General features: G+C 51.6%; 6 protein-coding genes across 7 annotated transcripts; 5 read left to right on the forward strand and 1 right to left on the reverse strand.

Annotated features, from left to right (window-relative positions):
* The first annotated feature begins 63,327 nt into the window (after positions 1-63,327).
* Positions 63,328-63,953, forward strand: Ier3 (immediate early response 3). The gene is made up of 2 exons (XM_051153602.1): positions 63,328-63,547; positions 63,656-63,953. The coding sequence occupies exons 1-2, from the start codon at positions 63,338-63,340 to the stop codon at positions 63,926-63,928; spliced, it is 483 nt and encodes a 160-aa protein (XP_051009559.1). The 5' UTR covers positions 63,328-63,337; the 3' UTR covers positions 63,929-63,953.
* A 992-nt stretch (positions 63,954-64,945) lies between these two features.
* Flot1 (flotillin 1) lies at positions 64,946-74,141 on the forward strand. The gene is made up of 12 exons (XM_051152536.1): positions 64,946-65,112; positions 65,418-65,474; positions 65,754-65,829; positions 65,917-66,007; positions 66,207-66,350; positions 66,480-66,599; positions 67,025-67,120; positions 67,324-67,476; positions 72,852-73,033; positions 73,125-73,170; positions 73,546-73,683; positions 73,845-74,141. The coding sequence occupies exons 2-12, from the start codon at positions 65,432-65,434 to the stop codon at positions 74,139-74,141; spliced, it is 1,386 nt and encodes a 461-aa protein (XP_051008493.1). The 5' UTR covers positions 64,946-65,112; positions 65,418-65,431.
* Positions 74,142-76,950: 2,809 nt separating this feature from the next.
* On the reverse strand, positions 76,951-80,469 carry Tubb (tubulin beta class I). Its single transcript, XM_051153603.1, has 4 exons — positions 80,295-80,469; positions 78,899-79,007; positions 78,426-78,536; positions 76,951-78,292 (listed from the first exon to the last, which is right to left on the reverse strand). The coding sequence occupies exons 1-4, from the start codon at positions 80,349-80,351 to the stop codon at positions 77,235-77,237; spliced, it is 1,335 nt and encodes a 444-aa protein (XP_051009560.1). The 5' UTR covers positions 80,352-80,469; the 3' UTR covers positions 76,951-77,234.
* Positions 80,470-86,528: 6,059 nt separating this feature from the next.
* On the forward strand, positions 86,529-99,845 carry Mdc1 (mediator of DNA damage checkpoint 1). Its single transcript, XM_051153604.1, has 14 exons — positions 86,529-86,933; positions 87,690-88,067; positions 88,150-88,222; positions 88,939-90,149; positions 90,297-90,362; positions 90,511-90,603; positions 92,106-92,321; positions 92,919-92,962; positions 93,698-95,221; positions 95,298-95,420; positions 95,498-95,680; positions 95,913-96,038; positions 96,119-96,229; positions 99,475-99,845. Exons 1-14 carry the CDS (start codon positions 86,798-86,800, stop codon positions 99,640-99,642), a joined length of 4,452 nt encoding a protein of 1,483 aa, XP_051009561.1. The 5' UTR covers positions 86,529-86,797; the 3' UTR covers positions 99,643-99,845.
* A 3,272-nt stretch (positions 99,846-103,117) lies between these two features.
* Positions 103,118-106,175, forward strand: Nrm (nurim). The gene is made up of 4 exons (XM_051152640.1): positions 103,118-103,265; positions 104,615-104,811; positions 105,226-105,402; positions 105,855-106,175. The coding sequence occupies exons 1-4, from the start codon at positions 103,133-103,135 to the stop codon at positions 106,134-106,136; spliced, it is 789 nt and encodes a 262-aa protein (XP_051008597.1). The 5' UTR covers positions 103,118-103,132; the 3' UTR covers positions 106,137-106,175.
* A 645-nt stretch (positions 106,176-106,820) lies between these two features.
* On the forward strand, positions 106,821-117,076 carry Ppp1r18 (protein phosphatase 1 regulatory subunit 18). 2 transcript variants are annotated; one of them, XM_051153605.1, is made up of 4 exons: positions 106,821-106,986; positions 108,555-110,149; positions 115,837-116,050; positions 116,563-117,076. In XM_051153605.1, the coding sequence occupies exons 2-4, from the start codon at positions 108,560-108,562 to the stop codon at positions 116,580-116,582; spliced, it is 1,824 nt and encodes a 607-aa protein (XP_051009562.1). In that variant the 5' UTR covers positions 106,821-106,986; positions 108,555-108,559; the 3' UTR covers positions 116,583-117,076. The 2 variants fall into 2 exon arrangements, with proteins under 2 accessions (XP_051009562.1, XP_051009563.1); XM_051153606.1 differs by lacking the exon at positions 106,821-106,986 and adding an exon at positions 107,442-107,543.
* Positions 117,077-118,162: the final 1,086 nt, after the last annotated feature.

The following is a 118,162-nucleotide window of genomic DNA, read 5'->3' on the forward strand; positions in this document are numbered from 1 at the left end:
TGCCTCCCAAGTGCTGGGATTAAAGGCGTGCGCCGCCACGCCCGGCTTGTACTTGATTCTTTTTAAGATTTATTTTTTGTTTGTTGTTTATTCTATTTTAAGCGTCTAAGCATTGCTACCTGCATGTGTGTTAGGCACCACACACACAGCACACCTGTGAAGGGCAGAGGAGGGCGTCAGATTCTCTGGAACTAGAGCTACAGGCTCTGAGCCACCATGTGGGGGTTAGGAATGGAACCCGGCCCAGTCCCTCACATTTGCCTCCTTTTGAGTAACAAAAATTCAGTGCAAAGCCAGCAGTGATAATCACACCTGTAATCCCAGCACTCAGAGGGGTGGATAAGGGGATCAGGAGTCTAAGGCCAGCTTTGGGTACGCAGTGAGTTCAAAGATGTTAGGGTCATGAAAACTGGAGTAGGAAAACTGGGGCTGGGGGAGCTCCCGGGGAATTCACCAAAGGCCCAGTGCTCTGTTTGATACCTTCACGGGTGCACGGCCACTCCACTCTCGGGAGCCCCCTGCCAGGATGACCTGTACCTCAGGACCAGCTCAGGTAGCAGGGGCCTGAGGAAGTGAGTGTTTCTAGGAGAGAGGGCGCCACATGCGGGAGGCAGAATTGACCGCTCTGCCAGAGCACGTCCAAAGGAGCTGCCAAGTGAGAAACTGGAGGAGGCAGCGAAACCCAGTGGAAGAGCCACCACGGGCACTGGCTTGTTCTGTTCCCGTGGGTGTCAGCTGATGAGTGATAGGGAAAGAGTGGGTTGTTTCACTGCCTCGGGCCATGAGACCACAGAGCAGGGACTCAACCCGTTTCATAACACGGGGCCCGGGTTCTTTCTGCCGCCCGCACGCGTGCAAACCACACTCAACACGATGGCCCTTGAGTGAGTTCCGGGGCTCTGACGACCGTCCCTGAGGGAATGCAGCAATGGGGGCCGAGTTAGTCGTGCTGTGCCACGAGCTCCACCGTGAGACATATTAGGTGACACGTGGATAGGGTACAGGGTGGAATGCTTTCACCTGGAATCAGGGTGTGGGAAGAAAGTGGAGGTTGGGGGAAGGTTGCGTGAAGAAGCCACGTAGAGATCTACTACTTTATAAGCTGACTAAAAAGTCTAAGTAAATAAACAAAGGCGGCTGAACAGAGACACCCAACATAAGTGCCTGATGATCTCACAGCTATAAGTGTTTAAGTAAAAAAAAAAAATCCCATGTCCAGGTATAGTATACTTTTTTGTTTGTTTTTTTTTTTTTTTGGAGACAGGGTCTCTCTGCATAGCCTTGGCTGCCCTGAACTTGCTTTGTAGACCAGGCTGGCCTCAAACTCACAGTGATCCACCTGCCTCTGCCTCCCAAGTGCTGGGATTAAAGGTGTGCGCCACTACACCCGGCTGTATAGTTTAATTTTTAAAAGATAATAAGATGATAAGATGCCATGCAACAGATATTATATAGAGGTTTATTTAGTGAGCATGGGGAGAGAAGGAAAGAGGAGGGGGAACACCCCAGAGAAAGAGAGACAGATAGGGAGAGAGAGGAAAAAAGCAAGAAGGTAAGATGAGAGAGAAAGGGGGTAACAGGTAAGAGAGATAAGAGAGAGAGCCACAAGGAGGATTTGGCCTTTTTTGGTTTGTTTGTTTTTTTGAGACAGGGTTTCTCTGTGTAGCCTTGGCTGTCCTGAACTCGCTTTGTAGACCAGGCTGGCCTCGAACTCACAGAGATCCGCCTGCCTCTGCCTCCTGAGTAGGATTTGGCCTTTTATATATTGGGCAGGGGCCACGCCCCCACGGCAGGTAGGCCATGACATCACAGGTAGGCAGATTGGAGCAGAATCCTAACAGATACTTTTCTATGGGTTGTTGGCCTGGGAGCTCTCAGAGGCCCCCGAAAAAACTCAGGCCGTTGTCACTGCTCTTGGTTGCCCATCAGAACCAGAGATTAAGACACCTCACACTCTGAATATGAGACACGCCAGAATCAAGATGGAAGCTTTTCCTCTGGCTGGCAAGCACTCACAGCCCCAGCAGGGGTTCTGCATGCTGCTAGGGAAGAAAAGTCACCAACACTCTTACCTAGCTGTGGACTCGACATGCCACAGGACAGACCCACCTACCTGGGCAAGAGATTACTAGGACGTAACCACTGAGATGTAACAAGAATAAATTAATAAAAAATTAAAACAAAAAAGAGATTACTAGGACAATACTGGCGTGCCTGTTCTAGAAGTAACCATGCACTCTCTAATTGGATTCTACAAGGGGAAACAAACACCTGCTATTGTAAACCAGGTTTAAAACCTTACGGTTGGGGAGACTGTAGGCTCCAGGAGAGAATCTAATACAGATCATTTTGCTAACTTACTATGTAGTAAAACCGCCTAGTAAATATTTGTGTTGATTCTAACAGGCTAGCTCAGCTCTCAGCCTTAGTCAGCGAAGTCCTTTTCAGCAGCGGCCAACAGTTGAAGCAACGACTCGTAACTAGGCCAAATGTTGAGACTAAGGGGTTGCTGGCTCGCTCGCTCTCCCTACTGCCTGCTGATCCAGATGTAAGGCTCCTGGCTCCTCTCCAGCACCACATCTGTCTGTGGAGGGTCGGGCATTCAAGACCAGTCCGAGCTGCTCCAGTAGACCGAAGTCAGCCTGAACTATGTGAGACTGTATCTCCAAAAAATAAAAATAAAAACCCACAACCAAACCCGATGATGATGATAGCTGGACGTGGTGGCGCAGGCTGATAGTCCCAGCACTCGGGAGGCAGAGGCAGGGGCATCACTATGAGTTTGAGACCAGCCTGGTCTACAAAGTGAGTCCAGGAGAGTCAGGGCTACAGAGAGAAACCCTGTCTCAAAATATAAAAACAAAAAGATTGTGGCGGTGGTGGTGATGACGATGATGATGCAACTGACTTGTGGGAATCCTCCTGTCTCTACTTCGGAGTGTGAGGACTACGGAAAGGGACCACCACACTCCACTGGGCTGTAGGGCATAGCTAAGTGGTTGATGAGCACTTGCCTATCATGTGTGAGGCTCTAGAGAAACAAGGCACAGGCAGCTGGCAGACACACACAAACCTGGCAACAAAGAGCCCCTTTCATGTTTTTATGTGAGTCAGAAAGAGGGGCTTCTTCCTTCCTGTGGGCAGGCAGCCCGCGGTCTGACCGAGGAGCTGAGTCCAGGCTGGCAGTCAGCCCTGTTCCCCAGGCTCTGTTGGAGTTCACAGGCGGGGTGGTAGCGATCCAACCCTCCAGGTGGCCCCGATATCTGTTGGGCCGCATTTGAAACACAAAAGCCTTTTCAGTTAGGGACTTGGGCTTTGGAAAAGAGGAGGAACGGGTGTGGAAGGCCGTCCTCTCTGTGCCCTTTCTGTGATGTGCCGGCTCGCACACAGCAGGGAGCCCGGCCATCTGAAGCCTCCAAATGTTTCAGTAACAATCATGCTTCCTAAAAATAGGCCAGCTGGCAAGCACAGGGGACTCTTACCACTCGGAGTTCCTGAATTATATGCAAATTACATCTTGGAAAGCCAACAAATAAACAGGAAACGTGGAGTTAAGAAACCAGAGTTTGACGGAGCTCAAGGAAGTTTATGTGACCACCCCTCAAGAGTAAATAGGCAGAGAAGCCGAGGACTGGGGAGAATCAGCTCCCTGTGTGATCCTGGTGCAGAGAGTGGTGTCTTGGGGGTGTGGGGGTGTGAGGGTGCTGGAGAGGACAGCAGATCTGGCATCTGGTCCCCCCTTCTTTTGTGTGTGTATGTGTGTGTGGCCTGTGTGGGTGTACGTGTACCTGACAGTGGGCACACGTGTGTTCGCAGGTGTGTGTGTGTGTGTGTGTGTGTGTAGGTCAGAAGTCACTTCTCCATCTTATATTCTGTCTCAGGGTCTCTCACTGTGCCCGGAGCTACCAGGCATCCAGGGCTGCATCTCTGCATCACACAGGGCCACTGCCACCCACCCTCTGTTTCCCCACCTTTGGGTAAAGACATGGGAGATGGGTAGACAATGAAACTTGTCTTCTAGAGAGGCGGGAAAAAAAAAAAAACCCAAAGAGCCGGGCTTGGCGGTCTATGCCTTTAATCCCAGCACCTGGGAGGCAGAGGCAGGAGGCCAACCTGGTCTACAAAGTGAGTCCCAGGACAGCCAAGGCTACTCAGAGAAACCTTGTCTCGAAAAACCAAACCAAACAAAACAAAAACATTCAAGCTAAGAGATCTTTCAGACTTTCCTTTTATAGTAGGGAGGTAGAGATGGGCCCTGAGCTGAGGGGCCATCTCAGCCCAGCTTCTCTCATCACCAGCAGTGGGCTCCCTGAGGACCAGCAACCAGAATTCTGAATTTGTTTGTTTAACTTAAAATTTTTCCTGGGCGTGGTGGTGCACCCCTTTAATCCCAGCACTTGAGAGGCAGAGGCAGGCGGATCTCTGTGAGTGAGTTCAAGGCCAGCCTGGTCTACAAAAGTGAGTCCAGGACAGCTAGGGCCGTTACACAGAGAAACCCAGTCTTGAAAACAAAACAATTATGTGAATGAGTGCTTCCTCCGCATGTGTGCTTATGCACCTCTTGCTTGTAGTGCCTGTGATGGCCAGACGGAGGAGGTGTTGGATCCTCCCCTTGGAACTGGAGTTAAGGACAGTCATGTGCACCATACATGCGCTGGGAATTGAACCTGGGTTCTCTGAAAGAGTGGCCAGTGCGTGTGGCCTCTGAGCCATCTCTCCAGCTCTGCTGCTGAAAGGGCTGGAGAGATTGTTCAGGGGTTAAGGGTGTAGACTCCTCTTGCAGAGGACCCAAGTTCAATTCCCAGTACCTGACTGACTGCAGCTTCGGCTGCAGGGGATCCGACACTCTCTTCTGGCCTCCTCAAGCACCCGCATGCACGTGCACACACATACACATCCCTTAAAAAAAATCACACTAAAAATATTCTGTTGCCTAGGTAAGAAAAGCAATACCCCAAAGAAAAGCTGAGCGTGGTGGCGTGTGTCTGTTATCCCAGCAGTCAGGAGGGTCTTGGGGCTCCAGGATTGCTTTTCAGTTTAAGGCCAGCCTCAACTACATAGTGGGATCCTGGAGAAAGGTTGGGGAGGGGAGGGACAAAGGTGTTGGTATGAAAAAAGAAAAAAATATGGAAAGAAAGACGTTGGGGCTGGAGAGATGGCTCAGAGGTTAAGGGCTCTGACTGCTCTTCCAGGGGTCCTGAGTTCAATTCCCAGCAACCACATGGTGGCTCCCAACCATCTATAATGAGATCTGGTGCCCTCTTCTGGCCTGCAGGTGTACACGCAGGCAGAACATTGTATACATCATAATAATAAATGAAAAAAAAAAAAAAAAAAAAAAAGACAGACGTTGATGGCCATGCATGATGGCCCATGCCTTTAATCCCAGCAATCGGGAGGCAGAGACAGCAGATCTATGAGAGTTTGAGGCTGGCCTGGTCTACAGAGTGAGTTTAAGGCAGCCCAGGTTACACTACAAAGCAAGTCTATGACAGCCAGGGCTGTTACACAGAGAAGCCCTATCTCGAAAAACCTAAAAAAGAAAAACATCGATGTCTGTGACTGAAAATACTTGGAGGGAGTGAGGAGAAGCAGATGGTAAAGTGAAAAAGGAAGAATTCTGGGGCTGGAGGTGGAGTTGCTGTAGGTAAGCAATGCGGGGGCGGGGGAGGGGCTCCCGAGTACTGAGATTAAAGGTGTGTGTCACCACGCCCCGCTCCTTATTCTTCTTGGGAACGAAACAATGAATTTGGAAGCTTTGGTGACTGTTGATAATTCCTGAGGTAAGCTCACACAACTTGTGTCACTCCCAAACCCCACAGCAATTGGACGTCCTAGTGCTTTTTCCTGCAAAGTGGCGGCTGTACAATCTCTTGGTACCAGAGTATGTGTTTCTCCCCCTGCACAGCCACACTACAGCTCTAGGTCTCTGTGCAGTGCTCAAGTTCTCCCAAGAATAAGTGTCTTCTGTTTTCCTTCCTGCGCTGTGGATGCCCCTAGAAGCTCTTCCCCATCAGCGAACCTCTCTCAATGCCTAGTGTGTAAGTTTCCTCTGAGGTTGAAACATTCTATCCCATAGGGAAGCTCTTTAACCCTGAAGATAAACAACTCAACACAGTTTCAGGAAGCCCCTGAAACTGACCAGATTCACGAGGCCCCTCCCCACCACAGTAAGCAATGAAAGCTGAGCGTACCCCTCAGACAAGCCGAGCTGCAAAGATGACGCCAAGATCTGACCAGCTTCCCAGAAGAAACAGAAACCAGCTGAGCTACCTAAAAAAAGCAGGGCCAACTGAGTCACTTAGAACCCTCTCCAACCGGTTGGCCTGGCAGTGTGCCTCCCAGCTTTTGTGAGCTGTCACCTCAAAGGTCTGGCATTCAGTGTAAGATAGCCCAAGACCAAGTTCTCAGCACAAAGGAGATTTATTTGCCTCAGAGGAACAAAGACAGGACACAGAAGACAAGGGAGAAAGGAAAGGAAACAAATGAGAGGGGGCCTTTGTCCCTGATTGGGGGTGGGGTGGAGGAGGGGAAGGACTGCCTCCGGATAGAGGAGACAGACGTGCCCCATAGGTCAATGACAGTTATAACCATACAAGGGGAAACCCCGTGTCACAGTGAGGTGTTTAATTAGGTGAGCCAAAGGGGGCTTTTGATTGCTGGGCCGCAATACTTCGACAGCTGGACCTTGGTAGTCAGAGCCTCAGGAGGAGGAGGTGGCCAAACAGGGAGCAGAGCTTGGCGGCTAGCTGTAGAAATGTAATTTTAAGGGTTTTGAGGGAGGCTGAGGGAATGAGGGGGCCAGGGAGAAGGGCAAGGCCTGACAGCCATGTTTGTCTCGTTCAGGCTGGCTAGGGTCCCTTCATCGCCCACGCCAGGGTGGGCCTTGGTGAAGCTGCCGTCTTTGAGTTATTTCCGCTCCCATAAGTAACCCCCAAACCATATTCCTTTAAGTAACCCAAATAAAACCCATTGGTCCAGGAAGTTGGCCTTTGGTGGTGTCTGGACTTTGGCCTGCCATGTGCTCCCTATCTGGGGTGAATAGATAGATGGAGGCTTTGAGTCTCCCCAGGAAAAGTTTTGTCACCCAACAATGCCTCCCTCACAATTAGTGTGTTTATAGACGGCAGGCATTGAAAGATCTTTCCAGAACAGAACAGGAAGGCTCAAGGAGGACTTACAGAAGGCCTCAGAGTGTGAACACGAGTCACCTTCTTCCTGAAGGAGTCTAGAACAGTATTGCCCTGGGTCTCAAGATGCATAGTACAGTGGTCTAGGTTTTGTGGAGATTTTATTGTAACATTCTTTTTTGTTGTTGTTGTTTGTTTCAAGACAGGGTTTCTCTGTGTAGCTTTGGCTGTCCTGGACTCGCTTTGTAGACCAGGGTGGCCTTGAACTCACAGCGATCTGCCTGCCTCTGCCTCCCGAGTGCTGGGATTACAGGTGTGCGCCACCACGCTTGGCTATTGTAACATTTTTTATCTCCCAATGGTCCCACAGTCCCACACAGCATGCGCTCTCAGCTCTATGGAAGGTTCACCCAGGCTGGAATTTTTACTGCCTTGTAATAAGGCAACAATGTCTGTCTGTACAGTGTGACCTCTTACCTTGCCTGCTTCCTCAGGACACCAGTTGGGTAACATCTGGATCTGTGTTTCCTGACCTACAAGTTATAAAACACACAAATGGGGGCTGGACCGATGGCTCAGCACTTGCCACTCTCCTAACAGACCTGTTAGGTTCCCAGCACCCACGTCAGGTGGTTCTGTAACTAATTTCCAGAGCATTCTCTCTCTCTCTCTCTCTCTCTCTCTCTCTCTCTCTCTCTCTCTCTCTCTCTCTCTCTCTCTCTCTCTCTCCCCCTCCCTCCCCGTGTGTGTGTGTGTGTGTGTGTGTGTGTGTGTGTGTGTGCACGCACACGCAAGCTGGAGAGATGGCTCAGCAGTTAAGAGCACTGGCTGCTCTTCCAGAGGACTGGAATCAATTGCTAGTACCGCATGGTGACACATGTGTGTGTGTGTGTGTGTGTGTGTGTGTGTGCACGCACACGCAAGCTGGAGAGATGGCTCAGCAGTTAAGAGCACTGGCTGCTCTTCCAGAGGACTGGAATCGATTGCTAGTACCGCATGGTGACGCATCCATCTATAACTCCAATTCCAGGGTATCTGCTTCGATGGGCAGCCTGTCACAACCTGGAATCGCCTGGGAGAAGAGTCTCAGTAAGGAACTGTCCACCTTGGGTTGGCCTCTGGGGGAGTAAAGTGATGAGGGAAGGACCAGCCCACTGTGGGTGACACCATCCCCTAAGCGGAGGTTTCTGAACTGTATAGAGGGAAGAAAAAGAGCAGAACACAAGCAAGTGCCTGCGCCTGCACGCACGCGCCTGCACGCACGCGCCTGCACGCACGCGCCTGCACGCACGCGCCTGCACGCACGCGCTCATATTTCTCTACTATTGGCTGGAGATGCCATGTGACCAGCTGTTTGAAACCTCTGCCTCGATTTCCCCACAATGCCGGATTTTAGCTAAAACAAACCCTTGCTCCCCTAAGTTTAGCGACAACACTAGATGAGTGCCCAGCTTCCTGAGCAGCTAAAAGTGAACACAGTCTGGGCAGTTTGCCAAGGTTGAAACGCTAAATCGATGAACCATTTCTCAGACGTAATCCTGCCTCCCAGCCACCTGCCGAGCACCGTCAGGGCTAATTTAACCACATAAGGCAGTTTTCACCTAAACCTCTGCACTACCACCTTTACCTCTAACCTTCAATCCTCCCCCTCTGTGTGTGTGGTTTTTTTTTTTTTTTTCCATCACCCAATAGATACGTGCTGAATGCCACTGTGTTCCAGGCCCTGGGCGGGCAGCAGAGCCACTCCCTGCTTGTCGGTCCCTACTGCCCAGGGTGGTCACCGCTGAGTCAGAACCAACCTTAGTGCCCACATCTGAGCTGAGCCCGTCGACACAGTCATCGGAGGAAGGTTAGTCAGGAGGCAGCAGACTGGATAGGAACACAGGCTGCTGTGGGAATTTCAACATGGCCTGGAATTTCATGTCAACAGACCCAAACCCTACTTACCAATTGTATGGCTTTATCTTTGCACTTCTGCTCCTTTCTAGAGATAGCCCTAGCCAGCCAACAGACGGGATAGATGATTTGCTACTTAGCTTTTTGAGACAAGGTCTGCAGGCTAGCTTCAAACTTGACCACAAAGTTGAGAATAACCTTGGGCTGCTGGTCCTCCCGCCTCTACCTCCCTAAAGCTGGGAGTAGAGGTGCGCATCACCGTGCCTGGGTTTGATGCACTCTTTTTGGCACATGGACTGAGTACATGGCTCATTTGGCAGAGTGCTCACCTAGCATACACGAGACACCAGGTTCAATCCCTGGCACCCCACAGGATGGGTGCGATAGTTCATGACTCTCATCCCAGCACCCAAGGAGTGGTGGAGGCAGGAGAATTGGAAGATAAAGGTCACCCCAGCTACATACCAAGTATGAGAGCTATGAGAGAGAGACAGAGAGACAAAGACAGACAGAGACAGACTAAGTCTTCTCCCAGAAATCCCGCAACTCACCCCATCTACAAACAGAAACCCTTGGGCTTTGGGAGTCTCCCCGCATGGGTCTCCAGTGAACTCCTGCTCACACCTGGAAGGTCGGGACATGTTTGAAGTGCTGGAAAAACACTAAGCAGGAAACACAAAGAGTCCAGGAAAGAAAAACAGACAGCAACACGGAGCCAAGTGCAGGGAACTGGACTTCTGTTGATCTTGACCCAAGTCCAGTTTCAGCCCAAGCAGGACGAGAAGATCATGTCCAGGAAACCTGAAGCCGAGGGGAGGAGGGGTAGAGCCACAAGTCAAGTTCAGGACTCCTGTAGAAAAAGACAAAGGTTAAACCGGGCGATGGTGGTGCAGGCCTTTAATTCCAGGACTTTTAGGAGGCAGAGGCAGACAGAGCTCTATAAATTCGAGGCTAGCCTGGTCTACAGAGAGGGTTTCAGGACAGCCAGGGTTACACAGAGAGACTGTGTCTCAAAAACACCCCCTAAAAGATAGTCTAATTAGATTATTGTACAAAAGGGTGGTTTCCACGTGGCTGGTTGTTTACTCTGTGCACGGTAAGGAGTGGATGCCTGTGTAACTTGGAGCGGAGATTTCACAGCCACAGTTGACAGTTGGGTCTGAGGGGGAGCCCTGAGGCACTGGCTTTGTGTGCTTGCTGGTTTTGTTGTACTGGGGGTTGAACCGAGAGCCTCACATGTGGTAGGCAAGTGATCTACCACTAAGCTACAGTGTAGCCCTGATACATACAATTGATGTGCCTTATTATTTATCTGTTGGGGAGGAAAATGCATGATGGGTATGGAGGTGCAAGCATAGCCTGCGGGAAGCAGTCTCCTTCCACGATGTGAGACCCAGATGTGGAACCCAGGTCTTCAAGGCTGGTGGCAGATGCTCTTCCCTGCTGAGCCATCTCACTGGCCTGTAGATATAAAATCTTTAACAGGCAGCGGTTGTGCAGAGCTTCAATTCCAGCATTCTGGAGGCAGAGCCAGGCAAGATCTCTGTGAGTTTGAGGCCAGCCTGGTCTACGAAGTGAGTTCCAGGACAGTCAGACCCTGTCTCAAAAAAATCACCAAAAAATTGTTTTTCTGTGTGTGTGTGTGTGTGTGTGTGTGTGTGTGTGTGTGTGTGTGTAGGTGCTGAGAAGGCTAGGGGTATAGATTCCCTGGAGTTGGGGATACAGGTCACTGTGAGCCACTTGACATAGGTAGGAATCAAACATGGTCCCCTGAAAGAGCAATACGCATCCTACATCCATGACCGCCCCCCCCAGCCTCCTTAGCTGTTACATTTTAGAAGCAAAGTCTTGTAAAGTTCAGGGTAAAGCTCTTGCCTCACACAAGCAAGCATAAAAGAGCCCTGGTTGTATTATCGTATCAAGGCTAGCACCCCCACATATAAAAGCAAAACCCTGGAAGCAGTCCACAAACCAAGATGAAAAACAGTGGCCACCTCAAACAAATGGCCAATGTCCCTGACATATGTACAGCTTTGAAAAGTAAAGAGACACAAGCATCCGCTCCCATAAAAAGAAATGGTAAAAAGATGTTGAATTTTGCTTCTAATAAGAAACACAGCCAGGCGTGGTGGCGCACGCCTTTAATCCCAGCACTTGGGAGGCAGAGGCAGGCGGATCGCTGTGAGTTCGAGGCCAGCCTGGTCCACAAAGTGAGTCCAGGATGGCCAAGGCTACACAGAGAAACCCTGTCTTGAAAAAAAAACCAAAAAAGAAACACAAATGCTACGGTACTGTGTCCTGCCTATCCGACTGGGAAGAAGACGAAGACTGCCACCGTTAGTGGCTGGCAAAGCTGTGGGGGTCAGGACTCAAGGATATTGTTGGTGGGGACGCAAAAAAGGTAACTCATTTGTTGGGGGGGGGTAGGGGTGGCAATAATCAGCAGACGTGCACACACACACACACACACACACACACACCTTTTAACGACCCATGAGAGGCACTTGTAGCAGTTTTTGAAAACCGGTAAGTTCCACATGAAGTAATTTCACTTACAGAAGTGATTCAACCTGCAAGTGAAAGAGAAGTGACAGAATGTCTGTCTTGCACGAGGCAGCTTGTGAACCAGCATGTGTGCACATCTCCTCTGAGGAGGCTCAGGGAGGCAAGAACGAGCCTCTCTCCGCTCCTGCCTGTAGATGGAGCTTGCAACTGACCATGAGATCAGTGGGCAGGGGACTGTGTAGCACGGTGCCTTAGAGACAGAGCTGCCATAACTCAGACTAGGAAGCTCCAAGGGACAAAAAAGGAGCGGAGCTGATACGGCAGCCTCCGCCTATAACCCCAGCATTTCTGGAGGCTGAGGCAGGGGAACCACCACGAGTTCAAGGCCATCATGGACTACAACACAAAGAGGGCTGCGGGTATTGCTTCCTTGTAGAGTATTTCCTCAGCCAGAGACCTGGCTTTGGTTTCCCCATACAGAATAAACTGGGCCTACTGCCAAACATTACTAACCCCAACACTCCGAACATACAGGCAGGAGAATCAGGGGTTCAAGATCACCCTCAACCACATGGTGAGTTCAAGGAGACTACTGAAAAACAAACAAAAAAACCTACCCCAAACCAAATAAAAAGTGCTAACTACTATCAACTATTACCACCCATTCTGTCTCCTCTGGAGTAATTGTAAAATATGGCACATTTGCCTCTCCTGTCTCTTCTCACCTCTCTCTCTTTTTTTTCGGGCGGGGGGTGGTCAGGGTTTCACCATCTGCCTGTTGGGATTAAAGGTACGTAGCACCACTGGCCTCAACTAATCCTCCTGCCTCAGCTTCCTGGGTAGCCAAGGTTGCAGCCTGTCCTGGCTGGGGACTGCATTTTAAACAGACAAACCATGTCCAGGACACAAACGCTCCTCACTCAGAAAACCTAGAGGTTAGTTCTTTTTTAGATTTATTTATTTATTTTTTTTTATTATGTTTATAGTGCTCTGCCTGCATGTACATCTTCAGGCCAGAAGAGGGCACCAGATCTCATTATAGATGGTTGTGAGCCACCACGTAGTTGCTGGGAATTGAACTCAGGACCTCTGGAAGAGCATTCAGTGCGCTTAATCTGAGCCATCTCTCCAGCCCCAAGATTAGTCCTTACCTCCACTTACCACCTACGTCGATGCCTAAGTGGTGTTTCCTCTCCTAGTCTCATCTGCTGCCTCTGTGAAAAGTAATAATTATGCTTTATCTGCCCAAGACCGCGGATATTTCCCGCTGGCTACCTGCTCTGGGCGGTTCCCCCTCATCAGTCACTGTACGAAGAGGAAGCTGGTCAGAGCTGATCTTGTTGGAGGATGCTCTTATGTCCTGTGTATTCAGATGCTGATTTCTGTACCCAGAGACCTGGCTGCAGTCTGGGCATTGTCACTGTCATCTCTAGGAAGCATCTCCTGTCTCAGTGTTGCGTGAAATTCATTCTCCATCACCTATTATTGGTTAATAAAGAGCTGAGCAGCCAACAGCTGGGAGGAGAGTTAAGGCAGGGCTTGCAATCCCAGGGCTAGAGTCTAAGATTGACAGGTAACAGGCTGCATATAGTTGGGTTAAAGTAGCTGAGAATCTATCTGCCCAGCGCTAGTGCCATAAGCTTATAATAAATCTAAAAGTTCTCTGTGTCATTCATTATTTGAGAGCAGGCAGTCTCAAAGAAAAATCTCATTTTAGAGCTAATGAGAAGAAGCTGGCCAAGGTGACCTGTACTAAGAGCAAGTCCCTTAGTTCAGGAATCATAAAAGAGTAAGGTAAACGGAATGGCAAATAATATGATATCAGAGGGCTGGAGAGATGGCTCAGCGGTTCAGAGCACTGGCCACTCTAGCAGGGAACCCAAGTTCAGTTCCCAGCACTCACAACTGTCTGTAACTCTAGCCTCCAGGGGATCTGACACCTTCTTCTGGCCTCTGGGGATACCAAAGTGTGCACCTACACACAAGCGGGCAAAACTCACACACACACACACACACACACACACACACACACACACACACACACACATTAAAGTAAATCTTTTTAAAGTAAGGTTTCTCTGTGTAGCCTTGGCTGTCCTGGACTCATTTTGTAGACCAGGCTGGCCTCGAACTCACAGTGATCCACCTGCCTCTGCCTCCTGAGTGCTGGGATTAAAGGCGTGCGCCACCACGCCCGGCTAAAATAAATCTTTTTAAAAAGGAAGTTCAAAATGTCACATAGAGGTCAGCTTTGGGTACAGGATACACTTTCTCTCTCTCTCTCTCTCTCTCTCTCTCTCTCTCTCTCTCTGTCTCATTTCAAGTTCTTACTACATGGCAAGTGCTGGGCCTTTCACAGCATCCAATTTGAAACCTTCAAGAACAAGGAATTGGCCAGCTCAGGTGGCTCAGAGGGTAAAGGCACTGGGTTCCATGCCAGCACACACACACACACACACACACACACACACACACACACACAAAACCTGCTTCTACAGCGAGCAACAGCCCTTACCTCAGTACCCACAAGCAATCACATCTAGAATTACTTCCGGGCGTCAGTGAAGCGATACCGTGGCCTGGGGCCAAGTACCAGGCTGAGCGGTGTGATCTGGGCACTGAGGAGGCCAGAACACTTGCTCTGAGGAACTGACTGGCCTAATCTCTCAAGCATGCCCAGCCAGGAAGTTCTGTTCCTACCTGAATTCTGATAGCTCCACGGACATCTTCACAGACACTGAAGCAAACAGAAACGTTACAGTGACTGTACTACATATCTGTAGCAAGGAAACACACACAAGAAAGTACTTGTGTGCCGTGTGTGTGTGTGTGTGTGTGTCCATGTGTGTCCTTTTGAGACAGAGTCTCACTAGTGAGCCCCAGATGGCCTTGAGATCACTCACCCAGATTTCTGTGAGTTTGAGGCCAGCCTGGTCTACAAAGTGAGTCCAGGACAGCCAGGGCTACACAGAGAAACTCTGTCTTGAGAAAACAAAAACAAACAAACAACAACAACAACAACAAAAAACCCAGCAATAACAAAAAACAAAACTTTGCTTCTTTGTGGGACCTAAAAGTTGTGACGGAAAGTTCTCTGACACTGTGACTGAAGACCCTGCGTGCTGTCTGACTGGACCAGAACACAGACTCTAGGACATTGGAATGTTGTAGACTCAGGGCCAAAACTATCTTGGTTTGTCCATAGTGTCCTTAAAAGCCATTAGCTACCAACCTCTATCTGGCCTAACACCTTGAGGCCAGCAGGTAAATCTTCCAGAATGTACTGTTAAACCTAGCAGACCACTGGCCAAGCCTAAAGCTAGGTACGCCATCAGATCACCTCTGATAACTGAGGTCACCCGGAGCAGAGACACCCCGAACCCGGCTGCGACCCACCTACCAGGCGTCCCCACCAATGTGAACAGCGTGCTCCCTAAATGCCTCTCTTTGGGGCTGTGACTGTTGAAGCTCAATGCTCTGTTCTTTCTGCATGGAGACTATGTCACCTCTTGTCACCTGAACCAGGGTCCTGGGCCATGGTTGCTTGTACTTGGCCTAGAGTGAACTGCCTCCAAGAACAAGCAGTGTTCTGCGTTAACACAGCTGCTGCTAACGCTGTAATCAGAGCGTGAGGAGACCGGAGACAGGATGGGTCTTGGGAATCTAACGCTGGGCATAGTGATCTTGCCAGAAGCCCACCCCATCATCCCAGGGTCAATACGGATATTTGTGAGGAGGTTTGAGAAGCCGCTTCAGGAACTGTCTCCACTCAGCTCAAACATGCAGGGCTCAAGTGAAAGGAGGAATCGTGGGTAAGATGTGGTCAGAAAACACAAACAGGAAGCAGGAGAAACACAATTAGGAAAGAACCAGAAAGCCTGGAGAGTTACAGCGCTCACTCCCATGGGCTTTGTGAAGGTCAAGCCTGGGTCAGCTTTTCTTCCAGGAGCACGGCCTGTGGAATCCGTGCCAACCTCTCTTGCATGTCAGGACCTAGCAGCCGAAGGCAGAAATGGGCTTCAGGGTTGGAAGAGTCTCTGAACCAAGGTGTCTTGTGGGTAAGACTGGGGCAAGAAAGTGGGCGTGATGGAACATTCCTGTCACCCCAGAACTCAGGAGGTGCAGGCTGCAGGACCAGGAGGCCAAGACCAGCCTTGCCTACATAGCAGGTTTAAGGCCAGCACACACACGCACACACATACACACGCACACACACACACACGCACACATACAGGTATGCACACACACATATATGCATGCACACATGCTCATGCACACACGAGCACACACACGCATGCACACACACAGAGTGGGCTTGAGGGGCTGAGGGCTGTTAACCTTCTGAGCACAGAGCCCATCTCAGTAGCTGACGCCAGATTTACTCCGCAGAGCACATGTCTTACGAGCTATCCACACAGCCTCCATCCCCTTCCTTCTTGACTTACTAGTGTATTCTGTTCAGTGACACCCAGATTTGTCACATGTATGTCCTTCCTTGTATCCACCAAAGTAATTCGGGAAACAAATTTGACAGAGATAAATAACAGTGGCTATAATTACTGACTCTAATATTCTGAACACCGTTTGCACCTTGCTTTTTCTTTTTCTTTCCTTTCCGAATCATCCCCAGGGCCTTGCTCACAAGAGGCAGCCCTCAGCTCCCGAACATATCCTCGGTCCTATACATTGTCTCTTCCAGGTAACAGGAAACAGCATTTAGGGAGAGCAGAGGCTTGAGAGAGGGCGGTACTGACCAGTAAGTGGCCGCTCCTGGCCGAATCCCATGAGGAGGCTGTGCCAGAGCCAGTCAGAGCCAGTCAGAGCCAGACAGAGCCAGACAGAGCCAGACAGAGCCAGCAGGTTGCCCTAGTGAAGCATGGCTCGTCACACAGCGGCCACAAAGGACACGAAGGTGCGCTTGAGCTGGAGGGGGTGTTTAACTACTCGCAGACATAAATAAATCTAAAATAAATGTAACTACGGCACATTGTACACTCATACACACACTCACGTGCAACATTCATACCAAGACAGTCACATCTGCTCATACACAGACACACTCATATAAATACACAGTTCCCCTCTGTCTGTCTGTCTCCGTCTCTCACACACACACACACACACACACACACCTCTTTACTGAGTTAGGTTCTTCATCCGTTCAGCTGAGCATAGCAGGGCCTGCCCCATGCCAGCTGCTGGCACTGCTAAGACAGCCATGGTCCCTGTCTTTCGGTGCTGTGTCCTCTAGTTGCCTGGGTGATGCCATCTTTAACCGTCTTTGCTTGCCACCCAGATGAAACTCTTTACAGACCCTGCACTCCCCCTTGTAGCACATTTTGTATCACGTTCAGCACCTCAGAGTCTTTCTTCCGGTGACCTCCGACAGGCCATATTGGGTGTGTTGCTCACTGTCGTCTTCAGCGCCTCATGTAGCACCCTAGGAAACTTAGTCAGCCTTGTTTGGGTTTCAGATAGGAGCAGTGGGTGGGTGGCACAGGGTGGAGTGCAAATACTGGGTGCCTTATCCTCTTTTTTTCCAGAAGATTAGATTAGAAGGGCACAGCGCATTTCCTCCCTGAGAGGACTGTCCCTGCCCACCTCTGCCCAGGGACTGTACCGATAGAACCACCCTGCAGACAGGACCAGCCAATTCTAAATGTCATGGTGGCCTCACAGCCCTGGGACCCTCATCCAATCTGGGGACCACTTGAACACCGTCTCAAGAGAGTCAGCAGCCATGCAGTGTGTGCTGTACCCGTATTGTGTGTGGATGACCTGGAGACAGTGGTGGCTCTTTCTCTTGCCCTGCATCCTGAGGTCACACATCTGGGAACAAGAGTGGAAGCATCTGGGAGGGAGGGCACGGATACTACAGGGCTGGGAGCTCCTCATGTCACTGTCTGGTCCATATTGGGGGTGCAGAGGCTGGGGGAGTCTGCCAGGAGCAACGGTCGGCAGTTCCTGCCACGCCTGTGCGCTGAAGATAAAAGGGGGTGACCTGTGAGCCATATCACCTGCTTACCTACTATTTAATCCTTCTCCAGAGGCCCGAGGAACACGTTAGCTGGGTGTTTGGATGCCTGAAGAGTTGGTGTACATAGAGAGACAGGGAGAGACTGGCAGGCCTGGTGGCATGCACCCAGGATCTCAGCACTCGGGAAGCAGAGGCCAGAGAATCACCCAAAAGTTCTAGGCCAGCCTGGGCTACATAGTGAGACACTGTCTCAGAACAGAAGTAAGGGCCACTCGTGGAGTGGGAGTAGCTGCTGCCAAGTCAGACAACTGCACCCAGTCCCTGCATCCCACATGGTAAAGGGGGAGCCAATTCCTAGAAGTTGTCCTCTGACCCTGTGTGTGTGCTGTGGTGCCCACCCCCACTCACACGCAAACTGAAAGTAAATGTTTAAAAAGGGAACATTTATATGTTAAATAGTATATACTCATCAGAAGGCTGGATTTATTTTTTATTTAATTAAAACAAACAAAGTTCAGGAGAACCTCTGGGCCCCTGTCACAGCCCCAGCCTGTGTTGCCTTTCACACAGAGACACTCCCTCCCTGGCTCCCCACAAAGGGAGGCCACTACTTCTGCACAGCACCTAAAGTGACCCAGGAGCCCTCTGCCTGCACTTCCCAAATGCTAATAACCACGGTTCAGAGCTCTGGGGGTCTCTGCCCTCCACAGACCCTGCAGCCTGGTGATCTGGGGGTCTCTGCCCTCTATAGAGCCTATAGACTCTGTGATGTGGGGGGGGGTCCTGTCACAGTAGGGTACTACCTTCCTGGCAGTGTAGACCTGGGCAGAGACTCTGGGCCACAGTCATTCCTCAGAAGAGGAAGTCACCCCTCCCTGTGTTGTGCAGCCCAATTCACCCCAATACAGGTGGCTATTCTAGTTGCTTCTGGAATCACTCCTCCCCACCATTTTTGTTGTTCTTGTTGTTTTTAAATTTTTTACTTATTATGTACACAGTGTTCTTCCTGCATGTATACCTGCACAACAGAAGAGGGCACCAGATCTCATTACAGATGGCTGTGAGCCACCATGTGGTTGCTGGGAATTGAACTCAGGACCTTCGGAAGAGCAGCCAGTGCTCTTAACCTCTGAGCCATCTCTCCAGCCCATTCCCCACCGTTTTTGAACGACAGACCTTAATGGAAAGGTTCAATGCCTCCCCTGGAAGTTCCCATGACTAAAAACCCTGGCACTTTGTTCCTGTGTGTTTTACAACCTCCTTCTGTGCACACACTTCCTGCCTTCCTAACAGATGTGTCTGTCCTAACATAGTCTGTAACTAGCAGTGTGTGACCACAGGTGTGGGCCCTGTCCTCCTCAGTGTTCATCTGGGCGAAAGGGTCAGATGGAGTTTCTACAGTCCCAGAGAAAACCTTGTGATATGCTGGGAAACTGGCTTGTAGGGGAGACAGAGCCCTGGGTCACAGGGGCCACCAATTCCACTGACCAGATGGTCTGAGCTGGCTCCCTCTTGACAAAATATGCAACAAATCTTCTGGAAGGAGCTGGAGGAAGGGGTCTTTGTGTCTGTTCCTCACATGCCGAGCCTTAGAAAGAGTGTGAACTTCAGGCTGAGGAGCTGGTACACTCAGCAAAGTGTTTGCCACACAAACACAAGGGCCACAGTTCAGACCCCAGCGCCCACACAAACATTGCTGAGGAACAACTCCTGAGCTGATTTCTGACCTTCACTAGTACACACACACACACACACACACACACACACACACACACACACACACACACACACACACACCAGGGGTATGGGGGGAGAGAGAGAGAGACAGACAGACAGACATCCTGGAGCTATCCTCCTGCCTCAGGCCCCCAAGTGCCGAAATTAGAGCCACGTACCACCAGGCTTGGCTGCTCAGACATTTACAGCTGCGGTTGATGTGGCCTGGCATTTCAGAGATGATACACAGAGTGAGAAACTATGTCCAAAAAAGGGACACCATACCACAAGCAGCAGCAGGGTGTCAGCTTACCCAAGGCTCATGCTGTCTGCATGCCTTGAATGCCATGGCAGCTAGCGAGCCAGAGCCCTGCTCAACAACAACACACTCGGGGAGTTATGGCACACCGAGCAGCACACTGAGCTCTGGTCAGACACCCCGAAGAACCTTCCAGCAACAGGACACCATACAAGGAAGCCAAAGCGTTGTCTGGCAGGCTGGGGTAGGGGAGGAGGAGGAGGAGGAAGGATAGGAGTTCTGTTGCTCACCAAGAAGGAATCTCTGCCCTGATACATGAAGAGACAGAGGACGGGGTTTGTGGGAGATGTGGAGCCTTGTGGCAAAGAGTTTTTGGCAACCTATGAAAAAGCATCAGAAACCTCGCTGTACAAAAGCTTTTGATCAAAATGAACGAGGGCCGAGGCTGGGGCACAGTGGATGGAGTGTTCGGTAAGAATGCTGGGAGCCCTGGGTTCAAGTCTCAGTGCCGCCGAGAGTGGGCACGGTGGTGCATCCCTGGGTTCAAGTCTCAGTGCCGCTGAGAGTGGGCATGGTGGTGCATGTCTGCAGTGCCAGTGCCCAGGAGGTAGAGGCAGGAGAACGGTGAGTTCAGACTCATCTTCAGATTCATAAGGAGTGTGAGGCCAGCCTGGGCTCCGAGGCCTTATCTCCATAGAGAGAACGGGTCAGGTTTGAGCACGTGTGACCCTTTCCAGCTGCCCAACCCACACGGCTGTTTTACTTCTCGGAGTCTCCAACACTCCTGTGTTTACATAGCATGGCTCATGTGTTTAACACTGAGCTACTGGGGAGGACAATGTAAAAAAAAAAAAACAGGGATGGAGCCTTTGCTTTGCTAGAGATCAGCTCACAGATGATCCTTAAAGGGTCGCTCTCTTCTGAAAGCCCAGCATTCGGGAGACAGAGGCAGGAGGATCACTGCAAGTTTGAGGCCAGTGTGGGCTACCCAATGAGTTCTAGGCCACACAGAGCTACAGAGAGCAACAATTCTGTCTCAGAAGAAAATGCTAGAAACGTAAAGCAAGCATATTAATGCTGAGACAATTGGAAAGACATAGCCTCCCACCCACCCCCCATCACAACGCAGACAAAGCCCTAACTCGGGGCTGGAGACATGCTCGGTGGGCAAAGCCCTTGCTGCTTTAGCAGAAGGCCTAGGTCTGGTTCCCAGCACCTACATAGCAGCTCACAACCAATATACTCTAGCTGTCTTCGGGGCTCTGTGAGCACTGTGTGTATGAGATGCTAATACCTACTCATAGACTCATGGACATTAAATAATAAAAAAAGCAAAAAAAAAAAAAAAAAAAAAAAATCCTTGCAGGGATTCATGTAGCCATGACTGGCCTTGAACTTACTATGTCTGTCTGTCCTTGGACTATCTATCCTCCTGCCTCCACCTCTCAAGTGCTGGGGTTACAGGTGTGTGTCACCACACCTGGTTCAAATATATCGATTTACAAATGGAGAAGCTGAGCGTTATGGTTGGCACCTGTCACCCAGCTACTGGGGACACTGAGGTGGGGAGGGTTACAAGTTACAGGCCGGCATGGGCTACACTCTGAGGCCAAGGACGCGCTGGAGAGGTTGAATCATCTCACGTTGCTGGCGGGAACATTAAGTGGTGAACTCTGAAAACTGGAATTTCCTCAAAAAAGCTGAACCTGCTGGAGCCACCGTGTGACCTAATACGACCTGTTAACGTCAGTCCTCCTCCCAAGAGGGACAAAGGCGTTTCACTCGGAGTCTGTGAGAGTGCCCAGGACAGTGTTCCTCACGGTGGCTAAAACGTGGACATCATAGTCCACCGTGGCAGGGAAGATGGGATGGCAAGAGCGTGAGTACCCCGTCGTGTCATATCTGTGTGTAGTCAGGAATCAGAGGGGAATCCCGACACTCTGCTTGATTCTCTTCTTTCAGTCTGGGACAACTCATAGTGTGGTACTGTTCACTTTCGGGGTGTTTCTCTTCCTCCCTGAAACACCTAGCGGTGTGTTCTCCTGAGCATTTTAGCCCAGTCAAGTTGACCATGAAGATGAGACGTCACCCAAAGAAAACAGCCAGAAGAGATGTGTGGATGAGGACGTGGTAGAGCCACTCAGAGAGCATGTTGAGCAGGACAGAGAACGTGCACACTCCAACATGGATGAACCCTAAAACATCCTGAATACACAGATATGTAGAGACATCGGGGGTTGCCCAGGGCTTGAGAGGAAAAGACTTGTGAAAGAGTTCCTGTGACTATGTATAGGCAGTTTTGTTTATGTAGCTCAGGCTGGCCTCCAGCTCAGAAGAATTCTCCTGCCTCAGCCCCTGCCGAGTATGGGGATTGCAGGCATGGGTCGTCACACTCAGCTCGGTACACCGTCTTTTGAGGATAATAAAGATATTCTGAAGATGATTGTGGCAACGGCTACAGCCTACAGCGGCTACTCTGGGTATTTTTCAAACTCCATTTACCCTCTAAAAGGGCAAAATGGGGCCCAACAAGATGCCTCAATAGCTAACAGCTATGGCTGCTCCTCCAGGGGACCTGAGTTCAGTTCCTAGCGCCAACACCGGGCAGCTCACAACTACTTGCAGCTCCAGGAGATCTGACGCCCCCTTCTATCCCCTTCTGGCCCCTGCACACATGTGGGTGTGTACACAGAGACACAAGCATACACATAAATAAAACTAAATCCTTTTTATGAGACACAAGTAAACGAAAGAGCAAGTTGTCTGCCACAGTGACATATGGCAATCACCCCAGCACCTGGGAAGCTGAGGGACCGGGCTTGCCAATTTAATGAACTCCTCCCTGAAATTAGTTAAAAAGGTGGTGCTGGGGCAATGGCTTAGTAGTTGAGAGCACTCGCTGCTCTTCTAGAGGACCAGAGAGTTTGATTCCCAGTACCCACACGGCAGCTCATAACAGTCTGTAACACCAGGAGATCTGACACGCTCTCTGAGCTCCCGGGGCACCAGGCACGTGTATGGTGCACATACATATATACAGGCAAGACATTCACTCACAAACATTAAATAAAAATAAATAACTTTTTAAGTTTTTTTTTTTTTAAAAAGAGGGCTGGAGAGATGGCTCACAGGTTAAGAGCACTGGCTGCTCTTCCGAAGGTCCTGAGTTCAATTCCCAGCAACCACATGGTGGCTCAAAGCCATCTATAATGAGATCTGGTGCCCTTTTCTGGTGTGCAGGTAGAACTCCATATACAAAATAAATAAATTAATTAATTAAAAAGAGCCTAGATTGGGTGTGGTAGTGCACACCTTTAATCCCAGCACTCGGGAAGCAGAGGCAGGAGGATCTCTGTGAGTTCGGGGCCAGCCTGGTCTACAAAGTGAGTCCAGGGCAGCTAAGGCTACACAGAGAAACCCTGTCTTGAAAAAGAAAACAACAACAACAACCAAAGAGCCTAGACGTGACTCAGTGGTCGAGCTCTGGCCTAGCTTGTTTGGGTCCTGAGTGAGGAGCCATGATAGCTGAAAAGGGGGTTGGCTGAGGGTTGCGCACGGTGAGGCCAGAAGCACAGGCTGGAGGGATGCCGGACACCTGTCCTACCACTTGGGAAGCAGGGACAGGAGGAATGGTGGTAAGCTTAAGGCCAGCTTGGACTACAAAGTAACTCTTTGACTCAAGAAAGAAAGAAAGGAAACAAAAATACAAAAAACTAAATTAAGCCATCTATTTCTTCACTTCTACCATCACTGTGATGACCAAAGGGGATGAAATTAGAAGGAAGAGTCAGAGTGAGTAAGCTGGTGCAGGAACCAGGCCTGGGCACTGTGGCGTGAAGAGGGGAGGTGGACACAGCTTAGCTTCTCCCTGATTAACGGAGCTATTGTTTAAGTGTCTTTCTAAGAGGAGCACGGTTCAAATCCCAAAAGCAAAGTTCTTCACCAGCCCAGCTCCGCCCTGTTGAGGATTTAGTGTGGCTGCAAAGCTTTCCAGGGTCCGGACCCATGGTTCTATTCTTGGCCTGTGTTTACCTTCAGTGTGTGTGTCTTTTTCCAGACGTCCCCTGCTTTGCTTACCTTTCCTCCGTCTACTCCCAATATACATGAGTCTGTTAGTCACAAAAACCGTCTGCGATGAAGAAATGGCCCAGCCCTATGATGGGGGCCACCTGAGCTGCCCTTGGCCTTTGAACCTGATTTCCTGCCGTGAAACCTTCCCTGGAGTGATTCCTGCCTTGGCAAGCTGAGAGGCTCCTCCTCCAGGTCCGCTGGCCGCCGGAAGTCTGTTTCCTGGGCGCTGAGCCGCAGAACCCTGGCTGAAACCCAGGGAGCTGACGTCACCCGTCCAGATGGCGGAAACCATTGCTCAACAAAAGGAAATTGATGCCAATCCCTCACTTCTTTGTGACCCTCCCCCTCCCCACCCCACTTCTCTCTCTGAGCCCTGAAAAGTGTTTTCCTAGACAGGAGGCAGCTGAGGAGCAGTCGGGTAAACAGCCCAGCCGGTCACCCCATGCCCCAGGCACGGTGTGTGAAGTTCACGGCTGGCCGCGTCAGCTGTCTAATGGTGTCGTAAGGCTGAGCACTTTTTGCGGAGTCAGAAGATGTAAGTCCAGGTTCTGACCTTTGACACATCACTGCACTTCCTTTGATAATGTTGGTTTTGTTTTTTCCCCAACTATTAGTAATCGCGCCCTTCTCACTGGAGCTATAGTTGCAAGGTGGGAGTGACGTCATCTGTGTGAGAGCTTTCATATCCTGAATTAGATGGCAGTGCAGAGTTCTGCCTCTGGATGCCTTCCTCAGAGAGACCCGACCTGAGGAGGCAGGAGAGACGATGGCTGCTGCTTCTGTTAGTGTACAGGCGGTCCCGCTAGCCTGCCTCCAGGGTCCTAGCAACCTCTTACATCATTACGCCACTGGATGCCGCCACCGCCAGGTGCGGACCGCCCCCCCAGCTCACGCGCTCTGTCTCTGACCCTGTCTTGTCTGCCTGCCTGCCTACACGTCCTCCACACGTGCCTCCGCCTTCACCTTTCCTCCTGGAGGATCTAACTCCTCTCCCCTCCCTTCCCCCCAAATAAACTCCCTTATATTAGGTATGTTGCGCAGCGTAATCATCATTATAAGAGCCCCTGAGCCGGGTAGCCGGCCCTGCATGGAGAGGGAGCCTGCCCGTGATCGGCTCTGCACGTGTTTGATTTTTCTGTACCCAGTTACCATTCTGTCAGAACGAGCCCGGTACACAGCAACGGGCAGGCGCTCCAGAAGAGGAAGCAAGAAAGTCATGAGTTCAAAGCCAGCTTGGGCAGGAGCGATGGCCACACCAGCACAAGGACCTGAGTTCAGATCCTCAGCATCCACATCAGAAGCCAGATGACAGGGTACTGAGACAGGGGGATGAAATCTCTGACGTTCATTGGCCATCAGTGCGCTCCAGATTCAGTCAGACACCTTCCTTCGCCGGGCGGGGTGGCGGTCGCCTTTAATCCCAGCGCTGGAGAGGCAGAGGCAGGCGGATGGCTATGAGTTCGAGGTGCACACCACGCCTGGCCCTTTTTTTTTAAAAATGAGGTTTATTAAATCAGCATGAAGGAGAAGGAAAGGGGGGAGGGTACCCCAGAGAGACAGAGACAGAGATGGAGGAAGAGAGAAAGTAAAAGTGTGTGTGAGAGAGAGAGAGAGAGAGAGAGAGAGAGAGAGACACCAGGTAAGTCTGGCCTTTTATATACTGGGCAGGGTTACGTGCCCATGGCAGGTAGGTGATGACATCACAGGTAGGCAGACTGAAGCAGAATCCTAATTCCAGTCTTAGGGAGGCTGAGGCAGGAGAATTGCTACTTCAAGACCAGCCTGGGCTAAACAGTGAGGTCCTGTCTAAAAAACAAAACAAACAAACAAAAAAAAACCCTGACAAACCCACAAATATTGCCTGATTCGGGGTATCCGCCGTCCTTTCCACATGAAAGGTGGAGGCAGGAAGATCAGGAGTGCAAGTTCATCCTCAAGCTGTGTGGAGAGTTCAAGCCCAGCCTGGGATACGTGAGACCCTGGTGAGACAAAGCGAGGTTGGAGAAGAAGGGAAGAGATCTGAAGAGGAAGAACCGGGGAGACAGAGCAGCCCACGTGAACCAATGCCCAGCCTGCAGCCAATCCAGAAAACTCAGGCGAGGACATCCTCCACAGGCCACCTTACCCATTCCCAATGTGGAGACCCTCCCCCACCCCCTCCGCACTCTCCACACAGCAGACAGGGTAGTTTAGCTAACATCTGGGTGTGTTTTCTTGATCATGGTATCCAAGATTTCTCCTGGCCCATCCATAGGAAGACCAACATCTAAACGTGCCCTCGCCTAATCCAGGGACCCTGGTGCTCTGCCCCTTCTCCCTCCCTCCCCCACCCCAACCCCCCATCCCTCACTCTGAACCCTGCTCTGGCTGACCCCCGTTTATGCAGAAATCTCTCTAGGTCGGCCTGATTTATTTCTTCCCTTATTCTCGAAGACTCCTTCCCTTCACATCCCAAGGCTGGTGAGTGAGAGACTGGCAAGGAAGATGACCGAGCGCTGATAGCCAAGCTTGGTTTTTGCTGCCCCAGCATGACAAATGACATGCCTGTGGTTCGGGTAACCAGCTAAACAGCATCATTTCCATCTGCCTGGGCTGTTGGCCGCTTTCTTCTTATTTGCTCCCTACTTCTCCTCTCCCTCATAAACTATGTTAATCCTTCTTTTTTTTTTTTTTTTTTTTTTTTTTTGAGACAGGGTTTCTCTGTGTAGCCTTGGCCATCCTGGACTCGCTTTGTAGACCAGGCTGGCCTCGAACTCACAGCCATCCACCTGCCTCTGCCTCCTGAGTGCTGGGATTAAAGGCGTGTATCACCATGGCCCAGCCTGTTAATCCTTCTTTTCCTCTCTTTATGCTTTGTTTGTTTGTTTGAGGCAGGGTTTCACTGTGTCACTCTGGCTGTCCTAAAACTTGTTGTATAGACCAGGCTGGCCTTACTAAGTAGCCAAGACTAGCATTGAACGCATGAGCCTCAGGGACAGTGTGTGCAAGTACGCTCGGCCTATGTGGAGCTGGTTGTTCTCAGTTTACAGATTTGGTGGCCAAGGTCCACAGCTGTGTGGTTTGCTTGATGTCCAGCAAGTATCAGATTCAAAGGCTGCACCCTGTCTTTTGGTTCTTAAGAACTGCCCTGCCTGAGCCGGGCGTGGTGGCACACGCCTTTAATCCCAGCACTCGGGAGGCAGAGGCAGGCGGATCGCTGTGAGTTCGAGGCTAGCCTGGTCTACAAAGTGAGTCCAGGATGGCCAAGGCTACACAGAGAAACCCTGTCTCGAAAAACAAAAAAAAAAAAAAAAAAAAAAAAGAACTGCCCTGCCCATTTCACTGGAGTTTGAAGCTCTTAGGCCAAAGACTGCCCCACCCCCACCCTGTCTTTGGAGCCCCTGTGAGGTGGGCTCACCGGCACCCAGGGACCCACGCTTTTCTCACCAGCCTCTGAATGATGTCGGCGAGCAGCGTCAGTGCTTCCTCTGACATGGGAAAGTTGGCAAGACAGACACATTTATTAGAGACACTTCCAGCCTGGGAGGCTGAGGCAGGAGGATTTTGAGTTCAAGGACAGCCTGAGCCACATGGGAAAGCTTGTCCCAACCCTCCCTCCCAGCTCCCCAAAAAAGAAAGATTAATCACAAAACTTAGAAAGCAGAGACAGGCAGACCTCTGTGAGTTTAAGGCCAATTGGGTCTACACAATGAAACCCTATGTCAAAAGAAAAAGAAAGAAAGGAAGGAAGGAAGGAAGTGTCCAGGCAAAACCAGCTGCAGTGAGAGAAACAGAACCTGTGGCTGATTGGTGGGGAAGGAAAGAGGGTGCTGTGTATTGATTGGAAGGCAGAAGGAGGAAGTCTCCAGATGATGCTACCACCCCAGGAAAAGCCTCACCAGCTGCACATTCGAGATTCACAGGCTTTGCCTCAGTTATATGTCGATAAAAATATTAAACAACAAAAGGCAGATGTCTACCATACAAAAGATCCTGTTCAGATAGTAAAAAAGAGTGAGTGGGGGCTGGAGAGATGGTTCAGTGGTTAAGAGCACTGCCTGCTCTTCTGAAAGACCTGGGTTCAATTCCCAGCACCCACATGGCAGCTCACAACTGTCTGTAACCCCAAGATCTGACACCCCTACACCAATGCACATAAATTAAAAAAAAAAAAAAAAAGAGTGGAAGAAAACACACAAAGAACGCTCAAAACTCAGCAAGAAGAAAACAAGCAACCTGCTGTAAAGACAGGAAAGAGCACACACCTGGAGTCCCAGTGCTCACAGCTGTAGTCCCAGTACTCACACCTGTAGTCCCAGTGCATACACCTGGAGTCCCAGTGTACACACTTTTAGTCCCAGTACTCACACCTGTAGTCCCAGTACACAGACCTGTAGTCCCACTACACACACCTGGAGTCCCAGTGCACACACCTGGAATCCCAGTGCACACACTTTTAGTCCCAGTACTCTCATCTGTAGTCCCACTGCACACACCTGGAGTCCCAGTACTCACACCTGTAGCCCCAGTACTCATACCTGGAGTCCCACTGCACATACCTGGAGTCCCAGCAATTTGAAAGTTTGAAGATGCACCTGCAACGGCTATTCATGGCTGCCAACTTGATTACATATGGAGTTAACTAACCCAATGTTGGCTGGGCACACCTTCGAGGAATTTTTTTTTTCTTAATTAAATCATGCGAAGTAGGAAGACCCATTTCAAAACTGGATCTTTGTGGGATGATCCACCCTTAGTCTAGACCACATGCCTGCTGGCGTCTTACATAAAGGACACGGGACGGTGGAGGCTTGCTCTTGTTGCCTGCTTGCTCTTGCCTCACTGGCAAGTCCATTCCTGCACTGACATACACTGACATGCAGCGTACACTGAAGACCAGCTGAAACATCCCAGAGTGAACAACTACTGGATTCTTTTTTGTTTTTTTCACATCTGGACCACAGTTTCTCCTCCCTCCCCCTCCTCCCCATCCACTCCTCCTCCATTTCTCTTCAGGAAAGGACAGGCATCTGTGGATATCAACCAGCCGTGGCATGTCAAGGTGCACTAAGACCAGGCACCCAGGAGGAGGAAAGGGTCCCTAATGCAGGCAGCAGAGTCGGAGACAGCCCCTGCTCCCGCTGTAAGACGTCCCACAGGAAGACCAAGCCGCACAACTGTAACATGTGCAGAGCGTCAGTCCCATGCCGGCTCCCTGGTGGTGGCTCTGTCTCTGTGAGCCCTTCTGAGCTCAGGTGCAGCTACTGGACTCTTGCACCTTTCTTTGGTAGACAGTGATTGTCAGATTAGCTGGGCCACAGTCTGCAAGCCGTTCCAATAAACTTCTCTTCTGTACATAGAGTCATTCTGTAAGCTGTGTTCCTCTGGAGAACCCTAATAGAGCATCCAAGTCCCCCAAGTTCAAGGCCAGCCTGAGTAACATAGCAAGGCATTAATTCAGATAAATAACTATAGAGGCAAATATACCGAGTGTGGAGCACATGCCTGTAACTCCAACACTTGGGAAGCAGAGACAGGAAGATTGCCACAAGTTCAATTATTTTCTCTAGACACAGAGTTCAGGGTCAAGCTGAACTATACAGGAAGACTCTATCTCAGGAAAAAAAAAAAAAAATAGGAGCCGGGCGTGGTGGCGCATGCCTTTAATCTCAGCACTCGGGAGGCAGAGGCAGGCGGATCGCTGTGAGTTCGAGGCCAGCCTGGTCTACAAAGTGAGTCCAGGATGGCCAAGGCTACACAGAGAAACCCTGTCTCGAAAAAAAAAAAAAAAAAAAAAAAAAATAGGGTTGGGTCTCTGGCTCAGCGGTCGAGCACCTGCCAGCCTGTGAGAGGCCCTAGTTTCAATTCCCAACACTGTCAGAAAAAACAAATTTAGGACTGGATAGGTTGCTCAGCAGATAAGAGTTTCCTGTTCCCAGCACCTACATCAAGTGGCACCACCAATATCCAGCTCCAGGCGGGGTGGGGTGGGCGTAAAGCCCTCTTCCAGCCTCTATAGGCACACTCACATGGCATTCAAAAATGTAGGCACATACAGATATGAATAAATATTTTAATTAATTAAGCAAGCAAAAGAGTAACTGGGAGTGGTGGCGCACACCTTTAATCTCAACACTCAGGGAGGCAGAAGCAGGCAGATCTCTGTGAGTTCGAGGCCAGCCTGGTCTACAAAGCAAGACCAGGACAGCGTGGACTACAAGAGAAACTCTGACTTGAAAGAAGAAGAAGAAGAAGAAGAAGAAGAAGAAGAAGAAGAAGAAGAAGAAGAAGAAGAAGAAGAAGAAGAAGAGGAAAAGTAAAGAAATCCTGTCTCTAAATGAATAGATAGATAGATAAATAAATAGATAATAGACAGACAGACAGACACTGGCCAAAGCCCAGTGTTTGCTGCATAGCCACTGAACAGGTGCTCTTGACAGAGCAAAGGAGCTTTCTAGCAATCTAGCAATGGGCCTGGTCCTCTCCAGTTACCAGTTACACAGGGACAGGCAGCTGGGAGGCACCCCTGCCCCTCCCTGACCCTGTCTTGCTCAGCTCAGGGCTGGGACACAGGCTCTCCCTGTTATCTCCAGCTGTCCTGGGATAGGAAGAGTTGAGCAACCCGATGAATTTTCTGCTGCTGATATTTTAACTTGTTTTTCTTGTCTTTTTTTTTTTTTTTTTTAGATAAGATCCCTCTGGGAAGCCCAGGATGGCCTTTAGCTTATAAGGGTTCTCCTGCCTTGGCCTCCCAAATGCTTGGATTATAAGCCCACACCACCATGCCCAGTTTTCCTTTCAAGTTTTCTTGTTTGTTTTGTTCAAGATAGGGTCTCACTTGGAAGGCAGAGGCAGCCGTATCTCTGTGAGTTGGAGGCCAGCCCAGTCTACAGAGTGAGTCCAGGACAGCCAGAGCTGTTACCCAGAAAAACCTTGTCTCACATCCCTGCCCCCACCCCCTGACACCAATAAAAAAGAAAAGAAAGAGACCTATCTCACTATGGAGCTCTGGCTGGCCTGGAACTTGGCTTTTAGACCAGGCTGGCCTTCAAGTCCTAGAAATCCACCTGCCTCCGCCTCTCAAGTGTTGGGACTAAAGCCATGCCACCATGCCCATCGTCATCTTAAATTTTGAAACTTTTTTTTTAAATCATAAAATCTACTTGATGGTTAAAGACAAAGCCATGATGCAGTTGGTGCATAGCTACAGTCCCAGTGCATGCAATGTTGAGGCAGGGGATGCCTCAAGTTGGGGCATCATGCAGCCTTTAGGACATGGGACCTGGGTGAGTGGAGCCACAGGGACTTTTAGAGGGTTAGTTGACCCTGCCTCCAGCCTTGCTGTCTGATCTTCACCTCATGGTCAGTTTTCACCAGCATGAACTCTGTCATGCCCTTCCCAACCAAGATGGATTCCTGTGCCTTCTAAGACCGTGAGCCAGGATGAACTCTTCCACAAGTTGTCTGTCAGGGATTTTGTCACCATGATGCAGAAGTAACACTTGCCCGGCGTGGTGGCGCACGCCTTTAATCCCAGCACTTGGGAGGCAGAGGCAGGCAGATTGCTGTGAGTTCGAGGCCAGCCTGGCCTACAGAGTAAGTTCCAGAAAAGCCAAGGCTACACAGAGAAACCTCATCTCTAAAACAAAACAATAACAACGACAAAAACTAAAATCCAGAATCTTTAAAATTCAAAGTCTTTCAAGTGTGGACTACTGTAAAAATAAAAAATAAGTTCAATCTTTTCTTAGTTCAAGAGGAAAGAACCAGGACACAGTCACAATCTGAACAAAACCAGAACTTCAAAAGTGTAACTAGCTCAGTGTGCGGTTATCTGGGGTTCACTCACAGTCTTGTGGACTCCTCTAAGGACTTGGGTCACTCTCCGGCTCTGCCCTCTGCAGCTCACAGTTTCTATTCTAGGCTCCGGCTCGCAGCACCCACTGCTGCAGGTCTTGGTGGTCATCCTGTGCTACAGGCATTTTCCTTTGTTATTTTGTTTTGTTTGAGATAGGGTTTCTCTGTGTAGCCTTGGCTGTCCTAGACTCACTTTGTAGACCAGGCTGGCCTCTGTGCAGGCATTTTCGAACCTGCTGGGGTCGCTTTCTACAACTGGGCAGCACTTTCACCAACTCCTAGGGGAATCTGCAGACTCCAGTGCAGCCACAGGGGTGCCAAGCCCCAGCTGCTCTCCATGACCCCTCCGTGCCTTCCGAACCAGCGCCACCTGGGTGACTCTTACCCTCCCAAGTTCAGCCGTCAGCACAAGTTGCAATCTTGATCACCTGGAACACAGCTTCTGTGGCTGAGGAAACACTTCCCAGAAGACCCCACCTCAGCGATGCTGGCTTTTTCGTAATCACAGCTGATTCTGCAGCCCCAGCTGGCCGGCATCCATTGTCCCGGCGAAGCAAAGGTTTCACTTTAGTGATTTTTGTCTCTTGTCAGTCACAACTAATTCTTCAGCCCAGCTGACCAGACACCACAGACTCTTCACAGAAACGGCCCAGTAACGCACGCCTTTAATTCCAGCACTCGAGAGGCAGAGGCAGGCAGATCACTGTGAATTTGAGGCCAGCCTGGTCCTCAAAGTGAGTCCAGGACAGCCAAGGCTAAACAGAGAAACTCTGTCTCGATAAACAAACAAACAAAACAAAACAAAAAACAAAGAAAGAAAGAAAGAAAGAAAGAAAGAAAGAAAGAAAGAAACGGCCCAGTAGAGTCTTTGCTTCCTTCGGAAATTTCACAAGCCGGCACTCCATCATGCGCCTCTCTCTCTCTCAAAACTCCTTTCTTCCAAGCTCCCACGGAACAACAGCTCACCAAGCTTTGAACACTCAATGTGTTTTCTAGCGCAAAGTTCCAAAGTCCTCCCCCAGTCCTCCCCGAAAACAACATGGTCAGGTCTGTCACAGCAGTATCGCACAATCCTGGTGCCAACTGCTGTCCTACTTAGGGTCACTATTGCTGTGATAGACCACTGTGACCAAGGCAACGCGGGCAGGAAAGGGTTTATTTTAGCTTACACTTCCAGGTAGCAGTCCGTCACTGAGGGACTCAGGGCAGGGACCTGGAGGCAGGAGCTGAGGCAGGAGCTGAGGCAGAGGCCGTGGAGGGTGCAGCTTATTGGTTTGCCCTTCATGGCTTTCTCAGCCTGCTTTCTTAATTTGGTTTTTTTTTTTTTTTTCAAGTCAGGGTTTCTCTGTGTAGCCTTGGCTGTCCTGGATTCGATTTGTAGACCAGGCTGGCCTCGAACTCACGGAGACCTGTCTGCCTCTGCCTCACGAGCGCTAGGATGAAAGGCGTGCGCCACCATGCCCGGCTCTCAGCCTGCTTTCTTACAGAACCCAGGACCCAGCTCAGGGGTGGTGCCACTCCCAGTGGGCTGGACCCTCCCCATCAATCACTAGTGGAGAAGATGCCCCACAGGTGGATCTTAGGGAGGCATCTTCTCACTTGAGGTTTCCTCCTCTCAGATAATTCTAGCATATGTCTAGTCAACATAAAACTACCCAGCTAGGGGGCTGGAGAGATGGCTCAGAGGTTAAGAGCACTGGCTGCTCTCTTCCAAAGGTCCTGAGTTCAATTCCCAGCAACCACATGGTGGCTCATAACCATCTGCAATGAGATCTGGTGCCCTCTTCTGGTGTACATGCAGGCTTTGATATATGTGTATATATGAAAAATAAATAAATCTTAAAAAAAAAAAAAAAAAAAAAACTACCCAGCTATTTTAACTGTAAGTTGGCATCCCTATAGTTCCTTCTGCATTGCCAATTATCTTGTGAGCATAGCCCACAGCACTCTGCTGGTTTATCATAAAGAGATTTTAAAGGGTGCCTTGGTAGAGATGCACAGGGCAGGGTGTGGGAGGACAAGTGTTGGGGCTCCATCCTGGCTATACACGCAACCCTCTGGTGGCCCCTGATCCAGTCTCCCAAGTGTGTCGCTTTGGGTCTTTTCAGTTAGGGTCTCATTGTGTAGCCCTGGCTGGCCTAGAACTCGCTATGTATACCAAGCTGGCTTGAAACTCAAAGTGAGATCCTCCAGCCTCTGCCAGCCCGGTGTGGGACCACAGGTGTGGGTGCTACCACGTCTGCTTGCATAGGCACGAGTGGGGCTTGCGCGCCACGAGAAAACAGCACTGCACAAGAAGGATACAGCCTGCTCCTGAGACTGGGGCCCGCCATCATCTGCAGCTCCTGAGACTGGGGCCCGCCATCATCTGCAGCTCCTGAGACTGGGGCCCGCCATCATCTGCAGCTCCAGGGTCAAGGGTTCCAAAGTCCTCTTCTGGTACCAATGGGAATCAGGCATATACGTGATGCACAGCCTTATATGCAGGGAAATACTCATATACATAAATAATAATGATAAATCAACTAATCAAAATTATTTTTAAATAGAAAAGAAAAGGCAAACAGGCTGGGGCTGTAGCTCAGTTGGTAGAGCTTTAGATAGCAGCCAGCATGTAAAGCTAAGTACGGTGATGCAGGTCTGAAGGGAGGTAGAGGCAAGAGGGTCAGGAGTTCAATCAAGGTCATCCTCAAACACAGTTAGTGTGAGGTGAGCCTGGCTTACAAGAGGCCCTATCTCAGAAAGGAAAGAGAGAGGGAGGAACTAAAGAGAGAGTTTTGAGCAGCTATGTGGGTGCTGGGAACCAAAGCCAGGTTGTCTGCAATTGCAGCCACTGAGCCGTCCCTGCAGTCCCATTGAAGCTTGTAGGAGTTTTAAGCCAGGGAAGGCTGTCTGGGATGGCTCAATCTGGCTTCAAAGAGGTGAAGGGATCTATGGAGAGCAAGGTCAGAGAGAAAGCAGAGGTGGGAGGTGAAGGTGGGTACTGGGGGTGGAGGGAGTGGAGCATGTGGACATGAGAAAAACATGGAAGCTGGGCGATGGTGGCGCATGCCTTTAATTCCCAGCACTCAGGAGGCAGAGGCAGGCAGAACTCTGTAAGTTCAAGGCCAGCCTGGTCTACAAAGTGAGTCCAGGACAGCCAAGGCTACACAGAGAAACCCTGTCTCGAAAAACCAAAAAACAAAACAACAAAACAAAAACAACAACAACAACAAAATGGGAGCCAGGGAGATCGTTTAAGGGAAAACCAAAAGATGTGAGGATTTCCAGGCAGAGTGGTACTTGGGAGGCGGAGGCAGGTGGATCTCTGTGAGTTCCAGGTCAGCTAGGGCTACCTACTGAGAACCTGTCTTTAAAAAATAAAAAGATGTGAAGATTCCCAGAATAGGAGGAGGAGGGGAAGGAGTACACTAAGGGTTCCTGAGGCAGACTGGATGGAAAGAGCCCTGGGCGCTAGGCTAGGAATGTGAAGATCCAGGCTTGTTTTGCTGTGGCTGTGGTCACTTAAGACAGCATCTCCAATAGCCTAGGTTGGCCTCACACTTGCTGCATAGCCCAGGATGACCTTGAACCGCTGATCCACTTGCCTCTACTTCCCAAGTTTTGGGGTAATGGCACGCACCTGGTTTATGGGGTGCTAGGCATGCTAGACAGACACACTACCGAGAAAACTCCACCCCCAGCCCCTATGCGAACAATTTTGGTGAGTTCTTCAAAGGGTTGCTAAGGAATCTGAGTCTTGTGTGTGGAATTTGCGGGGATTGCAGTTGATAAGGTCACAGGCATGCAGGAAATTAGGGTATCTAAACAGAAGTTATTAACCTTAAAAAAAAAAAAAAAGCCCAAAAACAAAGAAACAAACAAAAGCTACTAATCTCGTTTGTGAAATTCCAGGAGAGGAGGAAAAAAATACCCAAGGTCATATATGCTGAGTCCTCAAGCCTGATTCATTGCTATTTCAACTTTTTTTTTTCTTTTTTCTTTCTTTCTTTTTTTTTTTTTCCCTTGGTTTTTCAAGACAGGGTTTCTCTGTGTAGCCTTGGCTGTCCTGGACTCGCTTCGTAGACCAGGCTGGCCTTGAACTCACAGCGATCCACCTGCCTCTGCCTCCCGAGTGCTGGGATTAAAGGCATGCACCACCACGCTCGGCTTATTTCAACATTCTTACTTGAAACATCTCTATGTAAAAGAAATATTGTCTCTATGTTGGCAACTTCCATAGCAAATGTTAATTGTTATGGAATTCTTTTTTCTGGTGTGTGTGTGTGTGTGTGTGTGTGTGTGTGTGTGTGTGTGTGTGTTTTAATTGTTGTTCTTTGTTTTGGTTTGGTTTTTTTGAGACAAGGTCTCTCTGTGTAGCCTTGGCTATCCTGGACTCACTTCATAGACCAGGCTGGCCTCAAACTCACAGCCATCCACCTGCCTCTGCCTCCCGAGTGCTGGGATGAAAGGCGTGCACCACCACCGCCCAGCTATTAATTTTTTATTACATGTATTTACTTTCTGTGTTTGGAGAGGGGGCGGTTTCCCATGTGAGGTGAGGCCAGAGGTCTCTTTCCACCCCGTGGGTTCCAGGGATCCACTGAAGTTCGAGGGCTACAAACGCCTTCACCCACTGAGCCACCCTGCTGCCCCTTGTCGGCACTCTTGGCAAGAGGCTTCAGCAGGATTCCAGGACATGAGAGGCCCCTCCACATCCCCGCAATACTCTGCCTTTCTCTGCCGGATCGGTTCCCTACCTGTCACTGCGTTACTGCCCTCATCTCAGAGACCTGTCACTTCACAGCCCTAACCCAATCCCATAATCCCAGATGCTGTGGGGCTAATTTGTTAACAAGGGCAAGAATTTTAAGAGCGATGTTAAGGCTGCTTAGATGGCCTAGCAAGAGGTCCTACAGAACGCCTGGGCTTGGTTCCCAGCATCTGTCACAGGCGGCCCACCCGTAACTCCATTTCCAGGGGATCCGACACCCTCTCTGGTCTCTGAGGACACCATACGCATGGGATACACATGAGCTCACATAGGAACACATACACAATAAAGTAAATTATCTTAAAAGGGGTCGTGTCACTTTCCCAGGATTCTGCCAACTGCCTAATGTTGGCTATACGTGGAAGATATACATGGAACTCTATTTACTGATCTTTCTTTCTCAAAAGGCTGAGGGCCTCCTTGGGAGCAGGAACCTCTAGCTCAGTGTCCTGTCTCAGGTGCACTGTAATTGATTGGCTGTGTTTGTCAAGTTAATTCTTTTAAATTATGTGTTTGTGTGAGTCTGTGTGTGTTTGTGTGTGTGCACACGGACATGTGCACACGGGTGGAAGAAGCTACTGATCCCCTGGAGCTGCCTCGATATGCCATTCATAAGGGAGAAATCAAACTTGGGTCCCCTGAAAAATAAGCGTATGCATTTTTGGTTTGTTTGGTATTTTTTTTTTTCTTGATGGGGGGTGGATTGAGACAAGGTTTTTCTGTGTAACCTTGGCTGTCCTAGACTAGCTTTATAGACAAGGCTGGCCTTAAACTCACAGAGATCCACCTGCCTCTGCCTCCCCAAGTGCTGGGATTAAAGAGGCATGCACCACCACTCCTGGCTCCAGTATGTGTTCTTAACTGCTAAGCCTTATTTAACTTATTTATTTTTTAACATTATTTTTATTTACATAAATGTTTTGTCTTCACATTTGTATAATGTGTACCCAATGTGTGCCTAGTGCCCACAAAGGTCAGAAGAGGGTATAAGATCCCCCGGAACTAGACCCAGGTAGTGGAGAGCCACCACATAGATGCTGGGAACCACACGGGGGTCCTCTGCAAGAGAAAAAGTGCTCTTGATCACTGATCCAACTCTCCAGTGTTGTGTCCCCCACACACTGGCTTTTAAGGACAAGATCCCAAGTGGCCCAAGCTGGCTTGGATCTCACCTTATGGCTGCGGACAGCCTTGAACTTCTGACCCTTGTCATCTACCTCCCGAGTGCTGGGATTACAGACACGTGCTACCACACCCAGTTTATAGGGTGCGGGGGTGGGGTGGGGGGCTGGACCCAGGGCTCACTGCATCTTAGACAAGTGCTCTACCCACTGAGAAACATGCTCAAACTTCAAACTGACCTTATAAAGAGGAAGTGAGGGTGGACACGCGGCTTTTCCTGGACAGTGCCCTGGCACAATGTGTTAATATGTTTTCTGTATACTGGACGTTGTGCTGGTCAGTGAGACCCTTAGGATAAATAAGAGGATGCCAGGCATGGTGGCACACATCTGCAGTCTTAGCATGTATGAGGCTGAGGCAGGAGAATCACAAGTCTGAGGCTAGCCTTGGCTCAGTGAGACCTAGCGCGCGCGCGCACACACACACACACACACACACACACACACACACACACACACACACGAATAAACAGGAAAGGCCAGTCTTAACCTACACATCAAGCCGTGTATCCAGGAGACATATCAAACAAGAGGAACACAAATGACAGGTTATTTCTAGCGGTGGTCACTTCTCTAAGGAAAAGTACTGGGTTGTGAGTGTGTCATGCGAGTCCCGGCTTACGGGGGCGGAAAGGTTTCTCAAAGAACAAACTTCAGGACAGCAAGGAGGATGGGATTCACCCACAGAGCGTGGGAGGGGAGGGCGAGGAGGCCTTTTAGGAATAAGGGGAAACTAGCATCCTGCCCAGTGCACCGGCCCCAACTCAGCACACAGGAGGCTGAGACAGAGTGTGGGGTTTGGAGCCAGCCTGGGCTACATGTCAAAAGGAAACAGGGAAGCAGAAGGACTGACAGGCCTGCGTGGAGGCCTGGAGCAAGAGGCTCTGGAGAGAATGCTAAAGGAAACACTGGTGTGAGCTGGTCTTGAGAACTGGTGGGTATTTACGTTTCACGTCTAAATTTTCCACAACGAACAAGCGCTCATTACTTTAAGCCTCAGCGGAGGAAAAGCAGTGCATGATGTGGGGAGAGAGGGTGTCTCAGAGGACGGTGCGCATTCCAGGGGACTGATGACATAAATGGTGAGTAATTCCTGTGTAGGGGGACCAGGAGGCATCTGGGCCAGGCCTGAACAAAGACACAAGGGTGACTCACACATGGTACAGTGGAGGCGGGCACACAGCCCAGGACGGTGAAGCCTGAGTGGCAGGGGTGAGAGAAAAGCCACACGCTCAAGTCTACACAGGCTACATAGGAAGTTTCAGGCCAGCTTGAGATACATAGTGAGGCCCTTTAAAAATATATTTATTTGCCAGGCATGGTGGCAGCGCATGCCTTTAATCCCAGCACTTGGGAGGCAGAGGCAGGTGGAGCTCTGTGAGTTCAAGGCCAGCCTGGTCTACAAAGTGAGTCCAGGATAGCTAAGGCTACACAGAAAGACCCTGTCTCAAAAAACCAAAAAGAAAAAAAAAATTTTTTTAAATTGTATTTTAAATCATGGTGGGGAGGGCCTCACAGGTGTCTTGATCTTCTCACCACCAAGACTTGGTTTTTATGTGTGTACCACAAGGCACCCACTCAACCAACGTAACCATGGTGGTGCCTGCCCGTTTGTCAGTTTTTCAAGAGTGTCCCAAGTACCAGAAGCCCAGGAGGGCAGCTGAGACCAGCCCTAAGACAGGACTCTGTCCGTGCAGCCATGGGGGAGTTGTCATCCCTTCTAGGGTGAGATCCAGTGCCGTGGCCGTTTTGGGGTTCTTCGTGCTCCTGTGAGTAGCCCCTCACCTGTGCTCCTTAGTAAAGCCAATAAGCTCATTAACTCCCCAAGGTGGACTTCAGTGACATGGTGCTCTTGGTTTGGTGCTCAATAAAGAGGCAGACGTTTGTCTCCCCAGGCAAAGACTCTCTGAAGCATATATATATACATACACATAAAAAAAAAAAAAAAGCCGGGTGTGGTGGTGCACACACACCTTTAATCCCAGCACTTGGGAGGCAGAGGCAGGCGGATCGCTGTGAGTTTGAGGCCAGCCTGGTCTTCAAAGGGAGTCCAGGACAGCCAGGGTAACACAGAGAAACTCTGTCTCAAAAAACCAAAAAATAAATAAATAAATAAAAGTTAAAAATAATAAAATAAAGAAAAGCCTATCCAAGAAGACTCCGTGGGATTTGTGCCACAGATCCAGCAAGAGGTGGCCCTCCTACGTACATCAAGGGACAAGAAAGCCCTGTGCTTCCAGCCCCAACATCAGAAGTGGAAGCTGCGGTTTCGAAAGCCCTTCCTGATCTATCATCTCAAAAGAAGCTGCTAGTCTGGTGACATCTCTTCAGAGATGCAGCTGGAGATTGTTTGAGGGGGAGAAGCAGCAAGGTCCAGGAACTGAAGCTTGAAACCAGCCCCAAGATCTGGCCTGGCCTGCTTCCGGTTGTCACAGCAGCTCCCGCTGCACTGCTGGCCTCAGCAGGGCTCTCTCCTGAGGGAGCTGAGGAGATAGATGTTCCTGGGGAGGGGTCAGAATTGGCTGGCCTTCCTGACCTACGGGAACTGCCTCAGCTTCTTCCCTGTTTCCCCTCTCCCTGTGCAGGCCTGACGGCTCCTTCTGAACTGTCCCTGGGAAGATCCCATTACTGTCCCCTTCCCACCCTGTGCCCCTGCTCATCAACCAGGACCCTGAGATGGAGTTGGAAGGGCACTTCATCCTGACTTCTCTCTCTGAATCAGAAGCTAAGCTCAGCATGAAGGTTCTGTTCTAGGAAATCATAAAAAGTCTTTAAAAATGAAAAAAAGAAAAAAAGATTTATTATTTGTTTATCCAGCTTCCCCAAAGTCTTCATTTTAAATCACCTTGATGCGTGGGCTGGAGAGGTGGCCCAGTAATTAAGTGCCCTGGCTTCTCCTTTAGAAGAACTGTGTTGGTTCCCAGCACCCCATGGTGCACAGCCTCCTGTAACTGAGGTTATAAGGAATCTGACTCCAACGTTTGGCCTTTGCTAGCACCAGGCATGTGCGTGGTGGTGCACAGACTTAGATGGAGGAAAGTCACCGGCACACATAAAATGCAGGACCAGTCCCCACCCATCACCTCCACCACCCTGCCCCACCCATACCTTTGTGGTGACCCTGTGCTGACATGAGAAAGGAGGAGCCATTACCCTAAAGAGCAGCTCAGACTGAAGGTGGCATTTTGTTAGTAAGATCAGCATATCCCTGGGGGCCTGGGACCGTGTCACATAAACCTGAAGACAGGTGGTCCTGTCACAGCCGAACAAACGCTTGGACCTGGATCTGGGCCAAACCACTTTCCCTGCAGACCCTCGGTTACTTTGACTGAAATCGTTCCATCCCTATTTCAGGTCAAAGGGCACAGTATATGGGAAAAGGATCCTCCCTTCCACAGCCATCTGCAGCCGTCCCCCTACCCATGCTTTCACTGGCAGGGGTTCCAGGGTTACCCCTGAAAATGACAAGTGGAAATTTACAGAGCCCATCGGTTCTACTCGTTTGAGTGGCATGATGGAATCTGGTGCTCTCCTCCTCTGTCCCACCCAGGATGTGAGTCACCGCTCTGTCCACTGGATCCGTCCTGTATACACTACTCACCCTGCGTCGTCATGGCCACGTGATCTGGGATCCCCTCAGGCAGAGGAGCCTCCTGACCTATGTTCAGAAGGTCTGAGGTGGCCCCGTGCTGTGCCTCAATCTGTGGTGTCACCACAAAGACATGAATGAGTGCTGCACTGTAAGCTATTTCAGGAGAGCGGGCTGCACAGCTTTTACTACGGTATTACTGAGGTTATATTGTTTGTTATACTTGTCATTAATCTGCTACCATGCCTGAGCTATGAATTGGATTTTGTCGTAGATACATATAATAAACAAATGTAGCTAATGGAGGACTGGAGGCCAGTTTTAGACATGTGCTGGAGGCCATGGTGTATCCCCTAAGGTAAGGGACCACCGTGTGGGACCATTCTGACCAACGGGATGTGAAGAAAGTGATACAGTTATAACCAATGGGGTCTGAAGAAAGTGATACAGTTATAACCAATGGGGTCTGAAGAAAGTGATACAGTTATGTACAGGTGATGTTATCAAGCCGGAAAGATGGTTCCTGGGCGAAGGGACTTGTCCCCAAGCTGAAGCCTTAGGTGGGTACAGTTCCTCTCTGCCTTCCATGCACAGAAAGTAAATCAATGGAATAAAAAGCTGAAGAAGGGGGCTGGAGAAATGGCTCAGTGGTTAAGAGTGCCACCTACTCTTCCAGAGGTCCTGAGTTCAATTCCCAGCAACCACATGGTGGCTCACAACCGTCTATAATGAGATCTGCTGCCCTCTTCTGTAAAGCAGTCATATGCAATAAATAAAGTAAATAAATTTTTTTTTTAAAAGCCGAGGAAAAAGAGAAGGAGCTTGTTAAAGGGCCAGGTATAGTAATACTTTAGTCCCAGTACCCAGGAGGAGACAGAGGCAAAGGCAGAGGTAGAGGCAGGTGGATTGCTGTGAGTTTGAGGCCAGTCTGGTCTATATAGTGAGCTGAAACAACAAAAAATAATAAGAAAGGAAGCCAACCTGACACAAAGAGTAAAAATCCCTGCCTGCCTGAGTCCAACACAGTAGAAGGACTGAACCAACCTTCAAAAGGAAAAAAAAAAAAATTGTAAAAAAAGAAAAGAAAAGAAGGTGGGCATGGTGGCGCACGCCTTTAATTCCAGCACTCAGGAGGCAGAGGCAGGTGGATTGCTGTGAGTTTGAGGCCAGCCTGGTCTACAAAGCGGGTCCAGGCCAGCCAAGGCTACACAGAGAAACCCTGTCTTGAAAAACAAAACAAAACAAAACAAAAAAACAAAAAAAGAAAAGAAAGAAAAAAGAAAAAAGTCGTTGCTACACACATGTGTTTAATGGCAGCACTCAGGACCCAGAGACTTGAATTGTGTGAGTTCAAGGTCAGTGTGGTCTAATTAGCAAGTTCCAGGATAGCCAGGGCATACAGAGAAGGACCGTGACTCAAAAACAAATAAGGTCATTCTTGGTTATTTAGCAAGTTCACGGCCAGTGTGGGTCACATGAGACCCTGTCTCAGAGTGAGCAGGGGCATCGTTGGTCTCCTTTACCTGCTCTGCTTCCTAATGTGACTATAACAAATAAGTCTCCTTTCTCTGCTTTTTTCTTTTAAAAACGTGCAGCTAGAGCGACAGCTCTGCAATAGAGCACCTGTCCACAGGCAGTTCACACCTGTGACTCCAGCCCCACAGGGTCCAACACCCCTCCCAGCCCCCTTGGGCGCCAGCACTCACACATACACATACCCAAATACAGACATACTCATGTAAGTATTGTTAAAAATAAGATATGGGGGGCTGCAGAGATGGCTCAGCGGTTAAGAACATTGACTGCTCTTCCAAAGGTCCAGAGTTCAATTCCCAGCAACCACATGATGGCTCACAACCATCTATAATGTGATCTGGTGCCCTCTTCTGGCCTGAAGATGTACATGCAGGCAGAGCACTGTATACATAATAATAAATAAATAAATATTTTAAAAATATGGATATCAGGCATGGTGATGCATGCCTTTAATCCCAGCGCTCAGAGGCAGGAGGATCTACAGAGTGAGTTCCAAGAGAGCTGGGGCTACACAAAGAAACCCAGTCTCAAAAAACCAATAATAAGCTGTGCAGTGGTGGCGCACGCCTTTAATCCCAGCACTCGGGAGGCAGAGGCAGGCAGATCTCCGTGAGTTTGAGGCCAGCCTGGTCTACAGAGCGAGTTCCAGGACAGCCAGAGCTGTTATGCAGAGAAACCCTGTCTCGAAAAACAAAACAAACAAACAAACAAACAAACACCCAATAATAAATAAATAAAAATTTAAAGTGATGTCATAAAATAAATATAGCAGGGCTCTGGGGTGTAGCTCAGTGGTAAAGTGTACACCATGCATGAGGCCTGCATTGATCCTAGTACTGAGAAGAAAAAAATGCGCCTTGGCTCTTAGCACCCAGGAAGCATGCAAGAGAAAGAAAAGCAAAGTAAAATAAACTAGACCTTCCAGGCGTGGTGGCGCACACCTTTAATTTCGGCACTTGGGAGCCAGAGGCAGGCAGATCTCCGTGAGTTCGAGGCCAGCCTGGTCTACAGAGCGAGTTCCAGGACAGCCAGGGCTACACAGAGAGACGCTGTCTCGAAAAACAAAACAGAAACCCCTAGACTCATCCTACTGTAACCCTGTTCTTCCAAGGCCAGCAGAGGCCTCAGAGCTTTCTTCACACTCCTCGCCCTTCCTTCCACACGCTGCCTCGGTTTCCAGTCCTCATTGAGACCCTGGGAGGCCTCACAGCCACAGCCAGCACTCAGCACACGACACAGGGGTGGAGGAGGCTCTGGGTGACTCCAAGCCTGTTCCCACTAATCTGTTCTAGTGCCACCCCTGCAGGACCTGAGGGCACGGCAAAGCCTGTCTGAGGCCACCAAGACACGGTGGTGCTCTGGGTGGCATTATGCAACCAGAGCATAAATTAATTCTAAACTGTTTGAGCAATATGTGAATTTCAGCTGGAGGTTCCCTAGTGACTGGGGCTGTAATCCAAGCTATTAGGGGTGGGGGCGCGGGGGGGGGGAGGCAGGGTTAAGGCAGGGAGGTGGCAAGTTCAAGGCCTGCTGGGGCTGCAGCGCGAGTTCCAGATAAGCGCTTGGGCAGCTCAGTGAGACCTTGTCTCAAAATTCTAAAAAATGGGTTGGAGAGATGGCTCAGCAGTTAAGAGCGCTTGCTCTGGTCTTGTAGAGGATCAGGGTTCAGTTCCCAGAACCCATATGTTGGATTCAGTTCCAGGGAATCGGTTGCCCTTTCCTGGCCTCTCCAGGTGCTGCACTCACCTAGTATACAAACATCTGTGCAGGCAGACATGCTACACCTAGAATAAAAATAAGTATTAAAAGAGTTAAGAGGCTGACTACAGCTCAGTAGAAGGGCATTTATCCAGCATGTATGAGGCCCAGGGTTCTGTCCCAATACCAAAAAGGAACAGAAACTAAAGTGCCCTAGGGAAGGTTCGTTAGAATGTCAGGCTACGGAGTGTGAGCTCGCTGTGGCTTCTCACCCATTAAGCCATGAACTCTCAAAGGCCAGCAACAACTCTGAACAAAAACACTATGACCTCCTCGACTCACTGCCCTTTGACTTCCGGTCCTAACAGAGGGTCCTTATCACACCATCAGCCTCTTCTCCCACCCACCTGTCCACTGACCTGTCAATTGTCTTCCAAAAGGATCGCCCCTCCGTCCATCTGTGACCTTCTAAGAGCTCCAAGCTTCTTCAAAATGCCACCCACGTGTCATCATCCCCAAGTCCAACATCTGTGTGTCTAATCTCATTCCTCAGATGTGAACCCCAGCCTCGGGTCCCCGGGTTCTCACTGCTGTTGCCAATTGTTTATTTCATTCCAACCTCGAATTCCAACACGCTCAGCATGGACGCTCCACAGGGTCAGGCCCCGTTTAGCCCCCTCTTCAGTAGCCTCTCTGGGACAAGCTCCCAACAGACTTTAGGCAATGGTTAGTGTGAGCACTTGAACACACACAGACATACACACAAAAGCACATACACTACACATACATTTCACACACATCTCACATGCACACATACTACACACCCACCACACCCACACACCACAGGCACACGTACCACACACACACACACACCACACACAAACAAAAGAACATGCACACCAGATACACACACACACCACATGCACATGTACTACACACACACACCACACACACATACCACACACACAAACGAACATGCACACCAGACACACACACACACACACACCTACCACACACACATTTGCACTAAGGGAAACCTAACCCCTAACTCTGATGCAGTTTGCAGCCTGAGTGTGCGCCATCTTAGCTGCCTCTCTTTACCTGAATCTCACTTCCTTTGGCCTCTAGTAAACCTTGAACACACTGTCCCCGCCCGTGGGTGTACTTCCATGTACATCAGTCAACTCATGTTCCCTCACCTTCCCCTTGGGAGCCTGGCCCTGGAGCCCCACAACCTGACGCTCTTTGTGAGACCTGCATCCGTCCCAACGTGTTTCCTAGCAACTGCTTCCCACATCTCCTCCTCTCCCCTCCGTGTCTCCCCTGCCAGCTCACGAAGGCGAAGTCCTTCTTTCCACTGCGCCTATGTCTCTCCCCTTCGCCATCGGGTCGGCGCACACGTGTGTCAGATTAAAGTTCTAAGACGCCTCTGATGGTTTGCCTCCCCACAGAAAAGTTCACTGCCTGGAGGGACCAAATGGCAGGAGACAAAGGATTCTTTTGACTGCTTTCCAAGATCCTTGCAGAGAGCAGGCCTCCACCTTGTTTGCTTAGCCTTGTTCCTCGGTGTCCCTGCCTCTGTTCCAGTCAGCTCCTCAAAGAACAAACCCCCCTCCTTCCTGGCACACCAACTCGCCTTCCCCTCTCTTTATGGCTCCTTAGTGGGTGGGGTGGCCACAGCCCAGGCCATCCCGGGGTCCACCGCCCTCTTCCCAGCTCCCACAGGACACATGGCCAGCTGAGACTCTATGCAGAGCTCACTGAAGTGCACAGAGCCCTCGGTGGTCTTAATAGGAGTTTGTCCTACCTCCGCCCAGGAAGGGGGACCTCTTGCTACCATCTTGATTGTGCTGAGGACGCTGGGGCCACAGAGAGAGCATCTGTCTGCCTAAGCCTTGATCTGGACTTTATTTCTGAAGTGGAGAAACGAGCTTGGAGCTGGGGAAGCCACCATTCTCCATTCTGTGCTACCCACAGCCTCGCCTCGCCTACCTGGCACAGTCCTCCACTGTTCAGTTCACATCTCTGAAAGAAAGGAAAGAGCAGAAATGTCCGCCTGGGCTTGGGGTGGTGGGGCCCCGATTTGCTTCATTTCTGATTTCTGTGATATAAACACTCCTGCCAAGGTCAGCTCTAAGTTGCCAGGGGCTGGCAAGGGTGATTCCGAGGGTCGAGTCACTTGTCACCAAACCCGACTATCTGAGTTCAGTTCCTGGAACACACATGGTAGAAGGAAAGTCAGCTCTTCATGGTTACCATATGCATGTGTGTGCCACGTCACAACACATGCGAGAACACACACTCTCAAATAAATACACATAGTAAAAAATAAACAATGGGTCAGGAAAAGATGGCTCCGCGGTTAAGAGCCACTGCTGCTTTTGCAGAGGACTAGGGTTTGGTCTCCAGCACCCCAGGGCAACTCACAATTGCCTCTAAGCCAAGCCCCAAGGGACCCATGCCTTCTCTGGCCTCCTCAGGTGCCAAGCATGCATAAATACACTCATAAATACACATCAAAATCAATACATCTTTAAAAATATATAATTAAGGGCTGGGTTGTGGCGGTGCATGCCTTTAACCCCAGCACTTAAGAGGCAGAAGCAAGTGGATCCCCAAGTTCAAGGACAGCCTGCTATGACAGTCAGAGTTACACAGAGAAACTCGTTTCAAAAAGCCAATAATAATAGTAATAATAATGACTTTAAATTGCCAACATGGTATCGCCTGGCTCTGGGGAGCTGGGGTGGTAATCTCTAGCACACACCAGTGAGCAGACAGACAGCTATTGCATCCTCCCACACACAGGCCTCATATGGAGAGCTGGAGAGACAGATTAGTGGTTAAGAACACTGGTTGCTCTTCCAGAGGACCCAGGTTCAATTCCCAGCACCCACCTGGTGGCTCACAACTCCACTTCCAAGGGATCTGATGGCTTCTTCTGTTCTGCAGGATCCTGAGTTTATGTGAGGCTCACATAACTACACGCACATAAAAACAAAAGGCAAATATTCATAATAATAATAATTCAGGCAGCGGTGATGGTGGCGCACAACTTTAATCCCAGCACTCAGGACACAGAGGTGGTGGGTTTCTAAGTTCGAGACCAGCCTGGTCTACAGCTCCAACTCCAGCATAGCCAGGGCTACACAGAGAAACCCTGACCTCCCCCGCCTCACAAAAATATTATTTAAAATATTTCATCCAGGCATGGTGGCACAGGCCTTTAATCTCAGCACTCGGAAGGCAGAGGCAGGCGGATCATTGTGAGTTCGAGGCCAGCCTGGTCTACAAAGTGAGTCTAGGATAACCAACCAAGACTACACAGAGAAACCCAGTCTCGGGAAAAAAAAAAAAAAAGACAATATTTCTGGCCATATTACACATGCCCAATCCCAGCACTGGAGAGACAGAGGCAGGGGGATCTCTGTGAGTTGGAGGCCTGGTTTACATAGCAAATTTCAGGTCAGCCATGGTTGCATAGAGAGACCCTCTCTCAAAAACAGCTGCAGTAACAAAAGTGAGACGCATTCCTAAAATCTCAGCCCTCAAGAAAGGCAGGAAGCTCAGGAGTTCAAGTTCAGGCTGGGCTACTCGAGACCCTGTCAGTTAACCCATTCCTTGTTATTTGGGCTTTTACTTTTTTTGAAGCAGGCCCTCACGTGGCCCAGGCTGGCCTAGACCTCCTCACTCCTTTGCATCCACCTCCACGGTGCTAGGGTTACAGGCGTTCATGATGACTGGCTCACTGCTGTTTTTCTGAGACGGGGTCTCATTCTGCAGCCCAGCCTGGACTTGAACTCACACTGATCCTTTTGCCAGAGCTGTCAGAGTGCTGGGATCACAGCTTTGCAAGCATGCCTGGCTAAGCACCTCTTGTCCTTTTTACCCTGATCGGAGCTCGGCTAACCAGAGTCTCCCAAGGCTTTAAATGGTCAGTACGAACTGAAGCCTATGCTAACGCTGAGTGGCTGGTTGTGGGAGGACTGCAGCAAGTTAGAAGCCAGAAGCTACACGGTGAGTTCCAGTGCAGCCTGAGACAGAGTGAGACTGCCGCCAAACTGCCATGACTTGGGTCTGGAGAGACGGCTCGGCAGCTAAGGGTGCTTGCTGCTCATGCAGAGGATCTGAAGGGGAGTCCTAACACCCACATCAGGTGCCTCACAATCTCCTGTAACTTCATCTCCAGGGGATCCGGACACCTTCTGGTCTCCTTGGGCATCTACATGTGTCATTCCCTCACACAACACTCATGGGTATAAATAAAAATAGAAATATTCTTCAAATTAATAAAAATCTTTTAATTTTTTTTATTACTTTCTTGTTTCCTATGTTTGAGTGTTTTGCCTAAATGCATGTCTGTGCACCATGTGTGTGTCCGGTACCCTGAGAGACCAAAAGAGGTTGTCAGACCCCCGTGGAACTAGAGTTTCAGACAGCTGTGAGCCACCATTGTGGGTGCTAGGAATTGAGCCTGGATCCTCCCAAAGAGCACCCAGCATTCTTTTGTTTGTTTGTTCGTTTTGTTTTTCGAGACAGAGTCTCTCTATGTAGCCATGGCTGTCCTGGTCTCACTTTGTAGATCAGGCTGGCCTCGAATTCACAGCGATCCGCCTGCCTCTGCCTCCCGAGTGCTGGGATTAAAAGCATGCGCCGCCACCACCCGGCTGCAGCCAGGGTTCTTAACCACTGAACTGTCTCTCTAGTTCCCTAAATAAAGTAGAATCAACGTAGCCAGATATGCTCTATCTCGCACTCGGGAGGCAGAAGCCGGTGGATCTTTGTGTGTTCCAGGCTAGCTTTGTCTACCAGTTAGAGCTACAAGTGAGACCTTGCCTCAAAACAACAGTAACAAAAACTGAAAAGCACCCCTGGGCACCTGGGCACCTGGACACTCCCTTGTAACCTCAGCGCTGAAGAGTTGGAGACAGGCGGGTGCCTGGGACAACATGGCCAACCAATCTTGCCTAAAGAGTAAGTACCAGGCCTGAGTGAGAGAGCCTGTTTTCACTGTTGTTGTTGGTTGGTCGGTTGACTGGTTTAAGAAAAGGGGGTGAGGGAGCACAGCATCAGAAGTTGACCTCTGGCCTGCTTGGGCTCACACATGAGGAAGAAGAAGAGTAAAAGCGTTAGGAAAAAATGTGGGGACGCTGAGATGACAGGCTCGGAACCTCAGAATGTCTCCAAATCCCTACCGGCAAGCAAGTGGTTGTGCACCAGGCCAGGCAAGCCTGCTTGATGGGCAAGGATCGGCTTCCTGTGCTCCTCGCAGCAGGAATTAAGGGCAGAGCTGGAATTATATAACAGCGTGGGGCTGGGCACTGGCGCAGACCGGTGGAAACTCATCCCAGATCGAGTTATGAAATACAAGCAGCTCGCAGGCTGAGCGTCCAAGCCGCTGTTTCTAGAGTCCCTCGGACGCGGGACGTTTGAGTTTTGTTTTTCATATGCTGATCATTTGGGTGGAGACAAAACAGACCACTAAGTCCTGTGCACCGGCACTTTGTCTTCCAGAAAGTAAAATGGATTTTTCAGTTTTCTCCTTAAAAACTACAAGGGGAAGGATGAGCAAGTTGCATTTTCAGCAAAGGATTCCAGGCTGCAGTCGCAGCTGATTCTGTGCTTTATCCAAGACTTCCACCCTGTCCCATGGTAAGGTCACTCCAAATGAATAATTCCTGGACCTGCTTGCCGCCTTAGCATTCCGTTCACGCTCAGCCAGCCCTGTCATCGGCTCCATCTTTTTCCCTTTTTTTTTTTTTTTTTTTTTTTTTTCTGTTTTGTTTTGTGGGGAGAATGAGACAAGGTCTCACTATGTAGAACAAGCTGACCTCATTATTTGTGGCAATTCCCCTGCCTCAGCTGCCAAGCTCTGGGATTCACAGGCATGAGCCACCGTGCCTAGCTCTGTGGCATCATCAAAGAAGAGAAAAATATCAGGCCTAATATATGAAATAACGCTATTTATAATGTGTGGAATGGATGCACACAGAGATACATAAATACTTCTTTTTTTCTTTTTCGAGACAGGGTCTCTCTGTGTAGCCCTGGCTGTCCTGGACTCACTTTGTAGACCAGGCTGGCTTTGAACTCAGTGGCCTGCCTCTGCCTCCCAAGTACTGGCATTAAAGGTGTGGGCCACCATGCCCGGTACATAAATACTTTATTTTATTTTATTTTTATTTTTTTTTTACATAAATGCTTTTACATACATATATTTACCTCTTATTTCCCTTAACTAGGTCATAAACTTTTTCTTTTCAGATAGTCTCTCTGCCGGATGTGGTGACACACGCCTGTAATCCCAGCACTTGAGAGGCAGAAGCAGGTGGATCTCTGTGAGTTCGAGGCCAGGACAAAGTGAGTCCAGGACAGCCAAGGCTACACAGAGAAACCCTATCTCTAAAAACCAAAAACCAAAACCAAAACAGAGAGAGTCTCTCTATGTAGCCCAACCTGCCTTGGAGCTCCATACATAGACCAGGCTGGCCTCGAACTCACAGAGATCCACCTCTTCCCACCTCCGCAGTGTTGTTTAAAGGCTAAGGACCCAAGCTGGGGGAACTGGCCTTTTCCTGAGGGCACTGGGTCAGAACATCTGGCCAGATAACTGTAGCCCAGGGAGTTATGTACACAGCCTTTTTTGTTTATGCTTCAGAGCAGCATAAACCACCAAACCAAAGACTGAGGGGCCAGGAGCAGCATGCTGCAAGTGGCAATGGCCTCAGAGAGGCAAGAAAGCATAAGCTTTATTAGCTTTTTTCCTGAAGCAAAAGTTCCCAGGAGTCAAACATAACATGCCGGGGCACAGCTTTGTGGAGCCCTCTCTCAACCTACCAACTGAGGACCAGCCTTACCTTCTCAGAGGCTCGCTCACTGGAAAACTAAACGGGAAACATGGAAGTAAACCATGGTGGACCAGCTCCAGCCTCCCCAACCTCACCTGCGGCAACCCACGTGCCAGAAGGAGGGAGACCCAGTTCAATCTGCTGCAGGCTATGTGAACTTACGCAGACAGTAACTGGGAGACGTGAATTCAGCCCTCGGCACCGTGCTCACAGGGCGCTGCGTAAGCAGCAGAGCCTGGCTTGCTGTAACTTCACATAAAGCCCAGGACTGTTGCAGAACCAGCGGGGGAGAGACTGGAGCCTGGTGCCGAAGCTGCTGTGGCCTCCCAGGAAACGCAGGTCCAAAGAACTTCTGGTAACACGCCAGCCCACTGCTGTGCCCTGAGGTCACCCCGGGTAGGAGCCTGTTCCTTGACAAAGAAAATGTTTTGATTTGGAGACTTCAAGTGGGACTTTACCTCAGGGACATTTCTTTGCCACCTCCAGAAAAACAGTCTTTCCATGCTGGGTGTGGCAATTGCAGCCTCGCCTTGCCCGTCACCAGGTTAAAGCAGCAGGTTTCCGGGTTCGAGCGTCGGCACCAGAACAAGATCTGTCTCAAGAACCAAACCACGCTGGAGAAGAGGTTGGCAGTTCTCCTGGAGCTAAAAATACACCGAGTAAGCTAGGTTTGTGTCTTAGTCGGACAGTGCTTTCCCAGGGAGCAGGAGGTTCTGGGTTCCACAGCAGCACCAAAACAAGAATAAAAATAGGGACTACATAAACTGGGCGGTGGTGGCACACGCCTTTAATCCCAGCACTGGGGAGCCAGAAGCAGCAGATCTCTGTGAGTTCGAGGCCAGCCTGGTCTACAAAGCGAGTCCAGAACAGCCAAAGCTAAACAGAGAAACCCTGTCTGGGGGATGGGGGTGGGGGGAGTGGGGAAGAGGGTCAGAGGTGCAAAGGAAGCAGGGCTGGGTTCCTGGCACCCACAGGCCTGCTCACAACCACTTGTTACTTCAGTTCCAGGGAACTGAATGCCCTCTCCAGGCCTCCCATCACCAGGCACACGGTGTACATACATGCAGGCACTCACAAAACAGGGATTGGATAGCGGTTAAGAGCACGGACTGTTCTTGCAGAGGACCCAAATACAGTCCCCAGCACCCACACGGTGGTTCATAACCATCTGTAACTCCAGTTCCAGAGGATCCAATGCTCTCTTCTCCCATCCACGGGCACAGGGCATAGGTTAAGAGGTTATGTACCATGTCTGTAGGCAAAACATTCATACAAAGAAAAAAGTAAGCGAGTCCAGGACAGCCAGGACCGCCAGGGCCACACAGAGAAACCCTGTCTCAAAAAGCCAAAAAAAAAAAAAAAAAAGAAATTGGGGCTTGGGGCTAGAGAGATGACTCAGCACTTAGGAGCTCCTGCTCTTCCAGAGGACCAGGTGGGCTCACAACCATCCATAACTGCAGAGGATCTAATGCAGTCTTCTGGCCTCTGTGGGCACGAGGCCTGGGCATGGCGCATACCTGGCAAAACATTCAGACACAAAAAAATAAAACAAACAAACCTGGAGAGATGGCTCAGCCGTTAAAGTCTAGGCTCACAACCAAACATATAAAATATATTTTTTTTTTCAGACAAAAAAATAACACAAAAGAGAAAAGAAAACATTTAGTTATCTACTTTGCAGGTTAGTTCTCTTACTTCCCCTGTGTGGGTCCGGGCCATCTCCATGGTTTCCTGAAAATTCTTGTTACAATGTATTTATTTAGTATGCATGTATCTAGGTGTGTGCATGAGAGAGGGAGAGGGAAGGCAGGAAGGAAGGAAGGAGGGAGGGAGGGAGGGAGGGAGGAAGGAAAGGACAACTTTTCTCTCCTTCCATCACGTGAGTTCAGGATTTCAGGCTTGGGGACCAGTACCTGCGAGCACTGAGACACTCCATCCGTCCTTGGTTTGTTTGTTTGAGAGGAGGCCTTGCTATGTCATCCTGACTGGTCTAAGGCTCTGTATGTAGATCAGGCTGCCCTAGAACTCGGAATGAAGTCCCTGCCTCGGTCTACCAGGTGATGGAATCACAAATGCCACACACACTTAGCTTTCGTTTTTGATTTTTGAGACGAGGTCTTGTGTTAGCCTTGCAGGCTTCAGGCTCACCATATAAAATATGCAAATGGCCTTGGCTTCCTTATCTTCCTTGGCAGAGGGCTGAGACTATGGGCTTGCATCACCGTATCTGGTTTACTCTATGAGAGGGAATAAACTTTGGGCCTCTAGCATGCTCAGTAAGCTCTCCAGCTGCTGAGCGGCATCTTCGTCCCCAGATCACATCACCTGATCAAAAACTGTTGGGTGTTTTGTTTTGTTTTGTTTTCTGAGACAGGGGTTCTCTGTGTAGCCTTGGCTGTCCTAGACTTGCATTGTAGACCAGGCTAGCCTCGATCTCAAACTCACAGCAATCCACCTGCCTCTGCCTCCCGAATGCTGGGATTAAAGGCGTGCGCCACCATGCCCGGCCCACCTGATCAAAAACTGAACCCAGGCCATGACTGTGAAAGTCCCAGACTTTAGCACCTGGGATACCTGGCTTTTGGAAGTTTCTATGTGACCCATCACTGTCTTCTTGTCTGGTAGTCAATCGTTCTGAATACCAAAAGCATTAGGTAAGTTGGTCCTAGCTGAGCTTGAGCGGCTGCAAAGGTGGGAATCCAAGTGTGGGAGTCCCCGTTTTCTTTTCTGAACTGTGGAATGTAGCTATTGCAGCCACTCCCATGTTGTGGGGGCGGCAGAATTTCAGCCAACAGAAGCAACTCCACATGGGCGGGCGCCATCCAGGGAAGGAATCCAATGGTGACCACGAGAGAAGAGACACATGGTAACCCCATATTCCCCTTGTGGGCCGCCTTCTGTACCAGGTGAGGTATCCAAATCCTTGATAGTCTCAGGCGGGGGAAAGTCACACTTGGGCCAGAACTGCTCAGCGGCCAGGATGACATGACCACAGCTTAAGGTCCAGACACTCTGGGGAATCTATGAGACAGTGGAGAGAAAACCTGAAGGGAAAGCAGAGCTCCAGGCTGCCTGGCCCAGCTTCCGCTTTCATGAGGTCATGGTCAAAACCATACTGGGGCGGCTGGGTGCCAGAGATTGAGTGAGGTTGTTTTTTCCCTAACTTGGTTCTGAGTCACATGGCATCTACTCTTCCCAGAACACCACTGCAGGGCTCACCCTTGGCAGCAGACCAAGCCAGTCCTAACACGCGATCCCCCATGGCATCTGGCCAGCTCTCCACCACCGAGGCCTGCCTGGGAGGGGACGTTCCCTCTCAACCTTTAAGGAAAAGGGCCTGCGGCAGGGAGGTAGGAACACCTGGTTTTTAGAGACCTGTGAGAGCTGCTGGGACTTCGACGGAGGGCCTTTCACCTAAGTTCCTCCACTGTACAGTTCAGTCATCTGTAAACACAGGGTACTGGAGAAGTCAAGACAAAAGAAAAGATTACCCGCTGTGCTTTCCCTTCTGTGAAAATGCATTATGATCTTGTGTCAGGAGGGTGTCTGTGGGGAGTGGGGCTCTGCTGGCAGAGGGCTTGCCCAGCTCACAGGAGGCCCTAGGTTCAGTCACACTCCCCAGTTGCTGACAGTGAAGGGAGATGCTGCAGACCGACTCCCGCATGAGCAAGTATGTACTGACATAAAGAACCCTGTGTTGAGCCAGGCGCGGTGGTGCACGCCTGTAATCCCAGCACTTGGGAGGCAGGTGGATCTCTGTGAGTTCGAGGCCAGCCTAGGTCTATAGAGTGAGTACAGGACAGCCAGGGCTACAACAGAGAAACCCTGTCTCAAAAAACAAAAAACAAGGGCTGGAGAGATGGCTCAGTGGTTAAGAACATTGACTGTTCTTCCAGAGGTCATGAGTTCAATTCCCAGCAACCACATAGTGGCTCACAATCGTCTATAATGTGATCTGATGCCCTCCTCTGGCTTACAGATGTACATGCAGGCAGAGCTCTGCATACATAATAATAAATAAATAAATCTTTTTTAAAAAAACAAACACAAACAAAAATGAGAAAAAAAAAGAGCCCTGTATCTCTAGCCTTTCCTGTTAGCCTCAATTAACACCCAGATACCCAGGCCTAGGGCTGCAGTGTGGCTCACTGGGTAACGTGGTTGCCCTGCACAAGCAAGGCCCTGGGACCAATCCCAGGCACAGAAGAGAGGGAGAGATAATGGGAGTGGCAGACACCATGCCATGTGCACTCAGGAGGCACAGGGAGGGGGACGTAAAGTGAGGAGATGTCACTTTTTTAGCCTCTTGATGAAGAGCAAGAAGAACTGGGAGTCGGTGAGAGCTTGTGCGAGGAAGCTGTGTGGGGCATTTGCCTAGCATACGGAGGCCCCGCGTTCAGAGCTCAGTGCCCCGTAAGCTGGGCGTGGTGGTGCCTGCCTGCCTGTAATCCCGGTAGTAGTTCAAGATCACGCTCAGCTACATCGAGCACTCAAGGCCAATCTGGGCTACATGAGCCGCTGTCCGTCCGTGTGTGTGTGTGTGTGTGTGTGTGTGTGTGTGTGTGTGTGTGCGTGTGTGTGTGTGCGTCCATGTCGCAGTGTGTGAGTGGAGATCAGAGGACAGGAGGACAACCTGTGGGAGTTTAGTACTCTCCTTCCGCCATGTGGGACCTGAGCATAAAACTAAAGTCATCAGGCTCTTTTTTTTTTTTAATGGTTTTTCAAGACAAAAGTCTCTCTCTGTAATCCTGGCTGTCATGGATTCTCTTTGTAGATTAGGCTGGCCTCGAACTCACAGAGATCTGCCTGCCTCTGCCTCCCGAGTTCTGTACGCCACCACCATCTGGCTAACGTCAGGCTCTTTAAACTGGGTGGCAGGTACCTCGGTGGCATGAGCCATCCCGTCAGCCAGAAACACTTATCTATCTTAAAAAATAATAAATAAATAGGGCACAGTTCTAGACACTGGAAAAGTAGAAAGAGCAGCCAACAAGGTGGACAAATCAGCCTTCATGGAATTATAATCCAGCAAGAAGGAAACTGAGCCAGGCAGTGGTGGCGCACGCCTTTAATCCCAGCACTCGGGAGGCAGAGGCAGGCGGATCGCTGTGAGTTCGAGGCCAGCCCAGTCTACAAAGCGAGTCCAGGACAGCCAAGACTAATACAAAAAAGGAAACGGAGGGAAAAAGAGACACTCTAGTGCCTGGGGCCTGAAAGCTGGTGTAGGAAGCCCGTGCTGTTTAAGAGGGATGTGCAGCCCTCTCTCAGCCTCTTCATCTCTGTGGACTCCAGCTCGCCTGGGGTGCAGCTGGGCACAGCCGGGCTGGGCCAGGCTGAGCTGCCTTGCAGGGCAGGTGGCCCTGTCACCTCTGCAGCTCGCCTGGCTGCTCCAGGCACGTTGGCCTCACTTTTGCGTCACGGGAAACTGTCCTCGGGGCCTGATCAGAGCAAAACGATCAACTCCAGGGGCCGCTTGTAACTGCCTAAGACACACCTCTTTGCTGTGGTCCCATCACTGGGTGCCTCTGAACAGAACTGTTCCGGCAAAACTGGGGGGGGGGTGTTAGGGGGTTAGGGGGACAGGGGGTGGAGGGCAGCTGAGAGCAAGGGTGGGTGTGTAAAATCACTCACAGCAAACAACGAGAATGAATGAGAAGTAGGGAACCAGAAGTGTCTCCTTTTTCTGTGGTAAAGAGCCACCAAAGCTGCCTGCGGTAGACAGACAGGGAAAGGGGCGGAAAAGGAACTGCAGCCCTCCTGTGGTCTTGTCAGGGTGCTCTCCTCCTGGGGTCAGTGCTCGGTGCCCGCCTTTGCTCCAGAGAAACTCCTGCCCCCAGACTCACAATAATGGCTGCTACCCACTTAGTATGGACTGCAGGCCAGGAACCTGTCTTATGTATTTATTTGTTTATTATTTTTTGGCCCCTTTTTTGGGGAGGAGGGGGAGGGAAAGGAGTAGAGATAGGGTCCTTTTTTCTTTGTTCTTTTTATTTGTTTTGTTTTGTTTGGGGTTTTTTGTTTGTTTGCTTGTTTGTTTTTCAAGTCAGGGTCTCTCTGTGTAGCCCTGACTGTCCTGGACTCACTCTGTAGACCAGGCTGGCCTCGAACTCACAGCGATCCGCCTGCCTCTGCCTCCCGAGTGCTGGGATTAAAGGTGTGTGCCACCATGCCCAGCTCAATTTATTTATTTTTTTCTAAGATTTATTCTATTTTTAACTGTGTGTCTGTATTGTAGGAATGGTGTATGTGTGCACATGCCGGAGTGTGTGTACATGAGTCCAAGTGCCCTCAAAGGCCAGAAGAGGCCATTGGATCTCTGGAGCTGAAGCTGTTGAGAGAAGGCCTATCTGTGGGTGCTGAGTCCTCTGGAGGAATTGCAAGTGTGGAAGGAGCCAGCCCTTGATTGTTTTTTAATTCATGTCCAATCATTGTATAAAATGAAGGGTTTTGTGCTGGGCGTGGTGGCGCAGGCCTTTAGTCCCAGCACTCAAGAGGCAGAGACAGGTGAATCTCTGTGAGTTCGAGGACAGCCTGGGCTACAGAGAAACCCTGTCTCAAAAAACCGAAAAAAAAAAACAAAAAAAGAAAGAAAGAAAGAGAGAGAGAAAGATCGAGAGAGAGAGACAGAGAGAGAGAGACAGAGAGAGAGAGAGAGAGAGAGAGAGAGAAGGTTCTGCTTTCTCATGGCGTTACACGTATAGCATGCTTTGCTGAGATCCACCCACCTCCCCAGTGTCTTCCCACCGGCTCTCATTCTCTCAGTGAGTTCCTGTTTCGCCTTGCATGGCTTTGTGTGTGTTTTATGACCTAGACTGCAGAGCCCTGTGCTGTAATGGTGCCTGTGTGTTTAATCTCTGCGTCACCTAAAGGCCAGTCCGTCCACCTGTCTATCAAAGAGGAACTGGCTTAGTTTTTCACAGTTAATATATAATAAAACCGGACTAGAAGCCGGATTTTTTCCATGCTACCAGCTCATAATAACCTAACCCTTTACCTCCGTTGCTTTCCAGCTCAAACCTATCTCAGTCAGCAGCACAGGAGCCTTAGGTTGTCTTTCTCAGCTCCTAAACCCCCGGCTGCTCCCTCCCACCCCGCCCCCCTTTCTCAGGACCACACACTTTCAATTGTCTACCGTTCCCCTGTTCTGGCTGCCGCCACCATTTTCCAGGCCCTCGGCTTCCCTTTAGGCTGTGGTAAGCAATTTGGTGGCATTTCAGGTAGGGGAGGAGGCAGAGTCCTGGCCTGTTCCAAGGACGTGGTGAGGGAGAAGGCAGGGGCTTCCTCATCTGCACTGTGCTCATGAGTGCGTGCGTGCGTGCGTGTGTGCGTACCTACGTATGTACGCACACCCATGGGGACAGAGGGTACAGTTAAGCTTGAGCTGAGCAGTTTCCAATGGCTTTGAAGAGGAAGTGAGAGCAGGTTCTGAAGGGACAAACACCCAGATGAAGTTTAGCTCCTCAGAAGAGATAGTATTTTTTGGTTTGGTTTGGTTTTTTTGACACAGGGTTTCTCAGTGTAGTCTTGGCTGTCCTGGACTCGCTTTGTACACCAGGCTGGCTTCGAATTCACAGTGATCTTCCTGCCTCTGCCTCCTGGGTGCTGGGATTACAGGCGTGTCCTACCACGCCCCCCTAGAGATATGTTTAAAACATGTATTCTTCCAAAGGACCCTCATTAGAGCCACATGAGCTCACCACCTTCTGTCATTCCAATCCGAGGGGACCCAGCACCCTCTTCCTGCCTCTGAGGGTACCACAGCACGCGGGGCATGGACAGACAGACAGGCAAGACACCCTGACACACAAAAGAAGTTTGTTTGCTTTTTAAAGCCAAAACTTTGTTTTAAACCCCAACGAGGCCCCAGGCTACCTACTGAGGACACCATGGGGGAGGGGGAGGACAAAGAGCAGATGCGGCTTGCACTCCTGAAAATTAGATTAGACCCAGCCTTGGGGTGTAGTTCAGAGATAAAGCACACACGAGGCAAGCATTCAAGAGCACTGAACACGTGATTTAGGAGGTTAACAAATACATAAAATGATGATTTCCTAACTACTAAGAGGTAAAACAAACGAGAGGCTGCGAAAGAGGTTGGGGTGGGAGTCAGGACACCAGGTCAAAGAAGGAAACCAAGGAAGGAACACGCTGATCCAGAAGAGGAAGGGAAGGAGAGCGGGGATTCGAGGGCCTGTTTGTCCAGGGTGAGAACACTGGGCAGCGATCCAGCTCATGGTCTCAGGCCTGGTACCTCCTGGCTTTAACTCATCGCCCTGCCCCGACACCCACACCCACACTCCCTCGTTGGTTTTAATGATTCATTCTCCATCTTTCCCTGCTTCCTGGGTGGCAGAGCCGGAGACCCCAGACTGCACTGGGAAATGGGATAGCACCGAGTGAGAAAGAATGACAGCGAGATGAATTCTCTGGGTCATCGCCCATTTTGTCCCATTCTGGTATGGCCATGAGAGAAAGGTCCCAGTAGAGAGGAGGACAGAAAGGCTAACCCGGACCCAGCTGGATCACAGACGGAGGAGTTAGTGTTGGAACTTGAACCTGCAGGCTCGTGTTTTCCCTCCCTGACTGAAGCCCCGAGGAAATTTTCCATCACAAACAAGTTATGAATTCCTAACCTTGGGGGCCTCTTCCTCCTCTCTCCACCCCCCCCCCGCCCCGCCGCTTCCTTTTATCCTTAGCATCTCCCTCCCAACCCTCCTAATGTCTGTGCAGGAGGGTCTGTGCTCCCCTGTTGGTCACCGTGCAGCATGTGGGCTGCCTTGGGAGGGACCGTGTGAGCAGATGGGTGGCAGTCGCCTCAGCTCCCAAGCAAATGTGAGAACGCTGGCAAGTGTGCAAAGCAAGTGTGAGGAAGAAGACACTTCTTTGTGCCTACAGAAGGAGGTCTGTGTAGTGTGTCTCCGGTGTTTAGATCCGGATCCTAAGCCCAGGAAACAGCCATATACAGAGAAGAGAAACATCTATTTCTAGCCAAGTGTGAGGCTTATTTGCTCTCCTAAGCATCCTTCCTTGAAATAATTCCCCTCTCTGTTTCTTGTTTGGTGTCTAAAAGCTGTTCCAGGCCTGACAAGACAGCTCTGTAGGGAAAGGTTCCTGCTGCCTGATGACCTGAGTTCCCTCCTCAGAGCCCACACAGTAGAAGGAGAGAACTGGCTCCCAAAATGTTGTCCTTCGACCTACACACGCGCGTGCACGCGCGCACACACACACACACACACTCACCTCAAATAAATATAATAGTAATTTTTTAAATTTTCAGGTTGAGCCGGGGGAGGTGGTAGTACAGGGTTTCTCTGTGTAGCCTTGGCTGTCCTGGACTCACTTTGTAGACCAGGCTGGCCACAAACTCACAGCAATCCACCTGCCTGAGTGCTGGGATTACAGGCTTTTCTTAAGGCATTGTTTCTCTGGGAAGTTTAGAGCAATGTACTCACGTTCCGGAAGCATGGAGCCCTTAGCTAGTCTGAGAAGGGTACTGGGCACCTGTCCTTGTCTATCTTCACGTAGTAGGATTGTTGAGGGACTAGAGAGAAGGCCCGGTGGGTAAGAACACTTGCTGCTCATGCACGCCGCCCTCGATTGGTCTTAGCACCCAACCAAGCACCTTATGACCACCTGTGACCCTGGGGGTTTCAGCACGCTCCTTCTGGCTCCTTTGGCCCTTGCATGTGTGGGGTGACCATGTATACATGCAGACACACACACACACACTTTTTTTTTAAACATGTTTTTATTTAGGTATTTATGTAATGAGTGCTCTGTCTACACACCAGAAGAAGAACTTGATCCCAGTATAGATGGTGGCAAGCCATCTTGCGGTTGCTGGGAATTGAACTCAGGACCTCTAAAAGAGCAACCGGTACTCTTAACCTCTGAGCCACCTCTCCAGCCCTTTTTTTGAAAAAAATATTTTATTTAACTTTAATCTACGTACATTGGTGTGAGGGTGTCAGATCTTGGAGTTATAGACAGCTGTGAGTTGCCATGTGGGTGCTGGGAATTGGACCCGGGTCCTTCGGAAGAGCAGACAGTGCTCTCAACCACTGAGCCAGCTCTCCAGCCCACACACACACTTTTTAAAGATTGCTGAGCAAGCAGTGCCCACGAGGTGCTGTTCTGAGTTCTGTGAAGGACAAGTGTGTGTGCCACAGCTTCTGACTGAATGAAGAGGGCGGGGGGTGGTGGTGGTGTCATATATACTCGCCAGGCTCAAAAGGAGATACAGTGTTAAAAAATAAAATAAAGTGAATTAACTCTCTTTTTTAAAAAATGAGATGCAGTTCCGAGCCAGGTATACCTCAGACCCCTGGAGCCAGTTATATTTTAAGGACACTAAGCATCCTTTCTCCAGTAATGCCCGATTTATTACCTAATCTGGTAATGTCGTGCTAGGAATGTCTCCCCCATCTTATTCTAGGCTGCCGTTGCTTCCAACCCCAGCCCCTTCAGTAGCCCTCCGCCCCTCACTTTCTCCCCCTCGAGGGCACAGTCCTCATTCAGTCAGTTCCCAGTTTAGACAGCTCTAATTCCTGGACTGAGCTCCGTGCTCCGGGGTCAATCCCAGGTCGTGGGCTGCCTGGCAAGCGCTCCTCTCTCACCACCAGCACTCCTCATGCCTCTTTCACAGGAAACTTACTGCAGGATTCCTTTCCTTGGGACTCCCCCAAATGAGTCCTGTACTTTTCCAGTGTTGAGCTGGGTGTTGGTTCTGTCCTTTTCTTTTTTCCACAGTCACTCTTCGCATATGCATGTGTCATATCCCACCTACTGGGTCATCTCAAATGTCACTCTTAACTGAGGCCTCCTTGACTCATTAGTCAGATGTGAACACTGGCTGCTCAGGGTCCCCTTTGACAGTCATCCCAGGACCATCAGAACAGTCTCCTCATGGTCCCCCTCCTAAGCCCTGGGGATAAAATCTTTCTGTCTGAAGTGACAGCTCTATCTGGTCTTCCTCCCTCCTGCAAAACTAACCTGAGCCCTGGATATCTGTGTATAATTTGGCTACTTGTTGGTGTGTGTGTGTGTGTGTGTGTGTGTGTGTGTGTGTGTGTGTGCGCGCGTGGTGTGTGTGTGTGTGGCATATGTAGACCACATTTGGTAGTCATGGGGTGACTTTCTAAGAGCCAGCCTGTTCTCTTCTACAGTGTGGATCCCAGACACCGAACTCGGGTCATCGGGCTTGACCTCCATTTCACCTGGACTTGCTTGTAGTAAGATATATTTCAGGGCGTGGTGGCGCACGCCTTTAATCCCAGCACTCGGGAAGCAGAGGCAGGCGGATCGCTGTGAGTTCGAGGCCAGCCTGGTCTACAAAGTGAGTCCAGGACAGCCAAGACTACACAGAGAAACCCTGAAAAAACAAACAAGCAAAATATATATATGTACATATATCATTCTTATTTTATGTATGTGAGTATTTTGTCTGCACTATGTATGTGCACCACACGCGGGCCTGATGGCTACAGAGACCAGGAAAGGCCATCAGACCTCCTGGGACTGGCTGTGGGCAGTCATTTGGGTTCTGAGAACTGATCCCAGGTCCTCTGCAAAAGCAGTAGAGGGATCCTGTGGGTTCTGCGTGGTGCTGCGTGCAGCGGCTGGCACAATGCCTCATAATTATAGAAAGCTCTTCACTTTACACCTTATTATGTGACTGGCCCAACAAGGGGCAAAGGCAGGGGCCACTGACATGTCATAGCTTCACGTGTGTCCCTAGGTATTCACTGCGCCTTTGTTCTGTGAGTGTGTGTGCGTGCACGCGCGCAGGAGCTCGGGTGCTTGCTTTTGAAACGCACGTGATGTGTGTATGCGGTTTTTCATGTGTGCTGAGTCAGGCACAGCGGGAGCCGTAGGTTTTATGTCTTCACTTCTTAGTCTTCTTGGAAGTTTGTGCAATGACTTCCCTCCTGGCATGTGTTTCCTACGCGCGTACTTCCAAGTACACCAATGTGTTTTCCGTGGTTCCTTGTTCTAGAGGCCCCTGCGCCTCTCCAAGGATGGTGGCTGAGCCATCTGTTACGGGTCCGGGAGCCCCTCTCTAGCCATCTCCAGTACGGACATGTGCTTGCCCTCAGTGATTGCACTCGCCCGCATTCACTACTCCAGGCAAAAAAACGTGCACTGGGGCACCTCGAGAACTGGGACCCAAGGCCCCGCCTACGTTTTGCTTCCTCCTTGGAATTTCCAGCCCTAGGCAGCCAACTGCTCCCCAGCTGCGAAGGGCGGAGCTCCCTGGGCCCGGCCCCTTCTCTGGCTTTTATAACTAGCGCTGCTTCTCCCGGCATCTGCACTGCTCCTCACTCTCTTCGCTGAACGCTAGCTATGTGCCACTCGCGCAACCATCTCCACACCATGACTGGCTTGAGGGCCCCAGCTCCCGCACCCTCCACCGGCCCGGAACTCCGGCGGGGCTCCGGTCCCGAGATTTTCACCTTCGACCCTCTCCCGGAGCCGGCGGGAGCGGCCACCGCGCGTCTCAACACTTCTCGCGGACACCGAAAACGCAGCCGGAAGGTGCTCTACCCTCGAGTGGTGAGTATCGCCCGAGTGGGCAGCAGGGGCCGAGTCGTCCCTAGTACTCGTGGGAAGCGACTAGACGCGGGAACCTTGATCTGACTTTTCCCTCTCTTGTCTCCTCAGGTCCGGCGCCAGCTGCCAACCGAGGAACCCAACATGGCCAAGAGGGTCCTCTTTGTCCTGCTCACCATCATCTTCTGCCAGATCTTGATGGCTGAAGAGGGTGTGTCGCAGCCCCTGGCTCTTGAGGATGCTGCCAGCTCCACGTCACCGGAGCCCATCCCTGTGCCCATCATTGCGCCCCGGGTCCTCGAGCCCTTGAATCTGACCTCCGAGTCCTCGGACTATGCCCTGGACCTTAAAGCTTTCCTTCAGCAGCACCCAGCGGCCTTCTGACAGCGACGGGTCACAGTTCGGGAAAAATAAACCAAAAAAGCACCAGGCGTACCGGTGCGCGAGAGTATCCCAAACTGGGACTTCTAAGGCAACACTAACTCAGAACACTACTACGGTGCTTGGGGCGAGCACGAGGCACCGTGGGTCCTGGCTAACCCACTGGGAAAGGACAGAGGCCTTCTCGGTGTCCTAATTAATATTTATGTATTTATGTATATCCTCCTAAGTGAAGGAGGGGTGTATGTAATATTTATTTTAACTTATGCAGGGGAGCGAGTTATGCCCCCCTTGCTTTAACACAGAAACCTTATTTATTACGATTTTTAGGGTCGGTGAGAGAGAGAGTGGTGGGAGGAAGGACCCTGACCCGGAACTCCCAGCTTGGGGATCAGTCTTGGTGGTGGGGCGTAGGTTTAGGGGTAACACTCCGTCTTCCAGCACCTCAACTCTGTAGTCTGTTGTAAGGCTTCGGCAGACCCTTGGGAATCCGGCCCGTGGCCTTTGACGTCTTCCTAGTTGCTACTCATGGGCGACGGCGGGAGTCTTGGGCCCATGGGTTGTCAGAGGGCGGCTGTCGGGGGTCGCCTAAGTATGTTCTGTGAACACGAATAAACTTGATTGCCTGACATTATTATCAGCGGTTCTCAAAGTGTATCTTTTTAAGCGGCAAAAAAAAAAAAAAAAGTGGGTAAGAGGGGATGGCGGGTCCCCAGTCCGCACGTCTTCTTGGGTCCTGAACTTTCTTGGGAGTTGCAGACCTATATCCGGTCACCGGATGCTGTCATACATTGCTGGATCTGCGGTTTTCCCTGTTGGTGGTGTGGCAACCTGCTTACTCACGGCAGGCGGCGGGTGCCCGGGGAGGGCGTGGCCTCGGGTGGGGGCGGAGCTTCCTGGTCACTGCTGGAGGAAAGGGAGGGGGCGGGTGCCTGGCAAGCCCCCTAGGCTGCCGAGAACTGCTGTGCTGCGGACCCGAGCGGGGCCTGACGGGAATGGGGCGGACCGAGGGGTTGGGCGGGGGCGGGGTCCTGTCTGCGGCAGCAACAGGGTGCGGCCGGGTTGGGGGGCGCGAGCGCAGCTTCCAGGGAGCCGGGTGTCCGAGCTGCCCGTACCCCGCCCTAGGGCTCTGCGGGTCCCCGCGCTTCCCGAGACCCCCAGTGGGGTTGCTCGCAGGGTTCCGGAAGGTGAGTGGGTTGGGGAGGCGGAGCCTCGGGCGGCCTAAGAGCCGAGAGGTTGTGGAACCGTTGCAAACCCCTTGGGCGCGGTAGAGCTTTGTGCAATGGAGGGACTGCGGGGGGCGCGGTGAGAGAAAGACCGTGAGAATCAGCGGGTGCACAGGAAGAAGTCCCTGGGGATCTTAGGACTGCCACAGGGGCGCCCAAGGGACTGGGCGGTGGCAGAGGTAGATCGTTCTCCTGACAGGAGGGAGAGGGGAAGTGTCCGCTGGGCCCCTTCCCCTCAGCAAAGGCTTTCTCTCCGTCCCTTCCAGCTGCAGCCTCAACCATGTTTTTCACTTGTGGCCCAAATGAGGCCATGGTGGTCTCCGGTAAGTCTGGTCCCAGCCAGTGACACCTGCCCCCTCCCCCTTCCTTTAAACCTGACCTCTGCCCCTCCTCTCTGCAACAACACCTTCCCAGCCCCAGCCCTCTGCCCACAATGGCCACAAAACACCTGTGATTCCCAGCCTCCATTTTTCCAAGGCATAGAATGCTCCCTCTCCACCCCACCACCCCCCCCAGCTCCCAGATTCCCCTGTGAGTGTTGCACCCTCCACCTCAGAGCCTTTGGCTCCACCATGGCCCACATTAATGCCCTCACCTTACAGGGTTCTGCAGGAGCCCCCCAGTCATGGTGGCTGGAGGCCGAGTTTTTGTCCTGCCCTGCATCCAGCAAATCCAGAGGTAGGTAGCGGCCCCAGAACCCCAGCATGGGGGACCCACTGCCCTCCCTGCTCTTCCCCTGACTGTCTGCTGCCTTCCCCCCTTCAGGATCTCTCTCAACACACTGACCCTCAACGTCAAGAGCGAGAAGGTTTATACCCGCCACGGGGTCCCCATCTCAGTCACGGGCATTGCCCAGGTGAGGCTCCCATCGCCTTCCTCCCAAAGCCTGCTCCCGTGAGCACCTCTGACTGTGGTCTCCCCCTCAGCAGCTGCCTGCGAGGCGCCTAGCTCTTCTTCCTCCCCTCCTTGTTGCCCCATCACACACACACACACACACACACACACACACACACACACACACACACACACCTGTTCCCTCTCTACCACGGCTGCAGGTGAAAATCCAGGGCCAGAACAAGGAGATGCTGGCAGCCGCCTGCCAGATGTTCCTCGGGAAGTCAGAGGCAGAGATTGCCCACATCGCCCTGGAGACGCTGGAGGGCCACCAGAGGGCTATCATGGCTCACATGACCGTGGAGGTGGGACTCAGGGGGAGGGAGGGACAGGAAGAGATCTGGGCGGGAATGCCAGGCTGAGGGGTACCCGCCCGAGGGCCAGCTCACCGGTGACCCATGATGCATTGCGCTCTCACTGCCCTGTCTCTCCAGGAGATCTATAAGGACAGACAGAAGTTCTCAGAGCAGGTTTTCAAAGTGGCCTCCTCAGACCTGGTCAACATGGGTATCAGCGTGGTGAGCTACACTCTGAAGGACATCCACGATGACCAGGTGAAACTGAGGCAGGCTTGGGAGCTGGAGCATGTAATCCCATCCCTGTGGGTCGGGTAGGGTGGGTGGGGGCCCAAAGCATGAGGAAGTCATAGGTCATCCAGGCTACACAGTGAGATCCTGTCTCAAAAACACAGCCTGGCATGATGTTTAACCCCAGCACTCGGGAGGCAGAGGCAGGCGGTCTCTGTGAGTTGGAGGCCAGCTGGTCTACAAGGTGAGTCCAGGATGGCCGGAGCGGCATGATAGAGAGACTGTGTCTCAAATAAACAAAGAGCAAAGTTAGTGTTAGTGGGAGAGCACTGGCCTAGCCCAGTGTGCCCTGATTCCACCACAGAACAAACAAAAAGCCAGGGCAGCTGATCCTTCCTCCTTCCCCAGTCCCACCTGTCACGCACCCTGACTCTGGTTTTGCTCCCCCACAGGACTACTTGCACTCTCTGGGGAAGGCTCGCACAGCACAAGTCCAAAAAGATGCTCGCATCGGGGAAGCAGAGGCCAAGAGAGACGCCGGGATACGGGTGAGGGAGATGGGGCTGCGTGGTCACCCCTCGCTTGCTGGACACCCAGCAGACAGGGGCACGGGTGGGGTTGGGGTGGGGGAGTGGAGGATCCAGCTGAGTGCGGTTGCCTGAGCTGGGTCGGCAGGGGTGGGCGATGACTGAGGCGTCTGGCAGAGATCAGGCCCTTACTTACCCTTTGCCGTCCCCGCTAACCTGACTAGGAGGCTAAGGCCAAGCAGGAGAAGGTATCGGCACAGTGCCTCAGTGAAATAGAGATGGCCAAGGCACAGAGGGACTATGAACTGAAGAAGGCTACCTATGACATTGAGGTCAACACCCGCCGAGCCCAGGCTGACCTCGCCTACCAGCTGCAGGTAAGCGCAGCTCCCCCGGGGCAGGTGTCCAGGTAGCTCAATGGCCCCTCCTCTTTCCTTCTGCCACCTGTATTAGGAGAGACCTGGATTTTTGCTCTGATTCTGGTACCCCATTTTGGACCTTTATAAGAGACAATAAAAGTCTCAAGCAAGGACTGTACAGATAGCTGTTGATACAGTGTTCGGTGGCACGCACTTGGAATCCCCATTTGGAGGGCGGCAGAGAAGGCTGAATCATGGGAGATCACTCGTCAGTCAGGTCAGCTTAATCATTGTCCCTCAGACCAATGAGAGACTCCCTCTGAGAATATTAAGGTAAGTGGTGCCTGAGGAGAAATGACACTGAAAGTTTTTCTCTGGGTCCCACAAACACACATGTGCATACACAGCTGTACATGTCTGTGCATCTGCACGCGCACACACACACACACACACACACACACACACACATGTGAGAGAGAGAGAGACACTGGAGTGTTCAGCTGAAAACCAAAAAAAGAGGAGAGAAAGAAAGGCCAATTGATCAAGAGCTATACCGTGTCCCTGTGTGAGGGCAGCAAAGTGAAAACCCCTGTACTCCACAGGCAAAGCTCTGTTCTGAGTATGGGCCTGTACCTGTAAAAAGGAAGAGAAACCTCTTCTCATTTGCACAGGGTACCCTGAAACTTTGGTGACCAACAAAGAGGGCGGGGAAGGACACAGACGTGACAGGCAATGACTTACAGGCAGCCTTTTGTATTACGAGAAGGTGACATAACACAAGGTGACACAGCTGGTGCCTGTCATTCATGGCTTGCACCTTGGAAGACAGGATTTATGGGTAACCCCCAGGTCAGCACGTGCAGCCTCTGTGCCGCGTGTGAACCACGGGCACAGAGCGCTGAGAAAGTCTAGTTGCCTGATTCCGGCTCCACATGAGCTCAGAGAAGGAAATGGTGCTTTGTTTCGGCGCTCAGGATGCAGACAGTTTCACTTCATGCCATCAACACCAGTTCTGCATTTCTGTGTTTTTTTTTTCTTTTTTCTTTTTAAGATTTATTTATTATGTATACAGTATTCTGCCTGCATGTATGCCTGCAGGCCAGAAGAGGACACCAGATCTCATTATAGATGGTTGTGAGCCACCATGTGGTTGCTGGGAATTGAACTCAGGACCTTTGGAAGAGCAGACAGTGCTCTTAACCTCTGAGCCATCTCTCCAGCCCCCCTCGTGTTTTTTTTTTTTTTTTTTTTTTTTTTAAGTGATTATTGCTGGGTGTGGTGGTGCACGCCTGTAATTCCAGCACTCAGGGAGGGAGAAGCAGGAGTGAATTAAAGTACCCTTGGTTTCCCTGGCACACCAGTGCGTCAGCTCTCTGTGTCATATAAGGTCTCTCTTTCTTTTAAGACTTATTTATTTATTATTATGTATATGCAGCACTCTGCCTGCACGTACGTGAGATGTCATTATAACAATTTATTTATTTATTATGTATGCAAAGTTCTACCTGCATGTATGCCTGTAGACTGCAAGAGGGCACCAGATCTCATTATAGATGGCTGTGAGCCACCGTGTGGTTGCTGGGAATTGAACTCAGGACCTCTGGAAGAGCAGCCAGTGCTCTTGACCTCTGAGCCATCTCTCCAGCCCCTGTATAAGGTATCTTTAACTTTTTGTTTGTTCATGAGTTGTTTTTCTTTGGTTTTGTTCTCTGAGATACAGTCTCACTATGTGCCCCTGTCTGGTCTGGAACCATGCTGGTCTCAGACAAAGATCCGCCTGCCTCTACCCTTGAGTCTTGGGATTAAAGTAGAGTACCACCATGCCCTGCTTGTTTGTTTGAGACAGGGTCTTGCACTGTAGCCCAGGCTAGCCTCAAATAGCCCAGGCTGGCCTCAAACACATAGTAGTCTTGTTTCAGCCTTTTCGTTGCTGCGATGACACATGTGCACAACCAATCTTAGCTTAAAAGGTATCTTTTTTGGTTTTCGACACAGGGTTTCTCTGTGTAGTCTGTCCTGGACTTGCTTTGTAGACCAGGTTGGCTTCAAACTCACGGCGATCCACCTGCCTCTGCCTCTGGAGCGCTGGGTTTAAAGGTGTGCGCCACCTATGCCTGGCTTTTTCTTTTTTAAATATTTATTTCTTTCTATGTATACAGTGTTCTGCCTGCATGTACACCTTCACTGCAGATAAGGGTGCCATGTCTCATTATAGATGGCTGTGAGCTACCATGTCGTGTTGGGAATTAAACTCAGAACCTCTGGAGAAGTAGTCAGTTCCCTTAACCTCTGGGCCATCTTTTGAGCCCCAGGAGGATCTCTTGAGTTCGAGGCCAGCCTGGTCTACAAAGTGAGTCCAGCATAGCCAAGGCTACACAGAGAAACCATGTCTCGAAAAAAGAGAGAGAGAGAGAAAAATAAAACTCAGATAAGTGCTCTCCCAATCCCCAGTAGTTTGCATCATTAAACCAGTTTGGGGTGGAGGTGGAGGACAGTTGAGAGAGGGTTTGTCTTTTTTTAGATCTATTATTTATTATTACATATACAGTGCTCTGCCTGCAAGTACACCTGCAACGCCAGAAGAGGGCATCAGATCTCATTATAGATGATTGTGAGCCACCATGTGATTGCTGGGTATTGAACTCAGGACCTTTGGAAGAGCAGCCAAAGCTCCTAACCTCGGAGCCATCTCTCCAGCCCCCTTGGTTTGGTTTTTCTTTTTTCTTTCTTTCTTTTTTTTTTTTTTTTTTGGTTTTTTTCAGACAGAGCTTCTCTGTGTAACCTTGGCTATCCTAGACTCGCTTTGTAGACCAGGCTGGCCTCGAACTCACAGCGATCCATCTGCCTCTGCCTCCCGGGTGCTGGGATTAAAGGTGTGCACCACCACCGCCCATCTTACGTGTTTATTTTATGTGAGAAGTGTTTTGCATACATGTTTGCATGTGCACTGTGTGCATGTGTTCTTGCCTGGTGCCTGTGGAGGTCCGAAGTGGGCATCGGCTTCCCTGGAACTGGAGTTACAGGTGGTCGTGAGATGCCAGGCAGGTGCTCGGTCCTTTGCAAGAGCGGCCAGCGTCCTTAGCTACTGAGCCATCTCCAACCACCATTACGCTTAATTTAATTACATTTCTGCGTGTTCAGATCAGAGACAACTTGCAAGAGCCAGCTCTTTCCTACCACATGGTCCCCCAGGATCAGGCTCCTCAGGTAGTCAGGCCTGGAGACAGCTCTTTCCTACCACATGGTCCCCCCAGGATCAGGCTCCTCAGGTAGTCAGGCCTGGAGACAACTCTTTCCTACCACATGGTCCCCCCAGGATCAGGCTCCTCAGGTAGTCAGGCCTGGAGACAGCTCTTTCCTACCACATGGTCCCCCCAGGATCAGGCTCCTCAGGTAGTCAGGCCTGGAGACAACTCTTTCCTACCACATGGTCCCCCCAGGATCAGGCTCCTCAGGCAGTCAGGCCTGGAGACAACTCTTTCCTACCACATGGTCCCCCAGGATCAGGCTCCTCAGGTAGTCAGGCCTGGAGACAGCTCTTTCCTACCACATGGTCCCCCCAGGATCAGGCTCCTCAGGCAGTCAGGCCTGGAGACAGCTCTTTCCTACCACATGGTCCCCCCAGGATCAGGCTCCTCAGGTAGTCAGGCCTGGAGACAGCTCTTTCCTACCACATGGTCCCCCCAGGATCAGGCTCCTCAGGCAGTCAGGCCTGGAGACAGCTCTTTCCTACCACATGGTCCCCCAGGATCAGGCTCCTCAGGTAGTCAGGCCTGGAGACAGCTCTTTCCTACCACATGGTCCCCCTAGGATCACACTCAGGCAGTCAGGCCTGGAGCCAGCTCTTTCCTACCACATGGTCCCCCCAAGATCAAACTCAGGTAGTCAGGCCTGGAGCCAGCTCTTTCCTACCGCATGGTCCCCCCAGGATCACACTCAGGCAGTCAGGCCTGGAGACAGCTCTTTCCTACCGCATGGTCCCCCCAGGATCACACTCAGGCAGTCAGGCCTGGAGACAGCTCTTTCCTACTACATGGTCCCCCCAGGATCACACTCAGGCAGTCAGGCCTGGAGACAAATGCCTTTATGCCTTGAGCCGTCTTGCTAGTCCAAGATCACAGCAGGTTTGAGGCCAGCTTGGAATATGTACTTTTTGTTGTTTTTCTGTTTTTTTTTTTTTTCAAGACGGGGTTTCTGTGTAGCCCTGGCTGTCCTGGACTCGCTTTGTAGACCAAGCTAGCCTCGAACTCACAGTAATCCACCTGCCTCTGCCTCCTGAGTGCTGGGATTAAAGGCACGCGCCTCCACGCCTGGCTGGGACTATGTACTTTTAAGGTAGCCTGGACAACAGAGGTGACAATACCCTACGTGTGGGACGTGGGAGTGGAGAGCCAGGTGCCTTTAATCCCAGCACTTGGGAGACAGGGGCAGATGGATTGAAGTGAGTTTGAGGCCAGCCTGGTTTACAAAGGGAGTCCAGGACAGTCAGGGCTACACAGAGAAACCCTGTTTCAAAAACAAACAATCAAAGGAGGGGGGCAATGTAGCTGGAGGGATGACTCAGTGATTAAGAGCAGTGTTGTTTTTCCAGAGTCCTGCGTTCAATTCCCAGCACCTACATGGTGGCTCACGTCCCATAACTGTAGTCCCACTAGATCCAGTGCCCTCCTCTAGCCTACAGATTTACATGCAGACAAAACTCCCATATACATTAAATAAATAAATATTTAGAGATAGGTTGTGGTGGTGCATGTCTTTAAGCTCCTAACTATGGAGGCAGTTGGCCTCTTGAGTTTGAGGCCAAGCTGGTCTACAGATAGAGTTCCCAGATAGCCAGGGCTACTACACAGAGAAACCATGTCTTGGGGAAAAAAAAAAAAAACAATAAATAAATAAAGGAAAAAATAGAAAAATTTGGACACACATAGACATCCCTGGAAGCTGGTTTATAGCAGTTGCTCCCAGGAAGGGAACCCAGCAGTTCAAGGCGAGAGGCAGGAGGAAGCCACTTTCTCCAAGTCCACTTTTTTCTTTTGTATGCAAAGGATCTGCTGGCAGTGCTGGCCAAGAGTGTCAGGGAAGGGAAATGGAGACTTGTAAACCGGAGTGCAGAGGTCGGAGATGACCGCCAGGGCCTCAGTGCCCTCAAGCGGGCAAACTAGAGAGAGCGAAAGACCCGGGAGGAACGCTTCGCCCCACTCGCGGGAGGGCACGAAGAACCTGGTCACAGCCGCGCTAGGGGAAGGCTCCCAGGCCCTGGCTTGATTCCGTACTTGAAATGAGCCCTACCACCCAGCAGGCAAAGCAGACCGCAAGCCGATCGATGGGCGACTTCCACGTTGCATCCCTGTTCTGAGGGATACAGTCTGAGGCGGGTGCCCCTTGCTCCCTAGGTGGCCAAGACCAAGCAGCAGATCGAGGAGCAGCGGGTGCAGGTGCAGGTGGTGGAGCGCGCCCAGCAGGTGGCGGTGCAGGAGCAGGAGATCGCCCGGCGCGAGAAGGAGCTAGAGGCCCGCGTGCGCAAGCCGGCCGAGGCCGAGCGCTACAAGCTGGAGCGCCTGGCGGAAGCAGAGAAGTAACGCCTTCCTGAGCCCTCGCCTGGCCGCTTGACACTCAGGCGGGAAAGGCACCTAGCACCTAACCCACTCTGTCCCCTTCTTCCTCAGGGCCCAGCTGATCATGCAGGCAGAGGCCGAAGCTGAGTCCGTGCGGGTGAGTCGGGGCTCCTGATTGGCCAGGAAAGGGCTTGGGGCAGGGTTTCTTTTCTTACATTTTTTACTTTGCTTGTTTTTTTTGTTTTTTTTTTTTTTTTTTTTGAGACAATCTCACAATGTCACCCCGGCCGAACTGGAAGTTACTAAGTAAAACAAGCTGGTCAAATGCACGGAGACCCGCCCACCTGTACCTCCCAAGTGCTGACATTAAAGAACGGGCACAATTGTACCCTTTCTTCGCGCGGGTCAGGGTGCCGCATGTGCTTGCCAGGTCGTAACGTTGTTAGCCTTACCAGCAAGCGCATCTCAGTCATCTCATGGCCCTCAGAATCTCTTGATGGGTGCCATCAGCGTGTGCCTGTTGCCTCCACAGATGCGCGGGGAGGCGGAGGCCTTTGCCATAGGGGCCCGCGCTCGCGCTGAAGCCGAGCAGATGGCTAAGAAGGCAGAAGCCTTCCAGATGTACCAGGAGGCCGCACAGCTGGACATGCTGCTGGAGAAGCTGCCCCAGGTCTGCGGGCCGGGGGGGGGGGGGGGGGGCTCTGGGAGAGGGGTGGGGTGAAGTAAGGACTAGGGGATCATAAATTAGGGGTGCCAACTGTAAGGCAGCGAGTGACCGAGGAGAGGATGTGTTTGACGGGTGGCTTAGCCCCAGCTGTCTCTGCCTACCAGGTGGCAGAAGAGATCAGTGGTCCCCTGACCTCAGCCAATAAGATCACGCTGGTGTCCAGCGGAAGTGGGACCGTCGGGGCAGCCAAAGTGACTGGGGAAGTCCTGGACATCTTAAGCCGCCTGCCCGAGAGTGTGGAGAGGCTCACCGGAGTCAGCATCTCCCAGGTGAGGGTGAATGGTGTGTGTGCGCGCGCACACGCGGGAGCGCGCAAGTCATGTGATGCCTTAGTGCTTGATGGGCACCCAGGAGGCCAGGAAATCACAGTGACTTTCTTGGTGCCCAAGCCACCTTGCTGAGGATGCAAGTTCAATTCCCAGAACCCGTGTCAGGTCCTTGCTTGGCTAGTTCCTGGCCAGTGAGAGACCCTGAAAACACAGTGCTTGAGGAACAACAGCCAGAGTTACCCTTTGCCTTTCACACACAAGAACTACCTCCAGCACGTTAAATAGCATAGCCCTGTGGTTGGGAAGCAGAGGGTCAGCCAGGCGTGTCTTTTTGTTGTTGTTTTGTTTGTTTGTGTTTGTTTTGTTTTGGAGACAGGGTTTCTCTGTGTAGCCTTGGCTGTCCAGGACTCACTTTGTACACCAGGCTGGCCTTGAACTCAGTGATCTGTCTGCCTCTGCCTCCAGAGTGTTGGGATCAAAGGTGTGAGCCACCACACCAGCTTCTTTAAGATGTTTATTTATTTACTTATTATGTATACAATGCTCTACCTGCATGTACACCTCCATGCCAGAAGAGGGCATCAGATCTCATTATAGATGGCTGTGAGTCACCATGTGGTTGCTGGGAATTGAACTCAGGACCTCTGGAAGAGCAGTCAGTGCTCCTAACTGCTGAGCCATTTCTCCAGCCCCATGCCCGGTTCTTTTCTTTCTTTTTGGTTTTTTGAGACAGAGTTTCTCTATGTAGCCCTGGCTAAGCTGAACTCGCTTTGTAGACCAGGTTGGCCTTGATCTGCCTGCCTCTGCACCATGCCTGGCAGGGCAGTGTTTTATGTGCCACAAGTACTTGTCTCAGATGTAGTGACATAAACTTTGAGTCTCAGCACCAAGGTGGCGGACCCAGGCTGATCTCTGGTTTTGAGGCCATCCAGAGCAACATGGTGAGACCCTGTCTTTGCTTTTTAGACAGGGTTTCTATGTAGCACTGGCTGTCCTGGACTCTTTGTAGACCAGGCTGGCCTTGAACTCAAGAGATCCTCCTGCCTCTACCAAAGGTGACCACACCCAGCAGACTGTCCCTCCCCCCGCACTCCCCAGACAGGGTTTCTCTGTGTAACAGCTCTAGCTGTCCTGAACTTGCTCTGTAGACCAGGCGGGCCTTGAACTCAGAGATCCGCCTGCCTCTGCCTCCCGAGTGCTGGGATGAAAGGCGTGTAACACCGCGGCTGTTGGCCTTTCCAGTGTCCAACTGAGCCCACCTTTCCAAGTTGTTGATAGAGGGCAACACCCTTTTTTTTCCCTTCTCTGTAGGTCAATCATAAGCCTTTAAGGACAGCGTGAGCTCCTGGACTTGTGGCTCCAGCGTCCCATTGCATGCTGCTCACCTGGCCTCCCCAGCCTGGCCTCTGAGGAGAAATGCGCATTGGATCTCCTTGCCAAACAGTCTGTGCCTTGCCTTGGAGGGGCTTGCTCCTCATCCCAACTATTTAACTCCCTGAATAAACTAGACTGTGAGCTTGTTATCTAGACTTCTTTCCTCACTAAGACCAAAGGGTGACCTTCAGACCTTGCTAAATAAGCACTAACAGGTAAGCACATTTGCCGCACGTGTTCCAGGCCAGCCTGAGCCACCAAACAAGAACGTGGCTCAATTTCATTTCTAGAAGTTGGCCGTGGTCTAAAAAGCACACTTGGGGAATGCCAAGGCATCAAACTCCTGAAAACAAGTTGGCAATAAATGTAAATCTTCCCCATCGAACGCCAGCGTCTGGATGAAAGCCAGCGTTAGTGTGAGACCCTCAAACCCCTCGCTTTATGTAAACCCATTACACTAACAGCCTGCACTTTTTCTTTTAAATATTACGTATACAGAGCTGTCTGCATGTACATCTGCAGGCCAGAAGAGGGTGTCAGATCACAGTATAGATAGTTGTGAGCCACCATGTGGTTGCTGGGAATTGAACTCAGGACCTCTGGAAGAACAGTGCTCTTAACCTCTGAGCCATCTCTCCAGCCCAGCCTGCACTGTTCATAGGGAAGTGAAGACAAGGCCTTGTCTAAACAAAAAAACCATGGTACTTGATCCAGTTAGGGACCCAGCTACATGGCAGGCAGGGCATTTCCCCAGCAGGTGTTTAAGCTCAGGCCACACCACAGGAAAAAAAAAAAAAAAAAGTAAGCTGGACCTACAATCCCCACAGGGGCAAGTGGTTCTGAGTTTGAGGGCAGCCTGGCCAAAGCTAGAGAAACAACCCCCCCCCCAATTGACTGGCACCAGTAGGATGAAGTTTGGTTACCTAGAATATACAAAGTTTTGTGATACTTTCATGACCCTGGGCCCCCATGCCTCCACCATCTTTACCTAACCCTGAATGAGCACAGCCTCACACTTTTTTTTTTTTCCAATTCCCATTTATTTTTGGCTCTTGGGGCAATGTCATCTTTTCAATATTGGAAAGAAAAAAAAAAAGCATCAAGTTCAACACAAAATAGAATGATAAAACCAAGGGCAGGAGGAAAATAGAAGCAAAGTGGTCACCTCCGGGCGACAAACCTTCCCAGGTTGGAGGCTAAGTGGACTGGGCTCTGCCCACCCCCCACATGCCGTGTAAGGAGGAACCATGTGGGGAAGACACCCCCAATGGCAGCTTTGGCTCAGGACAGCTGGGAGGCTATAAAAGGAGATAATACTGTTAATACCTCTCCTGAGGCCTGAGATGAAGCAGGAAGAGAAAAACCATGTTGACTGAAATCCCCAGTGGATTCACGGTGTAAATGGCCTTGGCTGGAGCACCCACCCTTGACCTCACCCTCCTTTGCCCAGTCCACCACCACCTAGCTTTAAGATGGTGGCGACCGCCTGGCTTCAGTTCCATGCAGGATCTGGAGCACAACTCATGTTATTGGAGAAAATATATATACTGGAAGAATCTTAACTGGACGTTATAAAAACAGGTACCAGAAGGAAACAATAGGGCGGCACCCAGAAGGGCAGAAATCTGGATTTGTCAGAGTGGAAAGAGAAAAGGAGACATTCCACAAACAAATATTTATTGAGCGCCTACTATGTACCAGGCACTGTTTACCCCCCAATGAATAAAACAACAACAAAAACGAAACAGGAGACAGAGGCAGCAGAAAGAAACTGGAGGAGGAAAACGGGCAGGTGGAGAGCGCTGAGGGAGCTAAGCAGCCCGAGGTGACTGATGCAGGGCTCTCTCTCCCTTAGGCCTCTTCTTCTGCTTCCTCACCAAAATCCTCTTCCTCTTCTGCGGTGGCATCCTGGTACTGCTGGTACTCGGAGACGAGGTCGTTCATGTTGCTCTCAGCTTCGGTGAACTCCATCTCGTCCATGCCCTCGCCCGTGTACCAGTGGAGGAAGGCCTTCCGGCGGAACATGGCCGTGAACTGCTCCGAGATGCGCTTGAAGAGCTCCTGGATGGCCGTGCTGTTCCCAATGAAGGTGACCGCCATCTTGAGGCCGCGTGGCGGGATGTCGCAGACGGCCGTCTTGACGTTGTTGGGGATCCACTCCACGAAGTAGCTGCTGTTCTTGTTCTGCACGTTGAGCATCTGCTCGTCCACCTCCTTCATGGACATGCGCCCCCGGAAGACGGCAGCCACGGTCAGGTACCGGCCGTGGCGTGGGTCGCAGGCGGCCATCATGTTCTTGGCGTCGAAGACCTGCTGGGTGAGTTCAGGCACAGTGAGGGCCCGATACTGCTGGCTTCCGCGGCTGGTGAGAGGGGCGAAGCCAGGCATGAAGAAGTGGAGACGCGGGAAGGGCACCATGTTGACGGCCAGCTTTCGGAGGTCAGCATTGAGCTGGCCTGGGAACCGGAGGCAGGTGGTGACACCGCTCATGGTGGCCGAGACGAGGTGGTTCAGGTCCCCGTAGGTGGGCGTGGTGAGCTTGAGGGTGCGGAAGCAGATGTCGTAGAGGGCTTCGTTGTCGATGCAGTAGGTCTCGTCGGTGTTCTCCACCAGCTGGTGCACGGACAGGGTGGCGTTGTAGGGCTCCACCACGGTGTCAGACACTTTGGGTGAGGGCACCACGCTGAAGGTATTCATGATGCGGTCAGGGTATTCTTCTCGGATCTTGCTGATGAGCAGGGTGCCCATGCCAGAGCCTGTGCCTCCACCCAGCGAGTGGGTCAGCTGGAAGCCTTGCAGGCAGTCACAGCTCTCCGCCTCCTTGCGCACCACATCCAAGACGGAGTCAACCAGCTCAGCTCCCTCTGTGTAGTGGCCCTTGGCCCAGTTGTTGCCTGCCCCAGACTGACCTGGAATGTGGTCACAAGAAAAAGATTTTTTATTTTAAAGCCTAATCACTAAGATACGAGACATGATATTCCTAATCTTCCAACTTTCACAACAAACTCTTTGGTACACGGGCATTGGTTCCATGTAACTCACCGAAAACAAAGTTGTCCGGTCTGAAGATCTGGCCAAAAGGACCTGACCGAACGGAGTCCATGGTCCCGGGCTCTAGATCCACCAAGATAGCTCGAGGGACGTACTTGCCACCTACAGGGAGTCAAGTGGACATACATTTGAGAGCGAGTCCTCAGGAGCAAACAGCTCAAACTCAGGCTGGGAAATAACCCACAAACCATTAAACTTGTCATTCCAGGAACCGCCACCTGGCGGCAGTAGAGCTAACCTTTGGCTCATCATGGTGGGTGTCTAAAGGGGGAAGCCTGGAATCCAGGCAAAGGGTTAACAGGTACTTAAAAATAAGGGAAACAGGGCGTGGTGATGCTGCCTTTAAGCCCAGCACTTGGGAGGTGGACAGCGCGGCCAACGCCTAACGGAGACCCTGTATCAATTGAGGGGCAGCGTTAGAAAAGACCAAATTTTATTGTGTTAAGAGGGATTTCCGCCCTCACCTGTGGCTTCATTGTAGTACACGGAGATCCGGTCCAGCTGCAGGTCGCTGTCTCCGTGGTAGGTACCGGTGGGATCGATGCCGTGCTCATCGCTTATCACCTCCCAGAACTGCACAGGAAAGAGCAATGACCCCTCTGCTGCTCAAGCCCTAAGGGATGCCTCCCGGCCCGCATTTCCATTCCAGACATGCTCAACCAAAACGTGACTGAGGTGCAGACTCCGCAGTTCCGTTATCTGCCTGCGGAACCTCGGCGGACAGGACCAGCGATGGACGGCGGCCCAAGGGGGGCTCGGGGGTTGCAAGCGTCCATTCGGGCGGGCCTCCGCCCACCCACTTGGCTCAGCACCCAAGGCCGGGCACCGCCCCTCCGGGCCAGCACAAAAAGAGGGGGCCGGGGCGGGGGGGAGAAGAAAAGGTGCGGCCACTGCAGTCGCCCACCCCTTGTGTGCTCCACGTGACTGCGGTGGCGGGCCGCTCCTCCGGCAACCCACAAAGGCGGGAGCGGCGTGGGCGGGGCCTGCGCGGAGGGGCGGGGCCTGCGCGTCCCCCGCAGGCCAGGGCCGCATTGTCCCTGCGCGCCAGGGGCCCCGGCCCCGCCCCCGGAGCGTCCCACCCTTCGGCTACAATTTAGCGGCCGCACTTCCTCCCCACCCCTCCCCCGCTACTTTGCAATTGCGCGCGAAGGGGGGGTGGGAGGAACGGGAGAAAAAAAAAAAAACCTGTGGCCTCCGAGTTTTATCCCCTTCCTGGCTTCCCTCTTCTGCCCCTCTCGACAGTCTCTCTCCTTGACTTGTATACCTCACTTTCCCATCAGCTCACACCCTAAGATCGTCTCTTGAGGGCAGTGAAAAGTAAAAGCAGCCCCTTATGCAGAACCACGACCTACCCAAAAGCTAAAAACGAGGCGGTGCGGTCCCCACGCCTTTGTTGAGAGGTGAGGCGCGAACCCGGGCACCTCCGTAGAGCTGCCCGCCAAACCTCGCCCCTTCCCCCTCCGGTCCTGCTCCGCCAAGGCCGTCCTGGAGGGTGGGGGCGGGGGTGCCGCAAGGGGGAAAGCCTCGCTCGGGCTTTGTCTCCGCTCCCAGCCCTCGAACCGTTAGGGGAAACCCCTCTTTAAAGAGCTCTTTCCAGCCCCTCTGCCTCTCCGAGGTCGCCTAAACCCAAAAGGCTCCTTTAACAGCCTTCCGAGAATGCGCCAAGAAAAGCATTTCCCCATTTCTCAGTTATCAGAAGGCTGGCTACAAATATGGGTTATTACACATGCAAAACTTTGAGGGGCCGAAGCCGACGGATGGAAATGCAAAAGCCCGGTTAACACTACTTACGACTAGGCTGGGTGTTTTTTTCAGTATATATACGTACGTTGTTTCAGCCCAAATTTTGAAAATTCTTACCTTAGCACCGATCTGGTTGCCACACTGCCCGGCCTGGATGTGCACGATTTCCCTCATGGCTAAGGTTTACTGTAATAAATTTTTGCTGGTCTCAAGAATGAAAACCGAGCAAGGAAAAGATAATTGCTGTTCTTGGTTGGTTGGTTTTTTTCTTAATTTTTCCTTCTGGGCTGGTCTCAGACTGAAAGGATGGACCGTAGCCCCGGAGGCTGCAGCACGAAGATGCTAGCACGACCGCAGGAAGATTCTAAGAGGCAGAAGAGGCCGGCGAGCGCAGGAGAGAAGGCGCGCAGGGCGGGGCGCGCGTTCGCGCGGCCGGGGGCGGGAGGTAGGCGGGCGCTGCTGGTCGCAGACAAAGCCTCTCCAGCCCGGCGCTGATTCGTCCAGCCCGTCACGTGCCGGGCGGCCATTGGTCTCCGAGCCGGTGGCGAGCGCAGTGCTTTTTGGGGGTTGTAGTTCCCTATTGTCCACGCTGCAAAATGTAGTTAGGCATGGGTGGGTACTGTGGAAGGATTAGGGGGTATCTCGTGTGTGTGTGTGTGTGTGTGTGTGTGTGTGTGTGTGTGTGTGTGTGTGTGTGTGTGTGTGTGTGTGTGTGTGTGTGTGTGTGTGTGTGTGTGTGTGTGTGTGTGTGTGTGTGTGTGTGTTTTGATTTACTTTTTTTTTTTCCCATAGAAAATGACCTCACACGATATACCGATCCTATATTCCCGAGAAAGGTTTTTGTACTAAAAGCGGTTTTGGGAAATACAGTAATTAGGAAGTCTGGGGTGCCCTGAGCTGGGAGGTGGGATCGGCACGCCCTGCAAGCTGCCCACTGCAGTAGCTCTGGGAAGGCCAGACTGCACAGCTCAGCGGAAAGTCCCTAGCACTGTGGCGTCCTGCCCTGATAAAAAAGTATCTACTGTTGTGTGATTCCAAGACCGGAACATGAGTAAGGCAGCGCTCCCTCACATCCCTCCAGAAGATAGGGCTGCCCTCCTGTTTCCTGGGGAGGTGTCTCAAGGATGTTTCGAAAAGAGAAACAAAATCGCAAGGACTTTTCAGGATAGAAACGTTGCTTGGAGCTGATGACCCAAAAGAATCAAAGTGTACATCTCTGCGGGGATTTGGGCCTTTGGGACTACGCTGAAGACATCTTGTCACCAAGGTGGGATGGTGGGACAGATGCCCAAGAGAATGTCAGCGTCTTTAGAGAGTGCCTCTCTCAGATACAAAGGGTGAAGCAAGTGGGTTCTCTCCCCCCCCCCCCCCCCCCCCCCCCGCCAGTTGGTTGATTTTATTCACTAGGCGAAGCTGTGGCAAAGCCTGAGACTGTAAAAAGGGGAAGATGGGAACTGAATGGGTTCATGTCAGAGAGCCCTGTAGCTTCTGTTCCTGGGCTTTCATTTGACATATACAAAGGGATACAAAATGGTTAATTAGAATCGAAGCGGGGCTAATCCCCCGAATTCCAGACAGAGGAGTTGAAGGCAGGAGGATCTCAGAAGGTCAAGGTCAACCTGAGCTACTTAGAGGCTACCTGGACAGCTGGGGTACAACTTTAGGCCAGTCTCTAAATAAAATGAATAAAAGGGAAAAATTCGATTATGCCCATGCAGTAGGGAGGGAGGTTGACTCACAAGGATCCCTGCATAATGAAGTCGGATCTGGTCTACAAAATTGAAACAAATGTATTTTTTATGTTATGCTGGAGAGACGGCTCAGCAATTAAGAGTATTTGTTGTTCTGGAAAAACAATCTTCACCCACATCAGAGGCTCTCAACTATCCAGACCTCTAAGTCCAGGGGACCCAATGCTCTACTCAGGGGACTCTGCCAGCTTATAGCACACAAGTAGTACACACATGCATCCAAGCAAAACACTAACACCTAACACCTAACATCTCTTTAAAAAGGAGAAAAAAACTGGCCAGGAGGTGGTGGCCCACGCCTTTAATCCCTGCACTCGGGAGACAGAGGCGAGCAAATCGAAGTGAGTTCAAGGCCAACCTGGTCTACAAAGCAAGTCCAGGACAGCTAAGGCTAACACAGAGAAACCCTGTCTGGGAAAAAAGAAACAAAAGAGAAAACACAAAGGAAAGGGTGTGGTGAGCAGCATCTGGAACGCGATAGCATAGGCCAGGTGGTGTGGCCCAGACAGAGGAAGGAGGACCCTGTGTGAGTTCAAGGCTAACCTGGTCAGTTAATTCTAGGCCAGCCAGAGGTACATAGACCCTTTCTCTTCCCCAAGGAAAGAAAAAGTATCAAAGACATTACTAACACAGCTCAAATCATCTTTTAAATAAAAGAACATTAAGTTGCATTAATATCCTTTCTTTTTGGGTTGTTTTGTTTTGTTTCTGAGACAGGGTTTCTCTGTGTAGCCTTGGCTGTCCTGGACTCATGTTGTAGACCAGGCTGGCCTCCAATTCACAGTGATCTGCCTGCCTCTGCCTCCCGAGACATTAATAGCCTTTATTCACTAAAAATACAGTATTTTAATGAAGGAGATTATTTTTGCCCTACTTGAATTTGAATTTGCCTGATTTACAGTAGGAACACGGGTAAGTGATGCAACTTAAAGCTCCAAATGTCTGCCAATTTGATTATTGCGAACATATTGAGACAACCTCTGGGAAAGAACTCTAAATTATGCAAGCCAATTTCTTACTATACTTTCATGTTTCATTATAATAAAATAAATTATTTTTTCATCACACCTTTCTCCTCTTTTGAAAGATGAGGACAGCCTTTGAGGTTTTAGCGAAACAGTTTGTCCACCCACGTTTGCTTTATTTAGGATCCTCCATTTAGAAGAGTGACCTCAAAATGTCCGTCATTTTATACATACATATGGGAGAAAAGACAAGACTTCTACTAAGCAGCCCAGACCCAAAGGAAATGGAATTCCTCTGCAATGGGGAGCTCCAAGGCGCCACGCCTACGGGCTGTTTTCCAATCTGCAGCCTCCAGCCACGACTACAGGCTGCAACCCCTCATTTCTCGTGAGTCAGCGGGCGCCATTTCTGGGACGACCGAGCAGGGCGCTCTGGCCTCGGAACGCCTTCTATGATACGGCCGCTCTAGCCGCCGGCGGCCACCCGCGCCACACTCGCTGGTTGGCGTTCGGCGGTTTGCGCGGGAAGTCTTCTGGGGCGGGGGGCGGGGGAGAAGGAGCGACGGTGGGTCGTCCCTGGGCGCTGACCAATCGCGCGGCAGGATTCCTAGGCCACGCCCCCGCCCGTCACCAGCGCTTCCCCTCAGCCTGTTTCCCGCCCTCAGCCACACTTTTGAACTGTGAGGGGGCGGGGCTGGGGGCGGGGCTTCCGACGCGGGGTCCGAATCACTCGGCGCGCTCCGCGCCGTGAGAGACTGCTGCAGTAGCCAATCAGAAGGCGGGACTCTCTTCCGGGATTCGCGCTCCCGCCACCCAGGTGGCGGCCGTTAGAGGCGGCGGCGGTGGCGCGCGCGGGGGCTCGGGAGGTGAGTTCCGCCGCCCGCGCTCTCCTTACCGTCCTGATTCCTCCTGAGGGCGGGAGGGGCGTGCCTTGGGTGTCACTGGGCGGAGGTAGTTTGGGTTCCGGCTTCAGCTTTTTATGCTGATGCCTGCGGGGAGCCCCGGCCCGCGTGCGGGGCTTGGTGACACGGAAACATTAGGCCACGAGGGGACTGGCTCAGGCGTGGGTATCCAAAATGGTGGCCCTTCCTTTGGAGCAAGGGGCCGTGGGCGCCGGCTGGGTTGGCAGGACGGAGCTTACTTGTTGGGGTACCCTACTTTCCCAGGCAGCGGCTTCCCTGTGTGCGGTGCCTTTGTGGGTAAAATCGTGCAATTCTGAATTTCTGTCTTCTTTAATTTGTTCCTTAAATCAGTAGCTCCGGCGACGAAGCAAGCTGCCATGAGAACAGGATTCATTTTGTTTGGTTGAGGATGTAATGCCAAATAACTGAAAGGTACCAGGCGCTCGTAATTATTGTAACTAATACGGTCTCTTAGCAGCCATGAGAAGGCGTAAGGGGCGATTTAGGCACTTTCCTTAACCTATCTATACGGTAGCTTTCGCATTAGCAAAAAAAGGAATGATAGACGTAGCCTTCAGGGTTCTTAGGAAGATTGAATGCCAGTCAACCTAAAGGATTAAAAGTGTTTTTTTGTTTTTTTGGGTTTTTCGAGACAGGGTTTCTCTGTGTAGCCTTGGCCATCCTGGACTCACTTTGTAGACCAGGCTGGCCTCGAACTCACAGCGATCCGCCTGCCTCTGCCTCCAGAGTGCTGGGATTAAAGGCATGCGCCACCACGCCCGGCAGATTAAAAGTGTTTAACATACACACACCTAGTTATACGTCTATGGTTCTCTCTCTGCATTTCAAGCTGAGCTATGCTGAGAGTATATAAAATATGGGCGTGGTGATTCATTTATTTTTATTTGCATGCTGTGTAAATGCTGTTTTGGAGGCATTACTTCCCTTTCTCACTTGGCTGTTGTATCTGATACTATACTCAGTAGTGGATTGTGAAATCAGCTAAGGATCCGTAAATGGGCATTGAAACACCAGAGCATGTACAAGACCTGGGTTTGATCCTAAGCAGGTGTGTGTGTGTGTGTGTGTGTGTGTGTGTGTGTGTGTGTGTGTGTGTGTGCCTATTAAGATATTAGGAAGCCAGGTGTGGTAGCACTCGCCTTTAATCTCAGCACTCAGGAAGTAGAGACAGGCAGATCTCAGGCCAGCCTGGTCTACAAAGTGAGACTAGGCCAGCCTAGGCTACACAGAGAAACCAGGACTCAAAAGGCAAATAAATAAATAAATAAATAAAAATTTAAAAGGGTTAGGGGGAAAAAAAAGGATAAAAAGCAGTATATTCACATAGCATTACTTCTCAAAACCCACACTCCCTGCCCGCACAGGTGAGTGTGTGGTTCCAAGGAGGGTGTCAGATACCCTGGAATTTGAGTGAATAAACTGTTGTGAGCTGCTATGTGAGTTCTGAGGACTGAACCCAGGTCCTCTGGAAGAGCATGCGGCCCTTAACCACTGAACCATCTTTTCAAACTTGCTATGTATTTTTTTTTTAATGGTCTTATTGTGTTGTCCATACTTACTGGCCTTACTTCAGCTGCTCCAGTAGCTGGAACTGTGGGCATGTACCACCTCTATCCAACCTACCATGCTTCCACGTCTTTTAAATAAATAGAGACCCGATTTGTGGGCTGAGGATGTATAGCTCAGTGGTAGAGCATTTGATGTGTGTGAGGGCTTAGCTTCAGTCTCTAGTACCTAAAAACAAACAAATCCTATAAAATATTTCATTCTATATAATGCTATGCTTTCTATCATGGCCAAAAGCATAAATACATATGCATATATAATTTGTTTCATTTTAGAGGTCAAGGTCTCACTGTAGCCAAGGTTGGGCTCCACACTTTTTTTTATTTTAAACCATACTGGCTTTGAATTTACGAGATCTGCCTTCCCAAATGCTATAGTCAAAGGTGTGCATCACCATGCCTGGCTGGGTCTCCAAATCTTCATTTTCCTGCCTCAGGTACAGGGAATTGAGATATATGCCAACATGTTTGGTTTGGTTGTTTTTTGGTTTTTTGAGACAGGGTTTCTCTGTGTAGTTCTGAACCTGTTTTATAGACCAGGTTGTTTTTGAACTTCAACTCAGATCCTCCTGCCTCTGTCTCTGCATTGCTGGGATCAAAGGTGTGTGCCACCACCAACCAACTGCCTGGCTGTTTGGATTTAAAAAGTTTGTTTTTCTCCATTGGAAGTTCTAAGTGCTGAGCACCTGACCTCAACACAGGCTAGTCAAACGTTCTACCACTGACACATTCTCCTGTGCCCAGTTTTTTTTTTTTACATGCTTCAGAGTGAGTAATAGAAAATCATCATTTTATCGGCCATGGTGGCACACGCCTCAATCCCAGCACTTTGGAGGCAGAGGCAGGTGGATCTCTGTGAGTTCGAGGCCAGCCTGGTCTACAAAGTGAGTCCAGGACAGCCAAGGCTACACAGGGAAACCCCGTCTCGAAAAGAAAAAGAGAGAGAGAGAGAGAGAGGAAAAAAAAACCTATCATTTTTTTTTTTTCCCCTTCGAGACAGGATTTTTCTGTGTAGCCTTGGCTGTCCTGGACTCACTTTGTAGACCAGCTGGCCTCAAACTCACAGAGATCCACCTGCTTCTGCCTCCCAAGTGCTGGGATTAAAGGCATGCACCACCACCATCCGGCAAAACCATCATTTTATGGTGACGAACACCTTTAATCCCAGCACTCAGGAGGCAGAGGCGGGTGGATCTCTGGGTTTGAGGGCAGCCTGGTCTACAAAGTGAGTCCAGGACAGCCCGGGCTACATAGAGAAACACTGGCTTAGGAAAAGAATGAAAGAGAGAAAAAAGAAAGGGAGGAAGAAAAAGATTGCCTCCACGTTTACCTAGCTTTACTCCCAGTTATTTTTTTCTCTGCAAGTCTGTGCAAACCAATGCCAGGAATAATGTTGTCGTGTTTGCTTTATAGGTCATGGAAAGTACCCAGGTGATACGCTGGGATGCTGAGGAGGAGGCGGAGACAGAGCTATCCAGTGTTTCGTTGGGTTATAGCCTGGAGCCTGTAGGGCGGCTCCGGCTCTTCAGTGGTACTCATGGACCAGAAAGAGGTCAGTGAATATTGGGAGCTGAAGTATGAATATGGGTCATTTCTTTTCCATAGAGGTAGTAGTAGAGTTGGGAGAACTTAATTATATTTCAAAGGGGTATTGAATAATTGTTCTACTAGGGATGGCAAAGAGGGCACCTAAGTTGATTGTTCCAGGCTAGTGCCCTGTGTTTTCTAGGAGTGGTTTTTGTTTTATTAAGAGAAAATGAAGTGTAGAGGGATTTTAATTCACAGTTAAATTAAGGGCTGCTCTGTCAAGAGATAACATCCTTCCAGGGCTATGTGATCCAGCTGGAACACAAACACACCTTTAATCCAGGAGACAGAGGCAAGGAGATCTGAGTTCAAGGCCAGCCTGGTGTAGAGCAAGTTTCAGGTAAAGAAAAGCTTAGGTCTAGGCATGTTGGTATACACCTTTAAGTTAAAGTTAGTTTGTAGAAGGAAGCACCTATGTTTGAAAGTGATATCTAATTGAGTGGCAGAAAGGGTGGCGAATCAGAGAAAGAGTTTACAGACTAGGGTACACCCAACTCTCACGAGGACAGAGAGGAGAGGGAGCAGCAGCCAATGTGAGTAGATAGGGGATTGCAGTGAGTAACTCATTACAAGTGCTCTGCCGTGGTGGCCTGCCTTGGGGGCTGTTACTGGTTGTTTTCAATGCCCTTAAGAGCTTTGAGTGAACAGCAGTAGGATAGCTAGTCAAAACATCTTCAGGCCAGGATGGGCCTTACTCTTCCATCTCTTCTCTGCTCCTTAGATTTCCCACTCTACCTTGGCAAGAATGTAGTTGGCAGAAGCCCTGACTGCTCTGTGGCCCTGCCTTTCCCATCCGTCTCCAAACAGCATGCCGTGATTGAAATCTCAGCCTGGAACAAAGCCCCTGTCCTCCAGGATTGTGGGAGCCTCAATGGCACTCAGATCGTAAGGCCTCCTCGGGTCCTGACCCCTGGAGTGAGCCATCGTCTGCGGGACCAGGAGTTGATTCTGTTTGCAGACTTTCCCTGCCAGTACCGTCGCCTAGACGTCCCACCACCCTTGGTCCCTCGGAGACTTCTTGTAGAGAAGACCCCCAGAGTGCAGGGAGGACCCCAGACAGCCGGAGTTTCGTTGGCTGAGGATTCAGAGGAGGAAGTGGGTAAGCTTGTGCCCTGGGTGTGTGTGAAGAGACAGGGACGATGGGTATAAACTATCAATTTATTCTTTTCTGCTCTTGCCAGATTCTTCTGGAAGGTGCGTAGCGAATGGATCAAGGAATACATCTTCCCCTTCAGTTACAGTAGTTCCAGAAAGGTGAGAACCAAAGTACCAGACACCTGAATCTTTTGGTTTTGCTTTTGTTTTTTCAGACAGTCTCTGTAGCCAAAGCTGGTCTCAGACCCTTGGAAATCCTTTGGATTCAGTCTTTGGGTATTGGGATTACAAGGCTGAACCATCATACCTGGTTTTAGACACATGAGCTTTGAACAAGGCGTTAAAGTGTCAATCTTGAAGAGATGACAGGGTTTCTCTGTGTATCCCTGGCTGTCCTAGAACAGCTGTCACTTAGAGATCCACCTGCCTCTGCTTCCCAAGTGCTGAGACTAAAGGTGTGCACCGCCACCACCTGGCAGCTGATTGTCTTGACTTGGGGGGTGAGGGGGGTTTCGAGACAGGGTTTCTCTGTGTAGCCCTCGGTGTCCTTGAACTCATAGAGATCCACCTGCCTCTGCCTCCCAAGCGCTGGGATTAAAGGTGTGCGCCTTGGAAATTACATTGTGCTTATAGACCCCAGAGCTCAGGACAGGTAAAAAGAACGAATAAAACTATAAAAAAAATAAAAATAAAAATAAAATAAAAAATAAAAATAAAGGTGTGCACCACCACAGTCTGGCTCTGATGAACACTTCTGATATACTCAGTGGAGATGGGAAAAGAGCTACCAGCAGTGGCTGCTTTCGAGGCACTCGTAGCTGAGTGTTGGTGTCCCTATCCAGGGTATACGTCCTATGGATTCTTTATCTTCACAGTGATGAAGAGGACTTTTCTCCAGCCCCAAGTGCTCCTGGGCCATCTTTGCCCTTTGACTTGGGCAGTGACACGGACGAGGAACAAGATCAGCAACCAGGAGTGGGGGTGTCCTCTTTAGCTCCCAGAAATGGTGCGCCTGGGGAGGCTGAGCAGCCTGAAGCTCATGGAATGTCAACTGGCATCCAGCTGGTTCAGGCCCAGACTACTGAGCAGAAGTGTAAGGACATAAAAATCAAGAGTGAGGCAGGCAATGGAGTGGCTCTGGCTGGGTCGATTCTGGAGAAGAGCCCCACTCTTGGGGAGGACAGTGACACAGATGTGGAGGAAGAGACCCCACCTGTACTTCCTGTGACAAAGCAAGTCCTTGGTACAAGAGACTCTAGAGCACCTGGTGAGGCACGTCTGCAGGACAGCCCATCTGGCAGTGATGCAAATGTGGAGGGCAAGACTGTACCAGCTGTCCCTCCAGAGAGAAGCCACACAGCCATGGTGATCAACAGTGACACAGAGGAGGAGGAGGAGGAGGTGTCAGGAGCACTCACCTTGGCCCGTCTGAAAGAGAGAGGGATTGCTTTGTGGAGCAGAGACCCAAGCATGGAGGAAGTCAAGTCCCAACCACAGGTCCTTGTAGAACGAAGTGAGAGTGTTTCTGGGAGAGACAGTGACACAGACGTGGAGGAGGGACTCTCAGGGGAAAAGAGGAAAGTTGTCCCTGACAGCCCCATGGATGTAGATGAGGCTCCTGTTATCACACGTGCAGAGAGCCAGCCTCCCCATGGACCCAGTGATGTAGATGAGGACATGGATATGAGCTCCCCTGGCAGCCATCTACAGGGAAATCAGTCTTCCTCTGCCGTGGGAGACAAGAGTGCAGTAAAAGTGGAGGAGGAAGTCCCGCCAGAGCCCTCTGTTACCCCGGGGGAGAAGCACCAGGTGCCTCTAGAGGAAGCCCGGGAAACAGCTGTGGAGGAAGGCTCATCTTTAGCAGGGGCAGGTGTAAGCAGGAGCCAGCAGCCAGGAGCACAAGAAGCTGGGACAGAGTGGGCTGCAGCTGTGTCCGAGCAGGAGCATGCTCTTGAGGTGGGGGTCCAAAGCAGGTCACCTGCGGCCCCCATGGAACAGGTGGCAGTGGACACAGATAACTCAGGGAGTCCCACCCTGCCACATAGAGAGATTGCCCAGACCGTGAAGGCCAAAGACTGCTGTGATGGTAAGTGTTGCCCTCTGCCTTGCTCTGCCCTTTGACCCTAGAAGTAAACTGGGTACAAGGGTTAGAAGAGAACTGTAGAGGTGTTTAGGGTGAGAGTTGATTTATTTTATTTTATTTTTAAATCTATCTCATATTTCTTCCCACTAGAACCTGAAGACCTGTGCCTTCCAGCTACCCAGTGCTTTGTGGAAAGGGAGAGCCAGAACCCAGAGGGTGAGGGCCTTGTGCTGTTTGGATCTGAGTGCCAGTGTGAGCTGGGTGATTAGATTGGTGGTCCTTGAAAGGTGGTGTGGCCAAGATGGGGCAGGAGGCCCCGATACTCTGGGAGCAGCTGTGTTCCTACCCAGCTTTTCTTCTCCAGCTGTGCAGAGTTTGGAAGATGAACCCACCCAAGTCTTCCCGTGTACTCTTCCCCAGGAGCCTGGGCCTTCCCATCTCAGCCTTGAGACTCCAGGTACAGAAACGCCGCTCTGAGCCCCTGGCTTTCTATATTTTCTTCCTCTACATCCTTTCACGTTCTGTCTTATCTATGTTGTGTGTGTGAGTGTTTGCCGGCATGTGCATACCTGGTGCCCACAGAGGTCAAAAGAGGCTGCAGAACTGGAGTTAGGGACTGCTGTGTGCTGCCATGTGGGTTCTCAGAACTGAACCCAGATCCTCTGCTAGAGCAACCAGTGCTGTTAACTGTTGAGCCGTCTCTGCAGCCCTTCATGTTCTTGTTTGTTTGGAGACAAGGAGTTCATGTAGCTGAGGATGACCTTGAACTTCTGGTCCTCCATATGCGGGGATTACAGGTGTGCCATCTGCCGGGGCTGGACGGGGCTGGCTTCCTAAAGCTGCGTGAGCTCTGCCCACTGCGCTGCAGCCCCAGCCAAACCTTTCATATTCTCTTGTTATTTTACTGATGTTCTCTACTTCATTAGAAAAGGAGATCTATACCAGACATGGTGGCACAGGCTTGTAATCTGCCCACAGGCAGAGGCAGAGCTTAAGGCCACCCTGGACTACATGAAACCTTGTCTCAAACCAAAATGGGCTGCAAAGATGGCTCAATGGTTAAGCATGGCAACTGGAGCCAGGCGCCACATGCCTGTAATCCCAGCACTCAGGAGGCAGAGGCAGGTGGATCTCTGTGAGTTTGAGGCCAGCCTGGTCTACAAAATGAGTCCAGGACAGCCAAGGCTACACAGAGAAACCTTGTCTCATGGGAGGGCAGGGAGGAGTGGCAACTGTTACTCTAGAGGACCAGAGTTCAGTTCCAGCACCAATGTCAGGCAGCTAGCAGCTGGCAATAAGTCTAGCTCCTGGAGATCCAAGGCTCTCTCTGGTACCCTTGTGTACCCACACACGGTATACACACATACATTTGAATAAAAAAGTTTTTAAATACATCTTACCAAATAAAACAAATACAAAGCACATTGCTAGGCCTTACTCTAATTCTAGTTCAGGAGATTTGGAGTTGGCTCAAAAACTCAAATTTTGTGAGATTGAACTCAGGGCCTTATGTGTTCAGTTGAGTGCTTTTCTAAGCCACATCTCCAATTCTTGTTTGCCAGATGAGGGTCTTGAGGGAGCCTGTGTGTGAGATGATAATCTTCTGAACAGCATTTAGTGTTACAACCACCACCCTTGTTCTCTCCCATCTTGCCTTTTTAAAAAGAGGTTTATTTATCATTATGTATACAGTGCTCTCCCTGCATGTACACCTGCAGGCCAGAGAGGGCATCAGATCACATTATAGATGGTTGTGAGCTACCATGTGGTTGCTGGGAATTGAACTCAGGACCTCTGGAAGAACAGTCAGTGCTCTTAACCTCTGAGCCAGCTCTCCAGCCCCCCCCCCCCCCCATCTTGCCTTCTGTAACCCATTTAGTCATTGTAAGTTGGCCCTAGATCTTAGCCTTATTGCCTTTTTTACCTGTGAGCCCGTCTCCTTTCTCTGATCCTCTTTAGGTCCAGGTACCTTGGATGCACCTTGGGAAGTGTTGGCTACACAGCCATTCTGTCTAAGAGAACAGACGGAGGCCTCTGAGCCCCAGCTCACTGCTGCCCACCCTGAAGCTCATGGATCTCATCCATCTCTACCCAGGGCGCCACCAGGACATCTGGTTCACACAGAGCTGTTGAGAATTGAAGGCAGAGAGATACAGACTGTGGAAAAAGCCATGGGTATACCAAAGGAAACAGCAGGCAGGGTGACCCCTGAGAGAGGGCCATTAGAGAGGAAAACCAGGGGAAGAACACACAGTGAGCCAGAAGATGAGATGGGGGAAGAAGAACTAGCTGAGGGGAGACAGGACAGAGAGCCAAAGACGGTGCTGGCTGGAGACAGGCAGAGACAAGAGGCCCACAGAGTGGAGGATGGGAGCCCTGAAGGGAGTAGGGAGAGTTTGAAGGTAGAGACGGAGATGTCCAAAGACTCGTGGAAGGAAGAGAAAGAAGTAGAGATGCCAGAACCAGAGAGAGGGGGAGAGCCAGCTGGTTTAGAAGAGACCCTAGATAGAGGGGTGACAGGTCAGAAAGGGCAGATTGCCAGTCTAACACGAAAGCCTGGAGTTGAGGTGAGGGACCATGAGGGACTTGTATCAGCCCTAATAATCTTTGGGAGCCAGGGAGATGGAGGAAGGGGAGACCCTCTGAGCCCCGGGAGGCAGCAGAGAGGTAAGTGAGGCAGAGGGAGCCAAGGTGGTATGTTGTCTTCATGGCAGCTAGTCCCTGAGCTGTAGGCTACACAGCGCTCAGCTCTCTCACTTTGTCTCTGTCTAGGCCACTTGAGTTGCCAGACATCATCTGCTGGAAAGGCTTCCAGGGTGAGCTGCTTTCTTACCGTGCCCTACTTGACAGGTCACCGCTAAAGTAGACTAGTCTGGGTTGCCCAGCAAGCTCCAGGAATCCTCCTGTCTCTGCCTCCCTAGCACTGGGATTACAAGCATAAGCTGATACACCTGCTCTCTTTTGGCTAGGGGGGGTGGCGTTCGAGACAGGGTTTCTCTGTGTAGCCTGGCTGTCCTAGACTCCCTTTGTAGACCAGACTGGCCTTGAACTCACAGGGATTGGCCCTGCCTCGGCCTTCCGAGTGCTGGGATGAAAGGTGCACCACCAGCCACCTGGCTTCTACCTGGCCTTCCTACATGGGTTCTGGAGACCAAATCCAGATCCTGATGCTTGCCTTGCCTACTGAACTGTGTCCCTAACCCCATGTTACCATTTTCTTCTTCACTTGTTAGTTGGCTTCTGCTCGTTTGTCCTGCCATCCCTTGTTCCCAAGGGGTAGTTCCCTTTATTGACTGAGAAGTCTAACTGCCCTGGCCTTGTGTTAATCACCACACCCACTTGTGCAGAGAGAGAGATCCCTTAATGACATCCTTCCCCATAAGTCCTTAGCCTAAAGAGAAGTGACAGGTGCCGGTGAGCACACTGTGACCACACACAGAATCCCAGCCACACATCCCAGTATTTGGAAATGGAGGACACTAGAATCATGTGAGGTCCTTCCTCAAAAACACTGAAAAAAGTCAACATCTGTGCCTGCCTCTCCTTCTCAGGGTGATGCAGAGCCTGTGCCCCAGCGCCTGTTGTCTCCAGTGCCTGAAGCTTCAGCTCCGCCACAGAGTCTCCTCACCTCTCAGAGCCAAAAGCAGCCTCCACTTTCAGCCTCTTCCCCTTCTGAGCTACAGCTTCCTGAGGCTCTTCACTCAAAGCCTAGTGCCAGGCCACGGCGGTCATCCAGGACGGCTGCCCGCCCCACAGACCAACCTGCTGCCCCTAGACCAACATCTCGGGGCAGGGCAAGTAGGTCCTCTACGAGGACCCCAGAACTGAATGTCCCTACAGACCCTGAGCTCCAGCCTCCCACCTCCACAGAACAGCTTGTCACCCCAAACGCTACACCTGAGGCCACTCCACATAGGTCTTCCATCAAGACCCCAGAATCACTTATCCCCACTGGCCCTGAACTCCAACCTCCAACCTCCACAGAACAATCTGTCGTACCTAAACCCACATCTCGGGGCAGGCCACGTAAGTCTACTATCAGGACCCCTGAATCAATTGCCCCCACTGGCCCTGAACTTCAGCCTCTCACCTCTACAGAACAGCCTGTTATCCCTAAACCCAGGGCCACTTGTGGCAGGCCAAGTAAGTCTTCTATCAGGACCCCAGAACCGGTTGTCCCCACTGGCCCTGAACTCCAGCCACCCACCTCCACAGAACAGCCTGTCACCCTTAACCTCAAATCTCAGACCTCTCGGGGCAGGCCAAGTAAGTTTATCAGAACCCCAGAGCCAGTTGTCCCCACTGGCCCTGAACTCCAGCCTCCTACCTCCACAGAACAGCCTGTCACCCCTGAGCCCTCATTTCAGGTCAAGACACGCAAGTCTTCTGTCAGGACTCCTGAAGCAAGTATCCCCACAACCCCTAAACTCCAGCCTTGTACTTCTAAAGAACAGCATGCCCCCACGCCCAGAGCCCGGGGCACTCGGGGAAGGACACGTAAGTCCTGCACTGAAGAGTCAGAATCAGCTGGCCCAGTAGCCCCTGATTTTGAGCCTCCTACCTATACAGACCATCTCACCACCTCGCCTGAGGCGACAACAGGCCAAAGCATAACTCTACAGTCCTCACCCCTAAATGTTTCCTCAGTTTCCACTACCCAGCCATCTGTCCCCACAGCCCAGCCCGTTCCCCTGGAGACTGTTCCTCAAGGCAGTCACCAAAGGAGGCGGAGGGCTGCTAGGAAGCAGGGCTCCCACACAGGTCCTGTTGGCCACAAGGCTTACTCTGCATCTTCAGAACTTGAGCCCCAATCCTCAGCCAGCCAAAGCTCAGGGGCATCAGAAGCAGCTGAGTCAAATACAACCACTCTGGAGCCTGCCATTTCCCTAGACCAAAAGGAAGTAGGTAGGAGATCTCGGCTCATTCCCAAAACCCAGCCTGAGGCTTCTCAAGTCCGCAAGAAGCCTTCCAGTACCACAGACTCGCCCCTTCAAAAACGTCCCGCAAGACAAGTCCCCCAGAAGACAGTCATCAAGGAAGAAAGTCCTGCAGAAGAAGCACCAGTGAAGGAGGAGGTAAGAGGACAGCTGGGGGCTCCCTACCTAGGAGCAAGAGCCATGGGGCTCAGATGCCCACTGAGATGTTTTTCAGCCTCAGGAGAGAGCAGTTACAGCACCAGGCAAGAGAAAGAGAGACCATGCAGAGGATGAGAGCCAGGGAAACCCAAATCGAGGTCGGCGAAGTAAACCTAACCAAGAAGCAGCAGTCCCCAAGGTAGAAAACGGGCTGAGGATTGAGATGCCAGTGATGCTCATGTGGGTTGCTGTGACCATCTTTGCACCATTCCCCAGGTCCTGTTCACAGGAGTCACGGATTCTCGCGGAGAGCGTGCGGTGCTGGCTCTGGGCGGCAGTCTGGCCAGCTCAGTGAATGAGGCCTCCCACCTGGTCACGGATCGCATCCGAAGGACAGTCAAGTTCTTGTGTGCCCTGGGGAAGGGGATTCCCATCCTCTCCCTGAACTGGCTGTATCAGGTAAGGCAGAAGCCAGGAGGTGGAGAGTGCCTGGGAAGGACGGCAGTGGGAGGAAAGGAGAGGAGAGTCCAGGGTTAGTGAGGCAGAGGGCTGCTGTGAGAGGAAATGGACTGTAAGGCTGGGATGCCTCAGTGGTAGAGCACTTGCCTAGCATGTTTGAGGTCTTGGGGTCAGCCCCCAGCACTGGGAAGGAAAAAGAAGACATGATGAATTGTGCCTGTTCCTCCCCTAGTCCCGAAAGGCTGGTTGCTTTTTGCCTCCTGATAAGTACTTGGTGATTGATCCTGAACAAGAGAAGAATTTTAGCTTCAGCCTTCGGGATTCCCTGAGCCGGGCTCGGGAACGAAGACTACTGGAGGTAAGCGGCTGCCCTCTGTCCCTCGTACCCCACAAGAGGCTCCCCAGTGCAGACATGTGTCTCCATCACCCCTTTCTTAGGGCTATGAGATTCATGTAACCCCCGGAGTGCAGCCACCCCCACCTCAGATGGGAGAGATCATCAGCTGCTGTGGAGGCACCGTCCTGCCTAGCATGCCCCGTTCCTACAAGGTACCACAAGCAGGTCCTGAGCCCAAGGAGGGAGCAGCCCAAGGGTGGTAGGAATGATGGAGTGGGGAAGTGCTATTGCCAGGTGGATGTGGGCCACACGTTGCATGTAGCACAGCACTTGGGACTCAGAAGCAGGAGGAGCAGAAGTTATAGGTCTGTACTTACATAAAACAGGAAGCTATACACCAGCTTGGACTGTGTGTGATTCTCCACTCCCCCCCACCCCCACACACAGAAAAAAAAATATTCTTTTAAAATCCATATTACACACAAAGAATAGGGGTTGGAGAAATGGCTCAGGGCTTAATAGCACTGTCTGCTCTTCCAGAGGTCCTGGGTTTAATTCCTAGGATCCACACAGCAGCTCACAACTCCAGTTCCAGGGAATCCGACACCCTCATACATGCACATTAAAAAAAAGACTTATTGAACTGGCCATGGTGACACATGCATTTAATCTCAGCACTCAGGAAGCAGAGGCAAACAGATGTCTGAATTTGAGGCCATCCTAGGCTACGTAGCAAGTTCAAGAAATACTGTGTCTCAAAAGAAAAGAAAGCAAATAAAAAGAGTTTTGCTTTATGTGTGGGTGTTTAGTCTGAATGTGTGTCTGCACCATTTGTGCAGCTGGTGTTGGTAGAGGGTGTTGGGTCCCTGGAACTGGAGTTACAGAGTGTTGTGAGCTGCCAAGTAGGTGCTGGGAATCAAGGCTGGACCCTCTGCAAGACAAACAAGTGGGTTTTTTTTGTTTTTGTTTTTGTTTTGTTTTTTTGAGACAGGGTTTCTCTGTGTAGCCTTGGCTGTCCTGGACTCACTTTGTAGACCAGGCTGGCCTCGAACTCACTGTGATCCTCCTGCCTCTGCCTCTCAAGTGCTGGGATTACAGGGGTGCATCACTATGCCCAGCTAAACAAGTGTTCTTAACTGCTGAACCATCTCTCAAGACACCCCTCCCCCCCTTTTTAAAAAAATAAACCCATATGTTTTGCTTTACAAGATGGTCTCAGTTATGCTACTTTTTACAGTGAACTCTGTGGTCCTCATTCCAGCAGCCGCCTGCTTTAACTAGGGTTTCTCAACCTTCCTGACACTGCAGCCCTCAGTGCAGCTCCTCATGCTGTGGTGACTCCCCACAACTACAAAGTCATTTTTGTTGTTACTTTATGACTGTAATTTTTAAAAATTACATTCTATCTATCTGTCTGTCTGTCTGTCTGTCTGTCTATCTATCTAGCTATCTATCATCTCTTACAGTGCTCTGCCTGCATTACACCTACACACCAGAAGAGGGCACCAGATCTCACTATAGATGGCTGTGAGCCACCATGTGGTTGCTGGGAATTGAACTCAGGACCTCTGAAGGAGCAGCCAGTGCTCTTAACCTCTGAGCCATCTCTCCAACACATAACTATAATTTTGTTGCTATTACAAATTGTTATATAAATCTGTTTTCTGATGGTCTTAGGCAACCCTTGTAAAAGGAGTGTAGTCCTGGCTGTCCTGGACTCACTTTGTAGACCAGGGTGTCCTCAAACTCACAGATCTGCCTGCCTCTGCCTCTGAAGTGCTGGGATTAATGGCATGTGCCACCACACCTGGTTTGACAAGTTTTTGTTGTTGTTGTTTTGTGGGGTTTTTGTTGTTGTGTTTTGTTTGTTTGTTTTGCTTTCTTTGAGACAATGTAGCCCCGGCATCCTCTTGGTTCAGTCTATGGAGTGCTGGGATTGTAGGCCTGTGCTACTGTGACATGTGCTACTGTGACAAACTACAAGACAACTTTTACACTTGCTTGCCGAAATTTGCGGAGCATGGTGGTGCATACCTGTAGTGCCTACCTATCATTTGTTCAAGAGATTGAGGTAAAAGGGTCATTTGAACCTAAGAGTTCAAGGTCAGACCAAGTAACACAGTAGACCAGGCTGGCCTAGAACTCAGAGATCTCCCTGCTCTGCCTCCCAGAGCTAGGATTAAGGGCGTGCACCACAGGCCGGGCATGGTGATGCACGCCTGTTATCCCAAAACTCAGGAGTCAGAGGCAGGCGGATCTCTGTGAGTTTGAGGTCAGCCTGGTCTACAAAGTGAGTCCAGGGGGCTTGGGGATTTCGCTCAGTTGTAGAGCGCTTGCTAGGTCCTGGGTTCAGTCCTAAGCTCTGGAAACAACAACAACAACAAAGTGAGTCCAGGACAGCCAAGATGACATTGAGAAACGAAAAACAAAAGACGTGTGCCACCACGCCTGGCTTTGTTTTGATTTTTCAAGACAGGATTTCTCTGTGCAGCCTTGGCTGTCCTGGAACTCCCTTTATACACCAGATTTGACTTGGAACTCTGTGATGCACCTACGTCTGCCTCCTGCAGTCATGCACCTCCATGGCACAGCAAGAACCTCAAAAGTCTCAAAAAACTTAAAAAAAAAAAATCTCTTTTTTTTGGTTTTTTGTTTTTTGTTTTTTTTTCCGAGGCAGGGTTTCTCTGTGTTATCCTTGCCTGTCCTAGACTCGATTTGTAGACCAGGCTAGCCTCGAACTCACCGAGATCCGCCTGCCTCCCGAGTGCTGGGATTAAAGGCGTGTGCTACCATGCCCGGCCTAAAATCTCCATTTTTTAAAAACAAAAATTTAAAGCTCATATAAAGCCCATGTATTTGTTGTACTTCTGATTTCCTTACTGTTGAGTATCCGTTAGTCCCAACCCTCCCCTGCCTTTGTATAATTGCCTTTCCAGCAGAGATGAGCCAGCTGTCACCAAGACTGTGCCCTTGTTTGTATCATTTTTATCTTACCCCACTCTGTATTCTATGTTTTATCCAAATTATAATTATAAAAGCTGCAGTGGGCTGGGCATGGAGCTCAGATGGCGGCCTGCTTGCCTAGCACACACAGACTTCTGGGCTTGATGCCTAGCCCACATAATACACACCTGTAATCGCAGCGCTCTGGAGGTGGAGGCAGGAGGATCAGAAGGTCAAGATTATCTTCTAACTACATAGTAAATTCCAGGCCAGCTTGGGCTACATGAAACCCCTTTTGAAACAAGGAAGGGAAGGCGGGCTGAGCTGTTTGAGTTCATCTTTGGGGCAAGAATACTTGACAAGCAGGGCAATATAGGACACATGTGTGTGTGTCTGGAGTCACACACCCTGTTACTGGTACTTGTGCCTGTAAGTATATACACAGTCTCAGCTCTGAGGCCGCGTGTGTTTCCGGTTCCCTCCCTGCTAACCCTGTCCCTCCATCTTGCCACAGCCTCACCGAGTCATCATAACTTGCCCTGAAGACCTTGCTCGATGCACTGTTCCATCTCAGCTGGGGCTGCCCCTCCTGTCTCCTGAGTTCCTCCTCACTGGAGTGCTGAAGCAGGAAGCCACACCAGAGGCCTTTGTCCTTTTCAAATTGGAAATGTCATCTAATTAAAGAAAATCTACCTCTACCCTCTCAGACCAGCAAACAGTCCTAGAAAACACTCAAAGAGGAACATGCACAGACACAATTAGACCACACAAGATGGCCCACAACTTTAATCTCAACACTTGGGAGGCAGAGGTAGGCAGATTTTATGAGTTCCAGGACAGCCAGAGCTACATAATGAGACCTAATTAAAAAACAACAACAACAAAAAAAAAAAAACAAAAAACCTCCGTCCCACAAAGGCCTAGGGTGCACTGTATTGATATGGCTCTTCTGGGAATGTGGAGAAGACCAAAGAGGTTTATTTTTTGTGAAGGGGGCAGGGAGAGAAAAGGAAGTTTTTTCCTTCTATATCAGCGTTTTAATTGGCCCATTCATGCAGGACCACGGCCCTGGGTCAGTCCCATACTGTGGCCCCAGCTGTGGTCAACAGTCTGCAGCTGCACAGCTGAGGCTGTTCCAGGCCCAGCATCCTGACCCCAGAGCCAACCAGCTCTCAGGAGTCCCTGGCTGAGAAGATGAGGCTGGCTCCTGGGATGTGTTTTCTGGTCTCTGACCCACCTGGTTAGAAAGGGCTTTTAGTTTTGCTGTGCCTCTTGCGCAGCTTTCCAGTGTTTGCAATTAGCTTTGGTTCTCTCTGTGGTAGGTCAGTGCCCACTCTGCCTGCCTGATGGTATGCAGACAAGATGGTTTTGAAGTTGCACTTTATTGTTGATTTAAAGGTGGTTGGTTACTTCCTGGGATGTAGAGAAAGTAGGACACTGCTGCTGGGTGGTTTGGCCTCTGCAATAAACAGTTGTAAAGGTCCTTAAGTGCAGAGCTGGACAGGGGTCGTTTCCTTTAGTCCCAGTACTTAGGAGGGAAGCAGGAAGGTCACAAGTTCAGATTCTGGGCTACAAAGTAGAATCCTGTCTTGACAAGGTGGTTCATTCCTTTAATCCTAGCACTCAGGAGGCAGAGGCAGGTGGCTCTCTGAGTTCAAAGCCAGCAAGTTCCAGGACAGGGTGTTAACAGAAAACCCTGTCTTAAGAGGGGAAAAGGGGGAATTTTTGTTGTTAATTTGCATTTTGCAGGAAGCTATGGTCAGTTCTGATTACCTTTGACCCAGCAATACTGCCCTGCCTCCTGTTTGGGTTACCTATGCAAAGAAAACATTGAAACATGCACTTGGCCTCTAATCCCAGCAGTCCAGGCAGGTAGAGGCAAGTGGGATCAGAAGTTCAAGGTCAGCTTTGGTTACATAGCACATGGGAGGCCAGTCTAAACCACAGAGACTCAAAATGAGAAAGACGCTCTTGATAGTGCACGCATCTGTCTGTGGGCTGAGGCTTGTACGTAGCACTTGCTTTATGCATGCCAGGCAAACATAAGTATTTGAGGATGAGTTTGGTCAAGAACAACTTAACTAAAGGGCACATTTGATTCCATCTGCACAGTATATGCGGGATGGGTGAATTCACAGACAGCAGATTGATGCTGGCCGACTGAGTACAGGTGCTGTTGGAGAGGTCTTTGTTTGACTGTGGGGACTGAAGTCTCAGAGCCAGAAAAAAGGAGTGATTGTACATACTGCAGAACATTAAATACTGTATAAAGATTTCCTTGCTATGTAAATTTCACACACCAATAAAGAATAGTTGCTTACTTTGTATCCTTACTGTAGTGGATTGTGTGTAAGCTTAGGAGACAGCTTTGGTGGTGTGTGTATAGCCTGCTCATGACAGGCAGCTGCTTCACAAGGCATCTACACCCCAGCTACATGCTTGGGCTTTGTGGGTTTTCTTCCTAGGGGGTTGAATCTAAGGCTTCCGGAACGCAACCCAAATGTTTTCACAGCTGAACAGTATCCCCAGACCTTTATTCATTTGGTGCCGTGGGTGGAGGCCAGAAATCAGCCTTGACATGAGCTCTCTGATTAGCCCAGGCTGGATGGTCAGTGAGCCCTAGGCACCTGTCTCCCTGGGGCTTGGTTAGGACTGTGTTTAAGGATGAAGCAGGTTAAAGAACCACAGTTGGCCTGGCATGGTGGTGCACACCCAGCACTCGGGAGGCAGAAGCAGGTGGATCTCTGTGAGTTGGAGGCCAGCCTGGTCCACAAAGGAAGTCCAGGACAGCCAAGGCTACACGGAGAAACCATGTTTCTAAAAACCGAAGGGGGGGGGGCGGGAAGCCGGCTTGGTGGTGCACGCCTTTAATCCCAGCACTCGGGAGGCAGAGGCAAGCGGATCGCTGTGAGTTTGAGGCCAGCCTGGTCTACAAAGTGAGTCCAGGACAGCCAGGGCTACACAGAGAAACCCTGTCTCGAAAAACAAAAAAACAAAACAAAAAAACTACTAGCTACTCTTCCAGAGGACAGACAGACATGTAGCCAAAACACCAATGTACATAAAATAATTTAAAAAGTCAAGAGAGCATTATGCAGAGCGAGCTTCCTCAAAAACACTGATATTCCCAGCTCACTCAGTACACATTCCCTAAGCAGAGAGAAGGGTGAGGAGGAAAGATGCTATACAGCGCACGACCGCTTGGTCAGAGGTCGTGGGAGCGCCCAGTCAGGGTGATGCTAGGATACTACCGCACCGTTCAGCCTGCGGGACTTAGGCTTTGACTTTTTTCCCCCTTTGGTTTCTCGAGACAAGGTTTCTCTGTGAACAGCCCTGACTGTCCTGGACTCACTCTGTAGACCAGGCTGGCCTCCAAGTCACCGAGATCCTAACCCTGCCTCTGCCTCCAGAGTGCTGGGATTAAAGGCGTGTGCCACCCACCCACCTGGCCTTTTTTCTTTTCTCTCTCGGGGCAGGGTTTCTCTGTGTAGCCTTGACTGTCCTGGACTTTCATTGTAGACCAGGCTGGCCTCGAACTCACAGAGATCCACCGAGTGCTGGGATCAAAGGCGTGTGCCACCACCGCCAGGCGCCTTTTTCCACTTTTTATGGCTCTCCATTCGCAATCCAAGATAACGTCAAACCCTCCTGCCTCGTCCTTCGGAGTACTGGAATTGTACAGGCACGACCCACCACGCCTAGCTCTTAAATGATCACTAAACAGGTCTATGCAGGGCGTGGTGTCGCCGCAAGTTATCCCAGCACCCCGGGGACTGAGGCAGGAGGATATGGAGTGGCTATCCTTAAAAAAAACAAGATGTTGCGCCGGGCGGTGGTGGCGCACACCTTTAATGCCAGCACTCGGCAGAGGCAGGCGGATCGCTGTGAGTTCGAGGCCAGCCGGGTCTACAAATCGAGTCCAGGACAGCCAAGGCTACACAGAGAAACTCTGTCTCGGAAAAAAAAAAAAAAAAGATGTTCTTCCCCTTCCAGGCGAACACTGGCCGCGCTGAGACGCCCGGGATTCCGAGCTCGGCGCTGTGACGCGCACCCCGGTCCCCCCCCCCCCCCCCCCCCCCCCCCCCCGCGGCCAGCACTCCTCGGAGGCGGGGCCGCCAGCCGCGGGAACCCCAAGCCCGCCTCCTCGGCCAGCCGTGCCCGCGCCGCTCGCCATGGCGCCCGCGCTGCTGCTGGTGCCCGCCGCCCTCGCCTCCTTCATCCTGGCCTTCGGCACCGGAGTGGAGTTCGTGCGCTTCACCTCCCTGCGGCCGCTGCTCGGAGGGATCCCGGAGCCCGGCGGTCCCGGTGAGCCGGACCCAGCCGCCGAGAGGAGGAGCCGGAGCGGCGTGGCGAGGGCGGGGCGGGGAGACGAATGACAGGGAACCCGCCAAAGCCGCGGGGAAGGGAGCAGAAGGCGAAGCCGGGAACTCCAGGATTGGCCCTGTGCGGAGACTGGGGAGTGAAGACTGGAGGAACACGGGCGGGGGCGGGGTAGGCTTTTGTGGGGAGAACCGGGGAAAGCGGAAAGGTAAAGAGGAAACGTTAGGAAGCCGTGGTAGCGGAGGCAAGTGGATCTCTGAGTTCAAAGTCTGTTACTGGTCCGGACTCCAAGGCCTGGTCTGCTGAGTGAGGGCCATGCATGGGGTGGGGTGGGAGGGAGAGAGAGAGAGACCCTGTCTCGGAGGAAAAAAAGAAAAAAGAAAAGAAAACCACATCAAAGGTTTGCGTGTGAATATATGTGCTTCTCTGTCTGGGTGCAGCTGAAAGACAACTTTGAGTGTATTTTTCTCAGGAGCCAGCCAGTTTTTTGGTTTTTTTTCCCTTCTTTTTTGGTTTTGCTTCTTCCAGACGGTTTCTCTGTGTAGCTTGATAGGCTGGCCTGCCTCTGCCTCCCCGAGTGGGTGCACCACCACGCCTTGCGCGCCAGACACCTTCCCCCTCCCCCCCCCCCGTAAAGACAGGGTCCCCAGCTGGCTTGGAACTCACAGGGACCCACCTGCCTCTGCCGACCACGTATTCTGGGGACAGAGCTTCTCACTGAGACCTGAGGCCTTCCAGCTGGGTTAAGATGGACCCCCTGGGACTGGGTTATAGATGGGTGAGCGCGGCCATGCGGATGCTGAGAACCGAACTGGGTCCTCTGGGAATTCTCTGGCCTTGCCTCCCGCGCACTGCGATTACAGGCACACACCACCACGCCGGGCCTTTTGAAGGGTCGCTGGGGATGGAATGCTAACACTAACACTGCATGGACCCAGCCGTCTCCCCAGACCTCCCACCTTGGTTTTAGCGGCGACCCTACCTGCATTCTCCTCAGAGCCTTCTCCAGGAGGCCTAGGGAAGAGAGACTGGGGGGGGGGGGCGGTGTGGATGTGGCCTCCACAAGACCTTGAGAGCATCCTTGGGACTCCAAAAGATGCAGATAAGGAGTGTTTTAGCCATCTTTTTTGTTTTTTGAGACAGGGTTTCTCTATGTAGCCCTGGCTGTCCTGGACTCACTCGCTTTGTAGACCAGGCTGGCCTCGAACTCACAGCGATCCACCTGCCTCTGCCTCCCGAGTGCTGCTGGGATTAAAGGGCGTGCGCCACCACAAGATGGCTTGTCCTAGCCATCTTAACTGACCTTTCGTCCCTCTCTTCCCTAACTCCCTCAGATGCCCGCCACGGGTGGCTGGCTGCCCTGCAGGACAGGAGCATTCTCGCCTCCCTGGCTTGGGATCTGGGTCTCCTCCTACTGTTTGCAGCACAACACAGCCTCATGGCCACCGAGGCAGTGAAGGCGTGGACATCCCAGTACTTTGGCGTCCTTCAGAGGTCACTGTATGTGGCATGCACAGCTCTGGCCTTGCAGGTAGAATTCCTGGTGTGCTTGCACTGCAGGACAGAGGACGGTAGTCTCAGCCTCCACTGCTCTGTCAGCGATGGGGCATGTATGTGACATTGCCCAGCACAGCCAGCTGTCTCACTCACCCTTGCAACTTTGTTCATGCTGCTTCGGGTCTCCTTAGCTCCTCCTTACAAAAGACCTCCCTAGGTCTCAAGGGGAGACTTGCCTTCCAGCATGCCTTCTCACTGGACGTCTGGCACAGGCTAGTTTGGTGGCTGTTCACCAGCCCCCCCCCCCATCCCGCCCCGTCAATCCTGTGTAGCGCGCGCGCGCGCACACACACACACCGTTTAGTGTTTACACATGGGAGATGGGGGAAGGCTTGAGGGACACTGTGGGGCAGAGAGCACTGGTAGGCCATCTCTCATCTTTCCCCAGCTGGTGATGCGATACTGGGAGTCCACACCCACAGGCCCAGTGCTGTGGGAGGCTCGGGCTGAGCCGTGGGCCACCTGGGTGCCCCTCCTGTGCTTTGTGCTCCATGTTGTTTCCTGGCTCCTCATCTTCAGCATCCTTCTGGTCTTTGACTACGCGGAACTCATGGGCCTCAAACAGGTGAGGGTCCCACGCCCTGCCGGAGGCCCTGGGCTGCCGCTCTCTCCCTCCTGCACCCTTCTGACTTCTCTGGGCTTTCTAATCCCTGCCTCCCCGTCCCCCCCTTGACAGGGATTCTCTGTGTAGCCCTGGCTGTCCTAGACTTGCTTTGTAGACCAGGCTACCCTCAAACTCACAGCGATCTGCCTGCCTCTGCCTCCCAAGTGCTGGACCTTGGAATTAAAAGCATGTGCCACCACGCCCGGCCCTCCCTGCCTCCTTTTATGGTTGTTTTCTTTTAGTTTGCCTTCAAATGGCAGTAGCTGTAGGTCACCTAGGCTAGGGGGTGATGCCCGGACTTGGGTTGGGGCGGAGTCTCAGAAGGAGTCCAGGGCCTTGATTCCTAAGATGGTGCCAGGAATAGCTGAGAATGAGGGCTTGACTTGATTTCCACGCTGTTCTCTCCCTCCTAGGTTTATTACCACGTGCTGGGGCTGGGTGAGCCTCTAGCTCTGAAGTCTCCTCGGGCCCTGAGGCTCTTTTCCCACCTCCGACACCCAGTGTGTGTGGAGCTGCTGACGGTCCTGTGGGTGGTTCCCACCTTGGGCACCGATCGCCTACTCCTGGCTCTTCTCCTCACCCTCTACCTCGGCTTGGCTCACGGGCTTGACCAGCAAGATCTCCGCTACCTTCGGTCTCAGCTACAAAGAAAACTCCAGCTTCTCTCCAGACCGCAGGATGGAGATGCAGAGTGAGGAATTAGCTCCGGCTCTAAGCTCTGTACCTCCCTCCCCACTCAAGGCCCATTCCTTAGCATCCAGGCCGCCTTTGCGTCAGACAGAGGCTGGAAGCAATGCTCTGAGGGGGCTGCCCCTTCCCGAGCTCCAGACCTCAGTTCCAGGGCGCCGATCCCAGACTCTAAATTAAGAGTTTCGGCCACCTGCCTCCAGCGTCCCACTTCTGACCAACCAAGAATGAGTACAGAGCTCGAGGCTCCTTTTCTCTTAGGCTGTGACCTCCGTACACACTGGGCCCGCTTTGAGCGCTGGCTCTGCCTGTCAGGGATTCGCTTCCCAGCTTCCGCTTCAAGGAGCTATGTCAGGGCCTGTCTCCAAGTTTGCAGGTAGTTGCTCTCCCTTGTACCGAGGCTGTTCGTCCCCCCACACACACACACTCCTGTGCCTTAGTTTTTCCACCTCCTTAGGTCCCGCCCTACAGCCCCGTGGTGCGGTGCGTCTCCTACAGCGGTGTCTCCAGTTTTCTAACTCTCCCGAAGGATATGTGCTGCAGAGAAATTAAAATTTTCTACATGTGGTGTCCAGTTGTCTGCTCATGTCTCTCAAGCCGCAGGACAAATGTGGGAAAGATGATGAGACAAGTTCTTGTGGCAGCGGCCAAGCGACTCCTTCGTTCGGCTAGGGCCACACCCCATGGGTCCGCCCCATTTCTCAGTCGCCCAGTCCTGCTCCCTCCAAATATTACTGTTTCTCCGAGTAGAGATCAGGGAGCCCGAGGGAGACAGAGTAACTCTCTGGGAAGGGGCGCGAACTCCCAAAGCCACTAGCCTAAGACCCCGGGGGCCTGGCAGCCGCCTTCTCAGCCACGGTAACAAAGACTGGCCAGGCAAAGAAAGAGCGTGGGGAGGAGCGGCAAGGGATGGGAAGGGCGGGTCCGGCTCCCAAGCAGCTGCCGCTTCCTCCCCAAGTCCCTCAGGGGGCCTGAGTCACGGGCCGCCGCCGCCGCCCGGGGTCGGCCAGCTGGAGCAATAGGTCTGGACGCCCCGCTTCTCGGGGTTGCAAGGAAGGAGCCCAGCGAAGCCCTCCCGAGACAGACGACGGAGAGCTGGGGCATTGATTGCCAGGGCAGGAGAGAAGTCCAGGGTCGCACGCGGGAAGGAGGGCAGCGAAGCCCCGCCCTGCGCCGGGCTCCGCCCTGCGCCCCCTTCCCTCGCCCCATTGTCCGTAGACAAAGCGGTCGCCGCCCCCGCCGGGCCCCCGGTCTGCCTCTCCGTCCCTCCTGGGCTCCCTCTTCCCTCCTCCTCTGCTTCCCCCACCCCATCCCTCCCCCGCCCCCTCCCTCCGGTCTCCCTTTGCCTCTCTCCTCCTCTTCCTCTCTCCTGACGCCTGACTGCACTGCACCTCCTCCTAGGGACCCCAAGGCGTGTAAGTTGGCTGGTGGGGCTCCCACTTTCAGGAAGTGCCTCCTGATCTCCCCTGGACTGCTTTCCCCTTTGTGCAGAGATTGCCTGTCCGTGCAGTCCCCTCGGGTGCATGGCACTCTGGGTCAAGGTCCCCAGAGAGCTGCTGGGTCCCAGGCTGGGGACAGCAGAGGCGCGATGCGGGGTGTTCGTCGCGCCCGTGCCCTGGGGGCGTAGCTGGTGGGGAGGCCGGCGAGACTGAAGGGACTGGGACGCGGGGTGGACACCAGGGTTCTCGGAATGCGTAGGCAGCAGCCAGCAAGCAGCACACTTGCTCGGGTACCAAAAGTCCCCGAGGAGGGTATTTCCCCTGACCCGCCTCAGGGCGGATTACGCGCTGGGGTGGGGGCCGGGCCGGGGGGCGGGGCCGAGAGCAGCGGGGGAGGCAGCCGGGACCTGCCGGGGCCCCGGGGCGAAGAGGCGCCGGCGCCTTTGCCCGTTTCCCGGGTCTCCCCTTGGACCTCTCCCCGCTATATCCGTCCTCACTTTCTCACATCCCCTCCGACCTCCTCGGCCCCTCGCCGGCTGGTTCCCGGTTCTTCCTTCCCGTTTATCTCCCCTGGGTACCGGGGAAGCAGCCGGCACTGAACCCGCTCACTTCTCCGCCCCAGCTCCTCCGTCTCCTCGCTTTCGCCTACTTTCCCTTCCGTCCCTCTCTCATATCTTAGGGACTGTCTAGTGCCCACAAACTCCAATCTGCCTCTGCCCGGAATCTCGACTCTTCCTCTCCCACTATCCCCACCCCCAACTTGGCACTCAGCTTTTCTCTTCACTTTTTTCAGTTCCTGCGTCTTTTTGCCCTCCCTCCACTCCCTCCCCTCTATTTTCATCCTTAGCCCCAGCGTCCCCAGTCCTTCCCAAGTCCCTTCCCGAATCACTTCCTCCTCCCTCACCCCCATTCTCAGTCCCACCGGCCCCTCGGAAGCCTACCCTTTTGCTGTTCCTGCCCCCCAGGTGCTCTCTCCTTCGCTTCCAGTGACCATGACCGCAATCCCAGACTGGAAGCTACAGTTACTAGCCCGGCGGCGGCAGGAGGAGGCAGTGGTTCGTGGCCGCGAGAAAGCAGAGCGGGATCGCCTGTCCCAGATGCCAGCTTGGAAGCGGGGAATCTTGGAACGACGCAAAGCCAAGTTGGGCCTGCTTCCTGGAGAGGTGAGCCCTGTGCCTGGGAACGCAGAGGCCGGACCTCCAGACCCAGATGAACCCGCTGTCCTCTTGGAGGCCATTGGGCCAGTACATCAGAACCGGTTCATCCAACAAGAGCGGCAGCGGCAGCAGCAGCAGCAGCAGCAGCAGCAGCAGCGACATGAGGTGCATGGTGACAGGAGGCCTGGGCCTCTGGAGGCTCTAGACCGGAGATCCAGTCCTGGTAACTTAAGAGATCAGAGCCCTAAGGGGAAAGAGTCAAGAGAAGAGAGCCTAAGTCCCAAGGAGGCCAGAGATAAGAGGCTGGGGATAGGCGGAGCCCAAGAGTCAAGTTCCAGGACTTTGGAGGCCGGAGGGGACTGGAGACAGAGCCCAGCAGAGGCCAGAGACCTGACTTCAAGACCAGGAGCTCAGAAATGGAGCCCTGGAGACACGTGGGAGGAGAGTCTGAGATTAGCAGGCCCTGGAGACCACAGTCCCAAGAGAAAAGAGGTATTGGAGAGCAGACTGAGCCCCGGGGAGTCTGGCAACCAGAAGGCCAGCCTGACAGAGGCCCAGAAATGGGGTCTTGACTCTGGAGACCCCCAGAAACAGAGCTTGTCACAGCTGGAGGCCACAGAGTGGACGCTGAACTCAAGAGAAGAGAAAAGAGACTGCTTGGAGGAGCGTGGGAGAAAGGAAGAGAAACCGAGTTCAGGGATTGTCCCAGACCAGTGTCCAGTGACAAAGGAGGACACCACCTCTAGGGAAGTGGCGACCCCTGAGCTGAGGCCCAGCCCCGAGGAGGATGGAGACAGGATCCCAAGGCCCACCGAAGGCTGGAAATGGACCCTAAACTCTGGGAAGGCTCGAGAACGGATCCCATGGGACCCAGAGACGCAAACTCAGAAGGCAGATCCTCCAGCCTCTCCAGAGAAGCACCTGGGGCCTTTTGCTGTGGAGGTTGAAGGGGAGGCTAGGAAGGAGGCGGGGGCTCAGAGCAGGCCTCTGAGAGCCCAGCAGAAGCTCTGCTCAGGGCCCTCCCCCCTCCCACCAGAGCACTCTGGGACGGAAGGCTCCAGACAGCAGGAAGAGGAAGCAGCAGCACCCCGGCCCCCAACACCAGCCCCTCTGTCTCCCCCACCCCCAACTGCCCCCCAATCCTCTGGGGATCCCCTCATGAGCCGCCTGTTCTACGGGGTGAAGGCAGGACCGGGGGTGGGGGCCCCCCGCCGCAGCGGACACACCTTCACTGTCAACCCACGGAGGTGTGTGCCCCCTGCTAGCCCGGCCCCTCCAGTCACTGCTGCCACAGCTGACACTGCTGGGCCTGGGCCTGGGAAGAAGCGGTACCCAACAGCTGAGGAGATCTTGGTGCTTGGGGGTTACCTGTGTCTTGGCCGCAGCTGCCTTGTCAAGGGGTCCCCTGAAAGACATCACAAACAGGTAAGGAAGCTGCTGTGCTTTGACTGTGTAGACGTCTCATTCTGGATCTGACTTGATGGCTTTTTCTTTTATAGGCCTGTGCTCTTTTATTCCTTTTATCCTGCCACCTCCCTTCCTCCCTCTGCGCGCGCACACCCACCCTTCCTCTGGGAAGTTTTACTTTGCTATTCATTTCGGAGCACCAAGGATTTTTTTGCTCAGCAATGAACTACTGTATCTGGGTGTGTCCAGCCCTGCTCCTTCGTCTCTCATGCTCTTAGTGCCCTCTTCTTCCCCCCCCCCCCCCCCCCCCATTTGAGTTTTTGACCCCAGCCAAGCCCTTCTGGTAGGAGAGAAGAGAGATAAGCACCTTGCAGCCTCGTAGGTGAAAATTCCCGGGGATGGCAGAGACTGTGTTGGCAAGGTCAGGGAAGTTGGGCTCAGCCCTGAGAAAGGGGACAAAGCTAAAAATGACGACTTCGGGTAAGTGAGCTGCAGCAGAGCTGGCTAAAGAGCGGAGAGAAGAAGGCTTTTAGACCCCCAAGTCAGCACCTTCTCCAAGGAGAAGCACACAGTGGCTATTTGAAGGGGATGACCTCGGGGTTGCCTGACTCCCCCCCCACCCCCCAGGCTGGGCAAATGTTAGACAGTGCTTCCTTCTCTCTGGGGACAAGAAAAGCCTTCTCTCTACCAAAATATCCCGGTCCCTTCCCCCTCTGCTTGCTGGGCTTCCCCTCCCCCAGTGAGCTGGCTCAGCCTTGGTTTTTCCCCTGTGTTCCAGCTACCCTGGCCTCTCCCTCCCCTTGGGGTAGAAAAAGAGAGAAGTTCATTTGCACTGAACTGAGAGCTAAGGCTGGCCCAGGCACAATGGGAGTTGGGGCCGGGGGTGGGGCTGAGGCCGGCAGAGGGTCAGAGGTTAGCCTGGAATGCAGACATGCAAGGAAACAGTGGACACAACTGTTCCCTCTGGTGCTGGCCCAATGCCTTCCTCCTTTGCACCAGTGGTTTTTTTCAGCACCCCCCTCCACCCCAACAGGGTTTCTCTGAGTAACAGCCCTGACTGACCTGGAATTCACTCTGTAGACCAGGCTGGCCTCAAACCAGCAGAGATCCGCCTGCCTCTGCCTCCCAAGTGCTAGGATTAAAAGTCGTGGGCCACCAGTTGTTTTTCTAAGTGAAAAAAGTTTGGGAGTTACAGTGCTTTCTACACCCCAGTGCCTCAGACCGGAAGGTTCTTCACCCAACACCCATCTTCCCAGAGCCTGGAAAGCCTGTCCGCCCTTACTCCATGTAAATTTGTGTGTATTTAGTGTCCATAGGAGACATAAAGAGCGAAGATTAGGGCTAAGTTTGGGAGTAGTTTGATTCCGCCCAGTTCATCTTTTTTGTTTTTTGACTCATGAACAGAGTGTTCGTTTTCATTATTGTGCTTTTGAACACGACTTTTGTTCTCTCCACATCCGCCCCAGCTACTGTGTTGGCCCCCTCTTCTCAGGACTGGGCAGATAGAGATGGAGGACAGAGGACAGGAAATTCCCCCCAGGGTGTTCAGAAAAGTCACTTCCTACTGAGGCTGGCTTGTGACTAGGAAACATCTGTGGAAAGGCAGGGAGCCTACTACAGAAGGGGACCTGTGAGGGTGACCATACCTAGGTCATCTGTAGGAGGGAGGGGCCGGCGGAAGCTGACCTTCCAAACAGGAAGCCTGAGGTGGGGGTGGCGGGCCAGCCGGAAGGCTGGTGGCACTGAGTGGGAACACTGGGCCGGGGCCTGAGAGAACTGTGCTCAGGATGTGGTGAGAGAATCAGGAAGCAGCCACACGGGGTGGGGGTGGGGAGGAGGCCCCACCGGTCCCTAGACCTGACCCTCTTCCTGTCCCTCACACCACACCCCTTCGCCCTCTGTCTGTACAGCCTCTACAGTCTTTTGCCGTGCCTTGCCCTGGCTCTGCCCCAGCCGGCACCACCATCCCTTGCCGCCGCCGTTTCTGGCTTCTTCTATCAAACTCGTCCCGGCCCTCGTGAGAGACACCACCCCTGCCCTGGCCCCGGCCTGTAGCTGGTGCTCTTTCCCAGCAGCTTCTCTGGCTGGAGACCTGCCCCTCCTTCCCTGGCCCCTTGTGACCTTATATAGCTGATGAGTGAGGACCCAGTGAGTCACTTCCTCCCTGCCCCCCCACCCCCACCCCTCACCCCATTCGGGTTATGCATTCCTGAGAAGCCCTGTCAGAAGCTGGGGGGGGGCGGTGACACAGACATGGACAGAGCAGACTAAAACGAGTCCTTTTACAGAACTGATGATGAACTACAGTGGGGGGCAGGGAGTGGAGGATGAGAGTCTAGAAATTTGGGTAAAGCTGTCAACAACAGGACCAGCATGGGGTCCCCCTTCCAGGCACTGGAAGGTGAAACATCTGGCAGCATTTCCCCACCCCCACCGCCGCAGCTTGGTCCTCTCTTGGGACCTCACCTGATGACTAGATGCTCTTTCCCTTCCTGTAGGAAGTGTGTCGACTTCCAAACCCCTTCATGGCCACTGTGCATTTAAGCAGTCAGTACACTCAGTCTTCTGCACTGAGGGTCCTATCCGCAACTTAAGGCAAGCACAGACCAAAAAAAAAAAAAAAAAAAAAAAGAAAATATTTAGGTTGTCCAGGCTTGTGGCTCAGACTTGTGATCCCACCTCTGTATGTCAAGTTCAGGGCTAGCCTGGGCTACTTAATGAGCTCCAGTCTCAGAAATAAGAATTGAACTGGAGCCAGGGGCAGCGGCCCCTAGCTTGTAATCCCAGCCACTCAGGGAGGCAGAAGCTGGCAGGTCTCTGTGGATTCGAGGCTAGCCTGGTCTACAAAGCAAGTCCAGGGCCGGCCAGGTCTACATAGAGAAACCCTGTCTGGGAAAACAAAACAAACGGGAGAGAGAGGACAGCGGTGAGGAGGACTTGCTGCTCTTGCAGGGAACCTGGCCTCAGTTCCTATCACCCACGTGGTGGCTCATAATCCGCCATTCTCCCCAGTTCCAGCAGATCTGGTGCCCTCTTCTGGCCTTCTCAGGCACTGCATGCATGCGGTGCACTTAATGCAGGCAAAACACCAAACACATAAGATGGAAGAAAAAAAAATTTCTGAGAAATAATAATAGTAATAATAATAAACTTGAGGGTACCTGGGAGGAGCTGTTTGTAAGTCATATGCAATACTGTGCCACTTTATAGAAGGGGCCTGAGCACTCGCACATTTTGCATGAAGTCTTTTTTTTTTTGGTTTTTCGAGACAGGGTTTCTCTGTGTAGCCTTGACTGTCCTAGACTCACTTTGTAGACTAGGCCGGCCTTGAACTCACAGCGATCCGCCTGCCTCTGCCTCCCGAGTGCTGGGATTAAAGGCGTGCGCCCCCAAGCCTGGCTCTTGCGTGGAGTCTTAACTGCAGATGCCCCCAAGACAGGAAGGTGTGTCTCTAGTGGCTTAGAAGCGGTGACTGATGATGGAAGGGTACATGTGATGGGAGCAGGACAGAGCAGGAGACGAATGTGGCTGCTCCTGAACCGGGTGCCCTGGAGTAGAGCTTTCTGGGCAGAGGGAGAAGTCAACCCGGAGGTCTGGAGGAGGAAGTGTGCCTGGAAGCTGGGAGGAAATCACCCCGTTGCCTTAGCTTCTGGATTTGGTTCAAAGTGAGGTGAAATAAGCCACTGCAAGCCGGGTGTGGTGGTGGACGCCTTCAATCCCAGCACTCAGGAGGCAGAGGCGGAGGCAGGCGGGTCACTATAGTTTGAGGCCAGCCTGGCCAGACAAGATAACAGAGAAACCCTGTCTCGAACCCCCCCCCCAAAAGCCAGGGAGTGGTGGTAGACACCTTAAATCCCAGCACTCCGGGGGCGGGGGCAGGCGGGTCACTAGTTTGAGGCCAGCCTGGTCTACAGAGCAACTTCCAGGGCAGCCAAGGCTACACAGGAAAACCCTGTCTCAGAAAACAAACAAAACCAAAAGAAGCCATTGCAGGGTTTGGGTCCAAGGAGTGACACATACAGTCTCGGGTGCCCTGCTCTCCCTAGGGACCAAGGTGTCACATCTCTCTCATTCAGCCCCTTACAGCCACACTCTAGATCGCATGGAGGCTCTGGGACCACAGATGCATCACCTGGAGTTCCCTCCTGTTTGTCTCCCTAAACCCTCCGGCTCGCAGAGTTAATCCCATCTTGTGTCCCAGAGCTCCTTAGGAGGGCAAAGGGGAAGGACAGAATGACGCTGAAGGGAGGGTGGGGGGGTGGAGTGGGGGGGGGCTGGGGGGGCTGTCCATCCTTGTCAGTTACAGTCCCATATTCTGGTGACTCTTCTGTGTGTTGAGCATCTCTTGGGCCATCTAGGCTTTTCTATATCTTTTCCGTTCCCCCGGCAGGACCCTTTGGTTGGGATAGGAGAAGAAGTTGGGAAGTGGAGGGGCAGGTGCTTCGGGAGCCTGGGTTTCCTAGGGAGCATCAAAGCCCTGAGGCTGTGGAAACTGGGAGTGACCTTCAGGGACTCCCTCTCTAACCAGCTTTTTCATGCTGGGCAGATGAGAGCTCACCTTTGGAGAGCCTGGTATGTGTGCGCCGCCGCCCCCCCCCCCACCCCAGAGTGTGTCCAGAGGCCCAGCTCTGGCCACGGCACTTCCTGTATGCACCTCTCCCTCACAGCTGTGATGGGTAGAGCGCCCAATCCTGCCTTACCCAGATTCCCAGTCCTTGCCATGGACAAGTCATCTTTTTTTGGGGGGGAGGGGGGAGGGAAACAGGGTTTGGTTGTGCTGGCCTTGAAACTCGTAGAGATCCACCTGCCTCTGCCTCCCAAGTGTGCACCACCAAACTCAACTGCCTTTTTGTTTTGTTTTGTTTTTTGCTAATGACCCCACACACACACTGGCTCCACTTTTTTATGTACTTATTATGTATACAGTGTTTCACTTGCACGTACACCTGCAGGCCAGAAGAAGGCACCAAATCTCATTATAGACAGCTGTGAGCCAAAGGTCCTTTGGAAGAGCAGGGGGTGCTCTTAACCTCTGAGCCATCTCTCCAGCCCATTTTTGTTTTTGTTTTTGTTTTTCAAAGACTGGGTTTCTCTGTGTGTAGCCCTGGCTGTATTGGACTCACTTTGTAGACCAGGCTGGCCTTGAACTCATAGTGATCTCCCTGCCTCAGCCTCCGGAGTGCTGGGATTAAAGGTGTGCGCCACCATGCCTGGCTGACTCGTTTGGTTTTGTTGTTGTTGGTTTTTTGTTTCTATTCTTAGTTTTTTGTTGTTTGTTGCATTAATTTGGGGGTGGGGGGGACGCACCTGACACGGCACCCTGTGGAGGTCAGAGGTCTCAGAAATTAAGCTCTGGTGACAGCACCTTCACCCACTGAGCCTTTGGCCTGCATGCCTGGAGCCTGGAGAGGGTGTCAGGTCGTGTTTCCTGGGGCACAGATGGTTGTGAGAGGCCTTGTGGGCGCTGTGGACTGAACGCAGGTCCTCTGCAAGAGCTCTAGGTGCGCTTAACCCCACACAGCCAGCCGTGTTTCCAGCCCTTAAGTGTTGTTTTGAATGCTGTCTTCTGAAGGAAGACGCAAGCTGTAAAGAAAAGCCGAATGCCCCAAACGGGTGGAAGGCCAGCACCCTCTCCACTTGGCATCTGCTCCCTGGGGTCCCCCTAGTAATGAATTTTACTTCTTTCCCCTCACTTCTACCTGCAGCTCAAGATCTCCTTCAGTGAGACCGCCCTGGAGACCACGTACCAATACCCTTCCGAGAGCTCAGTACTGGAGGATCTGGGCCCGGAGCCTGAGGCCCCCAGTGCTCCCAACCCCTTGGCGACCCAGCCTGACGACGACGAGGAGGAGGAAGAGGAGGACTTGCTCCTGCAGCCAGGGCTCCGCAGCGGGCTGCGCACCAAAGCCCTAATCGTGGGTGAGCGGCTGGCAGAGGGCGCCCTCTGGTGTCCATGGCGCGGTGGCGCTTTGAAGAGGCCGATTGCTCCACCGTGGCGCAGTATCCAACAGCTGTGTCCTGGGCGGGGGAGTGCATAGGACAGGGTGGATAGGACTGGTCCTGTTTGTAATCCCACCACCCACCTGGTCTACACAGTGGGTTCCAGGGCAGCTTGGGCCATACAGATTGAGACCCTGCCTGAAATGAACAGATGGACAAGGCTGTGCACCCTGCTTTAGTCTCAGCACCGCAAAGATAAATTGAGGATATAGTTAAGTACTCCGCGCTGTTGTTGGAAGAACCGAGCAGCCCCACCTTTGCTGAGATGATTGGGAAATGAGACAGATGTAGCTATCCTGGCGACAGGCCACGCCCCGCCAAGCACATCACACGGACTTTTCTTAATGCCAGTCACTCTTCAGTTCTGGGGTGCATGGGGGAGATTGGGGGGCCCCTCCTCATATCTCTGTTTTGATTGCCTCTTCCCGCAGATGAGTCCTGCCGGCGGTGACCATCTTCCAGTTTGGGCACGTACCTCCGTCCTTCCTGTACCTGAAGATTCTGGAGTCTGGATGACTCAGAGCCAGCAGACCCTGGCCATGAGCCAGGCAGGCAGGAGTAACGAGCATCTTCCGACTTGCTTTTCCATCCCGTTTCTGGGGCAGAGCCAGTAGCCTGAATGTACCCCTAACCCAAGGTCCCTTGCGGGTGGGGCATCCTTGGTGACGTAAGCGGGAGCATCAGGGCCTTGGGTGGGGTGCAGGATACACCCGGAACTGAGATGGCTGGCGCATCTCCCGCCCCGCCCGCAGCAGGGTACACCGTCCCCCACAGCCTTCCCTGACTCCCCGACACTCCTGGGGATCCCACGCCGTTCACAAGCACCCTTTTCTAGGTCACTGCCCCTTTGTTTACAGCTTCCTTCTCCCTTGGTCACAGCCTGGTTTACACACCCACCAGCTCCCAGTCCCACCTGCCTAAGTCCCAGGTTTACAAGCTGTGCCTACCCACGGGAGCTCCCATTTGAGTGACCTGAGGAGGTGTGTGGCTTTCTTCAACTTTCTCAGTATTACTGTGCCTCAGTTTCCCCCAAGAGGGAAGGCTGGGGATCCTAACCCTGAACCCCTTGAAAGTTAATTTAATTCTGTTCCTCCACGCGGTTCACATTGAATTGAATTGCAGCGTGGGGGGCTGAGGAGGTGCCTCGCCTCTCCCTCATGGCTTTGTCAGTTGCCTGATTTGTTTCCTCCTTTTGTAACTTTCCATAATAAAATGGAGCTCTTTTCAACTCTGTTGCTGCCTCTTTCTAACTTTTTTACGGTTTTCCCCCCCATTGTTTTCATTTTATGTGTATGAGTATTTTGCCTGCATGTGCATCTGTGTGCCTGGTGTCTGGTGGCTAGGACAAGGCATCAGATCCCCTGGAACACATGGGTGGTGTCTGGTGGCCAGGACAAGGCATCGGATCCCCTGGAACACATGGGTGGTGTCTGGTGGCCAGGACAAGGCATCGGATCTCCTGGAACACATGGGTGGTGTCTGGTGGCCAGGACAAGGCATCGGATCCCCTGGAACACGTGGGTGCTGGGAATCAAATTTGGGTCCTCTAGCACAGCGGCCAGTGCTCTTAAGCTCCGAGCCACCTTTCCAGCACTTTTTCTTATGTTTTGCCTATTCCAGCTTTCCATCCCCCCACCACAAGTTTTTGTTTTGTTTTTTTTTAAGAGTTAAGTGTTAATGTGTAGCCCTGGCTAGCTTGGAACTTACTGTGTGTAACAGGGTGGCTAGAAGAAGTCTTTTTTAAAAAGATAGGACAGGGCTGGGCGGTAGTGGCGCACACCTTTAATCCCAGTACTCAGGAGGCAGAGGCAAGTGAATCTTTGTGAGTTCGAGGCCAGCCTGGTCTACAAAGAGTCCAGGACAGCCAAGGCTACACAGAGATACCCTGTCTCCAAAAACCAAAAAGAAAGAAAGAAATACCTACCAATAGAGAGAAGAATATCCAAGTTACATTGTTTTGTTTTGTTTTTTGTTTTTCAAGACAGGGTTTCTCTGTGTAGCCTTGGCCATCTTGGACTCACTTTGTAGACC

This window comes from Acomys russatus, chromosome 11 (assembly GCF_903995435.1).
Source record: "Acomys russatus chromosome 11, mAcoRus1.1, whole genome shotgun sequence".
NCBI lineage: Eukaryota > Metazoa > Chordata > Mammalia > Rodentia > Muridae > Acomys > Acomys russatus.

What these genes read in the sequence shown, in the direction of transcription:
- Ier3 (XM_051153602.1), top strand. Translation starts at nt 63,338, where the DNA reads ATGTGCCACTCGCGCAACCATCTCCACACCATGACTGGCTTGAGGGCC. An exon ending in AGGTGCTCTACCCTCGAGTG is followed by an intron (nt 63,548 to 63,655) that starts GTGAGTATCGCC and finishes TTGTCTCCTCAG; the next exon opens with GTCCGGCGCCAGCTGCCAAC.
- Tubb (XM_051153603.1), bottom strand. Translation starts at nt 80,351, where the DNA reads ATGAGGGAAATCGTGCACATCCAGGCCGGGCAGTGTGGCAACCAGATC. An exon ending in GCAACCAGATCGGTGCTAAG is followed by an intron (nt 79,008 to 80,294) that starts GTAAGAATTTTC and finishes TTTCCTGTGCAG; the next exon opens with TTCTGGGAGGTGATAAGCGA. An exon ending in GTACTACAATGAAGCCACAG is followed by an intron (nt 78,537 to 78,898) that starts GTGAGGGCGGAA and finishes GACTCCCTGTAG; the next exon opens with GTGGCAAGTACGTCCCTCGA.
- Mdc1 (XM_051153604.1), top strand. Translation starts at nt 86,798, where the DNA reads ATGGAAAGTACCCAGGTGATACGCTGGGATGCTGAGGAGGAGGCGGAG. An exon ending in TCTCAGCCTTGAGACTCCAG is followed by an intron (nt 90,604 to 92,105) that starts GTACAGAAACGC and finishes GATCCTCTTTAG; the next exon opens with GTCCAGGTACCTTGGATGCA. An exon ending in AAGCACCAGTGAAGGAGGAG is followed by an intron (nt 95,222 to 95,297) that starts GTAAGAGGACAG and finishes GATGTTTTTCAG; the next exon opens with CCTCAGGAGAGAGCAGTTAC.
- Ppp1r18 (XM_051153605.1), top strand. Translation starts at nt 108,560, where the DNA reads ATGACCGCAATCCCAGACTGGAAGCTACAGTTACTAGCCCGGCGGCGG. An exon ending in CTGAAAGACATCACAAACAG is followed by an intron (nt 110,150 to 115,836) that starts GTAAGGAAGCTG and finishes TTCTACCTGCAG; the next exon opens with CTCAAGATCTCCTTCAGTGA. An exon ending in CACCAAAGCCCTAATCGTGG is followed by an intron (nt 116,051 to 116,562) that starts GTGAGCGGCTGG and finishes CTCTTCCCGCAG; the next exon opens with ATGAGTCCTGCCGGCGGTGA.
- Flot1 (XM_051152536.1), top strand. Translation starts at nt 65,432, where the DNA reads ATGTTTTTCACTTGTGGCCCAAATGAGGCCATGGTGGTCTCCG. An exon ending in CAGTCACGGGCATTGCCCAG is followed by an intron (nt 66,008 to 66,206) that starts GTGAGGCTCCCA and finishes CCACGGCTGCAG; the next exon opens with GTGAAAATCCAGGGCCAGAA. An exon ending in ACCTCGCCTACCAGCTGCAG is followed by an intron (nt 67,477 to 72,851) that starts GTAAGCGCAGCT and finishes CTTGCTCCCTAG; the next exon opens with GTGGCCAAGACCAAGCAGCA.
- Nrm (XM_051152640.1), top strand. Translation starts at nt 103,133, where the DNA reads ATGGCGCCCGCGCTGCTGCTGGTGCCCGCCGCCCTCGCCTCCTTCATC. An exon ending in CCCGGAGCCCGGCGGTCCCG is followed by an intron (nt 103,266 to 104,614) that starts GTGAGCCGGACC and finishes TAACTCCCTCAG; the next exon opens with ATGCCCGCCACGGGTGGCTG. An exon ending in AACTCATGGGCCTCAAACAG is followed by an intron (nt 105,403 to 105,854) that starts GTGAGGGTCCCA and finishes TCTCCCTCCTAG; the next exon opens with GTTTATTACCACGTGCTGGG.